Below are 144179 nucleotides of genomic sequence, written 5' to 3'. Positions count from 1 at the left end.
ATTTTGCCTGGGTTTCAGCCTGGAGCTCTGAGGAGAAATTACCCCCCTGGATCCAGAGGCCAGGATTCTAGGTCCTGTTAGCACTCTTCAGGAGCAAAGAAGGGACTGCAGGGGCAGTGGGTTCAGAAACTGAGGAATTTAAGTGAAGTCCCTCAACAGGATCTTTGAACGGAACACAGGCACAGGTTGGGTCACTGTGTGAAGTCTGCTGGATCCAGGTAGGACCATGGAAATTCAAAGGGAATGTCTTGAAGCCTGGGACCCTTCAGGAGTAGGGGACTAGTAAGCTCTCATGTAAAGGGAGTTAGGATTTCCCCAGGAACCCGGAGTTCAGCACTTACACAGAGATAGAGAAAGGACACTCATTGTACAGACATTGACATCACCTGGAGGTTGATTATCTTTTCACTAAATCAGTAAAGTTAATTTTGAATACCTAATCCTGTGTCCTGCACTTATTGCCCTGATCAGTATCAGAATTCCTCTGCCTTTACAGGTTGATATGATACTTTTTGATGATGTTACAAAATTGAACAAGGGAAATAAGTAACAAAAACTTTGGCTGATGAAGGTTTGGTTATTAAGGAAAAGATCTATTCTACAAACTTGGAGGTCTGCTTTTCTTCTTTGTCACAAAGGAGGAAGGCATTGCACTGTTCGTTAGTTATGGGGAAATATCAGCAAATTAGGAGATTTTTGGATACAGAGAGACTTCCTAAATATATGGAACATGAACATTCCTTCTCGATCACATAGAGCACAGTCTTGTCCTTAACGATTTCCAAATGTTTATGTGCCTTAATGTAAACCGTTGATGGTTCCCACCAAACGATGGTATAGAAAAATGTTAAATAAACAAATAATAAATAAAGTAAATGGATGGTTAATTTTGTGAGATACATCCTAGACTAATGTGCTACAATTACTGTTATTTTCATTACTACCAATGTTAAATACCTCATGGGGAGGAGGAGAAAGGAAAGGGGTGGTTTGAATTTATTTTGGGGATTAAGTGTTGCACTGGAGGTGGACCTTTGGGCCAAGATGGGGTTGACGCAACCCATAGGTAGGGACCTACAGGTCCCCACCATCAGCAGGCGAAGTGGGCTGATGGACAGAGGCCAGCTGGCGCTTCATCAATACCAGCCCTCGTTTCCCACGGGTTGAGCCTTTGGGTGCTGGGGCCGGCTGGACTTAGGTGGACCTCCGTATGTCGTCACCAATGGAGTGATCAAGTTCAGGCCAGAGATAGCAGTAGAGAGATGATACAGTCTAGTACTGGATGAGGTAGTGACCTGGAGACCTGGGCACCAAAGGAACAAAATCAGACAGGAGAAACCCGAGCAAGAGCAGGCCAATACCTGAATAGGCCAAGTCTAGGATGTAGACTGAAGAGGCGTCATAGAGCAAGCTTGAGTCAGGGCTGGCGGCAATCTGGAAGTAGTGGCAAGCAAGGCTGAAATCTGATCATGGAGATAATCAAACGCAGTCAGGCAAAGCAGAGGTCTGGGTCTGGAGAGAGGCAATGGAGTAGTCAGGTGATGCAGAGGTCTGGGTCTGGAGAGAGGCAATGGAGTAGTCAGGCGATGCAAAGGTCTGGATCTGGAGAGAGGCAACAGAGTAGTCAGGCGATGCAGAGGTCCGGGCTTGGAGAGAGTCAACAGCGTGGTCAGGCAAAGCAAAGTCAAAGTCCGTGTAGGCAATCCGAGGAAGGGTTGAAGAGCAGGAACACAGGAACAAGGAAATCAGGAACAAGGGTCAACGAGGAACAGGAACAAGATGAATCTCTCAGGAGGCAACGAGTACTCGACCAGTGAGGAGACCTGTTGAAAAGGCAAAGCTAGGGAGCGGAGCCTGTGCTTAAATACTAAAGCTCCGCTGATATCATCCGGGGCCGCGGCTCGGTTCCCACCTTGGGCCCTACTTAAGGTTCAGTGATGCATGTGCACGCACCTAAGGAGGGGCACAGCGCCAAGTAGCAGCGTCTCTTTGCGGGCCACGCGGAAAGGCCAGATGTGGAGCAGTGGAAGTGGTAGCTGGACTGGAGACACCAGGGTCTGTAGCTGAGCTGGAGGCACCAGGGGTGGCCCGAGGATGGAGCTGGCAGCCCACCACCACCAGAGATGAGGGACCAGGCGTTGGAGTTACTGAAGATTGGTGAGGGGGCCGTGCCGCGGGTCTGCCGTGGACAGCACGCATAACATTAAGATGTTAATTCTCACTATCATTCATGGAAGTGCAACTATGAATTGTGCTATTTGTTCTCTTCTTTCAATAAACAAATTTAAACATAAAACAGGTTCAAGTCCCACTGTCACTCCTTGTGACCTGGGGCAAGTCACTTTACCCTACATTGCCTCAGGTACAAAAAACTTAGATTGTAAGCCCTCTGGGGATAGAGAAATACCTACAGTACCTGAATGTAAACCGGTGTGATATCTCAATTGAGATGAATGTCGGTATATAAAAATAATAAATAAATAAATAAATAAATCTTGGCACTAGGCCATTAAATTGAGTGCGTGAGCAAATGGGCAGCCAGTGTGGTGTAAATAAAGAAGAAATGTTTACCTGTTAATGTTCTTTCCATGAATCCTGCTACCCAAGGGTTTTGTCCCCCTACCAGCAGATGGAGGCAGAGCACACTATTTTTCTCTCTATGACATCATGAACACTACTTATAGGTATGGCAGCATAAAGAAAATCCAGTATTCGTATGACAAAGCCCTGAAAACACACTATAAAAACTGATAAACAAGAGAATATAAATTCCAAAACATGCATGAGGGAGCTAATGTGATTGTGTAGGTGTCAGTGGGTGCAAGGGAGTGTGTGTAGGTGTCAGTAGAGAACCATAAAAGCAGCAGATTCTGTAGCATTCAGCCAAAGGGAATACTGGAATGGGGGGGGGGGGGGGGGGGGAGAGGTTACAGAGAAGTGGAGGCAAATTACAGTCAGAAAAAGGGATGGGGTGAGCCAAGAGAAAGTACCTGTGCAGTGTTGGGGAGGCTTCTGTAGGCTAGACATTCCTCCTGAGAGGTTCAACTGGCTGTGGAACCAGAGAGAGTCTCTTGAAGTAGGGGTGGGAATGAGAAAGGGAGAGGGAAAGGGCTGCTGTAGGCTGGGAAAGGGCTGGCAGCAAGCAGAAATGTTTTAGATAATGATTTGGTAGTACTGGAGTGGGAGCACTCACTGTGTGAGCATATGAACAGCAGCACATGGTGGAATGTGTGTGTCAGAGAGAGAGTATGTGTATACATGGGTGTCTTGCTCTGTGACACAGAAAGACACTAATACGCACATTTTCTCTATGACACATCCATACACAGAGTGAGAGAGTGTGTGTGTGAGTATCTATGTCAGAGAGAGACATCCACACGCACCTTCTCTTGGACATAAAGTGGTATCTGAAAGAGTGTGTGCAGGTGTTTGTGGAAGTGTGGTTGTCACATTACTTGGCAACTGGTTCAAGAGCTGATTGGCTGACAAGAGACTTTAATACCAGACCAGGAATCTAAGATATAATTATGAGAGACGTAACCAACTTGGGGGCGGATGGCAACTGATTGCATGGATGGAAGAAGGCACACAATTCTGTTTGCTTACTCCTGGTCTAGGGTGTGATCTAATTAGTTATTTACGAAAAATGTGAAACTTATGTTGGAGATTTTTTGACTCAATTCTGCCTGGCTCCAGGTCACATGATGTACCTATGAAGGACCAGTTTGGCATGCTTTTGGGAACTGTTGATACACATGCTGCAAAGAATAAACACAAGGGAGTCAGACAGATACTCTGTGGCTGGTTTTGAAAAAAAATCTCCCGGGCTGATATTTTCCTGCAATCTGCCCCTGCTCATGCATAAAGGAAATGAAGCAGTTAATGCATTCCACAAATCACAGCAGGACAGGCCTGAAATGATTCATTATATACTCATTTTTACCCCTTTGTTGCTATTCAGCCTCCCATACAGCCTGTGCTTTAACGTTGGTATGAAATACTTGTATTCACCAGCCTGCCCAAACAGCTATTCATCACTTCAGTCTTCTTTCCAGCTCAAAACAGGTGAATTGGTCTCCAAACTCCTGTGGCCATAGGTTGCAAATGCATTGGCATTGAAGGGAGTGAGTAGTTCATGGTACTGAGTTTGATAAAGAGGGGAGTTAACAATCCAAACATGATCCTAGAAGATTTTTTTGGGGGAGACATTTTATGCCTTCCATATACTGGACCAAAATGGAAGCGGCGGAACAATAGACTAAAGCTACAGTATCTACATTTCCCATCAGGAGCATATGCCCAATAAATACATAAGTATTACTTCATAATTAGAAACATGTAAGCATGAAGAGGCTGCCGATCTAGGAGAAAGAGTGTCTAAGCATCACAGATAACTCAACAGCACTTGCAAGAACACCAGGGAAATGACATAAAAATTAGGCACTATAAAAAAAAAAAAAACCCCAAAAACTTTACAGTAGGCAATTTAGAGAAGTTCTGACTCATCCTGGAATCAGAGCTCTATTATGTAATCACAAACATCATGGTAGAAATAAACTACCACATTAATAGGAGTCTGTGTCACATATAGCAAAAGAACAAAGTGAACCTGATGTTTGTATTTTCAAGTTTCAGTATAAACTGGGCAGTAACACTGAGCTTGTGCATCACAATTGGAGGCAACTGGCGGCAACCTTCCCACTGCCTCTTTCAGAGAGGCGAAAAGAGCTGCAGAAATTTGGAGAATGACTGTCAGATGCAAGAGAATTGGGAAAAACTTAGGGGTGCTAGAAGGAAAGCATGTGCATCAAGGGCCTGATATGCAAAATCATTTACACACAGAAACCCAGTTTTATGCATGCAAATAGCTCTTTGAAAGTAACCCGGGGCCCAGAGCACAGGGGCCGATGCAAGGATCTGTAGTGCCTAGGCAGACCAATGTAACAATGCCCCCCATCACCCTCTTACAGTGTACTCTCTCTCTCATATATGTGGCAAGCAAACCTAGGGGGTTATTTTCTAAGGCTATCGCACGCGAAAAGTCCCTTTTCACGTGCGATAGGTTGCCGGGGGCTGCGACGGGGCGGCAAGGAGGCGGACGTGGCGCTATCTTCGCTGGTGGCGATAAGGTAAGACACGTTATCGCAGCCAGTAGCACGCCCACCTTTCACGGTGGCGCTATTGGGTGCGAAAGCCGGCAGCGATAACACAGCGGTGGTGCGATCGCTGCCGGCTTTCGCAGGCCTGCCCCCCCTCGCCCTCCTGCCCCCGTTACCGCCAGGGTTCACCATTCTCTGCGAAAATGGAAAATCCCGGCCCTAGTGACTGCTTCTTTCACATTTTTTGAAAATGCAGCCCTCACGCACTCCGGCGGTGCCCTGCCCACTCTCGCCCTAGGTGACCGCCTAGTCCCGCCTAATGGCTATGCTGGCCCTGCCAGCGCAAGTACCCTATTATGCCCATACTTTTACATGAATTTGAGATAGATAATCCCGTATGACATAGTGAGGGCAAAGGTAGCGCCGGCGCCATTTTGAAGATTGGCAATAGGGCCCGCGTGCAGGAGGTTCGCTCCCGGACCCCCGCTGGACTTTTGGCAAGTCTTGTGGGGGTCAGGAGGCCCCCCCAAGCTGGCCAAAAGTCCCTGGGGGTCCAGCGGGGGTCCGGGGGCAATCTCCTGGACGCATGACGTCTGGAACCAGGAACCAAAATGGCGCCGGTGCTACCTTTGCCCTGTCACATGATAAGGACAAAGGGCCACCGGCGCCATTTCTCTCAACGCAGTCATGGCCAGAGAGAGGGAGATCACGTCGGGACCCCCCCCCCCCCCCCACTGGACCCCAGGTAATTTAAAACATTTTGGGGGGGGTTCAGGAGGGTGGGGGGATTTGTTTTAAAGGTTCGGGGTGGGTTTTAGGGTTTTTTGGTGTGCCGGTTTTCCCGCCCTCCCCCGATTTACGATTTTTAACGATTTTTAAAAAAAAACACGACGATAAGATTTCCCTCCCCCCCCCCAGCCAAAATCGATCGTTAAGACGATCGATCACACGATTCACACCCCTACAGATTAATAAGGCATTTGCTCAATTATGGTAAATATTTTGGTACAACATTCCAGGGGGGTTTAAAAAATCTCACAGAATACTGAATTGCATGATGAGATATTTGTCTTTATAGTAGACTAGTATATAGTTCTTTGTAAGTTATGGGATACTACCACTTGAGATCTTTAAGTATAATTGAAATGCTTCCATAACTATATATTAGGTTTAGCATTGGAAGCTGCTTGAAGTAATTGAGTTTAAAATATTAAAAGTATAACAGCTGTAGCAGATTATTTAGAAATCTGTCAGGTATGTGTGTGAAAGTATTTATCAATAAGAATATGAATTCCATGACTCAGACTTTTAGTGCCCACCCATGTTAACCCTGGGCCCAGCCAAAAATTAATTTCTGGCTATGCCACTGGTATGGACAAGATGAACAGGTGCCTTTTCCCCATTTTAATGATTCCAGTTTTTGACTCTTTTGTATGTGGGGAAGAAGTTTATTCATCCTTCTTTTCTTCATTTTTGGATTAACGTTTAAAGCTGATTTTATTTTTATCTTTCATCTGAGTTCCTTTTGGATCCAGGGAATTTCATCTTGAGAGAGTCTAGGAGCTCTCGTCTGAAGAGACTCAGTGGCATCTTTTGGGTGTGGACCACTAGGCTACCACTTAAACAGTGAAGAGAAGAGCCTGAACTGGGAAGCAAGAAGTATGTTCTACTCATCTGAAGAAAGGTATGCAACATAAGACTTTATGGTGTGTCCTATTCACTGAGTTACATCTGCCTGAATCCTAGAATTTGGGAGTGAGTCGCTAAACTACCTTTACAATTGGCAAGGATCAGGAATGAAAGAAAAGATTCATTAACTGTTACAAAGTCACATGTTTATTGAAGAGCCAAATGTGTGATGGGGCTACTCAAGTCACTAATATTATCCCTATGTGATTTTTTTTATATAGGAGGGGTTTTGATAATTTTTTATTCCTCCCAAATCTATAAACCGCCCCCCTTTTTTTTTTTTTTTGGTCTGGGTAGTCTTATGGAGCATACCCAGTGCTTCAGTGGGAAGGAGATAGAAGAAGAGTGTGTCAAGAACTAAGGAGAAGAAAGGAGGCTAGAGATTCCTCTAAGATCTCAAGGCAAAAGGACAAGAGATAGACTTTGAGAAGCTGAAACTTTTCCCAGGGTTTCAAGAGAGAGAGAGAGGATTGAAGAGCAGAGATTTCCCCAGGATCTCAAAGCAAGGTGGTTTGGAGAGCTGGACATTCCCCCTGAATCTTATAGAAGGCAATTCAACCAATTTCGTAAAGAGATTTGGAAGAAGAGAATTGTGAGAAGATTTTTTGGATTCTGACTGACCAGTGCCTGAGGGAATGGCATACCCCCGTTGTCCCAAAGGTCTGGGACAGAGATCTTTTGACCCATTCGACCAGTCAACAAAATAAGTGAAGAGAAGGATGTAGACATTTGAGCCACTAACTCAAGAGACTTGTATTTTTGATAGTTGAACTACAGTTGAAAATTTTGACTTGTTGGAGCCTTCTTTTGGATATTTTGCTTGGGGATTTTTCCAGATGAGTTCCTGCCTGAACTGGAACTACACTCTAGTTATCCCATTCTTACTGGTGAGGATATTTTCAATCAGGATAAATGTGCAAGAGCCAGAAGAGAAGACAGCACAGTAAGGATGGATGCAGAAACCATTTGATTTGGTTGATCTTTGGATGTATGTTAAATTTTATCGTCGTCATCTTGACCTGGATCCTCTTCTTTAAGTTACAGGAAAGACTATCTTTTATCTGAACACCAGCTACAGAATCCAGTGTTTTCATTGAGTTTTACCCAAGTGTGGACTTACTGGGATAGATGGACCCTTTAGTGATCCCTGGTTTCTCCCTGTTGTGCTTGTTTTGGCTTCCCTGCTTTTATTATTCACTATCTGGCACCTTCTGGAAACCATCAATATAGAGTGTGAAATGGTCATGGAGGTAGTGGTGTTCAGCGCCAGGGGCCCCGAAAGAGAAATCTTCCTCCCCAACTGGACCTGAACCCGGACCTGTAGTACCCCCTAGTCTAGGATAAAGCACAGACATGGGGGACCAGCTACACATCTAAATGGATTGGATCGCATGAGGATTTGTAGGTAAGTCATTTTCACTATTCTACCATCAGTTGTCAGGAAGGTTAAGTTGGAAACCATAATCAGCGTCCAGCATGATTATTACTACTGTATGCAAAGGAGATCAGTCTCTCCCCCATCCCCATGACAGGGAATAATGGACTTAGAGGGACTTAAATTTGGGACAGGAAATTTGGATATTTCATCCTTGGAATTGAGAGTGGCCCATGGACTCCACAGTGAGAACCTCAGCGCAGAAAGTACATAACACTTTGCTACCACTCTCCCTGTGCGGCTGCTGCAGTGGCAGGCTCCTGTCTGCTCAAGAGCAGATAGGATTAGAAATCTGTTTGACGTTTTAGTTCAGCTTTTGAATGAGAAGATTCTTTTGACTGTATTTCCCTTTTCCATTGTAGCTGAGCCTTGCACCTCTGGCTGTACAGAATAGGAAGTGAGACTGTATCTCTCTGATCCAAAATCTAGCTAGTAAGGTATCCGGGTGTTTTCGGATTGTATAAGGATTTGTGAACTTTATTTTTTAGTCTGTCCTAGAACCAGCCCCGGATTTGTCAGCAGCAACCCATTATGCCTGAGCCTAGTGTGGGAAACATTTAGGGGCAGCAGGCTGGCTAAAATTTGGTGCCTTCCAGCTCTGTTGAATCTCATTCACCAGAGAAACGCCTTCTGCTACCCTGTAGCAGACCCTTACAGGAGATGGAGGGGGTAAAAGCATTAAAAGTGCCTAGGGACAGCAAAATCCCAAATTTTGCCCGGAACCCGTAGTCCGGGTTCGGCGTGGGAAATCCCCTGTTCTGGAAAGGATAGGAAGAGAGGAAACCTGCTCATTGTAAGCCACACCCAGCAGTAGGGCAGTGATGACACTGCGTGCGTGATGCTATTTTTTTTTTTTAAGTGTTTTGCTTTTGGGAGGAAGTTTTTGCCCACCCTTCCTGGCAAATTGCCACAGGAAAAGAAAGGGCCAGGAAAGGGGTGGTTTGGTTTACATGTTATGTTACTGTGCTACTATCTATGACCTCCAGTTCTATTTTCAGTTTTTTTGGAAGGGAGAACCACTGCCAGCTTGAGAACTATATTCCATACTGAGAACCATACTTCCAAAATCAGGAAGGAAAGGTTAACCTAGGGCTTACCACCCAGAGGGACAGAGAGAGAGAGAGAGAGAGAGAAAACTAAGATTGTGGACTAATCATGGATTAGTAACTAGAAGGAATGTGGAAGTGCGTTTGATAGCAGTTGATAACCATTTAATATATTGTGCAGTAAACTTTTGGATTTGGAACAACCTGAATATACAGTCTGGTTATTTGGAAGTGATATAAAAGCCCAGAGAGACTGAATACACCCGGTAAAGAGTCCTCAGGCCCTCTTATCTCCTAATAGCCATGCCTGAGAAACTGAACTGTGGTCACCCTGGGATTCCGTGTGGATTAGCCAGCGGTGTCATCTCTCTTCCTAACACTCTCTCAGACGTTTATTTTTCTCTCGCTCTCTTCTGCCTTCTTCCAGGGATGATCCTTGTACTCTCTCTCCCCTTATCCCTAAGCCTGACCTCATAATTCTTCTCTTCCCCTCACCCTCCCCCCATCCCCTGATCCCCAGCAAGCTCAGAGCTACCAAAGGGGGAGCAATTTTATAAGGGAGATTTTCAACACATGTTATAGCGCACCTCCTATTCCCCCCCCCCCCCCCCCCCCCATCCTTCCAGACCTTATTTACAATAGGGATGAATGAGTAGGTCAGGTAAGAAGGACAGAAGACCTTTTCTCCTTCCTCTGACAGCCCCCTTGCCCCTTAGATTAGCTACCTAGAACAGGAAAAGAGAAATCTTCCTCCCCAACTGGATCTGAACCCGGACCCGTAGTACCCCCTAGTCTGGGCCTGATGAGATGCAAGTCGAGAGATTTTGGGCCAGAGGGATGCTGAACACCAGAGGAGGAGAGGGAGAGACAGACAGACAATCTGACCTTCTATGTAAGAGGGGCACTTTCAACTGAGGGTGAGGTTTGGAGGGGGCAGTGTTACATTGGTCTGCCTAGGGCACAAGGGTCTTCAGACACTTGTAACACCGCCCACCCTGAGTTGAAAGTGCCCCTCTTACAGTGGGGGCATATATAGAGTGTCAGATTGTCTATCCCTCCTTCTCTCTCTCTCCCTCCCTCCCCCCCCCCCCCCCCCCCCCCCCCCCCCCAATAGTCACTTGTGAGTACATGCATAAAGGCTCCACACATTGGCGCAGTAGGGATATTTTAAATGACACGCATGTACTTGCATGCACAACATAATATTAAGCGTATTTTTGCTCGCATGCCCAATATGCGCGTTTATGGGCATGCGTGTTCCTTTTAAGAACATAAGAAAATGCCATACTGGGTCAGACCAAGGGTCCTTCAAGCCCAGCATCCTGTTTCCAACAGTGGCCAATCTAGGCCATAAGAACCTGGCAAGTACCCAAAAACTAAGTCTATTCCATGTTACCATTGCTAGTAATAGCAGTGGCTATTTTCTAAGTCAACTTCATTAATAGCAGGTAATGGACTTCTCCTCCAAGAACTTATCCAATCCTTTTTTAAACCCAGCTACACTATCTGTCCTAACCATATCCTCTGGCAACAAATTCCAGAGTTTAATTGTGCGCTGAGTAAAAAAGAACTTTCTCCGATTAGTTTTAAATGTGCCACATGCTAACTTCATGGAGTGCCCCCTAGTCTTTCTATTATACGAAAGAGTAAATAACCGATTCACATCTACCTGTTCTAGACCTCTCATGATTTTAAACACCTCTATCATACCCCCCCCCCCCTCAGCTGTCTCTTCTCCAAGCTGAAAAGTCCTAACCTCTTTAGTCTTTCCTGATAGGGGAGCTGTTCCATTCCCCTTATCGTTTTGGTAACCCTTCTCTGTACCTTCTCCATCGCAATTATATTTTTTTTGAGATGCGGCGACGAGAATTACACACAGTATTCAAGGTGCGGTCTCACCATGGAGCGATACCGAGGTTTTATGACATTTTCTGTTTATTCACCATTCCCTTTCTAATAATTCCCAACATTCTGTTTGCTTTTTTCACTGCCGCAGCACACTGCACCGACGATTTCAATGTGTTATCCACTATGACGCCTAGATCTCTTTCTTGGGTTGTAGCACCTAATATGGAACCTAACATTGTGTAACTATAACATGGGTTATTTTTCCCTATATGCATCCCCTTGCACTTATCCACATTAAATTTCATCTGCCATTTTGATGCCCAATTTTCCAGTCTCACAAGGTCTTCATGCAATTTATCACAATCTGCTTGTTATTTAACTACTCTGAACAATTTTGTGTCATCTGCAAATTTGATTATCTCAATTGTCGTATTTCTTTCCAGATCATTTATAAATTTATTGAAAAGTAAGGGTCCCAGTACAGATCCCTGAGGCACTCCACTGTCCACTCCCTTCCACTGAGAAAATTGTCCATTTAACCCTACTCTCTGTTTCCTGTCTTGTAAGAGTTTATTGCAGTAGGAAATCAGGGGTTGCTGAAGGGCGGTGCTATTCTTTAGAATGGAGAATTTTCTAAAACAGGAGGTTCAAAGGGACAAAGAGAGTGAGTGATAGCCCAATAAGAGATGCCTGCTAAAGGGAAATATAAAATTTGCTTTCCACAAGGATTTAGAGCTCTGGAGATGGGAAGAGACTGAGTGGAGAGATGGAGCAGTTACCACTCGCAGTGGAGCCACGTATGCTGAGGAGCCGAGGTGCTTCCACAAGCTGGTCAAGGAGTCTGAGAAAAGTGAGAGAAATGAAGAGATCGGAGGCAAAGAAAAGGAACTGTGTTGGAGGCCTGCAGGACCAAAGGAAGAGTGTTGCCCGCCTGGAGCTTCAGTGCAGGGCTGGGGAAACTGCATCTGCCTAAGGACAGGGGATGAAGGGACTTGCAATCATTTCTGATGCTGTATGAGTAACTAGAATTTTTTCCTTTTAAAGAGAACTTGGGGGAGGGGGAGAGACTACGCTTTGGTAGAGGACCTGGCAGATCAGAGAAAAGAGGCACTGACTTTCAGGAAGTGTTATTGAGAGGGCAAACTGTGATTAACATTTTTTTCCATGCATTTTTCTGGTTTACTGAACTGTGGATTGCGAGATTCTGTATATCATGCTGAACTGGCTATTTTCAAAGTAAACTCTTTTTCTTTTGGAGCTCAGCCCAGTTTGGACCTCTCTCTCACTCTTTTTCTCTCTCTGCTCCCTTGCCTCTTCCCACCAGCATGTGCCCCTTTCCTCTTCCTCAGCATCTGCACCGTGCTTCTCTCCCCTTCCCATCATCCTCCCTTTTCCTCTTCCCCCCACCTTCCCCAGCATCTGTCCCTTGCCACACTCCCCTTCCCTAGCATTTGCCCCATCCTTCTCCAACCCATCCCCTTCGCTGGTATCTGCCTGTGGTTTCAGTGGCAGCAAAGATCAGCTGTTTACTGGCTCCCACGGCAAAACAGCTGATTGCAGTGGCTCCCAGTGTGTGGCAGAAGTAGCAGGAAGCCCTGTTCCTTCTAAGCTACGCACGTGTGCGTGAACACAGAGGTTGTGAACCCTGTGCACGTGACAAAGAGCACACAAGAAATCACAATATTATTTGCTTTACACTGGCTTATAGCCCCCAAATTTGAATTCAGCTTATAGAGAGCTGTACAAAAGAACAGTTTTGCACACGTAGCCTTTTAAAAATTAGAGGGAACATTGGCAGGGAGCAAAGGTGAGAGCTCCCACTGCTGATCAGTTGGTTTGGGGAGAGGCCGTGGGAAACCTGGAGGGCCAGTTTGCCACAGTAGCAGGGCTGGCAAGACACCGTGAGGTCCAGAGGGAGCGGCAATGAATTCAGGGGAAGCATGGTCTCACGCATTGTGAGATCAGCAGCAGGATGTGTCAGCTCCCAAGATATGAACCTGCTTGCTGAGCCACTATGTCGGCACAGAAAGATGGCACAGAATGGTAGTAGCACATAGGCTCTTGCTGCTTCAACTGTTCTCTCTGCAGGCCCAGCCGAATCTGTCTTACAAGCTCCTGCTGTAGTGTGGGAGATGGGACTCCCAAAGTGGCAGACTCTAGGCCAACGTGGGATACTTGGCAGGCCTGTCTGCCTCTGCTAAGCATGTGCACACATGGTCAATTCCCCAAATCTCACTTAGCAGAGAACAGCCCTCTGCTTCATGCTCCAGCCACTCCCCAAGTCTCCTCCTAGGCAAAACAGTCACTGGATAAAATGGCACCCAGGCAGGGCTGGTGCAAGGGTTATTAGACACTAAGTGAACCTTACAGCCTTGCACCCCCCAGCTCTGCCATCTTCTCCTCTGGCCCTCCCCACACACAATTAATAATTATGCATTTAAAATAAGATTTTACATGAAAAATAACATTCAAAGTATAGTCTTCTGAGGTAAAAATGTCACTTATATCATTTACAACAACATATATATTATAATTATTTGCATAGCTGTGATGCTAACCTGAAAACTCAGCAATGAAAGCAAACAAAGATGCTTGGAACTCATATGGTATAAGGCCTGTTGTAACATGTGTTGGGTTTGGCATTGGCCCTCAGAAAGCCATGAGTAAACTGAATTACAAATTTCAATGTAGTAAACCTCCCATACCAAAACAGTACTAACTGCTAGAATTCAAACATTAATAACTCTACCCATGAAAACACAACACTGAAAATATGCACCTCCTATTAGGAAAACAGAACAAGTCAGGCTGATATAAATCCCTATACAGAAACTACACACTAGCAGAATACCTCATCTCAGCCACACATACCAAACACAGAAAGACCCTCACAGAATACAGAATAAAATGGCCATAAAGTATAAATAGAAACATATATAACAGGCTTAAGAACATAAGAAATTGTCATGCTGGGTCAGACCAAGGGTCCATCAAGCCCAGCATCCTGTTTCCAACAGAGGCCAAACCAGGCCACAAGAACCTGGCAATTATCCAAACACTAAGAAGATCCCATGCTACTGATGCAATTAATAGCAGTGGCTATTCCCTAAGTAAACTTGATTAATAGCCGTTAATGGACTTCTCCTCCAAGAACTTATCCAAACCTTTTTTGAACCCAGCACTAACAACATCTTCTGGCAACAAATTCCAGAGCTTTATTGTGCATTGAGTGAAAAAGAATTTTCTCCGATTAGTCTTAAATGTGCTACTTGCTAACTTCATGAAATGCCCCCTAGTCCTATTATTCGAAAGTGTAAATAACAGAGTCACATCTACTCGTTCAAGACCTCTCATGATCTTAAAGACCTCTATCATATCCCCACTTCAATATTTGGTGCTGTGCTATATGAGAATAAGAGGGCAGTTTTCAATTGGCTCGTCCAGGTTTAAAGTTCATGTATTTTATGAGAACAAATGTTTTAGATTACGTTTCTTAGCTGAATCTGAACCAGGGACTTTTTGGTACAAAAATGGGAGCTGTACCAATCATAACCTGGAACAGGAGGAGTTCTGCATGTCCATCCCCTGACCACTAGAGGGGATCTTTTACATTAACTATAGAAGAAGTATGTGACCTTACCAAGAGTTTTTGGCTTTAAATCTGTGTATGACTGTATCAGGCTTCCAAGAAAGTATTTGGGTAGCCTGCATGAATATTGATTACAACTCTAACAGTGGCACAGTAACATCAGGCTTCCAAGAAGGCTGCAGTAACCTTCATGGAGGGACCATGGTAAAAACCCAAACCTCTGTGAGTATGGAAGCCAGATTTTGTTTTTTTGAACAATAGCCTCACTAATTTTGGTGGCTGTGGACATTATTAAACAACTTAGTAATAATACATGGAATGTGTCTGGGTATTGGATTAAGTCTTTGTTTAAGACCGGCTCCCCAAAGGGGAGGAGTTAGCAATCTGTTAGCGACCAGCTCCTCCAGAGGGGAGGAGTTAGCAATCTGTTATGAATCTGGCTGCTGGATATTCCCGTTGAAGGAGGAATTAGCAATCTGTTAGTGAACATCCTGCCAGGGGGCAGCACCCTGTTATGGATCTTGCTAAGGAGTAGCGATCTGTTAGTGCTCTGCTCCTCCAGAGGATAGGGGGCACTCCATGAAGTTAGCAAGTAGCTCATTTAAAACAAATCAGAGAAAATTATTTTTCATTCAAAGCATAGTTAAGCTCTGGAATTCATTGCCAGAGGATGTGGTTACAGCAGTTAGTGTAACTGGGTTTAAAAATGTTCCTAGAACAGAAGTCCATAAACTGCTATTAATAAAGATTAGTACCTTGGGATCTATTCATCTAATGATTGGATACTTGCCAGGTACTTGTAACTTGGATGGCCACTGTTGGACACAGGATACTGGGCTTGATGGACCCTTGGTCTGACCCAGTTTGGCATATCTTATGTTCTTATACTACACATACATAGCATGCACAATTAGAATCCATTATGTGACATATTTCTATCATTTTTAAACGAAAAGAAAAATGAGACTAAATAAATGAAATGAAAAAAAGTCTGAAATTCCAGGTTTTTTTCATTGACTTACTAAAAAAAAAACCAACCTACCATAATAGTAAAATTACACCTCTCCCCCCCCCACCCAGGCCTTGTTATGGTTAATGGTGTTTGGGGTGGCTCCTTGGACACTGTGGCAGCTGACCACGCCCATGGGGGGGGCAGTCCCGTGAGGGACCACGGTGTCAGGCTAGACTCTGGACACACAAACACAGATTTGAACAGATTTGGAGCTTTTATTAAACAGTTTGAATGACCACCAGAGGTGGCAGTAGTGAGTAGTGGTGTAGAGCCCAACTGGGCGTGTCTCACTCAGAATGCTGGAACAGTGGATCCTCTACAAGGCTGTGCTGTAGTGGAAAGAGCCTGAGAGTTATGAGCACACAATAAGAATAACGTTCCGAGTCCCAATGTCGAAATAGGAGAAGCTCAGAGGCAGGGAGAGCAGGTCCTCGAGGAGCGAGTACCTGGTTCCAGTGAAGCAGTACTGTGGAAAGAGATGGTTTCTGTACTCATTGATGGTAACTGTAAAGTAGTTCTTCCAAGTAGAAGGGCAGAGATTGCAGGCAGCGACACATGGAACATGGGCCCTCGAGGAGCGAGTACCAGTTTCCTGATAGCACCTGAAAGAAGCAAAGAGGCCCCTGAGGAGTGGGTATCCCGTTAGAGACCCTGAAGGGTAGTAAGAGTTCCAGATAGCGCTGGAGTGGCTGAGTAGCTTAGGAACGGAGAGCGATTCCCATCCGTAAGAAATCCTGTTGCTAACTCAACGAGCTAGCAAATACTGTAGGCATATATACCCGGAAGTCGTGACGTCAGAACAGGGGGACGCCCCTGAGGTTCGCGCCAACGTAGAGCTAAAGATGAGTTTAAGGAGAATGGCGGGAGGCAACATCAAGGCTGCTCCGGGGACGCCGGAGAGAACGGCAAGCAGATGCCGCCGCGGCCATCAATCCAAGGTGAGCAGGAGAAGCCGAAAGTAGAGAGAGGTAGGCGGGGTGAAGCTGTCGAAGACTTACTGACGCAACAGGCCTTTGTCATGTGCCCCTCCCAGAGGTCTCTTACCACCCTTCCTGGGGTCTGCAAAGTAGAAAGGGGCAGGAACGATTCTCAGTTGCTCCTGTCCCTGAGGCCAGCACCATTTTGTTTTACGGCTGTTTGCTGTACTGAGAATGGCATATCTTATGTTCTTATAGTTCGGTTGGGGCAGAAGAGTTGGTGTTAAGCATGTAAATTCCTATATGCAACCTTTCTACCCAAAGTGGAAAAATCTCAACACACTATCTGTTCTTTTACCTGAGCTTTTCCCACTACCACTCTCCATATCCATCTCAAGCATGCCAAACATCTTGAGATGGATATGGAGAGTGGTAGTGCTATCTTCCACAGGCAGGTAATTACAGGCCTTTTCATCTTCAAATTTAATTTATATAAGATCAAGACTGTTGCGTTCATGCCTATTCTCGCCCTCGCTCCACCCTCTCTACCTTTGTGGCGACTCCCTTTGGCTCAGACGGACAGATGCAACCGCGGCTTCTCCCACCTCTTGGTCCCAGTATCCCCGAGCTGGCTTGATGCTACGAATCTGCCATGTTCCTGAGGACGTAAGGGCGCGCGCTCCAGACTTTGTAACCAGCCAAGGGCGCGAACCTCGGGGGTGAACCCCTGTAGTGACGTCATCCATTTTCAAGTTAAAAGGTCTTTGTTTGCTAACCTCAAACGAGTTAGCAAGGAACTCCATCGGGACTTGCTTCGGCAGTCCACGCTACCTGCAACAACGATCAGAGTCAGCAAGGGGAAACCTTTCTTCACTGCTCAGCCTTTTCAAACTTACCAGGAGTACCCGCTCCTCGGGGGCTCCGCTCTCTCTATTCTTGTTTTCAGATTGTTGGACGGGATCCGGTACTCGTTCCTCGAGGGCCCACTTTCCCGAAGACTCAGAAGACTCCTATTGCCTGGAGGTGATCGCAGACGTGAACACAGTGAATCCTATTAAAGATAGGAACTGGTACTCTCTCCATGAGGGCCCTTGTTCCTAATCGCTAAGGCTCCCTTCAGTCTAAGACTTTATCGCAGGTAAGGAGATCGTGAGTTACCATTGCAGATAGGAACTGGTACTCTCTCCACGAGGGCCTACGTTCCTAAAATCTCTTCTATCCTCTCTTCTATTCCAGAAGCCATCCCATACACAGTTATTGTGAGTTCTAATTTCAGACTGCCTATAGGAACCAGTACTCGCCTGCGGCTCCTGTTCCTGAATACTGAAGATTCTCTGTTGCATAAAGACGACACTACAGAGATCTACAATTGTGAGTGTATCATCTATCAAAGGTTATGTCCAGCATACCATGTCTACTCACTACCTATAGTCTCTCCTTACAGCTCAGCAGCTCAAAGATCATAGTTCCAGTATCAGAGGGACTTCAGCCTTGCCGGGAATATCAACCTACTACTGCCACCTCTGGTGGTTCTACTTCCAGTCTAATAAAGAACTATCTGTGTTTGTCTCAATACTCTAACCTAACTGGTGGTCCCTCTCAAGATCTCCACTTGAGGGCGCTGTCATCTGCCATCGGCCCAGGGATTCACTATTTCTACTAAGTGTTACTTCTTACACTAATAGAGCAGTATTATCATCTGCCACTCTGTGGGAGCCAACCCACATCAGACCATTACTCCTCTCTCTGCGGAAGCTGATTCATATCACATAGCTATCTCCCCGTGGGGATCATACAGGTTGCTGGCTCATCTTTCTACAGGAACAAAGCATAACAGTTGCTACTCCATTCCTCTGGAGGAGCAGAGCACTAACAGATCGCTACTCCTTAGCAAGATCCGTAACAGAGTGCTACTGCGCCCCCTGGCAGGGTGTTCACTAACAGATTGCTAATTCCTCCTTCAATGGGAATATCCAGCAGCCAAAATCATAACAGATTGCTGATTCCTCCCTTCTGGAGGAGCAGATCTATAACAGATTGCTAACTCCTCCCCTTTGGGGTGCTGGTCGCTAACAGATTGCTAACTCCTCCCCTTTGGGGAGCCGGTCTTAAACAAAGACTTAATCCAATACCCAGACACATTCCATGTATTATTACTAACAGCTCGATACTGTAAGGTGCGGTTGGAGATTAACTCGCTGTGGGCGCACAATTGGGACGCGTAAGGCAATCCTGCGATACAGTCTCCAGTTTCACGCGTCCTTAGCGCTTCTTGAAACCGACCCGTAACCTTTCCCGCACGCAGCATGTAAATGATATGTAAATGAACGAATTAGCTATTTAATGAACGAATTAGCTATTTCCTCCGATACTGTGACGCGCGCTCCGACTATCGCTTTTTTTCCCTGCCGATTTGCCGCGCGTTTAACCTGTTAGTTTACCACCTACCCCTACCCCTGCGTTAGAGGCAGATGTAAGGGTAAGCGGCAAACTTTCCCCCAGCCCCCGCTCACCTGCCCTGGTCGCGTCCATGGGTGCCGGTCTCCGGGTTAGCCCCAGTCCTCTCCCTCCTCCCGAAGCAAAAAAAAAGTGAAAAAAAAAAATCCAATGCGGCCCCACTTCGGCAGCTCCCCTTCGGCGGAGACGGCAGTGTAAAGCGAGACGGACTACGGCGCAAGGAGAGGAGGAGAGAGAAGACGCAACTTACTCCAGCCAGCCAGCCCTCCTCCAGACAGCGGCTCCTCTGCCTCCCAGCTGCCGGCGAAGATAGACGCCCGAATGGGTAGGCCCCTCGTGCAATTTGACCTCAAGGCGTGACGTCATGACGTTTGGCGTCACGGCATGCGACGTCACGCCTTGAGGTCAAATTGCACGAGGGGCCTACCCGTTCGGGCGTCTATCTTCGCCGGCAGCTGGGAGGCAGAGGAGCCGCTGTCTGGAGGAGGGCTGGCTGGCTGGAGTAAGTTGCGTCTTCTCTCTCCTCCTCTCCTTGCGCCGCGGTCTGTCTCGCTTTACAGTGCCGTCTCCGAAGGTCCGTCTCGCTTTACACTGCCGTCTCCGCCGTAGGGGGGCTGCCTGGAGTAAGTTGCGTCTTCTCTCCTTGCGCCGCAGGCCCCCCCCCCCCCCCCCTCCGGACATCGGCGACGAGCGCGGCTCCAGCCTCCAGCTGTCAGACAGACGCATCGCACGTGGGAAAGCGGCCCCTATGTGTGCAATTGGCTGCTCAAGATGAGACATCACGACGTTTGGCGTCATGGCATGTGACGTCACGTCTTGAGCAGCCAATTGCACGCATAGGGGCCGCTTTCCCACGTGCAATGCGTCTGACAGCTGGAGGCAGGAGCCGCGGTCGTCGCCGATGTCTGGGGGGGGGGGGGCTGCAAAAGTAAGTCGCTTAGTCGCTTTAAAACTGCCCCCCCCTCCTCCCGGAGCAAGGCTGCTTTTCACGCCCTGCTTCGGGAGGAGAGGAGAAGGGACTAGCAGGCCCGAGCCTAGGATTGCCCGTCTCTCCCCTCGCTCTCTTGCTACTTTTTCGGTTTTGTTTTTTTTGCTTCGGGAGGAGGGGACAGGACTGGGGCTGCACCGGAGACCGGACGCGGCCAGGGCAGGTGAGCGGGGGCTGGGGGAAAGTTTGCCGAGCATCGGAGAACATAACTGTCCACTTCCTGGTACCTGTCATTTGAAATGACATTTGAAATGACAGATACCAGCGTGGCCGTGAAGCGTTAGGCCCGCGCACCCAGGATACTGTATAGGCACTCTATACAGTAAAATGGGTTGCACGGGCCTAACCTTCGCCTAACGCTTCGCAGACGCGGCATGCATTTGCATGCAATTTGAAGAGAGTATCGAGCGGTAGGCGAAGAGAACTGTGCGTGCGGGGAACGAGGGTGCGCCTGGCACTGCCGCACTCTTTCTAACGCGGCATAACTGTATCGACCTGTAAGTTGTTTAATAATGTCCACAGCCACCAAAATTAGTGAGGCTATTGTTAAAAAAAAAAAAAAAAATCTGGCCTCCATACTCAGAGGTTTGGGTTTTTACCATGGTCTCTCCATGAAGGTTACTGCAGCCTTCTTGGAAGCCTGATGTTACTGTGCCACTGTTAGAGTTGTAATGTCTAATTTGGTATTTATCAGGTGTAGTGCATAGGTGTATGTCCCTCTAGATTCCTAATTAATATGAATGATACTCTCACAAGCATTTACTAGTTAATCAAAAAAAAATAACATCAAAACTAATTTTCACTAGGTAGCTATTAGCTCTATAATGGAGCTATACAGCTACCTGCATTATAAAAAGGACCTACTTCATAATAACATGATCACATATGTTATCTTTCAGAATCAAGTAAGTACATAATAGTGGTATAACATGTAAAGATAAGTACACAGAGAGACTAGTATGAAAGTACTGTGTTTCTCATATAATACTAGGTATACTGTAATCAATATTCATGCAGGCTCCCCAAATACTTTCTTGGAAGCCTGATACAGTCATACACAGATTTAAAGCCAAAAACTCTTGGTAAGGTCACATACTTCTTCTATAGTTAATGTAAAAGATCCCCTCTAGTGGTCAGGGGATGGACATGCAGAACTCCTCCTGTTCCAGGTTATGATTGGTACAGCTCCCATTTTTGTACCAAAAAGTCCCTGGTTCAGATTCAGCTAAGAAACGTAATCTAAAACATTTGTTCTCATAAAATACATGAACTTTAAACCTGGACGAGCCATTTGAAAACTGCCCTCTTATTCTCATATAGCACAGCACCAAATATTGAACACTGCTTACATTCAGAAGCTGACACCCCACCGTGCCACGCTCTTAAAGTCTGCTTTCATGTAAAACAAAGAATAAAAAGAAACTTTTGAACAGGGGAAAATCTCATACTAGTAGAGTAGTTAAAAATTAGAGTTGACATACTCGTAATAATTTATTTTGAAAAATGTCTATAGAGACACCATCAACAGTTTCTCTCATGAGCTCACTTTTTGACATTTTTGCTACAAGGACTGAAAAGCTGAATTACTGAACTCCTAAGGCAGATGTTTTGTATCTCCAAAGCAACGGTCAATGTCAGGTCAGGACCTGGAAAGCACTCTGGGGTTATGTTTTCTTACTTTTGCAATTTTTCCTACTTTTGTTATATATTTGCATTATAAAACTGGGGGGGGGGGGGGGGGGGGGAGATGATTGCAAGTATACCGCACTGCTTTTTAATTGCTGTAGCCAGCTGTTAGTATAATTTTCCTCTTTAATATAGGTATAATTTGTTTAGTTTTTATATGAAAGCAGACTCCAAGAGTAGGGTACTGAGATGTGAGTTTTTGTATGTAAGCAATATTCAATATTCGGTACTGTGATATAAAAGAATAAATATTTCAGATTTATATAACATTAGATATCCCCTTCATATACTCGTAGCGTGTCTGTCCTTTCTGGGGATTGCATGCCTCTGGTCTTTTAGTATTCAAATCCATCTAAACTCCAAACTCAAGAGCCCCCTACTGAAATTAAAATTCTCTACATTACCCTCACCTTTAAAACTGCTTCCACCTAGCAATTCCTGCACCTTAGTTTCTGGATTAATTACTCCTCAACACCTCCTCCACGTACTGTGATGATGATAATGCATTTCTATTTCTACCCAACCAAACATTTCACAACTTAATACAATTAATACATGGTAGGATTTTTGCAATTTATCTGGATTCAAACTTAGTTTCACAGGATTAAAATTCCTCCCTATACATGTGCCAGTGGCAAATCAAACAAGATTAAGGTTTTGGACCTGGTCATTATAATTCTTCTAATACTGAATTAAATCTTTTCTCTGAATTTTCTATCCCTGCTTCACAAATTCAAAGAAAGAATGCTTTCATTAACTGGACTTAGATTAAACACAATCCATATGCATTGGCTTTTCATGGTATTGTTACCTATAGTTGCACACATGCCATTCTTTAAAAATTTACATAAACAGCTCAGCTTTCCAAAGCTATGCAGTTGTGCAGCTAAGCCTGTGGTCGTGCATATCATGTTAAAACCATAAGAAGTATTGTGCCTTTTCACAGATGAGGAAACAGCCAGTTTAGATGCTGAAAATCCCTCCATTGACTTGCATACTATTGTATAGGATCAGTTCAACCCAATTTCAGGCTAGAAAGGAAGCCTTTGCTCATTGGAAAGGTTAGGCAAATATTTTAAATCTTATCCTGTGCTTAAAAAGTCCATCCTTGGGAGGCCTCAAGATGGCAAGGGCCGTTGGTGAGCACATAAAGAGGCATTTGAGGCTGACCCAGCTCTGGGTTGTAGAATATGTTTTTACTGACCCATTTTAAAAACATCCATAAATCTCATTATCCCTTTTCAGACACGCAAAGAAATTCTGACGATACTGGTCCCCTTTCTAGAAAAGGGCAGAGGAAGAAGTACAGGGAGAATGCTGACCAACTGACATCAATGTGAACAGAATTCAAACACACTTAATCCACACTTCTAGCATCACACCAAGTCATTCAAAAATTCTGTGAAACACTCATTTGGCCTAGCTCCATGAGATATGACAGGGAAAGAATTAGCAATAAGATACATACAAAAAAAAAGTATTTTCACAGTCCAAAACAAAAAAATGAAAACAGCTTAGCAAGCTACAAAGTATGATGATCCACTATGCTAAATTTTAAAAGGCCTGCATGTGCATATGGATGAGACTATTTTATAACACGCATGTGTCGGCACACACGTGTTATAAAATGTGATTCCCGCATGCACATGCGAGCTGGATTTTAAATGTCCATGCGTGTATGTGCAGGCGGGTGACCTCCTCCGCTCGCAGAGGGGGAGATTTTAAAAGAATTGCGCAGCAATGCAATCGAGACTTTGCCCGATTCCCTACCAGTACACTCCAATAAAGAAGCAGACTGGGAGGGAACTTCCCTAACCCTATCTTTCCTCCCTCTTCCCCTCTCCTCCCCAACCCCTAAACCTCGCCTAGCTATCCCCAATTTTTTTGTTTTATACTTACTGCTCCTCCAGAGCAGAAGTAAACTCCGCGCGCCGGCCAGCTGTTGGCACGCGCTTCCCTGGGACAATGCCAAATGGCACTTGAAAGTGTGCTAACACACTAGGAAAAAATCTCCTTTTGATTCAATCTTTTTTCTCCTTCATGGAATGGCAGCTGTCTTGCCCATTAAGGTACAGCACTGGCATTATCCTGGCATAGTATACTTTTCCCTCACTAGTCAATACCTGCAATGTTATTATAGTCTCATACCTCATAAAAGCCTTCCACACATCACAGCAAGCATCGGACCAATGGCCAATAGGGCATCCCATAAGAGCACAGTCTCCAGGATTCTGCAGAGAGCAACCCCAGCACTGATGTGCTAATACAGGAGGCTCAGGGTTCAGAGATGTCACTTTTGACAAGGTCCTGCCTACTTCTATACAAAGTTTGTCATTCAAATTGAAAAAGGGAACAATATGATAGGAAGCCTGTCTCACCTCACAGTAACATAGTAATTATGGCAGAAAGAGACCAAATGGTCCATCCAGTCTGCCCAACAAGTTTCTTATGGTAGTAACTGCTACTCCATGCAGGTTACCCCAAAGTCTTATGTTAAGGATAGTGTTTAAAAGACCACCTCAGAGGTAAAATAGTTTAAAAGAACAACTCTGATTCTACTTCTAATTAATAATCTGTATTGTAAATCATATACTATGCATACACAAACAGATCAATACACAGGAAGCAAAAAGTACACAGGAAGTAAATATATACTTACATTATAGTAAAGAGCTCAGCGCTGGCTCTGCAACAGATACAGAATCCTTGTTTAAAAGACCACCTTGTTTAAAAGACCACCTCTGAGGTGGTCTTTTAAACAATAGTAATACTACTAATAGTAAAATTACTAATAAGATACAAAGAAGTCACACGAAGACCTGAGTTTTGAATTTCAAATATAAGGAGTTTGACAAAATGGAGATTTACCTAGAGGAGGAACTAGAAGACTGGGAGAAAATGGGCAAGGTGGAATAACAGTGGGCTAAACTAAAACGAGCTATTACAAAGGCAACAAATCTATATGTTAGAAAAGTAAACAAAAGCTCAAGGAAAAAGAAACCAATTTAGTTCTCAAAGGAGGTGGCTGCAAAAATAAAGGCAAAAAGATCAGTGTTCAGGAAGTATAAACTATCCCAAAAGGAGGAACACAGAGATCACTACCTGGTGAAAATGAGAGAGATGAAGAAAGAAATCAGAAAAGCAAAAGGTCAAGCAGAAGAAAGGATTGCCCAAGAGATAAAGAGAGGTGACAAAACATTTTTCAGATATATAAGTGAAAGAAGTGGTATGGTGAAATTGAAAGGTGAGCAATGTGTTCAGAGAGCAAGGAAATGGCCGAAATTAAACAAATACTTCAGTTCAGTCTTCACTAAAGAAGACCCTGGAGAAGAACCATTGCTGGTTGACAATACCGTAGAAGGAAATGGACTAGTCACAACTCCTTTTACAGAAGAGTATGTATGGGAAGAGCTGGAAAAACTGAATGTGGACAAGTCCAGGGGCTGGATGAGGTACATCCCAGGATACTAAGAGAACTCAGATGTCCTAGTGAGTTCACTAAATGACCTGTTCAATAGATCCTTGGAAACGGGAGTGGTGCCACAAGACTGGAGAAGAGCGGTTGTGGTCCTGCTTCATAAGAGTGGTAGCAGATAGGAGGCTGGAAACTACAGGCCAATTAGCCTCACCTTGGATTGGGAAAATTAATGAGATGCTGCTGAAAGAAAGGTTACTGAGCTATCTACAATCCAGTAAGTTGCTGGACACGAGGCAGCATGGAGTCGCCAGAAGAAGGTGCTGTCAGACAAATCTGATTGATTTTTTTGATTGGTTGACTGGAGAAGTGGATCGAGGAAGAGCACTTGACGTCATCTACTTGGATTTCAGCAAAGCTTTTTATACTGTCCCACATAGGAGGCTTGGGAACAAAATAAGAAGCTTCAGAGTGAGCGCCAGGTGGTGGTGTGGATTACAAACTGGTTGACTGAGAGGAGACAGTGTGTAATGGTAAATGGAACCTACTCTGAAGAGAGCCGTGTTGCCATAGGGATCGGTATTGGGACCAATTCTGTTCAATATCTTTGTAAGTGACACTGCGGAAGGGATAGAAGGTAAGGTTTGTCTGTTTGTGAATAATACCAAAATCTGCAACAGAGTGGACACGCCTGAAGGAGTAGAGAGAATGAAAAGTGATTTACAAAAGCTTGAAGAGCGGTCGAAGATTTGGCAGCTGGGATTCAATGCCAAGAAGTGCAGAGTCATGCATCTGGGATGCGGTAATCCAAAAGAGCTGTATATGATGGGGGAAGGGGAAGGCTGATGTGCATGGACCAAAAGCGGGAACTTGGGGTGACAAGCGAAGTAATGTGACAAGGCGATAACTAAAGCCAGAAGAATTCTGGGCTGCATAGAGAGGAATAACCAGTAAGAAAATGGAGGTGGTGATGCCCTTATACAGGACCTTGGTGAGGCCTCACCTAAAGTACTGTGTTCAGTTCTGGAGCCCTTATCTCAAAAGGAATGGAGACAGGATGAAGGCGGTCCAGAGAAGGGCTACCAAAATGGTGTGGGGTTGGTATCAGAAAACCTATGGGGAGAGACTGAAGGATATGGATAGGTATACCCTGGAAGAGGAGGCACCTGAAAGATTTTAATGATGTACAAACGTCAAACCTTTTTCGTTGGAAAGAAATCAGTCGAACTAGGGGTCATGAAATGAAACTCCAGGGAGGGCATCTCAGAACCAACATCAGAAAATATTTCTTCACAGAAAGGGTGGTTGATGCCTGGAATGCCCTTCCGGAAACCATAACAGTGAAAGAATTCAAAACTGTTTGGGATAAATATTGTGGATCCCTAAAGGCTAAATGATGCAAATGAAGAAAAAAAGAGTGGTTGGAGTAGCATGCTGGTGTAACAGTTACTACCCTTTAACCAATAAGCTTTGATACTGTGGCAACTCCATCATTGCTCTCTGCTTCAATGGCAGGGGAAAAGGGGAATTGGATTCATAAAGCGACCAACAAGGGCCCCCACTTTTATGGTGTGGGGAAACAAGTATGGGGGTAACTTATTGATATGGCAGTTACTACCCTTAACCAATAAGCCTTGATACTGTTGATGCAATTCAAACATTGCTTTCTGCTTCAACGGTAAGGCATAACAGGGAATTAGATTCAAACAGCAACCAACGAGGACTCTGACTTTTACAGTGTGGGAAACTGAAAAGCATGGGGTAATCTGAAAGGCGCAGCAGATATTGCCATGGATTTGCTGGGTGGACTGGATGGACCATTTGGTCGTTTTCTGCTGTCATTTCTATGTTTCTATGTATACTAGCAACATTTTTATGAGTTGAGCAGCCTTGATAATACAGAAATGCTGCTTGAACGTGCTTTCCTTTTGGACTTGGCCGCAGAAGCAGTCCTGTGCATTTTCACTAATGTCTATGTATCAGTACCCTGGACCGTAAAATTCAGGATCCAGTGTTGGATGCCATCTGAATTCAATTCCTCTTTCACCCCCATCATTGAAGCAGAGAGCGATGTTACAATTGTGTCAAAATCATGAAAGCTAATTAGTTAAGGGTAGTAACTTCTGCTCCATAAAGGTTACCCCCCATGCACCCTTTTCTTTATTTCCATTCTTTAGTGTTTAAGGATCCACAGTGTTTATATTCCATGCCTTTTTGAATTTATTTACTGTTTTTGTCTCACTACTTCTTCCAGAAGGGCATTCTAGGCATTCACCACCCTCTCCATGAAGAAATATTTCCTGATGTTGGTTCTAGGTTGTCCCCCCTGGAGTTTCAATTCGTGACCCCAAGTTCTACTGTCTGCTTTCCAATGGAAAAGATTTGAAGACAGTGCATGCAAATTTATCTCATGCATATTCATCGTGGATATCCTGAAAATCTGACTGGCCACGGGTCCTCCACAACAGATTTGGGAACTACTGCCCTAGAGAAAAGGTGAGATAGGAGAGATATGACAGAGACTTAAATACCTCAAAGGTATCAATATACAGGAGATGGGTCTCTTTCAACAGAAAGAAGATTCTGGAATGAGGGATCTTGGGATGATTTATTCATTTAAAAACACATATTGACCACTTAACTCGACTATCATACTAAGCACTTAACAAAGGTACATAAAGCATAATAAGCATGAAAGGAGGCAGAGTGAGGAGTAATTTAATGAAGTCAGGCTCACAAGGATATCATTTTCTGGATCATACCTGGAGCTCTTTTTAAAGATCCCTGTCACATTGGCCACCCTCCAATTGTAATAATAGATTACAAATTACTAGTGAAGAATCTGCAATTTCATTATTTAGTTCTTTTAGAACTCTGGTTGTAAACCAAAACTATTGTGAGGAAACTCATGCAGCAGGAGTCCCTCTAACAAGGGGCACTGCTATGAGGAAGCTTATGCTGCTGGAGTCTCACTAACAAGGGGGAAGCTCGCTCTTTGACTAGAGGCACAGCTTGGAGGAAACTCATGCCTCTGGAATCCTTTCGGGGCACATAAAATGATACAGTATCTGATGCCTGCTTACAAACTCAAAGTCCGTCTCTGGATTCACAAAATAAGTATGGTTGAGCAGATAATATAGTGCACCTGGCCCACAGGCAAGTGCTGTATTTTTCATGCTGGATAGGGAAATGAATACCAAAACATTTCTTTCTCCTCCAACTGCACTCCACTAAATTCAATATCTTCGACCCCACTCTTCTGTTGACTGATAGATGTCTCTCACGAACCCAATTCTTGGGATTAAAGAGGGTCTCTCATAGGAATCCTCAACAATCAAACACTCTTCCTCTAAGGATTTTCCTTTCCAATGGCAACAGCTCTTTTTTTTTATCTTCCTTTACCCATAGTAACTAAAGAATTAGTCCTTCTTGAAAAGAAAATGGTATTCAGCACTCACAGTCTTCATACAGGTGAGGGAGTAGGTCCCAATTAAAGGGCAGATTTTAAATGCCCGGCGCGCATAAATTCCGGCCTTTACGTGTGTGGTCAGGCCTTACACGTGCTGGGCAAATATTCCAAGAGGCCCAGCCAAGCACGTAAAGGGCAGTACGTGCTCAAGTGCCGAGCCTCTTGGGAGAGGCAGGCTGGAGGGTGTGTTTTGGGCGGGGGGCGGGCCAGCTGCCAGCGCACGCCACTTACTTCAGCTCAGGAGCTGAAGTAAGTTGCCCCGAAAAGGTAAAAAAAAAATAAAAGTAAATTTAGGGGTTGGGGAGGAGAGGGGGAGGGGAAGGGGAAGGGAGGATAGGGTAGGGGGTAGGGAAGTTCCCTCTCAGTCCGCTCCTTAATTGGAATGAACTGGGAGGAAACTGGGGAAAGCAGCGATGCGTCGCCGAGTGAAAGTAGCTAAAATCTGCCCATCTTGCGTGTGCGGATTACAAAATCCGGCACGCATGTACATGCAGCCCGCCAAAGTTATAACGTGCGCGCTGGCGTGCGCACATGAAGGTGCGCGCGTGTTTTGTAAAAATCTACCCTTAACCTGGTAGCCCATGATTCCTCTTAGGTAGCTTGGTGGCACTACCCAGTTAACTAACCAAGCAATTCTGGTGGTGTGGCCCTGCTGAACACTGTCCAGATGGCTACCAGGAAGGGAAGAGATATCACCACCTTGGCTTCACACCAACTTCCTACCTCAGGAACTCCTAAAACCCCAATGAGCACTCATTTATATCACACGAAGACAAGCTCCCCCTAGTGGTTCTCCCTCAAATTCCATTAAAGAGGGATACAAATCCCCTTAATAAACCTTCTGCAATAATGCAGATCACCAATAACCCCCCCCCCCCCCATAGAACAGGTTAAATGATGTCCCTTTTGAATTTCTCCAAGAGCCATTGCTAGGGTTAAGGACCTGATTTAGGGCCTGCATCACACACTACTGGGCACAATGCTTTGAGTGAGCTCACACTGCTGACAGGGCCACTACTGGGAGGTAGCTCATGCTCCTGACAGAGGGGACAATGTAATAAGAACATGCCATACTCGGTCAGACCAACGGTTCATCAAGCCCAGCATCCTGTTTCCAACAGTGGCCAATCCAGGCCACAAGAACCTGGCAAGTACCCAAAAACTAAGTCTATTCCATGTTACCGTTGTTAGTAATAGCAGTGGCTATTTTCTAAGTCAACTCAATTAATAGCAGGTAATGGACTTCTCCTCCAAGAACTTATCCAATCCTTTTTTAAACACAGCTATACAAACTGCACCAACCACATCCTCTGGCAACAAATTCCAGAGTTTAATTGTATGCTTTCTCCGATTAGTTTTAAATGTGCCACATGCTAACTTCATGGAGTGCCCCCTAGTCTTTCTATTATCCGAAAGAGTAAATAACCGCTGCTAAGTCTTAGCATGCTTTATATTACCGTTTATCACACTTTATTCTGTGCTAAAATAACTAGCCAAGGCTCCTGAATCCAGAATCCCCAGATCCAAGAACGCTATACTTGGGACCTCTAGAACAGAAAGACCCAAAGGATCCCTTAGGATAAAAAAAACACCAGTTCAGCTGAGCAGCTGTGATCTCAGCTGAACTATCTCCTTTCTATTTCAAATGACTATTTGAAAAGGAACAGGAAGCCAGATTTCAGTATAGGTAAGTATTAGGGATTCTTTTTAGTGAGTGGGGGTGCGGAGTACAGCACCTGCTTTGGGAGTGAGGGGGTTTAGTGACTGGGGGAGTGTGCTAATCTGTGGGGGTCTTTATAGGAGTATGTGTAAGTTGGTAGAAAAGGCTAGAGTGGGAGGACAGATTAGTGGACGGGGACTAATTAGAGGGGTGGGTCTCCTGGGTCTGGGGTCCCAGGCAAAGGGCTCTCGGGTTCTATCGGTGAGACTCCAGAAATTGTGAGCTTCCACTCAGCCGTGCCTCTGTCAGCAGAGTGAGCTTCCTCACAGCAGTGCCGTGTCAGGGAGAATCCAGCAGTGTGACCTGCTAGTGGGACAGGAGCAGGCATTTCTGGGGGCATGGTTTTGAGACCGGAAAATAAGCATGGGTCTCCATGCATTTTTTTTTTTTCAGTAGAAAATCTACCTAAAATAAAAAAGTGGATGCAAAGGTCTGCAGGGACTTTGTAACGGCAGCAAAATTTAAAAGGGAAAGTGCCGGCTAGCTTCCTCCTTGAGATTTGGTGCAAAGTCTACAGGTAAAAAAGTAGCTGTGGGCTGGGTTCCCGAGTGGACAGACAAATCTGAAAACTGCCCTCTTAACTGGCATATTTTATGCACCTGTAAGGATACAATTCTAAAAGAAATAGCTCTCTGTTTTTTGCATTTTTAAAGGTAATTGCAGAAGCATTATTCTCATGGCCATGGCCCCTTCTTCTTTCCTTACAGGGCAGGCTTCCTGTACAGGAAAGGAAGGGCACCAAAGACAGGAGAAGCAGCCGTGGGACCAATTACAGGGTCTCTGTGCTGCTGTCCCCGCAGAGCACGTTGCAACCGCATGCGGATTGTGCCGTGTAGAAGACAGAAGCTCATAGTGACCAACATGGCTCTGAGGCCATGCCGGAGCAGCAGGTGACTGATGGGGCCCTGAGGCCCATGCATGAGTGCAGACAGCAGCTGCTGTGCTTTTGCGGCTTACCTGGAAGAACCAGCCAGCGTCTGCCATGGCAAACCCAAGGCCACGCAGGAGAGGAGCTCGTGATTGCTTTGGCCTGGAGGCGATAGAGAAATGGAACTGGTTGCACAAGAGAGAAGTTGACATTGACTGGTGTGGCCTGAGGCTGCATAAGCGAGGAGCCAGCTGCACCTGAGAGAGAAGGAAAGAGGGGGGGGGAGGAAGAAAGAGTAAGGAGAGAAGATAGGGACAGGGAGCAAAGAGAGGAAGAGTGAGGAGGGGCAGGAGAAGTGGACCGTCTTTTTGGTTTGGTGGGGGGGCGCAGCAAGCTCTGCTCAAGCTCCATCCCCAACTCCACCCACATTCCCACTGCCAATTTTTTAGTTCACATTTACAGTTCGTTATTCTATTTTACATGCATTCTTTGAATAAATCAGAGAATAGAATTATTCATTCCTAGACCAATTAAAAAGGCTTGATGCTAGAAAACCAGACACAGTGAAAAGGGAGAAAATGATAAAAACAGTATTGCTGATAGAAAGGTCAGTACTAAGTGACTCTTTGTGATCACAAACCACCCCGCCAACGTGCACACAGCCCTCTAACAATGGAGGCAGAGCAGGATATTCTCCCCTACACCTCTGCATACAAAAAAAAATTCTGGTGCCATTTAAGTACAGAAAACACAAAATTTCCTCCACTACCAGGCACATTGTGAAATAAAAATACCAACAAACAGAGGACAATGTATTCTCTTTTGTACACGGATGTCCGGTATTACTGAATAGGCTCCACCACAAATAGGGGATAGCCTTATTGGTACAAATACCGTTTTTATTATATTTTATATTCAGCTACGTGATTCTTTTATCCTTTAATAATATCCCTCCACCTGAGGTGTTTGTTTTAAAAAAAAAGTAATAATGGTCTTTTTCAAATAGCACTCTCTCTTATACAGTCACCTTGGTTCGCCAATTTTTGGTATTATTTTGTACTTAGCTCTGTTTAGTTAGAAGTGATCTTCTCTTTTGTGGATCATTCATATTAGCGAAATTGGAGCCGTCAGCCCAAACAGAGCTAAAGTACAAAATAATACCAAAAATTGGCGAAACAAGGTGACCGTATAAGAGAGAGTGCTATTTGAAAAAAACCAGGTGGAGGGATATTATTAAAGGATAAAAGAATCACGTAGCTGAATATAAAATACAAGAAAAACATATTAAAAATGGTATTTGTACCAATAAGGCTATCCCCTATTTGTGGTGGAGCCTATTCAGTAATACTGGTCATCCGTGTACATAAGAGAATACATTGTCCTCTGTTTGTTGGGATTTTGATGTATTAAGAGAGGACTGTTTTCGGGTTTTGTCAAGTTCTGGTGTAATCCAGACATTGTGAAATACAAAATCTTGAGGGGAGTAAAAACCCCACTCTGCTCACATGTAGCAAATCTGCCATAAATACCGCAGCACTAACTCACAAGTCTCCAAAAGCAACAATGATTAGGCAGCACTGCAAACCTTGCAACGAACAAGACTACTACAGACCCTTACACAGAAACCACATGCTAGCAGAAAGCCTCACCTTAGTCACACATGGAAAATCACTCTCAACAAATACAAAGTAAGTGAGCACAAATTAAAAACAGAAATATGCAGGCCAGAACTAGAAGGGTCACCTCAACCTGCATGCAGTGCACTAGAAACAAACATGCATTTCCTCCTAGACCAAGCCAGGCCCAGACGTTGTTCTTATGGGGAGTGAGGGCAGCACCCACATGATATGGTATTATGTCAGGGCCTCTGAGCCTCTGCCGGTTTTTCTTGTGGGAGATTGGTAGGTGTGGGGGCAGGACAGAGAAAGAGAAAGAGTAGCAGGAAGAGAAAGAGAGCAAGAGGAGAAGGAATGGAACCAGGGGTGCTGAAAGGGAGAGAAGAGAGGTAGGCAATAGCACACCTAAAGTATTTGGCACCCGGGTGTTGCGACCGTCGCAGCCCAACATCTCCACTACGCCCACCTTACCTCTTTGGCGACTCCCTCTTTGCCTGTTGGAAGTTTGGCTGCCGCGGCGTCATCTTGCCGTTCTCCTCCGGCGTCCCCGGACCAGCTAGACGCTGCACTCTGCCATGTTTTCCAGCAGCCTAAGGGCGCGCGGTGCGGTGCGGTGCGGCCCCGACTCAAGTACCAGCAGTGGTGCGAACCTCAGGGGCGTCCCCCTGAGGTGACGTCATCCTCACCGGATATTTAAGGTCTCTGAAATCGCTAACGAATTGAGTTAGCAAGGGCTTTCTCCTCCAGGTATCGGCGGATGGGATTCGCTCTCCGCATTCCTTGCTACTCTGCCTCCTCGGACTTACCAGGGGTACCCGCTCCTCGGGGGCCTCGCTTTCTCTTTTGCTTTTCAGATCGCAAGCTGGAACCGGTACTCGCTTCTCGAGGGCCCACGTTCCCTGACTTGCTACTGAATACCACTTCTGCCAGGAAGTCATCGCTGCCTACACCAGTGAGTTACCATCTCTCTCTCTCAGAGCGTTCCCTGGAACCAGGTACTTGCTCCTCGAGGGCCTAACTCATTCCAGCACCGGGACTGCTTCTAAGAGACTATTGTGTGAGAGTTACCATCAAGGTTCTATTCCTGAAATCTGCATACTCTGCCTACTCACTATATTTCAGTTTCTCTACAGCTCAGTTATCCAGGATCGCTGTTCCAGTATCTGAGGGACTACAGCCCAGCCGGGCACTTCCAGCTCACTACTGCCACCTCTGGTGGTTCGATATACTGTTTAATAAAAGAACTAGTGTGTGTGTCTCCATACTCTGAGCCTGACCGGTGGTCCCTCTCGGGATCTTCCCCCAGGGGCGTGGTCATCTGCTACCGGTCCAAGGATCCACCCACAACTACCATGAACACTAACACCAGGATAGACACTTCCTTTGATATCCCCATATATAATTTTAAAATTTAAAAGACAGAAAAATATATTATGTTTTCAAGTACATTTCTAAATAGTACACGAGGTACAGACTGTCCTAAGCAAATTTGAAATAAGAAAAATGCAGGATATTAATACTTCAATAAACAGGTATTACTACACATGTATCTAAAAATATTGTACAAAAGCTTTTAAAACTACCTAGGTCACTTCTTCAGATGTCAGAGCAGTGACATCCACATCTAAAGACAGGTCCTAGATTGTCTCACTAGCTCACATACAGTATTTTTGGATAATACTTAACATAGCTCCAATAAAAGTTATCATGGCCTGACAAGAATACAATTTACTCCAAGAGACAAATTTGCTGTATCAAAACAACACTAACTGCCAGCAAACAGCAATAACCCAGGAAAGAGCAGCATTGCAAGTATTACAACAGGTCCTTGAAGACCAATAGAGCTCAAAATAGAAACTATAGAATCCTACACAGAAACTATACACTAGCAGAATCCCTCACTTTTTTTACACATATAGAACAAGCAAGAAAAGTAAAACATCAATCACAATAGTAAAACCATACTAATAAAAACAAATATTTCAAAACAGCTGATGAATATGACATCCAATAATTAAAACCTCATAAAAACTTTATACCATTCCCAATTGACCAACATAATATTTCAATACAGCAGACATCAAATAACATCCAATAATGAAACTAATAAACATTTAAAAATCTTCATATTTGGAATTTTTAAATTTTTAAATTTCCAGTCACCTTGAGATTGACATGGATTGAGAGAAGGGGGCCACAGAAACTTTATCCTCTCTCTCTCACACACACACACACACTCTCCCTTCTCCCATATTCTCATACTCCCTCCTTCTCTCTCATACTCACACACCTCTCTCACACATACCCCCTCCTTCTCTCACACATGTACACACAGAATATCTCATACAAATAACCTCTCTCTCTCCCTCACACACTCACTGTGTGAGGGAGAAAGGCACTGCGAGGCCACGATCCTTCAGTTCTTTTAAGAGTAGGGAGGGTGAATGAGGGTATCGCAGCAGTGCCAGTGGGGTGGGGGCAGCAGTGGTAAGGAAATAATGCATCAACCTACCTGACCCCAATGAAGCTTCTTCTGTTGCCTGTGGAAATTTTTTTTTTGGGGGGGGGGGGGGGAATCATGGCCCCTTTCTGATACCTATGAGGAGGGGAGAGCAAAAGAATGAAAGGGGAGGGGAGAGAATAGAGGTGAGAAAAAAGGAAAAGAGAAGGAAAGGAAAAATCAAAGGAAGAAAGATAAGATGGATATGATATTGAGAAAAGGGAGAAAAGAATGGAGAGTAGCTAATGGAAGGTAGTGAGGAAGGATGCGGTTCAACAGCACCCCAAGACAGAATAAAGAGAGACTTCTGGACTACCCTGGCCCTATAAAGACTGGCAGATGTGGCTCAGTGACAGCTCTGCATCCTGAGAGAGCAAATCAGCGCTCCCTGAAGCCTGACAGAGGGAAACAAGCTGCCCACCACCCCTGAGGTTACAATGGAGGGGGTGAGGTAAAAACATGGATAGAACTGGATAAGAGAAGTTAGAAAGAGGAAAATGGACTGGGAGCCCTGAATGCCTGAGATAATTATATATAAAGAATCCAGGATTCCCACGCCTTCTAAAATAGAGAAAAAATATCACTCCTTTTCTTTTGTCCGATATATATGTAAGAGAGATGGTTTTCTTATATCCTGAATCAGTGGCAGAGGTGATATTCAAAGTAGAGGATTCAGTAAATGCACAGCATCCCCTTCCCTTCTCTCGTCAACCCCTCCCAGCATAATCACATTCCTTTACCTCTCATCCCCCTACCCCTTGGTATTACCTTCTCTCTCCTCCTCCCAACCCCATTCCAAAAAATGAGATTTACCACCCCAGTAAGTGAGACTGAAGGCCAAAGAGTGAGTTTTTTCTGGTGGCATGACCGTGTTATCAATCTGGAAAGAACTCCAGTATTTTATTTCTTTGCAGCACAAAATGATATTTAGCTTTCTTTGGTTTCATTTAAATTATAATTCTTTAATCCCACATGAAAATCCTAAATCTTTTTCTCTCACCATCCTGCACCCCTCCTATCCCTCAATCATAGGTCCTTCCCCAACAACAGATTTTGTATGAAGAACCTTCAAAATACAAGTTTCTGAGGTAAAAATATCAGGTACAACAATATGTACATTGTATTTACATGGACTGCTGTGCTGCTAACCAGAAAATTCTGCAAAAAAACCCCAAAAAAACCCACCTATGAAAAAGCATCCCTGCAAATATTACACAAGGCCTAAAACACCAATACATCCTATTAGGAAAACAGAACAAGTCAGGCTGCAATAGATGCCTACACAGAAACTACACTTTAGAAGAATACCTCTCCTTGGTCACACACACAGAATACAGAAAAACCCTCACCCAGTACAAAATAAAGAGACCGTTAAAAATAACTAGAAATATGCAGATAAAAACTGAATTGGAAACCACAATAAATCATTTTTATGCAATGCCGTAATGGAAATAAAAATACCATTCCTAAGAAATCAAGCATTATAAAGCATCAATAATAATAAAAAGAATAAATATTTCACAACTGATGAACAGAACATCCAATAGTGAAATGCAAATACAAATTATATCGCAATGATAGGGAGGATCAACTTGGTGGGGGTGTGGCACTTTATGTTCAGGAAGGTACAGAGTCCAACAGGATAAAGATCATACAAGAGACTAAATGCTCAGTAGAATCTTTATAGGTAGAAATCCCATGTGTGTTGGGTAAGAGTATAGTGATAGGAGTATACTACCCTCCACCTGGACAAAATGGTCAGACAGATGATGAAATGCTAAGAGAAATCAGGGAAGCTAAACAATTTGGCACTGAGTAATAATATGATATTTCAATTACCCCAGTATTGACTGGGTAAATGTAACATCAGGACTTGCTAGAGACTTTGGGGCAGATTTTCAAAGAGATACACGCGTACCCCCCCCCCCCCCCCCGAAAACCTGCCCCAAGTTCCCCCTGCGTGCACCGAGCCTATGTTGAATAGGCTTGGCGGCACGCACAAGCACCAAGACTCGCGTAAGTCCCGGGGCTTTCCTGGGGGGGGGACGTGTCGGAGGGCGTGTCGTGGTGGCACATCATTCAGGGGCGGGGCCACAGGCATGGTTCCGGCCCAGGGGCGTTTTGGGGGTGTGGCCAAGGCCTCCGAAACAGCTCCCGGGCTGGGGAATTGCATGCCGGCCGGCGCAGGCGTAACTTTTAAAACAAAGGTAGGGGGGTTAGATAGGGCTGGGGGAGGTGGAAGGAAAGTTCCCTCCGAGGCCGCTCCGATTTCGGAGCAGCCTTGGAGGGAACAGAGGCAGGCTGCCGATTTTAGGCAGCCTTGCGCGCACCGACCCCAGATTTTAAAGGAAACGTGCGGCTAACTTGCTGAGCCATACAGCAGCTGAATATGGAATCCCAGGAGCTTAACTTTCAAACTTATACGCAACACAGCATTTGTGTGCATAAGTGGACATGCAGAAATTTATGCTAGTATTTTATAAAAAATATGTGCATATGTTTTCCTGTTGATAGCAGGGCTGAATTAGCCATGCTGTCATGGGAACTATCCATCAGGGCCCAGGAGGTGGAGCTTTAACAAGCAGAGATTAGAGCTTTGAGTCTCTGCGGCTGTGCATATGTTCCCACGCAGGAAAGTATCGGACTCTCCTCAGTCTGTTCTTTCCGAGCATGGGAGCGCACAGAGAGCTTATTCTCTCCTCAAAATATCTAAATTGAAAAAGCCATCCAGCTTCAAACTATGTCCCTGTGGTAAGGTCATGTCCGTAACCGACGGACATGACCACTGTTACCGCTGCCTGGGACCTTCTCACAGTCTAAAAGACTTTGAATTTTGTTTAAGAATGTCACCAAGGGCCCAGCGGTATCGGGCATACAAAATGTTAGAGCTCCACCCGCCTTTGGAAGCCCATTCATCCCCCGGGCCAACTAAAAAACCGGGCCACACCAAATGAAGAGCATCATCATGGGACCCTCAGGCCTCCAAAATGGGAGGTAAGAAATTCTCTCAAACCCAGGGACCTGGGGAGCAACTACCACCGAAGTTGACCCAACCGGCACCAGGGAAACACGGTGCGTCGATACCGAAGCAACGGGTGCCGAAAACGGCACAAGAATCTGAACAACCGGCGCCGAAGACGCGAGATCCCGTGCCGAAGTATGTGCAACCGGCACCGTACATGACGCAATCAATGCCAAGCCCAGCGCCGATGACGACAGCTGGCGCCAAAGACGGCGCAACCGAACCTAGAGACGACATATACGACGCCGGAAGATGAAAACAAAGTGTCGAAGACTGCGCAATTGAAGAAAAGAACACACTCTAAATAATTGATGCCAGGGGGGACACAGTTGTCACCAAGTTCATCAAAAGATGAAGGTCGTTGTGGAGACATTCCACCTCCCGTGGCTCCACATCGAGTCTCGGCCACAAGTCCCTATCTCCTCTAAGGGATTCTAAATGCTCAAGACAACACAGGACTCACCATCACAGCCATGGCAGTCACCACCATAAACATGGTCACCGGCATGGTCAGAAACATCAGCAGGAACACTCCATGACTCAACTATCAGAGGTCAGTCTTTCCACATCCAGATCTTCCCGACAACCATCAACATCAAGCTCGCTAGGTGTTGCAACCATCGCTGCCCGACGTCTCCACTACACCCACCTTACCTCTTTGGTGACTCCCTCTTAGCATGTTGGAAGTTTGGCTGCCGCAGCGTCATCTTGCCGTTCTCCTCTGGCATCCCTGGACTGGCTGGATGCTGCACGATGCCATGTTTCCCAGCAGCATAAGGGCGCGCGCGCGGCGCGGCCCTGACAATTACCAGCAGTAGCACAAACGTCAGGGGCGTCCCCCTGAGGTGACGTCATCCTCACCGGATATTTAAGGTCTCAGTAATCGCTAACGAATCGGGTTAGCAAGAGTTTTCCTCCAGGTATCGGCAGATGGGATTCGCTCTCTGCATACCTTGCTACTCTGCCTCCTCGGACTTACCAGGGGTACCCGCTCCTCGGGGGCCTCGCTTTCTCTTTGCTTTTCAGATTGCAGTCTGGAATCGGTACTCGCTCCTCGAGGGCCCTCGTTCCCGGACTTTCTACTGAATATCACTTCTGCCAGGAAGTCATCGCTGCCTACAACACCAGTGAGTTACCATCACTCTCTCAGAGCGTTCCCTGGAACTAGGTACTCGCTCTTCGATGGCCTACTTCATTCCAGCTCCTGGGCTGCTTCAAGAGACTATTGTGTGAGTGTTACCATCAAGGTTCTGTTCCTGAACTCTGCATACTCTGCCTACTCACTATATTCAGTTTTTCTACAGCTCAGTTATCCAAGATCGCTGTTCCAGTATCTGAGTGACTACAGCCCAGCCAGGCACTTCCAGCTCACTACTGCCACATCTGGTGGTTCCATATACTGTTTAATAAAAGAACTAGAGTGTGTCTGTCTCTATACTCTGAGCCTGACCAGTGGTCCCTCTCGGGATCTTCCCCCGGGGGCGTGGTCATCTGCCACCGGCCCAAGGATCCACCCACAACTACCACGAACACTAACACTAGGTCCGTCTGAACAAGAAATTATTCCTATACCATCTTCTTCAGCTTCATCCCACTCTCGCAGCTTATCGGAGTGGATGGAACGGTCTAGTTCTCACTCAAAACACGACAACCCTAGTATTTCTAGCTCAAAAAAAGAGAGCGAGACATGCAACACTGCAACCTTCCTCTCGACTGCCAATACCACAGTCACCACAACAAGGAAAATCTCAAATGCCACCACAAGCTAGACAGGCATTTTGGGAGTTGTCTCAATCGCTCTCGGGATTTTTTGAATCCCTACAATCCTCCTTTGCCTTACCGGGAGAAAACCCGCTGAGCCCCAAGAAGAGACAGTCATCCAGGGACTAGTCTATAGAGCCATTAACCCATCCAGAACCCCTGGTCACCGTATCTCCAACTCGCACTGAACCCACGCAGGGAGACACCACGTCCCCCTCAACTTCTCCAACCTCCTCGACAGGTTATCCTTCAGACCTGCCAGAGCAACCACCAGAACCCTATTCTCCTCGGAGGACCTCTCTTACCCTAAAATTTTGGATAAAATGGCTTCTATACTACATCTGGACATACAAAAAAGTACCATAAACTGTGTTTCCGTAGATAGCAGGATGAATTAGCCATGTGTCCCCGCCCTCCTCCCTGGTAGTCAACCATCTATATCAATACATGCAAGCTTTATTACAGACTGAGGAGAGTCCGTTACTTTCCAGCAAGGGAACATACGTGCAGCTGCAGAGACTCAAAGCTCTTGTTCTGTTCCCAGTAAAGGGTACATGTTTGTGTCTGTATACATTGCATCCCACCTGTGTTTACTACAGCCCCTCCCTCCTGAGAACTCATGACGTTTTCTGTAACCCAGGACAAAAGTCTGGGAGCCTTGCCTTTAAAGGGAGTTTTGCCTTTAACAGAAGCCCCCTCCCCTCTGTTCCTCCCATTGGAAAAGGGTCTGCATGCCTTCTCAATCTAACTTGGGTCTTCTTAGGGGTCTTATTGGTTGAAGGGACTGCCCCTCATGTCCCCTCCTGTGTCACATGGATCCTAGGCTCGCTACCATTGGATCTCGCCCCTAGCCCCAGCCTGTGGGGACATTTCCTGTAATCACTCTCCAAGATTGTGAGCGAGTCTCAGCCACGCCATGTAGAAGACGCACGTGCCTGTAACCTCTGTTACACGAACAGCCTTTTTACATTTCTCCTACCGCTTTGATCCTAAAAGACTAATCAGCTTCAAACCCTCGTCTTCTTACCCTGCATCTCAAGAAACTCCTGTTCCCCCCTCTCCTACCTATTTCCAGCCATAAGGATCTTCGCCTGAGGCTACTTCAAATCTACTTCGAATTGAATCCAACAATTGTGAGTAATAGAAGAATTATCTATGCAATAAATGATTCATACTTAAAAGATCTTTGTTTTGAATACTGATTAAAGGAGAAAAGTTAGCTGTCTGGATGAGGAAACTTGGGAAGTTTTTATTGAGCCAGAACAGCTCTAATCTCTGCTTGTTAAAGCTCCGCCTCCTGGGCCCTGATGGACAGTTCCCATGACAGCATGGCTAATTCATCCTGCTATCTACGGAAACACCGTTTATGGTAAGCAAACTTGCTTTTCAGTACACAAATATTTACAATGACAGAAAACACATACTTTCCCTACCTACTTTATAAACATACGCACATAGGGGCGGATTTTAAAAGCCCTGCGCACGTAAATCCTTCCGGATTTACGTGCGCAGGGTACTCGCGCGCCAGCACACCTATTTTGCATAGGCCGCCGGCGCGCGTAAAGCCCCGGGACGCGCGTAAGTCCCGGGGCGTGTCCTGGGGGCATGGCAAGGCTTCGGGGGCAGGCCGGTAGGGCGGTCCCAAGTCCCCCAGCACTGCGGCCTGTGCCGGGGGCTGACGAGGCGGCACGCACAAGTTACGCCTGCTTCAAGCAGGCGTAACTTGTACAACAAAAGGTAGGAGGCGGGATTTAGGTAGGGCTGGCAGAAGGAAAGTTCCCTCCGAGGCCGCTCCGATTTCGGAGCGGCCTCGGAGGGAATGGAGGCAGGCTGCGCAGCTCGGCGTGCGCAGGCTGTCGATTTTGCGCAGCCTTGCGCGCGCCAACTCCGGATTTTAAAAGATACATGCGGCAACGCGCGTATCTTTTAAAATCTGGCTTATGTTTGTTCACACCGGTTGCGCGAACAAAAGTACGCGCGCGTATTTTAAGATCTACCCCATATATTTTAGGTACATAAAAAACAAAACATGTATGCCTAATAACCCGATTTATAAATGGAGGAAGGATATTTTATAAAGTATGCACATATTTTATATCATTTTGAAAATAATTACTTGAAATCACTAGTTTGCCAATACTTCCACCAGTTCACTCAGTCTGTCTCCAGTTCACCTAGACCCTCTAGCACTTCACCATGAACCCCCCCAGTTAACCCCCACCCAAAGGCCACAGACAAGTCTGATTTCATTTGTATCAGTCAATTGGCAGGTGTAAAAGTGTACAAATAAGTTTGGTAATGCATATGTATATCTCGCTTACAAAACAGCAACTACTGTGCGTACGTCTGAACCTGCCCCAGATCACCCCTAGCCCACCCTTTTTTCTGCCAATAAAATGTATGTGTGAAATGGAAAATATGGATGTATTTTTTACATTTATAAAATAGAATATCCATGAGTCCAAGCTACATATGCATGTAGATGCTATTTTAACACATGAAAAACCTTTGAAAATATACTCCATTCTACTTTTTGCATAATATACACAAAATAGGACAGACACAGAATCGCTATTAGATGTCTAAAACCTATTTGAATATCAACATCTCTAAGTTAAAGGGTGAATTTTCAAAGGAGTTCCATGTGTAAAATAGCATATACGACATAGTTTTTGTTTTGGGTACGTTTTACCTGGGAAAAAGGGGGTAGGTTGTTTTTATTTTTTTGCATTTCGGGGCAAAGTTCCCAAGTATGCACGGTTTATAAAAGGCTAGCATTAATCTCCGCACATTCACTTAAAAATACAAATGCTGTACCACAAATAAGTTACTAGTTGGGCTCTCTATTTTAGTTATATGCTGCAGGATTCTCTACTAAATGAATATTATATTTAGACATCTCACTTATTAAAATCTTTCTCAGCCCGTGCAATGTAAGTCCATTTGTCTAAGAACCCACTTTTTGGATGCCTAAGGTTATGCTTCCTTGTGTCTGATAATGTATTAGATGTCCAAGTGGTTCCTTATTGCCTATTTTCCTAAAAAGAAAAAAAAACAGGCAGTGAAGAATTGACCAACGGGAGACAAAAACTGGCAAAAGTTTTAACCCCATCTTGGATGAATTTCTTATTCCAAAAGGCAAGTAATGAATCCAACTAATGAAAGCATAGGACAAACAGACTAGCAAAAATGCACACAGCCATACACATAAACCAGTACAGTTGAATGACCATTGAGTGCTCTTACAAATAAAGTTACCCAATTCTGGAGAAAGAAAGTATGGGGAAAAGAACTATGAGCAGTCTGGAAGCCAGTGAGAAGAGGTGATGAGACATTTCCATGTACTTCAGACCTGAGGGAGATACAATAGCAGAGAATTATGTAACAGAGAAAGAGAATAATGTGGCTTACCCCTGGGACACTGAAAGAATAGAAACAAATCAGTCCCTGTCTCAGAAGGACATGCAGCCAGCTTTCAAAATTAGAATAAGAAACTGAAGAAATTCATTTACTGTTGGCAAACTAGGGAGAACAGGGAGAGATGGAGTGCTTGGTGGGTGATCACTGGGAAATCCCTAAGGAAAATGTTTCATTCCCCGTCATTTTCTTTTCACCTTCACTGGTTGTTGGAGGACCCATAAACTTTCTTTCAAGAGAGGCGCTGACAGTATAGAGCTTGCACAGTAAAATAATGGCTGGGGGCTAGGAATTCTTTGCATTCAGCAGAAACCTGTACTGAACAACAAGCAGTGAGAGAAGGGAGGAGCCTCCAGAAAAACCACAGCCAGGCTCTTGTTCTGAGGGGTTCCTGTCCAGAATGCCAAGCAAACTACTATTGCTGGAAAAGAAATGCACATCGCCACTGGGAGTACCTCGACTGGAAAAAGAAAAGAGTGAACCCAAAATGCGCCCCTACCAAACGAAAACCATAAAGTGGAAAAAAAAAAAAGTGGCTTCACTTTCTAACTCTTCATATAGCTGTTTGCTCTGTTGCTTTTTATTAGAGTCCTAATTATAAGGGAACATCATATCCTGCTCTGTCAATTCACTGTGACAGAGTTGCCAACTAAGTCTGTATAAAAATAAATAAAGACATGTCCATAAAAATAACTTTATGTCAGTAAAAACACCAGCGATGGGAGCACATCTCTGATGCATGGGCTCAGGTTCTGTGAGGCCACGCTACTCAGGGGACTCTCTCTCACTGCATAAAGGGGTGTATCTCGGCAGAGCAAGTGCAGCTGTGCACAAAATAGCAATGGTACAACCTGTTTCTGGCAGACTATGCATTTCCACTTTGATAAATTGCAAACCCTGCACTCTGTATAATCAGAGTCTTAACAATGTCAAGTGCTGGTGAACAAACAATAGAAAGAAACAACCCTAGGAGTCCTGAAGCTTCTAGGGCACTGATAAAGATATTGTATGGTGTTATCTTTGTGGATTTTCTAGATAAACAGTTAAATAATAATAATAATAATAATAATAAAATCTTCCGTCTTAATTTGGCTTTCCTGCTCAGCGAATTGCTTCCGAGGCTTATCTTTTAAGGACAGTTCAGGATACCCAGAAACCAAGACAATCTGCTACCTAAGACAATCTGCCTCTCTCCACCGTGCAGGAAGCAGGCACTCTTCACTGCCTCGCCTTCCCCCATGTTCCAAATTCAGGGAGAGAGAAAAGTGTGGCTTTTTTTTTTTTTTTTTTCCGGGGAGGGGGCGGTTACCTGTGAAAGTAGTGGGCGCAGAAGAGGCAGCAGAGCAGCTTGCAGCCCGGGGAGCCGGGCTGGGGGCTGTGCAGGACGAGCAGCGCGGGCACCAGGAAGGAGGGCAGCTCCTGGAGGAACCAGCCGCGCCGGGCCGGCACCAGGACGGCCGCCGGGCCGCTTCTCGCGTCCAGATGCTTGCCATAGGTGTAGGGGCTCCTCGCTTGGCCCCGGAGGGCCAGGAGCCCGACGGCGAGCAGCACGGAGCTGAGGTAGACGTGCAGGTCCTGGCAGCACTGCATGGCCCGCGCTCGGAAGGAGGGAGAGTGTTGCAGCCAGCGCCAACCCCACCACCACCACCTCCCTCCATTCATCTTAAACCCTGGAGCCCCAAGAGGGGGCCAGAGGTCACTCGGTAGCGGGCGCTGAGAAGGGTTTTCGGCGAGAGCCTAAGCTCCTCCCAGACCCCAGCTGAGAGTAAGGGGAGGATTACTACAATTACAGCGCCCTGCAATGGATTGATCGTCTTCAAAGACATTAGAGCAGCTACTTTACCAGCCCGAGGAAAAAAAAAAAAAAAGGTGCCAATATGCCAGTTAGGCTCAACTTTTAAGCACTTACGGATGTTTGCGCAGACGATGGGTAATTTAAAATGATGCTTTCCAGGAAATGTTCCGTGGTGCTGGGTCCAAAGAAAGCAGCGTATAATTGGTCACGCTTGGGTGCGTTTACAAAAAAAAAAAAAAAATCATTCGTTCTTGGTCTGTTTTAAATGAGACTCTATATAACTATGGATGGATTGTGGAAGGTTGATAAAGGAACGTGAACTGCAAAGTTGAAATATTCGAATCAGTAAAGGCTGCCAAGAGAACAGAACAAGCTAGTGAAACTTGAATGCCTCGGAGGTGACCCAGAGCAATCATGCACGACATATCAGAGTTGTAACTACTAGGCAATTTTGCATCTATGGCTAAATAAAAGGGTGCACCCCGCCCTCTGATCCTACTACCACCACCCATCTCCCAACCGTCCCCATAGCCATCCTACACTGTGCCCCTTCCTCTACAACCAATAACTGCCTCATTTCAATCATATGACCCTTGTCTCCCAGTCCCGCCAAACACACAGCTCAATATAGTAAAGTGCGGCCGCGGTTACCCTGCTCCTAACCCGCTTTCTACTCACTTTTTGGCCGCGTTAGTCCAACCCGCGATACTCTATCCCCTTTAATCCATCCTTACCGCCTCTTTAAATCCCCGGGTAACCCCTTCCGCACGCGGCATGCATATGAGATGTAAACCATCGAATTAGCTATCCCCTCCCATACAGTAACGTGCGCCCCGACTATCGCTATTTTACCCTGCCGTTTTGCCGCGCGTTTAACCTGCTCATTTACCGCCTACCCTTACCCCTGCGTTAGAGGCAGGGGTAAGGGTAGACAGCAAACTTTCCCCCAAAAAGAAACCTAAAAACATAAAATCCCCTCCTCCCGAAGCAACTCGACATGTTATCAACTTACTTTTTGTTGCTTTCAGCCCCTTCAACCTTCTCTGCCGTGCTCCGGAGGGGGCAGCCAGCGGCGAAAGTGGCTTGCAGCGGCGCGGCCCCCCCCCCGCGCAGGTCCCGGTCTCCCTGTGCTTTCATTGGCTTGAGCGCCCAAATTGACGGGTGCTCAAGCCAATGAAAGCACAGGGACGGGCGGGCATGACGTCTTTTTTTTTTTTCCCCCTTGGCTGCACCCGCGCTCTTCTTTTAATTTCTTGGCCGCTGGTGACGTGAGCACTGGAGGCAGCCCGCTGTCATCGAGAGCCAGGAGAACTGGGACCGGGGGGGACACCGCTGCAAGCCGCTTTCGCTGCCAGCTCCCCCCCCCCCCCCCTCCGTGACGTCACGCCCGCCCGTCCTTGTGCTTTCATTGGCATGAGCGCCCGTCAATTTGGGCGCTCATGCCAATGAAAGCACAGGGAGACCGGGACCTGCACGGGGGGGGGGGGGCTGCTGCAAGCCACTTTCGCCGCTGGCTGCCCCCTCCGGAGCACGGCAGAGAAGGTTGAAGGGGCTGAAAGCAACAAAAAGTAAGTTGATAACATGTCGAGTTGCTTCGGGAGGAGGGGATTTTATGTTTTTAGGTTTCTGTCATAACAAAATCAGCACTAACGCCCAGGTCTTAAACCGCAACAGCCCTAACCTCTGAAAAAGGTAACCTTGCAAAATATTACACCAGGCCCTAGAGCACCAATACTCCTCCTATAGGGAAAATGCAACAAGCTGTATTGCAACAGATACTTTCACAGAAACTTCATACTAGCAGAATTCCCCACCAAAATCACACATGCAGTATAGACACCCTCCCTAGATACAGAATAAGGGGCCACAAATTTCAAATGTTCTGGTAACGGAAATGGGAACCCCAAGAAGCATGCGTTACAAGGGTGGAGGCATAAATACAGAAATGCATTTTCTCCTGTGCTGAGCAAAGCACAAGTATTAAGAGATGCATATTCCCAAAGTTGAATTATTTCAGTCACTAAATTGAAAATCAAATGCTTTTTTTCTACCTGAACATAAGATTTGCCATGTTGGGTGAGACTAAGGTCCATCAAACCCAGCATTCTGTCTCCGACACTGGCTAATCCAGGTCACAAGTATCTGGCAGATCCCACAAAGTAGATCTAATTCCTGTTACTCACTCCCAGGGATAGCAATAGCTTTCTTTTAGTCTACCGGGCTAATGGACTTTTCCTTCAGGAGCTTGTCCAAACCTCTTTTAAACCCTATGCTATGCTAGCCACCTTAATCACGTCATCTGGCAACAAATTCCAAAGCTTGATAATGCACTAAGTGAAAAAGTACTTTCTGTAATTTATTTTGAACCTGCTGGTTGTTAGTTTCATGAAGTGTCCCCTTGTTTTAGTATTATTTCACAGGGTAAATAACCATCCTTTATTTATCCATTCCACCCAACTCTTGATTGTATAAACTTTGATTGTGTCCCTTCTCAGCCATCTCTTTTCCAAGCAAGGAGCTCTATCCTGCATAGCCTCTCATTATCATAAGAGATGTTCCATTCCCTTTATCATTTTTGACACCCTCCTCTACACCTTTTCGAGTTCCACTATGTCGTTTTTGAGATGAGGACACCAGAAGTGTGCTTAAGGTGTGGTTGCACCATGACTCGATACAGAGGCAATATGATATAGCCCCGTTTTAGTCTCCATTCCTTTTCAGATCTTCCCAATCATTCTATTGGCTTTTTTGGTCCCCCTCTTTTTCTGCTTTCCTCTTGTAATCTTCCTCTAACTCCTTTTCCAGGGTCTACTGTTCATTTTCTGTTTCTTCTGTCTCCCTGTCTTCTTCACTTCCTTTCCGACATCTCTCCGACATTGGTCTTTCATTTTTTCATCTCATATTGCTCCCCTTCTCTCTGCTTTGCCTCTAACTCTTTCTCTCTAACCAATCATAAATTTCACCCCTCCTCCCTCTCTTTCATCCTCCACTACCCCATCATCAGTCCCTTTCCTCCTCTTTGGATTGTTTAATCACCAAACCTGCCCCTTATTTCCCTTCACTCCCTGCACCTTCCAGCAGGTAAACTGTCCTTGAGGTGTCTTGGGTGACAACTCGAATACTTTAGGAATTGATTACGATCCATCTCTTTGCGGTGTAATGTTGTGTATAATCGATCACCACATTTAGTTATGGTAATGTCTAAAAACGCTAAAGAAAAGGCACTGAATTTTGAGGAGAATTTCAAATGAGGACTTTGTTTGTTTAACCATATCACAAAATTATTCAATTCCTCGCATGAACCTAACCAAATGAAAAAAATATCAGGGGTTGCAAAATTCCCCCCGGGTTTCATTCGCAAGAAACCGAAACCTACGAGACAAAGTTGTAAGAGCCCTGGTTCAACCAATAACTGAAAATGTTCATCAAGAACAGCACTTAGGGATTTCCCCCTGTGGCACCTGTGAGGTGTGCGATCTGGGTCTAAAAGGCACAGGGGCAGATTTTAAAAGGCCTGCGCACGTAAATCCTTCCGGATTTATGCGTGCAGGGCCCTCGCGCGCCGGTGCACCTATTTTGCATAGGCCGCCGGCGCGCATAAAGCCCCGGGACGCGCGTAAGTCCCGGGGCTTTGGAAAAGGGGCGGGGAGGGGGCATTTCGGGGCGTTACGCGGCATTTCGGGGGCATGCCGCAGCGTTTCAGGGGCGGGCCCGGGGCGTGGCACCGGCCCGGGGGCATGGTCGAAGCCTCCGGACCAGCCCCCAGGGACCGGAACACAGAGCGGGGCTGCCGGCCGGCGCGCACAAAGTTACGCCTGCTTTAAGCAAAGGTAGTGGGGGGGGTTTAGATAGGGCTGGGGGGTGGGTTAGGTAGGAGAAGGGAGGGGAAAGTGGGGGGAGGGCGAAGGAAAGTTCCCTCCGAGGCCGCTCCGAAATTGGAGCGGCCTCGGAGGGAACAGGCAGCGCGCGCTGGGCTCGGCGCTCACAGGTTGCACAAATGTGCACCCCCTTGCGCGCGCCGACCCCAGATTTTATAAGATACGTGCGGCTACGCGCGTATCTTATAAAATCCAGCGTACTTTTGTTCCCGCCTGGTGCACGAACAAAAGTACGTGATTGCGTATTTTTTTAAGATCTACCCCACAGTGTGGTGTGTTCTGAGTTCGAATCGCAACGTATTTTTAAATCATACCACAAATTGTAACTCGACCAATGTTATTTATACTTTATAGTGTCCTTGTAACATGGTGTATGTTGGACGGACAAAGCATAAAATTCGGACGAGACTTGTGGACCATAAAAGTTGTATTAAAACCCAGAAACTAACTGCCCCACTAGTAGCCCATTGGATGGAAAAAAATCATCATTTTTGTGATCTGAGATGGACAGTCCTGGAAAAAATTAATGCCTCACCCCGAGGAGGGGATGGATCAGCTTTGTGGAACAGAAGAGAACAATTCTGGATTTTTAATTTAGATGTAATTGCGCCAAAAGGACTTAATGAAGTTATCAACTGGTACTCTTTGATCTGACTTATGACATCATGACGTCTTCTGACGCTCCAAACGAAAAGGAGTCTGACACCATTTCAAAGGCTTTCTATATATATCAAAAAATAGAGACAGGTAAAGCACTGGGGACAGATCGAGATGCTAAGGATACAGCAATAGCCACTGAGAGCATGGTGAATCTGGAAGAAAAACCCCCTGAAGCAGAACGCAATCGAAACATGGCCATGTCGGGGTGGTGAATAAGTTGGACACTCAAGCTAAGTTTTGAATATTTTTCTTGCTCTCCTTCTTGGGTTAAAAAAGTGAGCGATTTATCTGTCCCGGGACTTTCATGACTTTTTATATTAAAAAAATAATACAAAAATAAGTTATTTAAAAAGTGGTTGATAATAAATTAAAATAAAGTTAGGCCAGAGGTCTATACGGCTTGCTGCCATTTCCAAGCTGTGGTCATGAAGGTCCTACAAACTCTGTCTTCAAAAAATTAAATATTTCTACTGGGAAATTGTTGGGTGGTTAGTGTTCGACTGAATAAAGTGCTTCATTTTGTGGCATTAATTATGCTGTTTCGCACAAACGTGCTGCCATTTTTGTTTTATTTTGTTTTATGATAACTATGTATGTTTTATTGTATCCTGCCCTAGACATTATTGTAGGGGCAGGTAATAATCACTTTTTGATAAATAAAATAGTCAAACAGGATAAAAATTCTACAGAAAACAGAATGCATTGTTTGTCGACTCGGCGCAACCGATAAAAAAAACCGCGATCGGGCCGGACGAAAAAAAAAAAACATGATGTGAATCGGAACTGGAATCCGAACAGATTCTGGTTCAGATTCACATCTCTAAACAGTAACATGGAATAGACAGTTTTTTGGTACTTGCCAGGTTCTTATGGCCTGGATTGGCCACTGTTGGAAACAGGATGCTGGGCTTGATGGACCCTTGGTCTGACCCAATATGGCATGTTCTTATGTTCCTATTGTAGAATCTTTATGGATAGAAATTCCATATGAGAAGGGAATAGAATAACAGTGGGAGTGTATTACCATCCTCCTGGCTAGAATGAACAGACAGATAATGAAATACTAACAGAAATTAGGGAAGCTAACAACAGTAGCAATGGTTGATTTCAATTACCCCAATATTGACTGGGTAAATGACACATCAGGACATGCTAAGGAGGTAAAGTTTCTAGATGAAATAAATGACTGCTTCATGGAGCAACTGGAACAAGAACTGACAAGGGGAGAGCTTTTTTAGACCTAATCCTTAGTGGAACACATGATTTTGTGAAAGAGGTAATAGTGTTAGGGCCACTTGGCAATAGTGATCATAACCTGATCAAATTTGACTTGATAACTGGAGGGAGGACACTAAGAAAATCTACTTAACTTTCAAAAGGGAGACTATGATAAAATGAGAAAAATGATTAGGAAAAAAACTGAAAGAAGCAGCTGCAAATGTCAAAAGTTTATATCAGGCATGGATGTTGTTTAAAAGTACCATCTTAGAAGCCTAGACCAGATGTATACACACATTAAAAAAGGTGGAAGGAAGGCCAAACAACTGTCAGCATGGTTAAAAGGTGAGCCAAAAGAACATCTTTCAAAAAATGGAAAAGGGATCTCAATGACAAAAACAGGAAACAGCACAAGAACTGGCAACTTAGAAGACAAAGACAGAATTTCACAAGAAGCTTGCTGTAGAAGCAAAAAACTTATAATAAAAAATGTTTTAAGATATATTTGAAACAAGAAGTTTGCAAGGTAGTCAGTTGGACCATTAGATGATCCAGGGGTAAAATGGGCACTAAGGGAGGACAATGTCATAGCAGAGAAATTAAATTAATTCTTTGCTTCAGTCTTTACTGAAGAATATATAAAGCAGATATTCATGCAAAAGGGGCGGAGTTAAGAGCACACACATTTAGGTAAATCACAACAGAATAATGTGCGACAATAAGTTAAACTGGACAATAGCACTATAAACAAAGCATAAATAGTTTAATGAGTGCACACAACAATAGTGCACAAAGTTTAAATCAAAAGAGACGTAAACACGTAGTCATACAAAGCCCCGACACGGCCGTGTTTCACGTCAGGCTGCGTCAGGGGGATGAGTTCCAAAAATTCTTAAGGGGGCTAGAAATGAAGCTCTGGTTGCGGCAGAATCGCAGGTGTCAGGTACTGAAACTTCAAAACACGGACTCCCGAGCTGACTCGTTAATGCAAACGTGTGGAAAATGATTTTAGCCGTCCGGGGACATCGCAAAGAACTCTGAGACACTTCAAAGAAGTGGACCCGAAGGTCTCAATCACATGTAATTGCGGGATAAAGAAGCGGGTTGATAGCAAGCGATCAAGAGACTCTTACTGCGCTTAAGCCTGACATATTGAAAGATTGAAAGGTTTATGGGTCGTATGAAAGGGGTCTAGTCAGGTGAGTAAGGATTGAGGATGTATGGGGCACTCTTACAGTGTACTTCTAGGGAAATTCTGCTCGAAATATCTAAAATTCTGCATCTTTTTTTCTGTATTACAATTTAAATTAATTACTCAAAGACTATCATGTATATTGTGCTAATTTGACCAATATAAAATATGTAGAATTTTACAAAATTTTAAATTTTTGTGCGCAAAATTTCCCTAGGAGTAATATGTTGAAATCCTCTGCTCAGTGTGCTAGGGATTATTAGGAAAAGAATGGAGAATAAAGCAGAGAATATCATATTGCCTCTGTATTGCTCCATGGTGCGACCTCATCTTGAGTACTTCGTGCAGTTCTGGTCATCACATCTCAAGAAAGACATAGCAGAATTAGAAAAGGTACAGAGTAGGGCGACCAAAATGATAAAAGTGATGGAATGATTCCCCTATGAGGAAAGGCTAAAGAGGATAGTACTCTTCAGCTTAGAGAAGAGACAGCTGAGGGGAGATATGATAGAGGTCTATAAATATTATTTTAAATAATGAGTGGATTGGATGAGTAAATGTGAATTGGTTGCTTACTCTTTCAAAAATTACAAAGATTAGGGGGACATTCAATGAAGTTACTAGATGATACATTTAAGACAAAGAGGAGAAAATATTTTTTTACTGAACACATAATTAAACTCTGGAATTTGGGGAAAGCCATTAGTGAAGCTGGTATTAAAAAGGTTTGGACAAGTTCCTGGCAGAAAGGTCCATAAACCATTATTAACATGGATTTGGGGAAATCCATTGCTTATCCCTGGGATAAGCAGCCTGGAATCTATTGACCTTTTGGGATCCTGCCAGATACTCTTGACCTGGATTGGCCACTATTGGATATAGGATACTGGGCTTGATGGACCTTATGTTCTGCCCTGAAGACTCAGTTTGGTCTATGGAGGTTGGTGGGGGGGAGAGAGAGGATTCACAAGGGATCATCTTCAGGCCGATACAGTAAAGTTCGCGGGACAGCGGGCGAATGCCCGCTCTCCTGGTGCACGCACCGGCCACTCGCCGGCGTGCGCGATTCAGTATTTAAACTAGGCCCGGCGGTAAAAACGGGCAAAAGGAGGTGCTAGGGACACTAGCGCGTCCCTAGCGCTTCCTTTTTGACAGGAGCGGCGGCTGTCAGGGGGTTTGACAGCCGACACTCAATTGTGATGGCTGCCAGTTTCGTGCCGAATAACTACACCTTTTATGGTGTAGTTATTCAGCGCGATGCCGGCAGCGATCGCACCGCGGAGGTGCGATCGCAGTCGGCTATCGCAGGACCGCCCCCCGCTTCGCCCCACCCCACCCCCCGTTACCGTGGGATTCACGCCGCCGCGGTGTTTTTGTAAATCTAGGCCTAAGCCATTATATTTGCTGGATATGGAGGACCTGGTTTTGCAAGTGAAGAACCTAATTTTGCTTGTGAAAAGACTGTGTTTAACCTCATTTTGTTCCCAGTGCACACCAAGCTATTATTTGTGCTAGTTGTGGAGGAACTCACTTTGCCAGCGAATAATCTAGTTTTTCTGTGAAAAGATTGTTTTCTGTCTGTTTTATTTACGGCGAAAGGGCTTTAGGACTTGCCTGCTTGCTAGTTAGAAAAAAAAATCCAGTTTAGTTAGTGCTCAGTGAGAGCTAGCTTTTAATTTTATGTTTCTTTTTGGCTTTAAGTCTTGGCTCCTGATTCAGCCTTTGATCCAGTCCAGGCTTAGCCTTGCAGCCGGCTGCAACTTGCTGCGAGTGCCTGCGTCTGCGAGATGATTATTGAATGGCACTGTTAACTTTATATTGTTATTAGTGGGTGCCGCATTGCGAACCGTTGTGATGGTCTATGCTTATATGACAGTATATAAAAGTTTAAAAATAAATAAATAGTAATTTTGCTGGACTCATGGTGCCATAGCTGCAAGTCGTTGCTTTTGAACTTTGCTTTGAGGCTTTTCAGTGCTCCAGATCCTGTTCACAATTCCAGTGCCTCACCTTGCTCCACGTCCTTCTCAAGCTCCAAGTTCCAATGCCAAGATTTTTCTCCAAGATGCAGATCCAGTTCTTGCTCGAAGCCCGAGGTGCAATATGGAAACCTGGGCTTCGAGTAGGTTTCCATATGGCAATTACAGTTGCCTTGTACCTGACACATGTAATTCTAGAAGAGGAGTCTGCTAGTTTTGCTTCTGTAGAACAGAGGATGGAAATCACCGGGGAGTCACTGGGCCATGTGGCAGCTCAGCAGAAGAGTAGTGCTTCTATAGATGCAAAGCTAGAGTAGGCCTAAGTTGTTGCCCTCGGCACTACACCCATGGAGGGCACCGAAGCTACCACTGAAGCTGCATCAGCTCATGCTCCAGACTCTGTGCTGGGCCTTGCTCTTGATCCAGACTTTGTGCCTGCCCAGTTTGCTGTCTCAGCTAGTACTGAAAGCGTACCAGACCCTATGTCCAAGGGGGGGGCACTGCAGACAGCACTGATGCCAAGTGGGACCTTGCCCTTCACTCCAAGTCAAACTTTGCCTTTGATTTGTGCCTTGCATTGATGCCTTGGTTTCCTGTTCAGGGACTCCCATTCCAAACCATGTGTCCATGTTTCCTGAGCAAGTTACCATGTTCCTAAACTAAGCCTCATTTTGTGAGGGTTGTAGTCTTAGGTGATTGACCTAAATCTCAGTGATTCTTTGGGGTGCCCAGAGGTCAGCCCTGGGAGGGGGGTGATGCAAGGGGGAAAAAAAGCCACAGGTCCTGAACTGGGATCTGCTCAGAGGGCTTTGTACTTTGCCCATGCAGGGACGGTGCAAGGGTATTGGGCACCCTCAGTCGACCCTTGCGTTGCCGCCCCCCCCCCCCAGTCACACACCCCTCCCCCCCCCCCCCCACCTGTTTCGGCACCGACCCTGTGCTTCTCAGGGCACCGAGCCGTAGGGGGTGCCGAAGAGCAGCCACGTGGTGCCGCAAGAGGGGCCTATCCTGCTCGTGGCAAAGAGAAATAGAGACTGCTGCTCGTGGCCCTGAGAAGCACACATTCTCTATTTCTCTTTGCCGCGAGCAGGATAGGCCCCGCTTGCAGCACCACGTGGCTGCTCTTCGGCACCCTCTACGGCTTGGTGCCCTAGGCGACCGCCGAAGTTCACCTAATGGATGTGCCGGCCCTGTGCCCATGAGCTATAGGGTGCATCCTTGCAGCCAAATAAGCTGAGAAGGCTTGCAAACCTGCTTTCAGCCTAGACTTGCAACCCTGTCCCTGAGAACTCAGATTTTTCCTCTGGGGTTAATAAGGGATCACTGAGGATATCCCAGTGTTCCCTGCAACTTGAGGGCTGAAGAGCTGTGCTCCATCAAAGAAGGACTGCAGTATCTTCCAACACAAACTGGCAAACTTCCTGAAGAGGGCTTTAAACTAGAATCAGTAGGGATGGGTGAACAAAACCCTAAAATAAGTAAAACAAATATATTTATAGAAATGGGAAAAAAGGGCAATATCTGGAAAGCTATGTACACTAATGCTCATAGTATGGAAAATAAAGTCTCGGATCTAGAGGCATATATGCAAGAAGCTGATTTAGATGTAGTGGCTGTCATAGAGCTGTGATACACAGAAAACCATGATTGAGTTACAGTTATACCGGGCTACAATCTGTTCAGAAAGGACCAGATAGAAAGGAAGGAAGGAGGCAAGACACTATATATAAAAGAAGAATATTATAGCAATAGAATTGCAGTGCTTATGAGGTGAGGAGGAGGCACAGACAAGGGGTTCATTTGGAATGGAACCTCTGTTTATATTGGTGCAATAATATAGATCATCAACACAGACAGAGGAGATGGATAGAGATTTAATGGAGGATGTTCACAAAATTGCTATAAAAGGGGAACTGCTATTGTTAGGGGATTTAATCTGCCAGATGCTGATTGGGACAGCCCAGCTGTCGTGACTTCTAGAAGCAGGGAGATGCTGGATTCTTTGCAAGGAGAACCGTTCTGTCAACTGGTAACAAAACCCATCCGGGAGGGAGCGATACTGAACTTGGTGCTTACCAACAAGAACAGTATTTCTGATGTTGTAGTTGATGATCATCTGGGATCCAGTGATCACCGGATGGTGTGGTTCAGTATTAGAGCACAAGAGATCAAGGTTCTCACTCAAAGGCAAGAGTCCTAGACTTCTGAAAAACTAAATGCCCTAAAATGGGGGAGTACCTCAGAGAATCAATAGCTGGATGGGAAAATCTAGGGAAGTGGGCAAAACTAAAAGGAGAAATTATATGGGCAATTAAACTTTTTGTTAGGAAAGTAAGTAAAGGAAAGAGGAAAAAGAGGCCACTATGGTTTTCCAAAGAAGCAGCTGGAAAGATAAGGTTAGCATTCATCAACTACAAGAGATCACAGAAAGTGGAAGACAGGCAACAATATCTGGAAAAGCTAAGAGAGACTGGGAAAGTAGCCAGGAATGCAAAAAATTCAAATGGGAGAAAAAAATAGCAAATACAATAAAATGGGGGGGGGGGGGACAAGACTTTATCTAGACATGTTAGTGATAGAAATATGTGCAAAAGTGGCATTGTGAGACTCCGAGGTGAAGGGGAAGAATATGTAGAGGCTGAGGAGGGAAAAATAAAATTACTTAAATATTTCTGTTCGGTATTCACTATGGAAAACCTGGAGTAGAACCACATAAAATGAACACAAATAAGATTGGCAGTAAGGTAAACCTCAATCAGTTTTCAGAACAGTGTTTTCTGAGGAGCTAACTAAACTCAAATAGATAGGGTGATGGGGCCAGATACATCTGAGGAAGAGAAGTCCTGGCAACTGCACTGGCTGACCTAGTCAATGCTTCTTTAGAATCTGAAGTGGTTCTGGAGGATAGGAAAGGGACAGATGTGGTTCCTATTCATAAAAGTGTAAGTAAGGAGGCGGCTGGGAACTACAGGCCAATTAGTCTGACCTTTATGGTAAGAAAATTAACGGAATTTCTACTAAAACAGAGGATTGTGCAGTTTTTGGAATCCAATGGATTGCGTGATCCAAGGCAGCATGGCTTTACTGTAGGTCAAACTTGTCAGACGAATCTGATCAATTTCTTTGAATGGGTGACCAGAGAGTTGGATCAAGGGAAGCGCTAGACATAGTGTACTTGGACTGACACAGTTCCGCACAGGAGATTTATAAATAAATTGAGCGCTCTTGGTATGGAACCGTGGAGATTTATTTTTTTTTTAATCTATGCCCTGATATTCATTCCACAATTTAAAAAAAACAAAGATGAATCAGTTGCATACAAGAGACTAAATGCTCAGTAGAATCTATATGGGTAGAAATTCCATGTGTGCTGGGTAAGAGTATAGTGATAGGAGTATACTACCGTCCACCTGGACAAAATGGTCAGACAGATGAAGAAATTCTAAGAGAGATCAGGGAAGATAACCAATTTGACAGTGCAGTAATAATGGGAGATTTCAATTACCCCAATATTGACTGGGTAAATGTAATATCAGGACATACTGGAGACATAAAATTCCTGGATGGAATAAACAATTGCTTCATGGAGCAATTGGATCAGGAACCAACGAGAGAGGGAGCTTTTTTAGATTTAATTATTAGTGAAATGCAGGATTTGATGAGAGAGGTAATGGTTGTGGGGCCACTTGGCAATAGTGATCATAATATGATCAAATTTGAACTAATGACTGGAAGGGGGACAATATGTAAATCTACAGCTTTAACACTAAATTTTCAAAAGGGAAACTTTGATAAAATGAGGAATATAGAAAAAAACTGAAAGTTGCAGTTGAAAAGGTTAAAAGTATACAACAGGCGTGGACATTGTTTAAAAATACAATCTTAGAAGCGCAGTCCAGATGTATTCCACGCATTAAGAAAGGTGGAAGGAAGGCAAAAAGATTACCGGCATGGTTAAAAGCTGAGGTGAAAGAGGCTATTTTAGCAAAAAAAAATCATCCTTCAAAAATTAGAAGGATCCGAAAAAGCATAAGCATTGTCTAGTTAAGTGTAAAGCATTGATCAGATAAGCTAAGAGATAATTTGAAATTAAGTTGGCCATAGAGGCAAAAACTCATAATAAAAAGTTTTAAAAATATATCTGAAATAAGAAACCTGTGAGTGAATCAGTTGGGCCGTTGGATGACCAAGGGGTTACAGGGGCTCTTAGGGAAGATAAGGCCATTGCAGAAAGACTAAATGAATTTTTTTGCTTCTGTTTTTACTAATGTGGATGTTCCGGAGATGGTTTTCAAGGGTGATGATTCAAATGAACTGAACCAAATCACCGTGAACCTGGAAGATGTAGTAGGCCAGATTGACAAGCTAAAGAGTAGAAAATCACCTGGACCGGACAGTATGCACCCCCAGGGTTCTGAAGGAACTCAAAAATGAAATTTCTGATCTATTAGTTAAAATTTGTAACCTATCATTAAAATCATCTATTGTACCTGAAGGTGGCCAACGTAATCCCAATATTTAAAAAGGGCTCCAGGATGATCCAGGAAACTATAACCAGTGAGCCTGACTTCAGTGCTGGGAAACATAGTGGAAATTATTCTAAAGATCAAAATCACAGAGCATATAGAAAGACATGGTTTAATGGAACACAGTCAGCAAGGGAAGTCTTGCCTCACAAATCTGGTTCATTTTTTTGAAGGGGTTAATAAACATGTGAGTAAAGGTGAGCCAGTAGATGTAGTGTATTTGGAATTTCAGAAGGCATTTGACAAAGACACTCATGAGAGGCTTCTAAAGAGTGTGGAGGGTAGAGAATGAAAGTACAGGGTAATGCAGATGAGAATGAATTTACTCAATCCTACATTTAAGAAGTAATATTTCAAAGTGATAGTAACTCAATAATATACCTGGACTTGACCAACATTACTCAAATAATGATTTTATTTATGAAATTGTAACCGAACTTTATTGGCACCTGTTAGAATGTACGATATCCTACATTTACTTACCTTAGTCTATGTGCCTATTTGTAAGCCGTTGTGATGGTATATAACTTAGCGATGGTATAGAAAAGTTTTTAAATAAATACATAAAATAAATAAATAAACTAAAAACTCATTGGATAGAAGGCAGTGTCCTTTTGTGAATTACAAACTGGTTAAAAGACAGGAAACAGAGAGTAGGATTAAATGGTCAATTTTCTCAGTGGAAAAAGGTAAACAGTGGAGTGCCTCAGTGATCTGTACATGGATCTATATATTTATAAATGATCTGGAAAGAAATACGATGAGTGGGGTAATCAAATTTGCAGATGATACAAAATTATTCAGATTATTTAAATCACAAGTGGATTGTGATAAATTGCAGGAGGACCTTGTGAGACTGGAAGATTGGGCATCCACATGGCAGTTGAAGTTTAATGTGGACAAGTGCAAGATGGATTTTCAGAAGGCGTTTGACAAAGTTCCTCATGAGAGGCTTCTAGGAAAAGTAAAAAGTCATGGGATAGGTGGCGATGTCCTTTTCGTGGATTGCAAACTGGCTAAAAGACAGGAAACAGAGAGTAGGATTAAATGGGCAATTTTCTCAGTGGAAGGGAGTGGACAGTAGAGTGCCTCAGGGATCTGTATTGGGACCCTTACTGTTCAATATATTTATAAATGATCTGGAAAGAAATACGACGAGTGAGATAATCAAATTTGCAGATGACACAAAATTGTTCAGAGTAGTTAAATCACAAGCAGATTGTGATAAATTGCAGGAAGACCTTGTGAGACTGGAAAATTGGGCATCCAAATGGCAGATGAAATTTAATGTGGATAAGTGCAAGGTGATGCATATAGGGAAAAATAACCCATGCTATAATTACACAATGTTGGGTTCCATATTAGGTGCTTCAACCGAAGAAAGAGATCTAGGTGTCATAGTGGATATCACATTGAAATCGTCGGTGCAGTGTGCAGCGGCAGTCAAAAAAGCAAACAGAATGTTGGGAATTATTAGAAAAGGAATGGTGAATAAAACAGAAAATGTCATAATGCCTCTGTATCGCTCCATGGTGAGACCGCACCTTGAATACTGTGTACAATTCTGGTCGCCGCATCTCAAAAAAGATATAATTGCGATGGAGAAGGTACAGAGAAGGGCTACCAAAATGATAAGGGGAATGGAACAACTCCCCTATGAGGAAAGACTAAAGAGGTTAGGACATTTCAGCTTGGAGAAGAGACGACTGAGGGGGGATATGATAGAGGTGTTTAAAATCATGAGAGGTCTAGAACGGGTAGATGTGAATCGGTTATTTACTCTTTCGGATAGTAGAAAGACTAGGGGGCACTCCATGAAGTTAGCATGGGGCACATTTAAAACTAATCGGAGAAAGTTCTTTTTTACTCAACGCACAATTAAACTCTGGAATTTGTTGCCAGAGAATGTGGTTCATGCAGTTAGTATAGCTGTGTTTAAAAAAGGATTGGATAAGTTCTTGGAGGAGAAGTCCATTATCTGCTATTAAGTTCACTTAGGGGCGGATTTTCATACTCCGCGAATAGGCCTACTTTTGTTTGCGCTCCAGGCGCAAACAAAAGTACGCTGGATTTTAGTAGATACGCGCGGAGCCGCGCGTATCTGCTAAAAACCTGGATCGGCGCGCGCAAGGCTATCGATTTTGTATAGCCGGCGCGCGCCAAGCCGCGCAGCCTACCCCCGTTCCCTCCGAGGCCGCTCCGAAATCGGAGCGGCCTCGGAGGGAACTTCCTTTTGCCCTCCCCTCACCTTCCCCTCCCTTCCCCTACCTAACCCACCCACCCGGCCCTGTCTAAGCCCCCACCTTACCTTTGTTGGGGATAGCGCGCCGGGCCGCGACCTGGGGGCGGGTACGGAGGGCGCGGCCACGCCCCCGGACCGCCCCGGGCCGTAGCCACGCCCCCGTACCCACCCCCAAACCGCTGCCGACACGCCCCGAAAACGCCGCGACGACCGGGACCGCCCCCGACACGCCCCCGACACGCCCCCCTCGGAGAACCCCGGGACTTACGCGAGTCCCGGGGCTCTGCACGCGCCGGTAGGCCTATGTAAAATAGGCGCACCGGCGAGCAGGGCTCTTAAAATCCGCCCCTTAGAGAATAGCCACTGCCATTAGCAATGGTTACATGGAATAGAGTTAGTTTTTGGGTACGTGCCAGGTTCTTATGGCCTGGATTGGCCACTGTTGGAAACAGGATGCTGGGCTTGATGGACCCTTGGTCTGACCCAGTATGGCATTTTCTTATGTTCTTATGTCATATAGGGAAAAATAATCCATGCTGTAGTCACAATGTTAGGTTCCATATTAGGAACTACCATTCAGGAAAGAGATCTAGGCGCCATAGTGGATAATACATTGAAATCGTCAGCTCAGTGTGCTGCGGCAATCAAAAAAGCAAACAGAATGTCAGGAATTATTAGGAAGGGAATAGTGAATAAAATGGAAAATGTCATAATGGCTCTGTATCACTCCATGGTGAGACTGCATCTTGAATACTCTGTACAATTCTGATTGCCGCATCTCAAAAAAGATATAGTTGTGAATGAAAAGGTACAGAGAAGGGCGACCAAAATGATAAAGGGGATAGAACAGCTCCCCTATGAGGAAAGGCTAAAGGGGTTAGGGCTGTTCAGCTTGGAGAAGAGATGGCTGAGGGGGGATATGATAAAAGTCTTTAAAATCATGAGAGATCTAGAACGGGTAAATGTGAATTGGTTATTTACTCTTTCGGATAATAGAAAGTCTAGGGGGCACTCCATGAAGTTAGCAAGTAGCACATTTAAAACTAATTGAAGGGAATTCTTTTTCACACAGTGCATAGTTAAGATCTGGAATTTGCCAGAGGATGTGGTTAGTGCAGTTAGTGTAGCTTGGATTATAAAAGTTTTGGATAAGTTCTTGGAAGAGAAATCCATTAACTGCTATTAATGAAGTTGACTTAAGGGTTAGTCACTGCTATTACTGGCATCAATAGCATGGGATCTGCTTAGTATTTAGATACTTGCAGGTACTTGTAGCCTGGATTGGCCACTGTTGGAAACAGGATGCTGGACTTGATGGACCCTTGGTTGACCCAGTAGGGCAATTTCTTATGTTCTTACACCTGGCAGCATGACACATCACTGCAAAAGGCATATATGATAAGCACTTTGGCCGAGGTACTGACATGGGCCACTCAAGCCCTTGGGTACCACTAAATGCTTATCTTGCAAGACACCAAGCCCGAAAGTGAATAATCCATCAGGCCAACCACATGACACCTTGGATACCAGTTGGCCTGGATGTTCAGCTCAGTGACAGGTTTCCGAATGAGGCAGGTTGTAGGCTCCTGAGGTCATCAAATGACAACACCTTTTCTAGCCTTTTTGCTATACACAGAGCTGATGATTGAGAGTCTATCAGCACACCTGCCCTGCTCACCACAAAATATAAACAAGACAAACAGCATATGAGACACAGCCTAGAGGATAGCAACTCTCCCAGCTTGGCCAGAAGTCTTGGCAGTCATGTGGACCGGCAAGGGCCTCCAACCATAAAACACCTGAAAGTTAGTGACTCACTTTGGAAGGTGAACATTCTGCAAGCCCTAGAGGTCCTCTGCTATGTGCTTTAAGCAGATAGCATAAAACCCTGCTAGACTTCCATCATACCTCTGCCACTATCTCACCCACATGTGAGGCCTAGGACAGGGTCGAAGGGGTAGGTCCACCAAGCCAAACGCCGCAAGCTAGGGCAAGTTATGTGCATTATGTTGGCAGTCCGACACCAACACTATTGCAAGGCATGCTTCTTTTAGACTCCTATCAGCCCCAAAACATTAGGGCAGCCACATGTATTTGGTGTAATCTTTACTTTGAGTACACTTTTTCTATTACAAACCTGGGTGATAACATGGGTGAGAAGAAACATCACTAAATGTTCGCTGTTTTACAGGAGCAGTATTGCAGTTCATAAAACACTGTTCCAAAAATCTACTTGTTCTTTGAAAGATAATGAACTAAAGTTATCAGGAAAGGAATCCAAATTGTCTACCAATTAATCCATATCTACATTTTTGAGATTTCTATATAGATATGAATTAGTGTTAGACAATGACATTGGGACAATTTGAGTAAGACAAAAAAAGATTAAACAGTAATCAGTCCAAGGATTCTTAACTAGGGATGTGAATCGTTTTTTGACGATTTAAAAAATTGTCTGATATTTTTTAAATTGTCAAAAATCGCTAGAGTGCACGATATAATACAAATTCCCCCGATTTATCGTGAAAAATCGTTAATCGGGTATGGGAGTTATTTGGGGGGAGGGCGGGAAAACCAGCACACCAAAACAACCCCTAAACCCACCCCGACCCTTTAAAATGAATCCCTTACCCTCCTGAACCCCCCCAAAATGTTTTAAATTACCTGGTGGTCCAGCGGGGAGGTCCCGGTGCGATCTCCCGCTCTCGGGCCTTCAGCGCCATTTTGGCTGCCACTAATAAAAATGGCGCCAATGGCCCGATAAAAAAAAAAAAAACCCCACCCGACCCTTTAAAACTTACCCCTTAGCCTCCCCCACCCTCCCGACCCTCCCAAAATCTTTTAAAATTACTTGGTGGTCCAGTGGGGGCGCGGGGAGCGATCTCCCGCTCTCGGGCCATCGGCTGCCACTAATAAAAATGGCGCCGATGGCCCTTTGCCCTTACTATGTGACAGGGTATCCGTGCCATTGGCCGGCCCCTGTCACATGGTAGGAGCACTGGAGCAAATCAAAGCCGGCCAATGGCACGGATTCCCTGTCACATGGTAAGGGCAAAGGGCCATCGGCGCCATTTTTATTAGTGGCAGCCGATGGCCCGAGAGCGAGAGATCACTCATCGCGCCCCCACTGGACCACCAGGTAATTTTAAAACGTTTTTTGGGGGTTCGGGAGAGTGGGGGAGGGTTTTTTTTTTTAATTGGATCGGACGCAGCCGATAACAAAAAAAAAAATCGAGCCGGACGATAAAAATTTTAAGATTTGAATCGGAACCGGAACCGGAACCGATCCAATTCCGGTTCCGATTCACGTCTCTATTCTTAACAGTGTAAAGAGAACCACTCAACAAAGATGAGTCATTCAATGAAAAAATTAAATCAAAAGTATGACCTGCATCATGAGTTGGAAAATCGACCCACTGTCAAAGCTCCAGTAAATTAACTAGAAAAACAAAATTTTTATCCAGTTTGTTAAATTGGATGTTAAAATCTCCCAGAATGATTAAGTTTTGATTAGAAGTAACAACTTCAGTCAAAAGTTCCATATTTTCTGGTATAGAAACAAGAGAAGAATTTGGAGGATTATAAATGATCAAAAGAACCAGCTTAGACAAACAATGAGACTATACCAACATCATATCAGTATGAGAATAGCTCTCTCAAGTGTAGCTGTGTTACACTCACCGTGACAGTTCTGGGTCGGCACCCGCCTGCTCCGCGGCTCCGCCTCCTCTCCACTGGCTTTCGACCTCCGGCCCGTGGCAGCCTGTCTTCCGGCATAGCGCTCCCCGCTCTCCTTGCTGCTGCGGCCCCTCCACTCTTGCTGGCACGAGGAACTGACTGCCGGCCCTACTTGAGCCGTCGCTGCATGTGCCCGCGGCCGGGATTTAAAGGCCACTGGTGGGAAAACCCTGCGGGCTCCGACAGATGATGTCACCAGACAGGCCTATATAGGCCCATCGCATCGGAGTCCTGACGACTTGGCAACGAGTCTCTCTCCTGCGGTATCCTTATAGGTTCATAGCATTTTTCCAGAGCGCTCCCCTGCCTTCCAGTGCCTGCTCCTGCCATCCAGTACTAGGGATGTGAATCGTTTTTTGACGATTTAAAAAAATCGTCAGATATTTTTTAAATCGACAAAAATCGTTAGAGTTGCGATACAATAGAAATTCCCCCGATTTATCGTGAAAAATTGTAAATCGGGGGAGGGCGGGAAAACCGGCACACCAAAACAACCCCTAAACCCACCCCGACCCTTTAAAACGAATCCCCCACCCTCCCGAACCCCCCCAAAATGTTTTAAATTACCTGGTGGTCCAGTGGGGGGGTCCCGGCGCGATCTCCCGCTCTCGGGCCATCGGCGCCATTTTGGCTGCCACTAAAAAAATGGTGCCGATGGCCCAATAAAAAAAAAAACCCACCCGACCCTTTAAATTGACCCCCTTAGCCTCCCCTACCCTCCCGACCCCTCCCCAAAACCTTTTAAAATTATCTGGTGGTCCAGTGGGGGCGCGGGGAGCGATCTCCCACTCTCGGCCATTGGCTGCCACTAATAAAAATGTCGCCGATGGCCCTTTGCCCTTACCATGTGACAGGGTATCCGTGCCATTGGCCGGCCCCTGTCACATGGTAGGAGCACTGGATTGCCGGCGCCATCCAAGAGGCTAGTCAGAAAGCCAAGAGGGTCCCAGATGCCCATTGAAGACCGATGCCCCAGTTCAAGTCGAGCGAAAGGGTCTGGCTCAGCACTCAATACATCCATCTTAGACTTCCGTCCATGCGCTTAGCTCCGTTATATATTGAGCCATTTTTGATCCTCCGACACTTGGAACCTGTCACCTATCAGCTTCGCCTATCCCCATCGCTGAGGATTCATAATTCTTTTCATGTCTCCCTCCTAAAACCACTGGTACTCTCGTGGCCATCAAGAATATTACCTAAGCCCTAGTCGCTGACCTCTGAAAATGACACCACCTACCAGGTACGCGACATACTGAATGTGAGGAAAAGAGGCCCAAGATGGAAATACCTACTAGCATGGAAAGGCTTTGACCTGGAAGAAAACTCCTGGGAGCCTGCCAGCAATATATTTGACAAAGCCCTGATCGAGCAGTTTCATGTCAACCACCCCGGAAGGCCCAAACCTCCAGGGAGGGGCCCTAGAGGAGGGGGTACTGTTACACTCACCACGATGGTTCTGGGTCGGCACACTCCTGCACCGCAGCTCCACCTCCCTCCGCTGGCTTTCGACCTCTGGCCCATGGCAGCCTGTCTTCAAGGGCGGCGCTCCCCGCTCTCCTTTCTGCCGTGGCCCCTCCACTCTCTCCGGCATGAGGAACGCCGCCGGCTGCCAACCCTACTCGGGCCAACGCTACAGGCTCCAACAGATGACGTCACCAGCCAAGCCTATATAGACCCATCACATCGGAGTCCTGATGACTTGGCAACGATTCTCTCTCCTGTGCCATCCTTGTGGGTTCGAGCATTGTTCCAGAGCGCTCCCCTGCCATCCAGTACCTGTTCCTGCCTTCCTCTTCCTGTTCTTGATTCCTGCTCCTGTTACCCTTCGGATGGATCTCCCTGGCTTTGACTCTTGGATCGGACATCACCTCACCTGCTTGCCGCCTGTACTCGACGTTCGGACTGGACATCACCTCATTTGCTCGTCGCCTGCCTTGGACATTTGGATCAGACTTCATTGCGTATGCCTGCCGCCTGCCTCGGACCGGCCATCACCTTGTTTGCTTGCCGCCTGCCTTGGATCTCTGGATTGGACCTTGTCCTGCCTACTGGCGCTTCTGCACCCAAGGGCTCAACCCACGGGGAACGATGGCTGGTAGTGGCGAAGCTCCAGCTGGCCCCTGCTCGCCTCTGGCCTCGCCTCCTGGCATTGGTGACCCGTGGGGGCCAACCCTCGTAGGTAGCATCAACACCAACCTAGGCCAAGGGTCCACAACTGCCACCAAGACGTCAACAAGCTGTTTATCAAATATAATAGCCCCTCCTCACCCAGATGTCTACTTTGAGATTTGTAAAAACAAAAAAGAGAAACCTGGAGGACAGGCTTGTGTTAGACAATATGCATTGCCATTCTTTAGCCAAGTTTTGGTAAAACTAAAAACCGAAGCTTATGAGAAAGAATTAGATCTCTAACATGAAAATACTTAGAACATATTGATCTAACATTCAGTAAACCATCCCAAACCAAAGGATGTGACAAATGGAGGTCACAGGGATAGGAGTAACAGAACGCTTCTTGTAATACAATCTAGGAGACAGCTGGATATCCAGTGAGCCATATCACCCATTACCTACAACAACAAGAATAGCTATCAAAAGGAGGTAAATAAAAATACTAACTCAGTTCAGAATCACAGAAGTAAACAAGCTAATGAATACCCTCATATTTCATTAAAAGAGCACCCTCAATAAAACAAGTCTAGTTATTGAAAATTGTGGATCAACAAAAAAATCAATAAAATTTTAATTAAATGCATCAACACAAAGTGAACACAAAGGGGCACAGTAAGGAGCAAGATTGTGAAAATCTGCTTACCATGAGAATGAGAACTATAAAGATCATTGAGGACCCCCATCTGGAGTCTTCAGCCCCTGGAGAGAGAGAAATTTGGACACTGCAGAGACAGGGATGAGAACATAAGAACATGCCTGGGTCAGACCAAGGGTCCATCAAGCCCAGCATCCTGTTTCTAACAGTGGCCAAATCAAGGCCATAAGAACCTGGCAAGTACCCAACAACTAAGTTTATTCCATGCTACTGTTGCTAGTAATAGCAGTGGCTATTTTCTAAGTCAACTTAATTAATAGCAGGTAATGGACTTCTCCTCCAAGAACTTATCCAATCCTTTTTTAAACACAGCTATGCTAACTGCACTAACCACATCCTCTGGCAACAAATTCCAGAGTTTAATTGTGCGTTGAGTGAAAAAGAACTTTCTCCAATTAGTTTTAAATGTGCCACATGCAAACTTCATGGAGTGTCCCCTAGTCTTTCTATTATCCAAAAGAAAAATAACTGATTCACATTAACCCATTCTAGACCTCTCATGATTTTAAACACCTCTATCATATCCCCCCTCAGCCATCTCTTCTCCAAGCTGAAAAGTCCTAACCTCTTTTTAGTCTTTCCTCATAGGGGAGCTGTCCATTCTTTTTATCATTTTGGTCGCCCGTCTCACCATGGAGGCATTATGACATTTTCCGTTTTATTCACCATTCCCTTTTTAATAATTCCCAACATACTGTTTGCTTTTTTGACTGCCGCAGCACACTGAGCCAATGATTTCAACATGTTATCCACTATGACGCCTAGATCTCTTTCTTGGGTGGTAGCTCCTAATATGGAACCTAACATTTTCTAACTATAGCATGGGTTATTTTTCCCTATATGCATCACTTTGCACTTATCCACATTAAATTTCATCTGCCATTTGGATGCCCAATTTTCCAGTCTCAGAAGGTCTTTCTGCAATTTATCACAATCTGCTTGTGATTTAACTACTCTGAATAATGTTGTATCATCTGCAAATTTGATTACCTCACTTGTCGTATTTCTTTTCAGATCATTTATAAATATATTGAAAAGTACGGTCCCAATACAGATTCCCTGAGGCACTCTACTACCCACTGCCTTCCACTGAGAAAATTGTCCATTTAATCCTGCTGTTTCCTGTCTTTTAGCCAGTTTGTAATCCACAAAAGGACATCGCCTCCTATTCCCATGACTTTTTAGTTTTCTTAGAAGCCTCTCATAAGGGACTTTGTCAAACGCCTTCTGAAAATCCAAATACACTACATCTACTGGTTCACCTTTATCCATATGTTTATTAACCCCTTCAAAAAATGAAGCAGATTTGTTAGGCAAGATTTCCCATGAGTAAATCCATGTTGACTGTGTTCCATTAAACCATGTCTTTCTATATGCTCTACGATTTTGATCTTTAGAATAGTTTCCACTATTTATCCTGGCACTGAAGTCAGGCTCACTGGTCTATAGTTTCCAGGATCGCCCCTGGAGCCCTTTTTAAAAATTGAGGTTACACTGGCAACTCTCCAGTCTTCAGGTACAATAGATGATTTTAATGACAGGTTACAAATTTTAACTAATAGATTAGAAATTTCATTTTTTAGTTCCTTCAATACCCTAGGATGCATACCATCCGGTCCAGGTGATTTGCTACTCTTTAGTTTGTCAATCTGGCCTACTACATCTTCCAGGTTCACAGTGATTTGGTTCAGTTCGTCTGACTCATCACCCTTGAAAACCATCTCTGGAACTGGTATCTCCCCAACATCCTCATTAGTAAACACAGAAGCAAAGAATTCATTTAGTCTTTCTGCAATGGCCTTATCTTCCCTAAGAACCCCTTTAACCCCTCCGTCATCTAACGGTCCAACTGACTCCCTCACAGGTGTCTTGCTTCGAATATATTTTTTAAAGTTTTGATTATGAGTTTTTACCTCTACAGCCAACTTCAGTTCAAATTCTCTCTTCGCCTGTTTTATCAATGTTTTACACTTAACTTGACAATGCTTATGCTTTATCCTATTTTCTTCAGATGGATCCTTTATCCAATTTTTGAAGGATGTTTTTTTGGCTAAAATAGCCTCTTTCACCTCACCTTTTAACCATGCCGGTAATCGTTTTGCCTTTCTTCCACCTTTCTTAATGCGTGGAATACACCTGGACTGCGCATCTAGGATTGTACTTTTAACAATGCCCATGCCTGTTCAACACTTTTAACCTTTGCAGCTACACCTTTCAGTTTTTTTTCTATTTTCCTCATTTTATCAAAGTTTCCCTTTTGAAAATTTAGTGTTAGAGCTGTACATTTTCTTATTGTCCCCCTTCCAGTTATTAGTTTAAATTTGATCATGTTATGATCATTATTGCCAAGTGGCCCCACCACCGTTACCTCTGTCACCAAATCCTGTGTTCCACTAAGAATTAATTCTAAAATAGCTCCCTCTCTTGTTGGTTACTGAACCAATTGTTCCATGAAGCAGTCATTTATTACATTCAGGAACTTTATGTCTCTAGCAAGTCCTGATGTTACATTTACGCAGTCATTATTGGGGTAATTAAAATATCCCATTACCAGTGTTGTTGCGTGGTAATTAAAATATCCCATTATTATTACACTGCCAAATTGGTTAGCATCCCTGATTTCTCTTAGCATTTCATCATCTGTCTGACCATTTTGTCCAGGTGGACGGTAGTATACTCCTATCACTATACTCTTGCCCAACACATATGGAATTTCTACCCATATAGATTCTACTGAGAATTTAGTCTCTTGTATGATCTTTATCCTGTTGGACTCTATACCCTCCCAGACATAAAGTGCCACACCCCCACCAAGTTGATCCTCCCTATCATTGCGATATAATTTGTACCCTGATATAGCACTGTCCCATTGGTTATCCTCCTTCCACTAGATCTCTGTGATGTCAATTATGTCAATTTCATCATTTACTGCTATACACTCTAACTCTACCAACTTATTTCTTAGACATCTTGCAATGGCATACAGACATTTCAAAGTGTGTTTTTTCTTTATGTTAACAACCTGCTTTTCAGTTCTTAGAGATAATTTGGAAATCTTTAGCACAGGTGATTTTTTACATATAGGCACATGGACTAAGTTTGCTTTTATTGGAACCTTTCTGTTGGGAACTCTCCTGTTTCATTAGTATCCTTCAAGGATACATTTCTCCGAACCATGCACTGCTGAGTGACTGTTGGCTTTCCCCCTTGTTCTAGTTTAAAAGCTGCTCTATCTCCTTTTTAAAGTTAGTGCCAGCAACTTGGTTCCACTCTGGTTAAGGTAGAGTCCATCCTTTCGGAAAAGTCTCCCCCTTCCCCAAAAGTTTTCCCAGTTCCTTACAAAACTGAATCCCTCTTCCCTGCACCATCGTCTCATCCACGCATTGAAACTCTGGAGTTCTGCCTGCCTCTGGGGACCTGCACGTGGAACAGGAAGCATTTCAGAGAATGCCACCCTGGAGGTTCTGGATTTCAGCTTTCTACCTAAAATCCTAAATTTGGCTTCCAGATCCTCTCTCCCACATTTTCCTATGTCGGTGCCCATATGTACCACGACAGCCGGCTCCTCCCCAGCACTGCTATAATCCTATCTAAGTGACGCGTGAGGTCTGCCACCTTCGCACCAGGCAGGCAAGTTACCAGGCAGTCCTCACGTCCACCAGCCACCCTGCTATCTACATTTCTAATAATTGAATCACCAACTATGATGGCAGCCTAACCCTTCCCTCCTGGGCAGTAGCCCTGAGAGACTTGTCTTCAGTGCGAGAGGACAATACATCACCTGGAGAGCAGGTCCTTGCTACAGGATCACTTCCTGCTACACCAGGGTGATGTTCTCCTACTGGGAGACCTTTCTGATCCAAGGCAGCACTGGGGCTGCCAGACTGGATTTGGGACATGGCTACTATGTCCCTGAAGGTCTCATCAATATACTTCTCTGTCTATCTCAGCTCTTCCAAGTCTGCTACTCTAGCCTCCAGAGATCGAACTCGTTCCTTGAGAGCCAGGAGCTCTTTGCATCAAGTGCACACATACAATCTCTTACCAGTTTAGAAGGGGTCTCTTGCCCAACTAAGGGATACTCTGCTCACCTGGAAACTCTAGTTTTCCAAGCCCTGGAGGCTAGAACTTTCTTTGACTGCAGTATAAAATATTCCTGCACAGATAGAGGGAAAGGACTGTATAGAAAACAAGAAAGCCTGAGGTGCTAGAATCTTATTTATTGTGATACAGAAAATGGTGCAACAAACTGAAGAGCACAAATATATTTCTGAACAAGCCAGGTGTTTTAATTACAATGTGATCGATAACCATCAATTGTGACCATCACATTAGGCACTCCTGGCAGTGAAATACCTTCATTTGCCTTTTATTTAATCACAGGTCAAATGTTCCTTTTCTTTTCTTTTTAGACTTTTTTAGTTCATTTTCTATTTAAAATGCACTTATCTTATGTTTATGTAAACTCCCTGATACTGGATCGTGTTTCAACATCTGCATCAGGGGGATAATTTCTTGTTTTGTTGATTACTTCTTATATATTTTTTGTAGATGTTATTGTTTTACTAAAAATACAGAATAAATATAAGATCGGAGAAATTTCTATCCACTCCACATTACAAACTTTGAAAGAGTGCCCAAATTGTAATTTTGCCATTTCAGCATTATGAATGCACAAACAATATAAATTATAATACAACCTTAAAAAGGTTTTGTCATAAGATAAACAGCCAACTACTTTTTTCTTAGCAGGACATTACCCATTTTTGCTGTGATGTACTTTCGGAACCAAAGTGTATATCAGTATCTAGGAACAGTATTTATATGATGTATACTCATGCGCTCAACTGTTAATAATAGTGTAGAAATGTATCCAATAGATTATCAAATGATGTCAATGATCTTTTCTCTCCTTTACTCAGATGGGTAAATCCTGTAGCAACCTATTCCATAGAATAAAGAATAGGCCATGTGCTCCTGAAACTTACAGATAATCCTCTTTGCATGAAGGTGAATTATTTTAATCACACAAATCTTTTGTACTACACTGTACTTTATGCACAGAGTAGGAGCTCTCGCTTACTGGCTTAGCCTGTGCTGAACATGGAAGATGTATTTGCCACACTAAACCACTAGATATCCATGTGCTAGCACAATATCATGCTCAGTGGATAAAATTCAGTTTTGTAGTTTTTCTGGCAGGCCTGGATTAGTCATGTTCTGTGGTAGTGCGCCCCCTGGCGTCACTGGACAGAACTGTCTCTCCAAGCTATTAAGGCTTTCAGCTCTACTGGGCATGCACAGGTGTCATTAGCTTGGCTCCTCAGTCTATTTTTGTCTATGCTCCACATGGATCGTATTTCTTGTCTCTACTTTTTCAAGGTATCATCACACCCTTTTTTCTTTTTATAACTTTCTAACCTCGCTCTGCGAACCCCAAAACAGCATTTTTCAGTGCTACTTCCCAAAAAAAAAAAAAAAAAAGAGTCAAAAATGAAGAAAATGTCGAAGAGAGCTGCCAACAGTTTTAAGGCCACTCATGTGGCCAAATCAGGTCTTTGACAGATGGTCACAACTGCTTCTACTTATGTCTGGGTCTGGACCATGACCAGGCAAATTGCCAACCCTGCAGTAGATGCATCCATGATTCCCATCGGTTTTAAATCCAACATAGTTCTCCCACGGCCTCCAGTAACTGTATGAGTAAGTCCTCTGATGCCAGCGACTCCAGGAGTCATAAGAGTCAAGTCACCTTAACACCACACCAAGGTGCATCGGATGAAAAGGGCTAGAAAGCCCTGAAATCCAAACCTAGGGATAGGCCAAATCCTAAAAAGGCAAAAATGTTGACGAAACATCAATTGAAAGAATCCTCAACGCATTCGGAGTTGAGTCATCTGATGCATTGCCCAACACACTCTGCATCGAAGAGACTGAAGCAGAATGCATCAATTCAGTCAACACACAATGCACCAACTCAGTTAACACACTATGTGCCGAGGACATCTGATGCCAGCACTTCAACGCATTCCAGCAATAAGCACGGAGATTGTTGAAGCCAATCCCATCAACCTATCCTCAGGAACCTTCGACACAAAAGATGCAAATGAAATTTCTCTCAAAGCATTCCAAATCGACTTCAAAATCCTCGACTTGCCCTATCCCGGCTACTACATCGGACTGGGCGCAGTCATCAAAACCTGCTCTCCTCATTTCTACCAGCTCCAATAATGATCCTAACCTATATCCACTTTCTCCCCAATCCATGATGTCTAGAGAGTCCCTGCATCAAAAGTTTACTTCCCCATACTTCCAAGTCATAAGGGGGTGGAGCTTGCAAGACACATTCTACATACTGCAATGCCTATGCAAAGATATACTGCTCCATGGGGTAATCCATCCCTGCACCCACCCCCACCTATCAACTAGGGCTATGTCTGTGCCACAATTCCTGTCTCAGGGTCTCCAGGTTCAAATGCTGGACCCGCTGTGTTCACTCCTACTCCTATCAACTCTGGAAGGGGAATCCATCTGGAGGAAGATTCCTACCATTAACTCCAGAGCAATGCTCCCAACAAGCAATGGAGCAGATCACAGATATCATCTGCTCCTTTTCAGTCTTCCCCATACCAGGACCACCGAGTTTTCCTCCAGTCTATCCAACTGCTCCATCCTCACTGAAGGTGGTCAGGCCTGGAGCACCACCTTGGTCTCCTCCACCCCCCCACTCAGATCACCACTCCTCCTCCTTGGGAGGATCAAATGCACTACGCATCTACTACCATCTTCGCAAAGCCCTCATAGATTGCTTTCGCCTACATGATCAGCACCAGTCTTACCAGGGGAGTCCCTTCAAATTCTACAGGCATTCCTTTGAATCCCACTCCAGAATTGCTGAATCACTCTTCCCCACCTAAGGATTTAATATACTCCCATTTTGGAGAAAAAATGAGAACGGTGCTCAAAGTGGAAGCTCAGAAGGATCCAGAGCAGAAGTCCTGGGTATACCCAAGATCCTTGACATTCCCTTGGAACCCACAGACGTGCCCACCCATAAGGAACTGGACACTATCTTGCTTAAGATGTGGGAGACCCCTTTCTTGGGACTTATGGTGGCCCGGAAACTAGACCTCCAATTCCATATGAAAAAGGCCCGTGGATATGGAATTGCCCAAATTCCTCACAACTCCGTCATCGTAGAATCAGCTATAAAAACAGTTAAGAAGACCTGTCTGCATTCAAACACTTCACCCAGGAAGGATAACCAATTATTGGATGATTTGGGGAGAAAGGTTTCCAGGGGTCCATGTTAATGGCCTAATTTAACACAGCTTCTTTTCTATATGGTAATATATTTACAAATGCATCCAGAATCTAAAACTGTTCTTTCAAGAAAACTCGGGAGAACCCATTACTCCTACCCCTTTACATAACCTTGAAGAGGCTGTACATCATCTACTGTGATCTGTATATGAGTCTTTTGACAACTCAGCCCACACTTTGGCTGTTGTGGCACCTGGCCGTAGTTGCCCTCGGCCAGGCCCCCCTACCTCGGTCGGTCCGCAGGCGAAGGGTCCCTCCCGATGTGGCATGTCGCACACGGTTCACGGCACGTCTGCTTTAGAGCGTCGAGAGACAGCGTTGGGGAAAACGCGGCAAACTCCGCCCCTTAAAGGGGCCACGGCGCAAAAACCAGGCCAGCCCCGGAAGATGACGTCATCAGTCAGGGAGATTTAAACCTCTCCCTGAAGCCAGTAAGACGCCTTTGCAATAAGGTTCAGTGTTCCTGCTTTGCTTCTCCTGGATTTTTGTGTCTTTGGCTTGACTCGGACTGGTTTTGGATCTCGTTCTGCTTGCCGCCTGCCCTGGACCTTTGGCTCGTATTCCTGGTCTTCCCGGCTCGTCTTCAGATTGGTTTGTCTCCGTCTGCTCGCTGCCTGCCTCGGACCCTTTGCCTGGATTTTGATTCTGCCTGCTCGCTGCCTGCCTCGGACCCTTTGCCTGGACTTGGACTCTGCCTGCTCGCTGCCTGCCTGGTCCTTCTGCTTGTCTCTCTGGACCAGAGTGTGTTCCTCTCTACTGTCTCCAGTTGGAACTTCAAGTACCCGCTCCTCGGGAACCTCTTGATGCTCCGGGTCCGTCCACTTCCCTGTGAGACTTGGAGGTTCGTTGGAGCTTCTCGTTGCTGTGAGCTACTCCCTTCCACCTTCCAGAGACGAGAGCACCTGGGTTGTTCCCGGTGGGTATCATCCTTCATCACGGACTAAGGGTCCACTAACACAACAGATTGCAAAGGACATGGACCCGGTGGATTTGTCTGGTCTTCAGGCCATTCCAGGCTTGGCTCAACAGCTTATGCAGCAACAACAGCAACAGCAGCAACAGCAACAGAGTATTGAGGCACTAACCGCCACTGTGGAACGCCTGTCAGCCGTCTCGATTCCGCCCAAGGGGCAGAGGCAGCCGCCCCTCCGCCAATGATTCCAGTTGCTCCTTCTTCAGTTCTCCACATGCCGGATCCACCTCACTTCACAGGAGAGGCTAAACAGTGTAAAGGGTTCCTGAACCAATGTTTCATCAGATTCTCCCTACAGGGGCAACAGTTTCCTACAGACCAGGTGAAGATGTCACTCATCATTTCATTGTTAGACGGGAAGGCCTTGGCCTAGGCTTCTCCACTCTGGGAACGAGGAGACTCTATTTTAAATGACCTATCAAGATTCGTCCAGACCTTCCGTCAAGTATTTGATGAACCTGGGCGGTTGTCCACAGCCTCTTCAGATCTTCTCAATCTGCGTCAAGGTACCCGCACGATGGCTGATTTCGCGGTTGAATTCCGCACCCTAGCCTCTGAACTAGGATGGCGTACTGACTGTCTACGAGGCATTTTCCTGGAAGGACTGTCTCCCTGCATCAAGGATGAATTAGCTGTCTGGGAGATTCCAGAAGATCTAGAGGCTCTCATTGACCTGGCAGGCCATATCGACTGACGATTACAACAACATGCTAAAGAATCCAGACCACCTCGGTGTATGGTTCCCTTGGCTCCTACCTTCTCTCGTCCCTTGGTGGCACCAATCACTTCTGCGACACCTTCTGAAAGTAGGGAGGAACCCATGCAATTAGGACAAAGCCATTTGACAATCGAGGAGAAACAGCACCGGAGAAGGATGGGACTATGTCTATATTGTGGAAACAAGGGACATCTATTGGCCCAGTGCCCAGAATGTCTGGGAAACTATTGAACCTAGGCGTCTTCGAGGAGCTGACCCTAGGAAGTAACCTGGCTGCTTACTTTATTGTTCCCATCACACTGCAATGTGGTCAAGGATCTCTCTCTACCCAGGCCCTCGTTGATTCAGGGGCTGGAAGAAACTTTATTCTAGCTAAATTGTTCCATCAGCTGCAACTACCAACACTTCCTCGCAAGACTCCTTTATTCATATCCTCGATTCAGGGAGAGACTTTTCCAGGTCTGGTCACTTCTTGTACAGCACCGATAACTCTTCAGACAGGAATCCTCCATCAGGAGGAGATATCCTTCTTTATTTTGGAAAAGACTGTCCACCCAGTGGTTCTGGGTCTTCCTTGGTTACAAAGACATTCTCCTCTAATCAACTGGAAGACTCTCCAAATTACAGCCTGGAGTCCGGAGTGTTTTGATACTTGTTTACAGCAAAGACCGCAACCCAAGGTACCTTTGGCAACCACTAAATTCCAATTGCTCCCACAGTACGCGGATTTCGCAGATGTCTTCTCTAAGGAAAAGGCTGAGATCCTTCCAGCCCATCGTGCATTTGATTGCGCCATTAATCTACTACCAAATACTAGCCCGCCCAGGGGGTGAGTTTATCCATTCTCCGGTCCGGAATCGCAAGCCATGTCACAATATATAAGAGAAAATCTTGAACGAGGGTTCATCCGTCCCTCTACGTCTCCAGCTGGGGCAGGATTCTTCTTTGTTCCCAAGAAGGATGGGTCATTGAGACCATGCATCGACTATAGAGGACTCAATGCAATCACTCGCAAGGACCGCTATCCTCTTCCTCTGATTTCAGAATTACTAGATCATCTTCACGGAGCCAGAATTTTCTCCAAACTAGATATGCGCAGCGCCTACAATTTGGTCTGTATAAAGCCTGGAGATGAATGGAAGACTGCGTTTAATACCCGTGTTGCCCATTACGAATATCTTGTTATGCTGTTTGGACTGTGTAATGCGCCTGCAGTATTTCAGAACTTAATGGACAAGGTCTTCCGAGACATGTTATACAAGGTAGTCATCATTTACCTTGATGATGTGCTAGTCTATTCCAAAGATCTGGCTACCCATCGTATGGACGTCCGACGCGTTCTGCAACGACTAAGAGAGAACCAGTTGTTCGCAAAACTTGAGAAATGTCTCTTCGAGAGACAGTCCTTACCTTTTTTGGAGTTCATCGTTTCCACCACTGGTTTCCAAAATGGACCCAGATAAGGTAGCTAGCATCTGGGAGTGGCCACAACCAGTGTGACTTTGGGCAATATAGCGTTTTCTTGGTTTTGCCAATTTTTACAGGAATTTCATTCCACAATATTCACATATTGTAGCACCGATTACAACCCTATCCAAGAAAGGGGCTGATCCCAGGAGGTGGCCTAGTGAAGCCGTACAGGCTTTCGAAAGACTAAAAACAGCATTTTTACAAAAACCCTGTCTCCATCATTCAGATCCTACTCGGCCATTCATAGTGGAGGTAGACACCTCCGAAACAGCGGTTGGGGCAGTCCTTAACCAACACTCCGACCAAGGTGCATTACTCCCCTGCTCTTACTTCTCCCATAAATTTTCTCCTGCCAAAAAGAACTATGGTATTGGTGATAAGGAGTTGTTGGCCATAAAAATGGCGTTCGAAGAATGGAGACAATGGTTGGAGGGGGCACAACACACAATTACGGTTTATACTGACCATAAGAACTTAGAATACCTTAACAAGGCTCAGCATCTGAACCTACACCAAGCTCACTGGTCGTTATTCTTCAGCCGCTTTGACTTTATATTACGCTACCGTCCGGCAACCAAGAATACCCGGGCGGATGCCCTTTCCAGATCATACGAGATGGAGGACACACAAGAAACACTCAACTACATTATAGACCCAGCTAAGGTGGTTCTTGCCACTACTGATCCTGCACCACCAGGAAAGACGGTGGTTCCACTTCATCTTCGCCCCAAAATACTATCCTGGGCGCACGATTCCCTTACTGCGGGTCACCCTGGAAGAACTCATACCCTGGAACTATTAGCTCGCTACTATTGGTGGCCCCATATGAGTAGGGATGTGCGTGCCTACGTCGCCTCTTGTCCAAATTGTGCCCAACAAAAACTGTTACCCGGCCGACCCTGGGGCCTCCTCCCTCCTCAGGAGCCCTGGACCCATATATCCACGGACTTTGTAGTGAACTGTCCTCCTTCTTTCGGGAATCAGGCAATATGGGTCGTAGTCGACCGGTTTTCCAAGATAGCACACTTTGTACCATTACCCAAATTGCCATCTGCCCCTGAACTGGCAGGTCTCTTCTCTCTACACGTATTCTGCCTGCATGGTCTTCCACTCCACATAACGTCAGATAGAGGTCCACACTTTACGGCCAAATACTGGAGTGCGTTGTGCAAAAAATTTGGAATACAGTGGATTTTACCACAGCCTTTCACCCCCAAGGGAATGGACAGGCAGAACAAATCAACAGAGGAATGAAGATGTTTCTATGCCTTTTCGTGAACCAGCGAGAAGATGATTGGTCCACGCTTTTACCCTAGGCCGAATTTTCACATAATTGGCTACTGGAAATTCTCCTTTTCAGATCTTCTTTGGCAAGCAACCTCGGCCTCCACTTCCCTTGCCTCTGTCGGTCGCCTCCCCGACAGCTCAACTTTCGGCCCAACAGCTGCATGAACTTTGGGAGATTACTAATGCTCGACTTCTACATGCTGCTGAGACTGCAAAGCGGATAACAGACAAACATCGTCGACCTGCTCCACAATTCAACATGGGAGACCGGGTATCTGGTATCTGGTATTAGCAAAAGTAGTTTGGATGGGATATGGTCAAATGGATGTGACGAGGGTTTCATTTTCTTCAATACTGTTTGGGTTCAAAGGATTGTAGAGAAATGACTTTGTTGGGATGGAGATATGTGCTGGATGGCGCTAAAGTATTAGACTTCAGCTGTGTTAGAAGGTTGGAGATTTTGTTGCTGAAGAAAAGGGCCAACTCCGCTGCTTTTTTTGCGCTTGGTTGAGAGGAATGTCAGGTGTATTGAATTGTGTTAAATTTGATATGTAAGTAAAAAGGGCTTTTGAATCGAAAATAAGGTGATGGATCTTGTGCGCGTAGAAGTCCCTTTTTGTTTTTAATGTAGAGCGCTTGTATAGGTGGAGGGCGAGTTTGTAAGCGGAGAGGGAGGTCGGTGATGGTGCTTTGCGCCATTTGCTTTCTTTCTGACGAAGGGAGTGTTTGAGTTTTAGAAGTTCTTCGTTAAACCAAGGTTGTCTTTTGGAGGCGTTGTGTTTGAGTTTTTTTGTAGCCAGTGGGAAGAGTTTGTTTGCTGCTGTTTCTGTTATATTGGACCAGGAGTGGAGAGCTAAATTGGGAGTGGAGATGTCTATGAGAGGGAGTTCTAGGACCAGGTGTTTGTGTAGTTCATCGGATGAGCAAGATTTCCTGTAGGTAAATTGAGGTTGGGGGACATCTCAAAAAAGATATAATTGCGATGGAGAAGGTACAGAGAAGGGCTACCAAAATGATAAGGGGAATGGAACAACTCCCCTATGAGGAAAGACTAAAGAGGTTAGGATTTTCAGCTTGGAGAAGAGACGACTGAGGGGGGATATGATAGAGGTGTTTAAAATCATGAGAGGTCTAGAATGGGTAGATGTGAATCGGTTATTTACTCTTTCGGATAGTAGAAAGACTAGGGGGCACTCCATGAAGTTAGCATGGGGCACATTTAAAACTAATCGGAGAAAGTTCTTTTTTGCTCAACGCACAATTAAACTCTGGAATTTGTTGCCAGAGAATGTGGTTAGTGCAGTTAGTATAGCTGTGTTTAAAAAAGGATTGGATAAGTTCTTGGAGGAGAAGTCCATTACCTGCTATTAAGTTCACTTAGAGAATAGCCACTGCCATTAGCAATGGTTACATGGAATAGACTTAGTTTTTGGGTGCTTGCCAGGTTCTTAGGGCCTGGATTAGCCACTGTTGGAAACAGGATGCTGGGCTTGATGGACCCTTGGTCTCACCCAGTATGGCATTTTCTTTCTTTTTTCTTCTTATGACATGTTTATTGCTCGTTTGTAAACCACACATCAAACCAAAACCCAGCACTGGTGTATGTTTTATCAATCAATTCAAAATTGTTAGACCACACGAACATTACTCAGTCAATTATTTTATTTGTAGGACCTCAAAGCTACTTGAGAATGTTCAAAGCATACACACTCAGAATGTAGCGTACAGGTCCAAATTTGATATTAATTTAATGTGAATAAACTTATTCAAAAAAATTTTTGCTTGTTTTTTAATTTGTTTAAAAACATAGCAAGACCCCTACTATTCCACCTTTATAGATGTATCACCATTATTTGCACTCGAAAATTGAATAAAGCTTTCAAAAAAACTTTTTTGTTGATCTCTGAATCATACTTAGCAAGTTTATTATAATGAAAAGTCTCGAAAGTATACTCATCTTCACAGCATCCTACATGTCCCGACATGGCCGTGTTTCGGACCGTCCTGGTCCTGCTTCAGGGGCAATAAAATGTTTTCAGGGTCTCCGACCGCCAGTTACAAAAACATGGCCGCTCTTCCGGGGTTATATACGCATGTCCGGCATCCAACAATCGAAATTACAAGTTCTCTATCAGGTCGCATTACGTCCGCCGTAGTCTTCTATCAGGTCGTGTTTAAAATTTAAAGGAACTTCATCAAACCACTGCAGGTATCCATTTTATGTTTTCAAAACGACCTTACCATCCCAAATCCAAGCGCCGGAGTAAAAGCGAAAGATTTTTATGGTTTCATTAATGAACAATTAATACTTAGCAGCAGGTAATTCTAAACCACTTATGTACAAGGATTGTGTATGACACAAACTTCCAAGGAGAGTGATATTTCTCCCAACAACACTACTATTATAAACTGACTGCATTCAAACCGGGTAGAACAAGATCCCAGCCACTTCAAAAAGAGAGAGTTCTTTAATCACACCTAATGAGATAAACTCAAATTAAAGAGTACCAATTGATCTTATCGTTAAGTCCCCAAGGTTCCACTGTATTCAAACGATGTATCCAATAGTGTTCACGACGATTGAGAAAAATTTGAATGTTCCCCCCACGGGAATTGTTTGTAGAATGTTCTAAAATTGACCATCTCAAATCTAAAAATTGGTGGTTAAATTGGGAGCAATGTTGTACCAAGGGTGCCGTAAGTTTACCAGTTTTGATGCAGCTCCTGTGCTGAATGAGCCTGGTTCTAATTTTTCTCTTAGTACGTCCAATGTACACCTTGTCACAAGGACACTGTATAACGTATATAACACATTCGGAATCGCAACTGGTCAAGACAGATTGTTGCACCACTATCGTGGAATTAGGAGATTTCCATTGTGTGCCTGTGATTGCTATGGCACACATGTCACAGTGTCCACATTTTTGATGTCCTCCATATTCAGGACATACTTGAGAAGATTGAAAAGCCGAATGTACCACCAGGTCACGAATGTTAGATGCTCTGGAGAAGGCAAATCTAGGCTTAGAGTTGAAAATATGATGCAAGGCAAGAACTTGCCAATGTGATTGTACAATTTTTACCACCTCCTGGCTTCGAGACGAGTAACGTAGAACACACGTCAAATCTTGATTGAAGGGTTTTTGTTGGTACTGAAGCAGTAGGTCTCTGTTTGAAAACAGTGCCCTTTTAAATACTTTTTTGATAACCTTTCTAGGATATCCTTTCTCAACAAATCTGTCTGTTAATTCACCCGCTTGTTTTACAAACTCGGATCTGTGTGAACAGATCCTACGTAGTCTAAGGAACTGGGAGATCGGGAGACCATCCTTCAATTTTTTCGGATGATAACTTGAGTATTGTAAAAGATGATTGCAGTCAGTTTCCTTTCGAAACAAAGTAGTGTGTAATTTATGATCATCTCGTTGAATCAGTATGTCTAAAAAAGAAACCGTGTTCTGATGGTAATGTGCCACGAACTGAAGGTGGGAATTGTAACAATTAAGTTCCTGAAGAAAATCTATCAATTCTGCTTCACTTGCCTGCCAAATGCACAGCACATCATCTATATACCGCTTCCACATTAACATTTTTGAAAATGCTCTAGAGGGATAAAGATGTTCCTTTTCAAATTGGGCTACATAAAGGTTTGCAATATCTGGGGCTACCGTTGCCCCCATCGCAATTTTGAATTGATTGATAAAACATACACCAGTGCTGGGTTTTGGTTTGATGTGTGGTTGATAACTCTTCAGACGCTGGAATAAGAATATTTTTGGGCATTGTGTTTGTGTTATTGCTCGTTTGTGCCAGCGAAAAGGTGGTGGAGATTAATGCATGGTCTGACCAGGGGACTGGTTTGCATATGGGTAGTGCTGAGTGTGAGATGCCTGAGTTTACAAAGATGAGATCCAAGGTGTGACCTGCTCTATGGATAGGTTTGTTGATTATCTGCTTGAATCCCATTGCAGACATGGCGGTTAGGAATGTTTCGCAGTTGGTTGAGAGAATGGGGTCGTCAACATGTAAGTTGAAATCTCCCAATATTATGGCAGGGTACTCCAGATTTAGGTGTGATGCTGTTAATTCTAGAATGGGCGAGGCGTCGGAGTCTAGAAGGCCTGGGGGGGCATAGACTAGAAGGATTTGGAGATGGTCTGATTTGAAAAGGCCTGTTTCAATTTTTTTAGGTGAGTTAATTGGGAATTGTGTAAGTCTCAGATCTTTTTTGGCTGCTAGGAGAATACCCCCACCCCTTTTTTTCCGTCGGGGAATGGAGAAGAAATCGTAGGTTTGAGTTGGAAGTTGGTTTATTAGTGCAGTGTCCGTATGTTTAAGCCATGTTTCAGTTATGGCGCAGAAGTCCGGATTTGTGTCCAGAAGAAGGTCATTGAGTATTAGCGTTTTCTTGGTGAGGGATTGTGTGTTGAATAGAATCAGTGAGAATAGAGGTAGGCCTAGAACCTGTGTAAAAGGGGAAATCATGATGGGGATGAGGGATTTGTAGGTGAGTGGATAGGAAATCAAGGAAGGTTTTTCTGTGAGTATGGTCCTATGTTGGAGAATTGGTATTGGGAGACCAATAGGCATTATGGCCTGATGTAGCCGGTGAGCTGGTTATTAGAACACTGATTCCTAATTTCTTGGATGAGGGGTGGGGGGTGAGCGCAGAATGAAGAGGTTTGATGAGTGTTTGAAGCTGGTAGGCAGAGTGCTGTAGATTGGTTTGAAGGAAGTTGGAAACCGGATGGATGAGTGCTGGAGACTGTTAAGATGAGTGCTGGAGACTGGGTGGCTGGATGCTGGATGAAGATTGGATGAGAGCTGGAGACTGTTAGGATGAGTGCTGGAGACTGGTTGGCTGGATGAAGATTGGATGAGTGCAGGAGACTGTTAGGATGAGTGCTGGAGACTGGCTGGTTAGATGCTGGATGAAGATTGGATGAGTGCTGGATGCTGGTAGGGTGAGTGCTGGAGACTGGTTGGCTGGATGCTGGATGAAGATTGGATGAGTGCTGGAGACTGTTAGGGTGAGTGCTGGAGACTGGCTGGCTAGATGCTGGATGAAGATTGGATGAGTGCTGGAGACTGGCTGGCTAGATGCTGGATGAAGATTGGATGAGTGCTGGAAACTGTTAGGATGAGTGCTGGATGCTGGTAGGGTGAGTGCTGGAGACTGGTTGACTGGATGATGGATGAAGATTGGATGAGTGCTGGAGACTGTTAGGATGAGTGCTGGATGCTGGTAGGGTGAGTGCTGGAGACTGGTTGGCTGGATGCAAGATGAAGATTGGATAAGTGTTGGAGACTGGTAGGAAGAATGCTGGAGGATTAGGTGAGTGCTGGAGATTGAATGGAGATTGGATACATGCTCTCACTGCCACATACTCCTCCTCACACATACACTCTCCCTGACACCTCCGCTCACACATGCTCATATGCATTATTCCTGCCTCCCAAACCATCCCCACCCCTTTTCCACCATAATCAACAGCAATCTCAGGATGACCACAACTAAAAAGTTCCCAGGTATAACAACATATCTTCCTGGTACTGTACAACTGACCCTATAGGCAGAGATGGGAACTCTCAGGATTTCTCCCAAAGATTCAGGAAATTTGCATCAGTTGCAGGGTCTCAGGGGAAACACTGGAAATCTCAGGCCCTCTCTCTGTATACAGCTCAGCCACTCCCCTTCCTCAAAAAGCTTGCAGAGAACAGGAAAAGTGAGGCGAGTCTGCAGTAGACACTGCAAGCAGCGTGTAGGGAGAAACTGGAGAGGGCCTGCAACACACACAAAACTCAGTCTGCAGCTGTGATTCCAGGATTTATAGGGGGTGGGAGCAAAGAGAGCGCTGGGGTCAGGGAGAGAGGAAGGAGAAGTTTGCTGGGATAATCTCTGGAGGGGGGACCGGTGGTTGTGATGGGTGGAAGAAAGAGAGAAACTGTGGGGGTGGAAGAGAAAAAGCTGGGGGGGGAGAGGGTGGAAGAGAGAAAGCTGATACAAATTATTCTATTCCTCCCCCTCCTTCATCTGTTAATCAACAACAATCTCAGGATGACCATAACTGAAAAGTGCCCAGGTATGAACACGTGTGAGCGGAGGTGTCAGGGAGAGTGTATGTGTGAGGAGGAGTATGTGGCAGTGAGAGCATGCATGTGAGAGAGCATGTGAGAGAGAGAGCATGTGCGTCAGTGTATCCATTGAGAGAATAAGTGAGTGTATATGAGAGAACGAAAGTGTATGCATAAGAGAAAAACGTTTGTGCATCCCTCTCACCTCCCACCACTCCCCAGTAATCCATGACAATCTCAGGGTGTCTGAAAATCAAAAGTTCTCAGGTTCGCCTACAAGTCTGCATGCACTAAGTGCTCCTTCCTCCTCTTCCACTCTGCCCTCAGCTGAGTCCCAAGTCCCTGGGATAAGACAGCTGCAGGCCCCTCCTTTTCCCCACCAAAACCATTCCCTCCCCTCACATTCCTCTCCTCCTGTTTTATCCCACAGCAAATTTAGATTCAGAAACACAAAAGGAAATGAGGAGGCTGGATAAGATACAGCAGAGAAGAAAATTATTGCTCTGCTCCTTCCCCAGTCCCTCCTCTCCTATTTCCTGGACACTGACCGAAGGGGAAGGGCTGAAACAGTAAGTACAACTGTATTTTTGCTGCTTGAAATGTTGCCTAGGGCCAATAGAATCGAGGCACTGGTCCCAAAGGCAATTTCTCTGCTTCTCAGCTGCTGTGGAGGTGTTCCCTAGTAGCCTGGCTCTGTGTCTTTCCAATTTGGCATACCGGCAGCAAATGTCTTACCTATACTGCATACCTGACCATACCAGCTTACTAGCAGCACTGATTGTATGTCTTCTTAACTAGACTGGAAATTCCATGAAACAGGGACATCCCTGTTCAGTACTATATGAACATCTTGGAGACTAGACAAATAATATTTATAGTCATGTAGTGGTCTCCCAGTTTGCTGGGGGGTTGAATCCGATGTGCTGCGACGTAGTTCCCAGAGCTAAGCTTTTTCTCTCCAAGGAAATTGCACTACTGCTAGGATGCCAGGGTTCATCTGGCGGGAAGGAGGTATACGTCTGCGGGGCCCCTGGTGCAGTCCAATGCTCAACATACAGGTCAGTGGGTACTCACAGTGGCTGATCTGCTTTGAAGGATGATGCACTCTTGAAATAAGGATGGAGATCAATGTTGATATTCAAATGAAAAAAAACGTTTAGGGTACTTCAAACAGAATGATCCAGGATAATATTGCAAAAATTATGAATAACAAAATAAATATCATCACAAGAAAAACAATGGTTTCCTTATCCATGGGGAATCTTTGAATCATTCTCCTCCCTTCAACCTACCCAATCCCAACAGTCTCCACTATCCTTGTCCCATAGAGGATGGGATGATTGTCCTCATTAACAATCATAAAATTGGGGGCAGCCCATAAAAAACCTTTGTTGGTTCAAAAAATTATTTTCAAAATCAGAAATTCCCAGGTCTTCTCCTTTGGGTTAGTTGGACTCCAAGAGGAAGGAACACCAAGAACTCAGTCCTTCCCAAAATGAGGGTTTACCCTTCTATCAGGAGCTGGTCCACACCGGATAGCAATAACAAAAACTCTTCACGTCTCAAAAATTCTCACAAAATTTCTCTCTTTTCACTATTCCTAAAACTCTTCAATTCTCCAAATCTGCTAAGTCAGTCCGCCAGGGGGGCATAAAGACTATGATCAATCCTCTTGGGTAGAAACCAAGAGGAAAGACCCTATGCACATGCTCAGGGGAAAATGTATATCCCTGAGACACATTCCACAAAAACAAGGGGTAAAGGCGAGTATCCAAAGAATGGCAAAACCCTAAGATGCTGGAAAAAAGCAGGGCAAAAATAGTAGCAGGGGCTACACTAGTAGTAACAAAAATTGGAGAGCTTGTAGCAACATCAGTAAACAGATTTCCCTCATGCAGTTGTAGAGATCCCTTGGATCCCTATTAGAACAGGTGTAGGAATAATCCACTTTAGGGCAGATTTTAAAAGATTTACGCACGTAGGGGGGTTACGCACACTAGGCCTATTTTCAAAATGCCCAGAGGCGCGCATAAAGCCTCAGGACACGTGTAAGTTCCGGGGCTTGCAAAAAGGGGCGGGGCATAGGCAGGGCGGGGCCAGAGGCCTCCACACAGCTGCTGTGCCGGGGGATTGTGCACCGGCAGTCAACTGGCAGGCATAACTTATGAGATAAAGGTATGGGGGGGTTTCGGGTTGGGTGGCGGGACAAGTAGAGGAAGGGAGGGGAAGGTGGGGTGGGGGGAAAGGAAAGTTCCCTCCGAGGCCGTTCCAATTTTGGACTGGCCTCGGAGGGAATGGGAAAAGCCAACTGGTCTCCCCAAGGGCTCGGTGCGCGCAAGGTGCACTAGTGTGCACCCCCTTGCACGCGCTGACCCCTGATTTTATAACATGTGCGCGCAGCTGCCTTTTAAAATCTGCCCCTTAATGTTTTAGGAGGAAATATAACAATAGTGTGGGTCTATAGCTCCCCTATGTGGATGAGAGTAAACAGTGAATTCCTCTGCTATATAAGCTCTGACCACCATTTTAGGGTGTGGGGTTTTTTTTTTGTTTGTTTCCTTCCCAGGGGCAGCATGCTTTAGCTGTCCCCTGATTCTTCTGTTTTAGTTTTAATGCCAATTGTTTTACAAAGAATCCCAGTTGTGCAACTTAATAAATCTGAAATACTAGAATATTTTCCTTTAATATGTATATGTAGGACTTCCATTTAGTCAGCCTATATACTGACCGAGGTTGAATATGAATGGTGGAATTTTCTTATTTTATTTTATTTTTATTTTTAGATGCATTTAAAAATTATCATTAAAGTCATGAATTTTAATCTGGCTTGATTTATATGATCATTGTCCAAAAGAAAAATAATGAGTAAAATAAAGTATCAGTATCCAACAAAGTACTTATCTTGTGAATTAGATAGATCATTATCAAGTTCTAGTATTTGAGTTTTATTAAGTTGTACAACTGCGATTCTCTGTATAATAATTGGTACTGGATCGTCCCAGAGCTTGAATTTATAAATAGTGGGCTTTGAACAGCATTGTTAGTTTTAATGCCTCCATGGAGCTTATTATTTTTGGATGGGAGTTTCTTTCCACCCTCCCTATCCTCTTTTTCCTATTTTTTCAATTGACTATATGAGTACTAAGCACCCATTAACTAGGAGCTCAATTTAGGTATTTTCTTTGCTGCTCTAACAGATGAAGAGCAGCAGAAGAAAGGTCAGAGGAAGAGGTTGCATTTCTTAGAAGGAACCTTTAGTTTGTTATATCCAGAGGAGGAATGACTTACAGCCATCCAGTGGAGAAGAAGAGAGGGGAGAAAGGAGTTGGGATGGACCCCCTATAGGATCCTCGTAGCCTTGGATAAGAAGGCAAGACCCAGAAGGCTGGGGGGCCCCAGACAGAAGGCAGAAAGCCAACCTAAGCAAGGATTGCATATATTTGATTGTTGTGAACTGCTGAGGTAAGTGGCCTCTATGCTGTACTTTGGTTTTGCTTATAAATAAAGAGTTTGTGTGGAATTTGCTGGAGTTTGGCCTCCTTTTTGTACTTGTGGCCACATATGGTGGCAGCAGTGGGACCCCTGTTCTAAGCAGGAAGCACAGAAGCAGAGAAAAAAAGAAAAAACTTTTTTTCTGGGGCCTGACTGCATGATAGCACAAGATTTTGTTATATCAGGCCAAGGAAGTTAGCCCTGCCTGAAGCAGCTAGGGCAATAACCAGTTAGTAAGAACCAGATAGGGTTTTTTGTTTTTCTGTAACTCTCCTTCCCCAGAGACTCACCAAGCTTGCGGTTTACATAAGTGGAGAAGTAAAGAACATGGAATGGGTAGTGCATATCCAGGCAGAGGGCCAGCAGCAGCTACAGAAAGTTATGCAAAGTTTACATGAACACTTCACCCAGCAACAGGAGATGCTGGTGCAAATTGCTCAAGCCATGCAAGCTGCTACAACCCAGATGAATCTGTTACCTTATGTCCTGTTTAAGATGAAGGCAGGGGAGATCTTCCTGGAAAAACTTTGAAAGGACTGCCTTTCAAAGTCAGTTGGAGCATGTACCTGGCATGTAGTGGGCACAAGTCAAGCAGCCTTTCAAACGTCCAACCAAGATGGAAATGCCATCTATGCAATAGTCAAGACTGCCATTCTAGAAAGAGCTGAGAATAACTCAGAAACGGCTGTTCCGGCAGGGCATCCTACAGCTTGGAGAAAGCCCCGAAATTTGTTCCAACACCTGAAAGATGCCAGCTGGAAGTGGCTGCAGCTGAAGGCAAAGACCGGTCTTGAGGTAACCAAACAGGTCTTCCAGAATAGTTCCTAGATGGGCTGGAGCAGCCCATGCAGTTTCAGGTCTGCCAACACCCAGGGCTTACATTGGAAAAAGCACTAGAAATAGCAGATGCCTTCTACCAGGCACAATTAATGCCTGATGTGGTACACAGGCTAGAAAGACAGCCTGCAAAGCCTCCCTTGTGCAGCAATGAGAGTGGAGGATCCCAGCAATGACTCTCAGAGGCAGACAGCTCATCTTCTGTAGCCAGACCACTATCTCTCCCATGTGCTGAAGGAGAGGTTATTTGGCAAGGGGCTGCCATTATGAAGGAAGTGAAGTTATGGACATTTATTTATTTATTTATTTTATTTATTCAACTTTATATACCGACTTTCAAATACATGTCAAAGCGGTTTACATTCATAGAGTTTGCAGTAGCAAATTCAAAAAATATATATAAGCAACTTGTCAATTTAACTTTTACATTCTTACAATACTCTATTAATCTGAAAAATAATATAAAATATACAATTAAAACACTAAAAAAACACTTTAAAAATATAATTACATTTAAAATAATTCTAAAGAGTATATAAGAACCCATCCACGTTCAAGCCCTTAGCTAAACTTATCCAACCTCCGTTATCCCTATTCCTCTTTATGTACCCTTGAAACCATTTTGATGTTGTACTTATTCCTTCAGCCCTCCTCAACTTTATATTTCTGGTAACCGATCAATTACCTTGAATAAACGCCTGTTGAAATAACCAGGTCTTTATCAGTTTCTTAAAACTGTTAATGTTATCCTCTAAGCGAATGTCTACCGGGAGGGAATTCCACAATTTAGGACCTGCCAGGGCTAATGACCTCTCTCTCACTGATCCCAAATGGACTAATTTGGGTGATGGAATTGTAAGTAGTGCCTGTCCAAGTGATCTTAGATTCCGAGCCGGAACATGAATGCGTAATGAAGCATTCAGCCAGTCAGCTTGTGGAGAATTGACATGAGGAAGACTGATGCCTGTATTGAAAAACAGAAAATAAAGAGCCCTTGAGAGGAATGGGTAAAGCCAAAGGGAAACCCATCCCACAGGCATGCTCCTGCCAGGTACTTGCGACCTAGCTTGGCCACTCTTGGAAAAAGGATACTGGGCCAATATGGCAAGTCTTATGTTCTTATGACCATATGGATGAAGAATGCCTATGGTATGAAGACATCAGCTTAGTGATGCAGCCAACACTAGAGGGTAAAGTCCAATTGGAAGATGCTCAAATGTAAGGAAAAAAGGAACCTGGGAGATTCTGGAACAACCCAGGAACGAGGCTATGGATAGTTTTTCCTTCTGTGCTTGTGGAGAATTGACATGAGGAAGACCGATGCCTGTATTGAAAAACAGAAAATAAAGAGCCCTTGAGAGGAATGGGTAAAGACAAAGGGAAACCCATCCCAGAGGCATGCTCCTGCCAGGTACTTGCGACCTAGCTTGGCCACTCTTGGAAAAAGGATACTGGGCCAATATGGCAAGTCTTATGTTCTTATGACCATATGGATGAAGAATGCCTATGGTCTGAAGACATAGAGTGGGAACACAAGCTAGTAGAACAACGCAAGAAGAAGCAGGGGAATGGAGGCAAAACTCCCAATGTAAAATGAATGAACATTATCGCAAACCTTCAAAACTGTAACTTGGTGGATGTTCCACATATGGGACTTAAGGAATTTGAAGTCCAGATGGAGTTGGATGAAGTTCCCACCCAAGCTTTGGTGGACTCAGGGTCTGGCAAGACTCTTGTTTGTGAGGACCTGCTCCAAAAAGAGCACATCAACCATAAGAGGAAAAAGAAACTTTCCTAGCGTGTAGCAGATGGACTCAAAACAAATGGGTATTGTGTGCTCGTGCTAGCAGTTCGAGACGGATCTGACATCAGCACGGGTACATATATCCCCACAGGAAGTGTAGCTATTCAGTAATTTCCGTCTCCAAAGCAGTTTGGAGCTACCCCACGCTCGCTGAGCATGCTTTCCAAATTCTAACGACTAAATTCATAGAAGAAACCTACTGAAGACGAGCCCCGCACTCCTGTGGTGATACCAGGCGGTCACTCACCCAGTTGAGTTTCCCGAGCTGACTTCCGTGGTCCCTTGGAGGTAAGAGCCTCGGTCCGGTGGCCGGTTCGCGGCAGGGACCCAGCCCCCGAGTGAGAAGGGCTTGGGCGCGGCTTGGCCCCCAAGCGAGATGAGTTCGGGCGCGGCCTAGAGGCAGCCTCGGTTCCGGCGAGGACTTGGCCCCCGAGTGAGACGAGTTCGGGCGCAGCCTAGAGGCAGCGGTTGCACTTCCTTAAGCGTGGCAGTGAAGGTATTCCCTCTCCCCCCCACAGCCGGAGACCGCCCGGGTCGCAGCCGGGAAGCGCCGAAGACAAGGTAAGGCGTACATCTTTACTTGGTCTCCGAGGAAGTGTGGACTAACTGGGCCTGCCTACGAGGCCACCCGCCTGGGAGGTCGCCATTTTGCCTGCCTACTCATCTTTTCCAATTAAGCGCACCTTGCATGTTGTTAGCGCACGCGATAGGCACACGCTGTTGGCGCACGTTGTTAGCGCACACGATAGGCGCACATTGTTAGCGCACGCGATAGGCACACGTTGCTAGCGCACGCTACTTGGATACGCGCACTTTCTAAGACGCCCGTTAGAGGCGCACATTTCTAAGACGCCTGTTATAGGCGCACGTTTATAAGAAGCCAGTTATAGGCGCACATTTATAAGAGGCCCGTTAGAGGCGCACGTTCTAAGACGCCCGTTCTAGGCGCATGCTGTTAAGCGCATGTATTAGGCGCACATCGTTGGGCGACGCCGCATTTCAGGTGAATGGAGCATAAGAACGCCCATGCGTCCGCAGAGCCAGCACCTCCAGAATCAGGCATGAACGCTCTAAGCCTCTGCTCAGCATGCAACCTCAGAGACATATAGAGCAAGGAAGCAGACTCACTATGTGCCCAATGTGAGGAACCCATGGGAGTTCCAGGACAAGACCGGTCCCAGCCCAGCGGTTCCTCAGGGGCCACACCGGACTTTGCAGGCCGCGGTGAGCAGCCAGGGAACCTGAGGAACCTGGTGCCCTTACGGCTAGATCCGGCTTCGCTTTCCTGGGTGGAATTATTTAAGGGGATTCACGCCTTTGTCCAGATGCAGTCTGCTCCTCGAATGGGTCCTCCCGTTCCGGCTGATCCGGTCCCTGGACCCTCGAGACCTAGGCGCAGCCACTCACCACCCGACAGCCCCGATTATGGGGATTCGGATTATTCCCAGGTAAGTGAGGAGCCCCCCAAGGAGGGTGCACTCCCCTCGGAGATAGAACCATATCGGACCATGATACGCTTCTTTCAGAAAGAAGATCTGCCAGGTCTGGTCTCACAATGCTTATCAGAGCTGGCCATTCCAGGCCAGGACCCCCCAGGGACCCTGTAAAGAACCCCCTGCTAGAGGGCCTGTGCCAAACGCTCACCATTTCCCCCTACTACTAGCAGCACAGCAGCTAATCGAGCTGGAATGGAAGGCACCGGAGGCCTCATTCAAAGGGGGTCGGGCCTTGTCGGGCATGTACCCTCTGGATCCGGCGTCCAAGGAGCTGCTGGCGTGCCCCAGGGTAGACGCCATAGTTAGCGCAATTGTGAAGCGCACCACCATTCTGGTGGAGGGGGGAGCGGCCCTCAAGGATACACATGACCGACGCATGGACACTATTCTGAAACAAGCCTTTGAGGTAGCAGCCATGTCCCTTCGAATCGCGACTTGCTGCACCGTGGTGACGCGCTCCTGTTTATCATAGGCAAGAAACAACACCCCGGGAGAAGACATGGAATCAGCTCTCGCATTTCTCACTGACGCAGCCTCCGACCTCATCTGTACGGCAGCCAAGGGAGTGTCCTCCTCAGTGGCAGCCAGGAGACAGCTTTGGCTACGGAATTGGGCGGCCGACGCATCCTCCAAGACACGACTCACAAGAATGCCCTTTAAGGGTTCCCTACTGTTCGGCAGCGACCTCGAGAACTGGGCTACTAAATGGGGTGCCTCTCCATTACCCCGTCTACCAGAAGACAGGTCGAGGAGGAGCCAGCGTTCTGTTTCCAGACCAGCCAGAGGTAGAACCTCGCAGCGCTTCAACCCTTACAGGTCGCGCTATCAAGCACCTCGTTCTCAGGCCAGGAATCAGCCCTTTCGGGCTAAGCACACCAAGAAGAGAACCGGCCCGGGTTCTGGCCCCGGCCGTAACCCACAATGACAATCAGCCGACCCATCCGAGGGTAGCAGCCATAGGGGGCAGGCTAACCCTCTTCTACCGCAGGTGGGTCGAGATCACTTCGGACCAGTGGGTCCTCGCTATCATCAGGGAAGGATATTACCTGGATTTCTTTCGGCTGCTGCCGAACAAGTTTGTGGAATCTCCTTGTTCGCCACTCAAGACAGTGGCACTAGAAGTGACTTTACAGAGGCTCCTGGCCCTAAAAGCCATAATCCCAGTACCTGCGGAAGAGGTAACTTCTGGGCATTATTCCATTTATTTCATAGTACCCAAGAAGGAGGGCACCTTCAGGCCCATCCTGGACCTCAAGTCAGTCAATCGACACCTACGGGTCCCCACTTTCACATGGAAACTCTACGGTCTGTCAAGAATTCAGTACAGCCAGGGGACTTTCTCACCTCCCTAGATCTGTCGGAAGCCTACCTGCATATCCCAATCCATCGGGATCACCAGCGCTATTTACGCTTCAAAGTCCTGAATCAGCACTTCCAGTTCCGGGCTTTACCCTTCGGGTTAGCCACCGCGCCGCGGATCTTTACCAAGGTAATAGTAGTAGTGGCGGCGGCACTCAGGAAGGAAGGAATCCTCGTCCATCCCTACCTGGACGATTGGCTGATCAGGGCAAAGTCACCGGAGGAGAGTCACCGGGCTACCAACAGAGTTATAGCTCTTCTGGAGAGCCTAGGATGGGTAGTCAACATAAAGAAGAGTTCCCTACAGCCATCCCAGTTGCTGGAATACCTAGGGGTCCAATTCGACACCCAAGAAGACAAGGTCAGCCTGACCTCCAAGAGACAGTGCAAACTCCGGAATCATCTGCAGGTCCTGCTGTGCGCCAGCCGGCCCACAGCTCGGGATTACCTACAAGTCCTCAGCCTCATGGCATCCACTCTGGAAGTGGTGCCTTGGGCACGGGCTCATATGAGGCCATTGCAATGCGCCCTTCTATCTCATGGAGTCCACGATCGCGGAACTACACCATGCACCTACCTCTGCCATCAGAGTGCGGACTCAGCTACGGTGGTGGTTACAGCCCGGCCACATAAGCCGGGGGTTAAGAATGTCCTCCCCAACCTGGATTCTGCTCACCATAGATGCCAGCCTGAACGGATGGGGAGCACACTGCGAGGAACTCACCGCCCAAGGGCGGTGGACCAGAGAAGAGTCAAGGTGGAACATCAACCGACTAGAGGCACGGGCAGTCAGGCTTGCGTGCCTGCAATTTGCCCACAGACTTCGCGACAGAGCGGTCAGAGTGATGTCAGACAATGCCACCACGGTGGCATACATCAATCGACAAGGCGGAACCAGAAGCCAACAAGTGTCCCTAGAAATAACTCCCCTGATGATTTGGGCGGAAGCAATTCTCCAGGACATCTCCGCCGTCCACATTGCCGGGAAGGACAACACGACGGCAGACTTCCTCAGCAGAGAAAGCCTAATCCCGGGGGAGTGGCAGCTGTCACCCACAGCTTTTCAGATAATTGTGGATCGATGGGGGACGCCAGCCATGGACCTACTAGCGGACAGGTCCAACGCTCATGTTCTCAGATATTTCAGCCGCAGGCGGGATCCTCGGGCTCAGGGGATCGATGCCCTGGTACAATCGTGGCCTCAGGGGATCCTGCTATACGCCTTTCCTCCATGGCCCCTGCTGGGCGCCATTGTTCACAGGATTCAGAGACACAGAGGCCTAGTTCTTCTAGTGGCCCCGGACTGGCCAAGAAGACCCTGGTACGCAGACATGAGAAGACTACAGGCAGGGAACCCTCTACCCCTGCCTCCACTCCGGGACCTGCTGCGGCAAGGTCCCATCCTCCACGAAGATCCGGCTCAATTCTCTCTTACGGTCTGGCCATTGAGAGGGCTCGACTGAAGAAACGGGGATACTCGGAGCCGGTTATAGACACATTCCTCCGAGCACACAAATTCTCCACATCACTAACATATATCAGGATCTGGAGAGTTTTTGAAGCTTGGTGCGACTATCACGGCACCAATTCACATACCGCGAAGATTCCTATCATTTTGGACTTCCTACAAGATGGACTTCAGAAGGGTCTGTCCCTCAGCTCCATCAAGGTTCAGGTAGCTGCACTGTCTTGCTACGATCCCAGGAGTGACGGCAATTCCATTGCCAAACACCCAGACGTTTCACACTTCCTGAAAGGAGTTAAACACATTCGCCTGCCACTGAGGTGGCCAGTGCCCTTGTGGAACCTCAACCTAGTACTAGAATTTCTAGCGGGATCCGCCTTCAGGCCCCTTCGAGGTCTGTCTCTCCATTTGTTAACCTTGAAGATGGTGTTCCTGCTGGCTGTGTGTTCAGCACGCCGCATCTCAGAGCTACAAGCACTATTCTGTCGTGATCCATTTCTCAGAATCACTCCAGAGGCTATCCATCTTCGCACAGTTCCATCCTTTCTACCCAAAGTGGTCTCACACTTTCACCTCAACCAAACCATATCCTCGCCCACCACGGAAGGTTTGCAGAAATCGGAAGAAGGTCGAATACTACGTCATCTCGACATCAGCAGACTGCTGTCCAGATACCTGAGAGCTAATAAAAGAAATCCTGTACCCACGTAACATGAGGGCTCAAGGCTGAAGGAGCAGGTGTCTCTCTTTGTTGAGGGCACAGGGAAGGGTGGGAGGCAGAAAGCAGAAGATTCTAAGCATTGGAGTTCCTATAGGAGAGAAGGAGGAAGATTTGAGGTGAGGAGTTCCTGCAAGTTCTGAAGTCTAAGAAGTGGGTTCTGGAAGCTGAGAATGAGTGTACTGTGAGGTACTGTGAGGTCTGGAGTCAGGGGAAGGGCAGCCGACCTGGTTAAGTCTACCAGAGTGAAGTTGGGAGTCCTGAGCAGAAGAATATTTCCTTGGAGACTAAGTGTGCCAGGGTACTAGGAGGTGCCAGGGGAAGGGCAGCCTGCTTGGGAAGGATTCACCGGAGTCAGAGACTGATCCTGCCATAATCAGTCTGAGACGCAAAGGTGAGAGAGAGAGTGTAAAAAGGACTTTGGAAAAATGATCACACCTACCAGGTACTGGTACTATTCAGGGAACCCCGAAGTAAGACATTTTAATATTATGATGACTTTACCACCTGAAACTGTATTTGAGATATGGCCTGGTATCACTATCCTGGGTGCAACCAGCCGAGGGGTTACACAGTAATTGCATTTATTTTATTTATTGTTTTTATATACCAAGATATCACACCAGTTTACATTCAGGTACTGTAGGTATTTCTCTATACCCAGAGGGCTTACAATCTAAGTTTTTGTACCTGAGGCAATGTAGGGTAAAGTGACTTACCCAAGGTCACAAGGAGCTTGAACCACAAGGGCTTGAACCTTGGTCTCCTGGTTCATAGTCCACTGCTCTAACCACCAGGCTAGTCCTCCTCCCTAGGCAACCACACCTAAAACAGAAACTGGAAACTGACACTGCGTGAACACACAAACAAGGGGTACGCAGTGTTGAAAAGCTCAGAATATGACACACACATATAAGAACACACCACCTACCATAGCTGATAGAAACAGAGACCACATCAAAGCACACCTGCTATCACACACACCCAAAATGATAATGGTATTAAAAAATTTATTTTCAAGAGAAATGCAAAGGAATATGCTCATGGGTTGGTCATACAAGACCCTCCCGTTGCTTCTTTGCCAGCCCCGTGTACTTCTCTGGGCCCTCTTGCAACTACTTAGGCAGTGGTGACAGGTTGAGGTATTTCAGTTCATAACCGAGGGCAACATTCCAGAAACTTCTTCCAGGACACTCTGGAAATACACACACACACAAATTCCACAATTTTTGTGAATACTGTTGTAGCCCCCATCTCGTTCTGGTCCTGGGCACAGTGGCACACGAGCAGGGCCAGGGAACGTGCAAGGCCCCATGACTTCACGGGGCTCCTGCACGAGGGGGGGGGGGGGGGAAAACAATCTTTTCAAGGCCCTTAGCATTTTGTACTCACGGAACTCTTCCTGTGCACCAGTCCAAGCACTCTACAAAGACCACACCCATGCTGCTATGTTCAAAATAAAAACCTTTATTGACTGATAGCAAGGAAAACACTAAGTCCAATAATAGATACACTTAGGGCAGTGCACCACAGCAGCAAATCAATCCGGGAAAGAATAACAAAAAAATAAGCACAGTCTCTATCTCCTCTGCACACCTCTATCTCACAACAGGTCAGCTGTTTGGGACAGCCTCTTCCACCCTTGGGTCTACCTAGTACCTGGTAGGTGTGATCATTTTTCCAAAGTCCTTTTTACACTCTCTCTCTCACCTTTGCGTCTCAAACTGATCATGGCAGGATCAGTCTCTGACTCCGGTGAATCCTTCCCAAGCAGGCTGCCCTTCCCCTGGCACCTCCTAGTACCCTGGCACACTTAGTCTCCAAGGAAATATTCTTCTGCTCAGGACTCCCAACTTCACTCTGGTAGACTTAACCAGGTCGGCTGCCCTTCCCCTGACACCTCACAGTACACTCATTCTCAGTTTCCAGAACCCACTTCTTAGAGTTCAGAACTTGCAGGAACTCCTCACCTCAAATCCTCCTCCTTCTCTCCTATAGGAACTCCAATGCTTAGAATCTTCTGCTTTCTGCCTCCCACCCTTCCCTGTGCCCTCAACAAAGAGAGACACCTGCTCCTTCAGCCTTGAGCCCTCATGTTACGTGGGTACAGGATTTCTTTTTATTAGCTCTCAAACCCATTCCCCATTGGGGCACTGACACATCTACAATACACTGACCTCACACATAGAGGCAGGGTCTAGATGGAGACCTGACTCATACTGCTGGCAGGCTGACCTGTCGAGGCCACAATTGCCATTCCACTAAAGGGCAAACCACAGTCAGGGGGCAGACTTTTCCTGTTACACTGTGAAAACTCATCAGTTTTAAGGCCCCACAAGTTTGAGCAATGAGGCACCATACTGGATAAATTTACCACTACTGCTATTTATTTCTATAGCACTGCTAGACATATGCAGTGCTGTATAGATACCACAAGTGACAAGCCCTGCTCCACAGAGCTTACAATCTAGACCTCCTTGGTGGTTAATTTTGTAATAGCCTGCATAACTTAAGTGGCAAATATAGGCAGATGTTACTCCAGTTTTAAAAAGGAAAACTGCCTCTACACAATTATACCTGTTAAATTGTGCGCAGGGAAATTTTATGTGCATAATTGTGAAAATGCAGAAGTATACACATAAGTGCAATCCAATAAGTCCAAATCTATGCTCAGGAATGCCTCCACTCAGGCCACGTGAGCTTACATATGAACATTACAAGCTCATAGATGTACTCGCGTATCAGGAGTGCAATTTTGTAAGATGCAATTTCTGTACATAAAACACCGCTTTACTCATAGAAGTTCTTTTGAAAATTACCCTCTCTAGGTCCAAAGAGATTGCATATGCAGAACTAGAACAAGACAAGGAGGAGAGCTTTTCACAATGCACTATTATCATTATTATTACTGTTTATTCATGAGGGAAGAAGTTTCCAAAACTAACTTATGCCTGAGATATAGAAACCTCTCCCCCCCCCCCCCCCCCCATCACTTCTGAGCTGTGATATTAAAATGAACAAACTTTACACATTCCCTATCACTTTCAGCGATTAATTAACAGCATTGCAGCCATCTGAGAACCTGCATTCATGAAGTTAATGGAAATACTAATTGTTGCACTTAAAAAGGTATTTCATTACTGTATTGCTTTAACTAAGAAACTGTGGCCGAAGCAGGTTTGGAATACTAGTTGGACTCATCAAAATATCCACTCGTTTGGGCATTTTTATAGCTTTGTTGCTTCTGTTCTTGATTGTATTCCTAGGTCTAATTTTTTTTTTATGGCCCTAGTATGTGGTTCATTCTAAGGTGAAGGTCCTAGACTTCAGACGGCCAATATTCAGAAGGCCGTTTAATGGATAAGTTAGCCGGGTAACTTGTCCAGTATATTCAACGGGATCAGCATTCCATTGAACATTTCCCTTTTAAAGTTAGCTGGCTTCACCAGTGGCTGGACAGAGGATGCTAGGTTCCCTGTGAACGAAGTCCTTGCATCTGCTGTGGGCACAGGTTAGAGTTGAGGCTTAGATGCTGCAAGAGAAGCAGTCAGAAGCAAGGTCTGGAGGCCTGTTGGGCGCACAGCATGAGAATGAGTCTTCAGAAAAGCTGCAAGAACAGCCTGGTCCAGATTCTTGAAAAGTGCTGTGAGAGTAGCTCGGACTGGATTCTTTAATAGTGCTACAGGAGCAGCCTGGGCAGGAGTCTTTGCACGTGCTTCTGGCCTGGATTAGGCATATGAACTGAAGCATAGTTTGACTTCTCTTCAGGAAGCAGATATAGGTCTTGGAATTCAGTCAACAGGGTCTCCATAGGAGCAGGTTCCTCTGTAGCAGAGTGTGAAACAGGGCCCAGCCTGGACTCTGGCCCCAGATTCAGACTGGCAGGTATGAAGGCGGGGTCTGAATTGATATTAACCTCAGAACCACGAACAGCTTTTGCTGGTTGGGAGGAAAACACAACAGGATTGGATCTGGCTGCTTGAAACCCAGGCATGGAACAGGCTGAGGACTGGCAAGTGTTGGCTTCTTGAAGACTGAGGTAGGTTGCACTGGAACTGGAATTGGAATTGAGAGAGCTGAAATTGAAACAGGTTTAGTCAAAGCAGAGCCAGACAAAACGGCTGTGGGGAAAGCACAAGCTACCTTTCCTGGTGCCTTCAGCATATCTTGTTAAGGCCTGACTAGAAAGAAGTAGTGGAACAGAAGTCTGAGCTTGCAAGCAGGAATCAACTGTGTTACGATCCTGCTCGCGGAGCCCATCCCACGAGCAGGCCTTCACTTACCCCAGCACCACCGCTGCCGTCGCTTCCCGCGGCCCGGCTGCCGATGCCGTTTCTTCGCGGCAGGAGGGGCTGCCGATGTCTGTTCTTCTTCACAGCTTGTGAGCCGCCGCTGCCGCCTCCGTCTTTGCGGCCCTGAGCCGCCGCCGGGATCTCTCCATCTGTGCGGCAGGAAGCCGCCGACAAATTCTTTGCGGCCCAGTGGTCCTCAGGGAGTCCTCTTCGTGGCCTGTGCCGCTCGGGCTCCGCGGCCGATGCCATCTTGCGGCCTGGAGGCAACTCCCGACTCCTGCCTGCCTGCTCCCTTCTCTCTCTGTGCGGCAGGGACGCTGCTGTCCATGGTCCTGCTTCTTCCCTGGGCCCTCCTCTAGTTGCCGGCATGCGCCTCTTCAATCTATTTAAAGGGCCAGCGGCGGGAAAAGCCCTCGGCCCCACCGGAAGTCTTCATTCTTTAACTTCCTGCTCCAGCCCTATAAAAGGGCTCACTGCCATTAAATCGCAATCCAGCAAATTTAAGCTGTTTTTAGAAAAGAAATGGAAACAATTCGAGACTGCAAATGAGCAACATAGGGATGACCCAGTTCTGTTTGGGGAAACCTCTAAGGCAGTTCTCCAGGGAGAAATTATTAGTTACGTAGTGGCTAAGAAAAAGACATTAAATTAGAACATACTGGGGTAGATTTTAAAAGGAGCGCGCGTGGCGTACATGTGAAAGCGCTACCCAGCACGCACACATGTACACCAGATTTTATAACTTGCGCACGCAAATTATAAAATCAGGGGTCAGCGCACACAAGGGGGTGCACAATTGTGCACCTTGTGTGCGCCGAGCCGCGCTGCCTTCCCCCGTTCCCTCCCCGGTCCTTTCCCCTCTACCTTTTTCCTTTTCTTTTTTCTATTTCAAAACATACTTCAGCCCTGGGGCTGAAGTTGCGATCCCCGGCACAGCAGCAAATATGGCCGCTGTGCTGGGAGCCTGACCCCGCCCTGCCCCCTTTTGCAAGCCCCGGGACTTGCACGTGTCCCGGGGCTTTACGCGCGTCACCGGGCCTTTTTAAAATAGGCCCGGCACGCGTAACCCTTTTAAAATCCAGCCCATTAGATTTAGAAAAAGCAACTAGAACACGATAAAAGACAGCCTTTTACATTCTAGGCCATGCTGAGAATTTAAGAGCAGCAAAAAAAAAAAGGAAGTACAAAAATGTTGATAGTTAAAGGTTGTCTGCAGGCACCGAGATGCATTCTGACGATGTGGTTAGTCGAAAATAGTCCAGAAATGACATGTTTGAAAACCGCCATGGGGGATCTCGCTTTCTTGGAGCAGGAATCTTCTGACTCAGGTTCTTTCTAAAGCACAAAAGCTTTTCGCAACTCCTATGGAGGAATTTTCTGGTCTCACAATCCCTGAGAATATGAAAAGCTATTTAAAGAGAAAAAAAAATGAAGCAGCAAAGCTACAGTATGAATCTATGGTGGATATGATATTGAATAAGAGGTAGATGGGACTTTTTCTTTTTCAGTCCCTCTTTTGCTTAGTTCTTATCTTATTGTCGGAATTACAGAACATGAATTAGATTGCTGGAAAAAGATGCACACAGAGAGAAGCTTTCAGAACTGGGGGGTTTATGTGAATCAGTTAAACTGTATTTGGGTAAAGGCTCACCCAGAAGCCTGGAGAGGGAAAAGATGAGGGGGAGTTATTAGTTTTACTTTATTAAATTTGAAGTTAACTTTTGATTTACTAACTGAAAAATGTAAACATTTTAAGAAAGCAGAAAATGGCAACATTTACCAGGTTGACAGCATTTTAACAGCTTTCTATTAAGTGTTTTGCAACTCATTAGGCCTTCCTGCTTGTTTTGGCAACCATTTTCCTATTAAATTCCATGCTTAAATATTTCCAGAAGCAGACCCTTTTTAAACAAATTATTCCAGCAAGAATAACGTCACCTGCAAATTGCTTGCAGATGATTAACATAAGGAAATAATCAAGTGCATCATTGGAGCATTGTGAAGTACCTGGGTGAACACAATCCAGAGTACAAAAGTCAATGGTTAATGAGAAAAAAAGGAATAAAATGTCTCCTTTGGTTCAGCCAGATCCAATTCAATACTTGGCCTGCAGCACTGAATGAATCCATGAACAACCTGCAGCGCCAGGCCTGGTTATACCTAGGATTTGGTTCCCTTCGGTCCTTTTTATTATTTGGATAACTCAGAACCTTCTCTGTGCAGAGCCCAAAGCTCTCCGTCACCCACAATGCATTGTAATACATTTAACTTGCTCCGTCATTAATACCTGGGTCAACATCTCTGCTGAACTCCATCACTAAGCTGTAATTCTGGTTCATCTTCCTTGCAATCTTCACATTTCACCCCTCACCTCCCCCACCCAGTTTCACCCCTGCATTCACAGCCATTCTCCTCCTACCAAGCATGCAGGAACTTGCTGCTACTTGTTCTTGCTGCTGCCCTCTTCCCTTCCTTCTTTCTTACAGATCAATATAGCAAGGCTGCGTTAGAAAGAGTGCGGCAGTGCCGGGCGCACCCTCGTTCCCCGCACGCACAGTCCTGCTCACATACCGCTCAATACTCTATTTAAATTGCTTGCAAATGCAAGCCGCGTCTGCGAAGCGTTAGGCGAAGGGTTAGGCCCGCGCAACCCATTTTACTGATAAGGCGCTTAATATAGCGCCTATACAGTATCCTGGGTGCGCTGGTACCTATCATTTCAAATGTCATTTCAACTGACATTTGAAATGACAGGTACCAGGAAGTGGATGGTTCCCCCCCTCCCGAAGCAAGGCGCAGGTGAAAATTAAAACAAAAGTGTAATTTCTGTAAGCAACACTACTTCCTCCTTTGTGTAAGACTCAAGCAGAACAAAAAGCTGAAAGATGTGGGAAGAAGAGGAAGGAGACGCCTTGCTGTACACGGTGTCTAACTCTGCCTGCTCTCTCTTACTGAAGGGATGGCAGGCTCGACAGGGCAGCAGGAGGCCTCACTTCTATGGTGCAACAAGGAAGCAGCGGCAACAAATCTTGTGCTGAGACAGGGAACGAGCGGGCCTGGCTTTAATACTGGCAGAAGGGGCAGCCAGCCAGCAAAAGGGGAGAAAATGGAGGCAAGGCACCGAGTCCAGCTAGCAGTTCTCTCACAAGCGACTTACTTTTTTTTGCAGCCCTCCGGAGGAGGCGGCCATCAGCAGAAACGAATCACGGCTCCCCTCCCCTGCCTCCCGGCGAAGATGGACGCCTGCACGGGGGAAAGCGGCCCCTGTGCGTGCAATTGGCCGCTCAAGACGTGACGTCATGACGTTTGGCGTCACGGCATGTGACGTCACGTCTTGAGCGGCCAATTGCACGCACAGGGGCCGCTTTACCCCGTGCAGGCGTCCATCTTCGCCGGGAGGCAGGGGAGGGGAGCCGCGATCCGTTTCTGATGATGGCCGTCTCCTCTGGAGGGCTGCAAAAAAAAGTAAGTCGCTTGGTCGCTTCACACTGCCAGTCCTCTCTCCCCTCCTCCCAGAGCAAGGCTGCTTTTCGCGCCTTGCCTCGGGGGGAGGGGTGAGGGACTGGCCATCCCGAGCGTAGGATTGCCCGTCCTCTCTCCCCTCTCTCTCTTGCAACTTTTTTTTTCGATTTTTTTTGCTTTTGTTGCTTCGGGAGGAGGGGAGAGGACTGGGGCTGCCCCGGAGACCAGCACCCATGGACGCGGCAGGGCAGGAGAGCGGGGGCTGGGGGAAAGTTTGCCGCCTACCCTTACCCCTGCCTCTAACGCAGGGGTAGGGGTAGGCGGTAAGTTAGCAGGTTAAATGCGCAGCAAAACAGCAGGGTAAAAAAGGGATAGACGGGGCGCGCATTACTGGATGCTAGGGAATAGCTAATTCGATCGTTTGCATGCAATATACATGCCGCGTGCGGAAGGGGTTGCCTGGGGATTTTAGGACGCGGTAGGAGTAGGTTAAAGGGGATAGTGTATCGCAGGAAGGGCTAACGCAGCCGGAAAGTGAGTAGAACGCGAGTTAGGAGCGGGATAAACGCGGCCGCACTTTACAATATTGAGCTGTTAATGCTCTATTCTGTCTCCCAAATTTACAGGGGGCAGCACTGCATCTAGACCATCCTCCCAACATGGTGTTTGGAAAGAAGTGGCTACACTAAAAAATCGAAAACAGTATATCCAAGGTAGGCACAAATCCAAAATACATTTGTATTCACTGAAGGGTCGTCGTCCCCCCCCCCCCCCCCCCCCCTCATCAGGAGTAAAGCACTTTCATTGAATGTAAGTTTCAACTTGATTATCAATTTTCATTTCTGGTAACGCTGCATTCTAAAAATGTGTGCATGGAGCTGCTCTCTTGAAATTATTCACCATGAATCTTATGCATCATATTTAAAGCTTTTTGCAAAAAAAAACCATGCATATGGAATTATATTTGTAAAGCAGTTTGGGTGCTGTCTAAACATAAAAAAGAATTATGGTAATATCACGCTAAAAATGCACTAGAATGCAGAATATCAAGTACAAAGTGTACATTTTCTCTCATGGAATGTTTTTATCTGTATTTACTAGGACCTTTCTGAGATTGCAGGCAATACAGGATTAGTCTGTCTTCTATTTGGTGGAGGCTTATTTTTGAAGAAGCATGGAAGAAAATGAGATAATATAACTCCCCTGCAAAACTGTAGAGTGGTTCCTTACTGGTTTCCCATTTTCTGCAGAGTAGATTGCTCCTTTCTGGATAACTTGATTTTCTGTGTGTGCCGGGAATAAAGTAAAGGCCGAGCGCATAACAACAAGTACCATTCCTTGCTCCTTATTTTCTATTATTTTTCATGTGTGCTCTCTTCTTGGAAAGAAGTACCAGATCATTTGCTGTTAAGATAGAGGGAACTTTCTGCTGGAAGGTACTCTTTTCAGCCCAGTTATGAAGCACCAAGGCTTTCTATGGACCTGCGCCAAGTCAATAAGTACATCAGGTAGAAAGAAGCAACACAATGGTTAAACCATTGGACTTAGTGTCTCTCTAAAGATACAGTCTTATCCAGTTTGGTTATTATTCATATCCTATGCATTCCACAAGCCCAGAATGAGTTCGTGCCTGATTGAAAGTCTGGTATGTAGCTTCATGGATCTCAAAATGAGACCACAAATTGAAGTACTTGGCTACTCCCGTATGTGACAGAGTCCCTATACTTGGGTGTCTCTACGCCCTTGAGTTTACCTAAAACTGAGCAGCCGGGTAACCATGAACTTTTTATGAGGGTTAGGGTGGTTATTGAGCATTCCAGAGTGGTGCCACAAATGGACAGACTGTTTTCATCCTTCTCTCTGAGGGATAAAAGAGAATGCTGTTTAAGTTAATCCTCTGCACCACAGTTGTACTGATAACATCTGTGATACAGCACACAAGCAGGAACAACTGTAGGAGCTAGCTGTGCAAAGACTGAGACCGACCCCCCCCCCCCCCCGCCCCTCCTTTTGCCCCATCCTGAAACTCCAGCAGTCTGCAGGGAATCCCCATTGTAGCATTAAAGAGGATGTCATGCAAGAGAATATACAATCTGGTGCTTCAGTGTCCACTTTCTTGCCCTAGCCTCGCGCCTGGACACAATCTGATGAACAGTGTAGGGAATACAGCAGAGCTGAGGTGGTAGACAACAAAGCGTTATGATGACCACTCATTTATTTATTTATTTATTTAAAAACTTTTCTATACCGTCATTTAGTGATATACCATCACAACGGTTTACAAATAGGCACATGAATAAATTTGAAATAGATTTTACTTTAAACAGAGGGTGCCGAAGTTGTTCAGATACATGATTCAAAATATTATAAGCTATATGTAGTGTGTATTGAAATTCCCTTTATGGGCTAACCATATATGCGATATACTGTAATTCTTTAACTTAAAACTTAAGTGTGATAAAAATAAAGGTAAAGAATGCATATATGTTATCTGGTGACTTTTGCCTGTGTGTATAAGTCCTTTTCTAGTTTCTTAGTACTACCTATTCCCCATTCTCATTTTGAAAAGCTTTTATGAAAAGCCATGTTTTTAGGCTTTTATTGAAGAGTTTATGGTCTCTCATTAATCTTATTTCGGGTGGCATTGAGTTCCATAATATAGGGCCAGCTAATGATAATGCTCTTTCCCTTACTTGTGTCAGTTTAGCTGTCTTTACAGAGGGTATGGTTAGTAAGGCTTTATTTGCTGATCTGAGATTCCTTTGGGGAATATGTAGTCTTAAAGCAGTGTTTAACCAATCAGTATTTTCTTCATTGATTAACTTGTGGACTGTGCAAAGTGTTCTAAATTGTGCTCTTTGTTTGATTGGCAGCCAGTGTAATTCCGCAAGAGTTTGAGTGATGTGGTCCCTTTTGCTTTTTCCAGTTAGAATTCTGGCTGCAGAGTTATGTAAGATTTGGAGTGGTCTTAGTGTTGACTGTGGTAATCCAAGGAAGAGTGTGTTACAATAGTCTGTGCTAGCGAAAATAAGTGCTTGAAGAACAGTTTGAAAGTGTGCTAGGGTTAGTAGTGGTTTTAGCCTTCTAAGGACCATTAGTTTCGTGTACCCCTCTCTGACTTTCAATGATATGTGTTGTTTGAGGTTGATTTCACTGTCAATTATTACTCCTAGGTTTTGAGTTTTTTCGGTTAGTTCCACTATCTGATCGTTTCTAATTTTGATGGGATTCTGGATTAATTCAGTTTTTTTTCGTTCAAGGTGTATGAATTCTGTTTTTACAATATTAATTACTAGTTCCATTTGGCACAGCAGTTGTTTAATTATATCTAGGTACAACATTGCTAGGTTCAACGTTTTTTCAATTGTTTCGTCTACTGGTAAAATTAGCTGGATGTCGTCCGCATATATGTAATGTATGATACCTAGTCCTGCCAGAGGTGGCATAGGGGCAGCATGTAAATATTAAATAGAGTTGCCGAGAGTGCTGATCCCTGGGGGACTCCGGTTTTTAGCTTGATTTTGTCTGATATAGTGTTTTTTATCTGTACCTGAAAAAATCTATTGTTTAGGTAGGACCTGAACCATTCAATTGTTTTGTTTTGTAGTCCTATTTCTTCAAGCCTATTTAGTAGTATGTTATGATTTACTGTGTCAAATGCTGCTGATAGGTCTAATAATATCATGATGTAGTGTTTCCCACTGTCAAACCCACGAGTACATTGTCTGTTAGAGCGATAAGTAATGTTTCAGTACTATAGTGTTTCCTAAAGCCGTGTTGTGAGGGGTAAAGTATGCCGTTGTTGTCTAGGTGTTCAGCTAGCTGTTTTTGTATCGTTTTTTCTATTAATTTAGCGAGCATGGGTAGGTTTGAAACAGGTCTATAGTTACTCAAGATGTTTGGGTTGCTGGGTTTTTTCTTCAGTATCGGTTTAATTATTGCACCTTTAAGAGAGTCTGGCATAAGGCCTTCACTAAGTGATAGGTTAATTATTTTTGCTATAGTTGGGGAGGTTATGTCAGCTAGCTTTTTATATCCATGGTGGGAATGGTGTCAATTTTGTGAGGGGTGGGGTTCAAATTTTTTATCATGGATTCCACTTCGATCTGGGATACTTCGTCAAATTTGGACCTTGGAGTCACATCTCTTTTGTGCATCTTAATTTCTTGCTTTGTCGATATTGGTATCTTAGCTTTGAGGTTAGTTATTTTATCAGAGAAATAATGTGCGATTTCATTGCATTTATTCTCTTGTGGGGTGTGGGGTTCCTCTGTTTTATCCGTAGTCAAATTCTTTACTATGTTAAATAGAGCTCTGGGGTTATTTGTAAATTTTTCAATTTTTGAGCTAAAGAATTGTTTTTTTGCGTCGAGAATTACTTTTTTATAATAGGCTAGATGTTTCCTGAATTTGGTTAAACTTTCCTCTGATTTGTCTTTTTTCCACTTTTTTCCTCAGATTTTGTTTGACTTCCTTTATTCTCTCATTAAACCATGTTTTTTTTTGCCTAGGCTCTTGTATTTTCATTGTTTTTAAGGGGTTAATGTCATCAGCCAATTTACTCATGTTTGTCAACCATTCTGTGGTCGCGGAAACACAGTCTTTGTGGTCAGAGTGTATTAGTGTTTCTTCTAGTTTAATCTTTAAGGTTTCGATGTTAAATGGTGGACGGTATTTAAACTCTAGTGGTTCATTTTTTATTATTTCCTTTGGCTTTATACACTTAATACTGGACTGAATTAGGAAGTGGTCTGACCATGGAATTTGACTATATTTAGAGCTTAACTGTTCAAAGAAGCTATGATTGATGTATGTGAGGTCAATTGAGTGTCCTGCTTTGTGTGTGGGTCTATCTGTGATTAATGTGAATCCTAGTGCTGTCATCAAATTGTTCAGGGTCTGGCATGAATTAGATAGAGGATGTGTGTCCATGTGAAGGTTGAAATCTCCAAGAACGATGGTTGGTTTGGAGGGGTTTAGGTTTACTGTTAAATATTCAATTAGCGGGGATATATTTAGCTCAAGTAAGCTGGGGGGGGGGCAATAGATAAGGCATATTTGAGTATGTTCGGTGTCAAACATTGCAATCTCATGGTTTTGAGGGGGTATAGTTTGAATTAATTTACATTTGAATTTTTTTTCAATAATTAGTACCAAGCCACCGCCACATTTATTAATCCTGGGGATTGAGAAAATGTCATAATTTTGATGTGCTATTTGGTTTTTTAGGATAATGTCAGATTTTTTTAACCAAGATTCAGTGATAGCTATGAAATTTGTTTTGATGTCATACAATAGGTCAGTTACTATTGGGAATTTTTTTGTTATTGATTGTGCATTAACTAGAAGGATTGTTAAAGTTAATAGTTTGTTAAGATTTAGCGTGTTTTGATAATTAGTCTTTTTCACTTGGATGATGTTAGTGTATTGTACATGGGGCGATATGCATGTGAGAGTCAATATTCCATGCATTCCAGTATTCAGTATTCCATGTATGCTGGAGCTGCCCCAGTTAACTCCCTTCCTCAGCTTTTTAAAAACTTTATTCCTGAAATTTTGATTCACTTTCTTGCCTCACTTCTTCTTCCGTGAAGGCCCCATCAGAAAAGCCCCAGCGAGAAAACACCATGACCACCTGGCAAACTTTCTCCTGGCCACAGCAAAACAGACACTCAGATGCACGAGTGAGGAGGAAAGAGCCAATGGCAGAGTGAATGGCTGTGATCCCTTCTTCAGAGCTGAAATACGGGCATGAATTCAGACTGAACATTATTAGGCAATCACCAATAGAGATGTGAATCATGTGCCAGATCGTCTTAACAATCAGATTCGACTGGGGGAGGGGGGGAATCTGATCGTTAAGATATGTGAATTGGAATCGTTTCCAATTCCAATTCACATCGCTAGGCCCGTGCCGCTAAAAAAAAACAAAAAACCACCCGACCCTTTAAATTGACCCCCCCTCCTGACCCCCCCAAAACCTTTTTAAATTACCTGGTGGTCCAGGGGGGCCTCGGGGGGCCTCGGGGAGAGATCCAGGGGGGGGCCTCAGGGAGAGGAGAGATCCAGGTGGGCCTCAGGGACAGATTTTGACGCATCAGCAGTTCTAAAAAAAAAAAAAATGGCACCGATGCCCCTTTGCCCTTACCATGTGACAGGATATCCGTGCTATTGGCCGGCCCCTGTCACATGGTAGGAGCACTGGATGGCCGGCGCCATCTTTAAAGATGGCGCCGGCGACTTTACTCATCAGCCCCTGGCCGGCGCCATCTTTAAAGATGGTGCCAGCCACTTTATTTATTTTTATTTTATTTTGAATTTTTCTATACCAGCATTCGCGATGGGAATCGCATCATGCCGGTTTACAATTAACAAGGTGTGACAAACTAATATAATCAAAACATTAAACTTTACTCATCAGCCCCTATTATTATAATAGGAGCTGATGAGTAAAGTGGCTGGCACCATCTTTAAAGATGGCGCCGGCCATCCAGTGCTCCTACCATGTGACAGGGGCCGGCCAATGGCACGGATACCCTGTCACATGGTAAGGGCAAAGGGGCATCGGCGCCATTTTTTTTTTTAGAACAGCTGATGCCGCGAAATCTCTCCCCGAGGCCCCCCTGGACCACCAGGTAATCTTAAGGAGAGATGGAGGGTTGGGCTTATTTTATTGGGAGGCTTATTTTATTGGGAGGCGTAAATCACCGTGCGCCAGCGGGCCACTAGCGCACCGGGATGCGACCTGGGGGCGGGTATGGAGGGCGCGGCCACGCCCCCGGACCACCCCGGGCCGTAACCACGCCCCCGGGCCCGCCCCCAAAATGCTGCCGACACACCCCGAAAACGGCTCGGCCCCGCCCCCGACACGCCCCCCTCCAAAAACCCCGGGACTTACACGAGTCCCGGGGCTCTGCGCGTGCCGGTAGGCCTATGTAAAATAGGCTCACCGGCGCGCAGGGCCCTGCTCGCCTAAATCCGCCCGGATTTGGGCGGATTTAGGCGAGCAGGGCTCTTAAAATCTGCCCCTCTGTATATAAAAAAGCTAAAGAGTTCGGAAGAGTAACCCCTAAGTATTTAGGAGACTTCGCAGCCCACTGCAAGGGGAAATGCCCTGGCCATCCTCTTAGCAGGGCTTCCGGAAAAGCCAATGTATTCAGTTGCAGCCCTGCAAAAAGGCCAAATTCCTGAATGAGCTGTAGAAGGGGAGGGAAGGATCGGGCTGGCTCCGTTAGAAAAAGTAAAATATCATCAGATTCTATTTGTTGGCTCATTGCCATAGCGGCTAATATCGTCCGGATATTAGTCAGGCCATAGTGTTGTTTAACAAATCCCACTTGTCCCAGGCAAATCAAGGAGGGTATCACCTAGGCTAAACGATCTGCTAAACTTTTTGCCATCAGCTTCTGATCTGCATTAATTAAGGAGATCGATCGGTATGAAGCCAATGAATGGGGGTCCTTCCCTGGCTTGGCCATCAAAGTAATATGGGCAGTATTAGTATGGGGTGGAAAGTGACCAGTCTGTATTAAAGTAGAAAAGGTGAGAGCAAGTTGCGGTCCCAGTTGAGCTTCCAGACTTTTATAAAATTCTAGAGTGAAGCCGTCTGGGCCTGGGGTCTTAAAACGCTTTGCTTTCAGTATAGCATGCTTCACCTCTTCAGCCCCCATAGGTCTTTTTGCACCTGGGTGAGGCAGGGCAGATCAAAGTGGGTACAAAACTGATCACACGCCCCCTGATTCCATCCCTCTGACGCATATAGGTCAGAGTAAAATTGCCTAAAATGTGATAAAATGGAAGGGGTGTCTGTAAGTATATTATCCGTTCTGGAATGAATAGCTGAAATATGACTAGACCAACGGGTTTCTAATTAAATTAGCCATTAACTTCCCCGGTTTATTGCCATACTGATGTAATCAAAACTTATAATACAGGAGGCTCTTTTTAGCCCTCTGATGTAATAGGGTATTTAGGGTGCCCTGAATCGTAATATACTGCTCCCTATCTTTGGGGTGATTAGACCTGGCCAGCTGATGTTTGACTGAGTTCAACTGTGCACTGAGAACCAAAATCTGGTTATCCAAAGTTTTATGCCTATGGGCCACATAGGAAATAATGTCCCCCCCTCAGGACCGCTTTGGCTGTATACCAAAAAAGGACTGGATTCTTCTTATGCTCATTATTCAGACTAACATAGTCCGTCCATTTAGCCAATAAGTAAGCTTTAAATTGTGGATCATCTGCTAGATAGTAAGGGAACCGCCACTGACAGGTAAGGGGGGGGAGAGAGCTGAAGTTGCAGATCCACCCAAATAGGAGCATGATCAGAGATTACTATGTCACCTATTTCATCAGCATTAATCATAGAGAAGAGGGAACTACCAACCAACAAATAATCAATGCGGAACAAGGTGGCATGTGCCCTAGAAAAATGTGTGAAGTCCCGCTCCATTGGGTGCAAAACCCTCCATGCATCTACCAAGTGGAGGGAGCTCTCCAAGTGCATGAGACCTGTGGTGCCCCCAACATCTCTAGGAGAGATCCGTGATTTATCGAGCTGGGGATCTCAAACAGCATTAAAGTCACCCCCCATAATCAAATCCTCAAGTTATGGAAGGAGTAAACAAGGATTATAAGTATTAGGAGCATACACATTGCATAAGACCATAATGCGCTCATAGATCTGAGTTATCAAAATGAGGTACCACCCCTGATCATCTTTAATTACTTTTTGGACTTTAAAGGGCAAATTCTTATTAAACAAAATTGCCACTCCGGCTTTCTTGGTGGAGGCTGAAGCATAGTATACATCCCCCACCCATCCTCTACATAGTTTCCCATGCTCCACATCTGTGAGATGAGTCTCTTGCAAGAAGGTGATATCGACCTGTTTCTTTTGGAGATGATGCAGGATTTTCGATCTTTTAATTGGCGAATTTATATCACAGATATTCCAGGAGACTATTCTGGTACCCGGACTAGGAGTCCTGCAATACACAGAAATGGAATTAATTCATGTTTGACTATATTTCAAGGCAGGCACCCTCCCAGCACAGGTCCCACCGCTCCATTACGACACTGGTCTCATAGGCAGACACCTGTGAAATTACAGCACAACAAGGCACACACAGCATAATACAGAACAGAAAATGGAAACTTCCCATGTTATCCCAGTCCTCAGCCTTCCCACCCCTCTCCAGTCTATATCCCCTAACCCCTCTTCCTCCCCATTATTGAAGCAATAAACCAGGGAGTCACTTCAATGTAAACAGCCCTCCCCCCCTAAATCCCGCCCCATCTACCACCTTAGAATCAAAAGTTTAAACACACTCTGCAACACAAACATAGTAAGAGAGAACTATCAACAACTGCAGACACTTTAGATAAGCTGACCGATAAAGAAAGTAACCAAAGGAGCTGAGTGAGGGCAAAACCCCCTCTTTCCATCAAGCTTGCTCTGCATAAAGGGCAGTTCAACATTACTACTCGTGCAGAAGTTCAGCATAGTATGTTCAGTTGGTAGTGAAGGCACCTACAATTTGCTGCTATCTGAGCACAGTAGGCTTTCACCCACCACTAAGGGTGGAACACTGGTATTTCTCCGATCACCTAGCTCTTATCCGCATCCACCACCACCACTGGACTCCTCAGGCTCGGGAGGGAGTGAGAGCTCAGGAAATTTTTCACATCCTTGGCTTCTGTAAACCAGCAAACTCCTGTAGATGTGGCAACTCGAAGCCTGGCCAGTAAACTAAAGTGGCCCGAAGACCACCCACAATCATCTGAGAGCAGAGCGGGGCCATGAGACGCCGCTTTGCTGCCAAATTAGCGGAGAAGTCCTGGAACACCAAAATTTTTTGATTCTCATAAGACAGGATTTTCCCCGCCCGAGTGTGAGCAAAATTCAGAATTTTTGCAATAACCACTCGTGATCTTTGGTCTGCCCCTCGCTTGGGCCCTAACAGGTATGCTCTCTTAACTCTCAGTGGACCGTGAGTATCAGAAATCTCCAGGGCAGAGCTAAGCCATCACTCTAAAAAACTGGCCAAACTTCCTTCTTCCAGTGACTCAGGCAGCCCCAGGAATCTCAAATTAGATCTTCTTGACCTATTTTCCAGGTCTTCAAGCCTCTCTTCATGTCGGGTGATTGTAGCTTTAAGAGCAGCAAGGTCAGACTCCGAATCGCGGCAGCCATCTTGGATGTCCGACCCTCGCTGCTCTAGCTCAGAGAAGTGGCTTTCATAACCTGCAAATGCCGCAGAGAGCTCAGTAAGTTTATTTAATGTTTTTGAGTTCGGGGCCCAGAGTTTCAGCTATCGCCATTTTTAAATCAGTCACTGCCACGGTGGAAGTCGGCAGCGCCGATTCCGGCACCATATTGGAGGGCACATCAGCACCATGGGGCCGCTCCTTCTCCTTGCCTTTTTTATTTATTCGGGAGGCCATCGCTGGAACCAACCTATGCTCTGATGCTTTAGCAGTCGGGTCAGCCCGTTTTGGTCAGCTAAAAACGCAAATTGTGGGCTGTGGATGGGGCCGGATCGCCGAGGTTGAGCGCCGCGAAGGGAACTCACATCTTCCTTCGACACTGCATCATGTGACCCCCCTGGATGCACATTTTAGATGTGCTAATCCCATTATTATTATTATTATTATTATTATTGGGAGTATTTCTAGTGCATTCAAAATGAGCGACAAGCTGTGCGCTAGGCTGAGCACACTGTATTGCATCGGCCTGTGGGAGAGGGAGCAAGACTGCTGGGGACTGGGAGGGGAAAGGAGGCTGGGGAATAAGAATGCTGGGGCCTGGAAGGGTAGGAAAGTGAGATTGCTATTGCTTCTTTTTCTCTGAGATGGGACATGGGAAAATGTGATTTTCTCTGCCATTTTTGGAAAAAGATCTGAATATTTATTTTTACAGTACAGGGAAAATGCATTCATTTTTATTTCTCCTGTGTTTCACTGAAGGCAGAATCTGGCTTTTTAGGGTTTCCAGGTCAGCTTTTGTCTCCATGTTTCTCTTTATAATTTGTTGTCAAATATTATGTATTTGGTGAGGGGATGGGCAGTGTGCTATAATGAAGCTGCAGTGACTTGGGCAGGTTGGAAAAAAGGACAAATATAGAATGGTTTTACTTTTTTTTTCTCTCCTGATGGTCAGAAGTGGAAAAATTGGAAATTTTGAAAGAATTTATAAATTTTACACCACAGTCCTTGTCTCTTCATCTTATTCTTTACCAGAGAATTATTTTTTTTTATGCTTGCAGTACCACAGAAGGAAGGGGCGATGTTGGCAACCTGTCTGCAGGCAGACACGTTTTTCCCCATAGACTGTTCACAATATCTGTCAGTTTATTTCTTTTCTGGGGTTTATTTTAGTATGACTTTCTTGCATTTTACAAGAAGGATGGGGTATAAAGTACAGGGGAGCAGCACAAATGCATTGGCCCCCAGGTGCCAGAGACCCTCACTACACCCTGCACAATGGTCTCCCTTCCCCCCATGATAGGGTTGCCAATTGCTTGGATTTAAACCCTCCCAAGTTCCGTGCTGAAGCCTGCAACTTTTGATCCTCCGTTGAGTCTCTCTCTACCCTGCTTGGAACCAGGGATGAATTGGCCTATCAGGAGATCAGAGATGTCCCAATGGTCTGGTTAGTGGATCGCATGGTCTCCCTCCCCCCAGCTCTTACTTTGCAGCTGTGTCCCTGCCCTGGATTGGTAGGCAGTGCCAGCATAACTGCACAGTGCACTTGCAGACTGACATGATTGCTTTGGTGCTTTCTAAAGTTTATTTTACGCTGCTGCATTCCTCCAAAGCTGCATGTGTGTCCCAAAAAAAAGTGTTGTTGGTTCTGCACCACAGTAAAACTATTAAAAGTTTTTCTCCTGTTTTAAAATAAAAATGTGTTGCTGCTGTACTACAGACTCCGCCACCATCTTCCTGCATTCTTCGGTTGCCAGCCTGCCATCTCCCTTGATGAATCAAGATATGGGCGGCGACCAAAAAATCCAGGAAGATGGTGAGCTGGTCTTGCACTAGAGCTGGGCCACTGCGGGACCAGGTGCCAGCCGCCTGTCTCCACTCTCTATCATACCTCTGGCGCTTCTACAGTTAGGCTGCAAAATTTTAAGATGGCAGAAAAAGTGTCCCCACAGGCCACAAACACCCCTGTGGCCTTTTCGTCTAGATGCAAATGCGGGCCAGGCTCAGTGTGGCGATGTGCGTTACATCAAAAGCTGATGGGGTTCCCGCCCGCCCCCTGCCATTAAGAAAAGAATCCACATGGTGCTGCCAGGTAGTGATGTGCTAACAGGGTTCTGACACCCCGCCAGCAAGAAGAGCATTTGCACAGCGGCACTCAAACATGCCGAAGGAGACCACACAGTGGGTTGGTTGGGCCCATATCCAATGTGACCTAACTGCTGCAGGCAAGAAAAAAAGAAGACAACTGGGGAGGTGGACTTAAATGGGAGATGAAGTGAGTGAAGGAATGACTCAGAGGAAAGGAAAGAATGACTGACTGGTAGGGGAAGGGAGGGGGTGAGTCAAAAATGGGAGGAAAGGGAATGGGACACGGGAGAAGAGAGAAGAGGGTGCATGATAGAAGGATAAGTAAGGGAAAGAAATGGAGTGTGAAGGAGGTGAAGGCAGGGGAGAGAGAAGGGGGAGAGTGGAAGTGAGATGAGAGTTTGAAAGGGGATGTGAGAGAGGGAGAGGGAAGGGGTTGATGAATGAGTGGGAGGCAGGCACAGCAGAGTCACACTGTGAGGCTAGAAAGGGAAGAGAAAAAAAAAAGAGTGGTAGCAGTGGTAAGTTGGTGGGCCTTACCAGCAAAACAGAACAAAGGACCGGAAGCAAGGCTGGTGAGGTCATGGAATTTCTCTGGCCACACTAGCGGCAGAAAGCAGCCATGGCTGAGGGGTGGCAGGAACGAGAGGAGTGCGATGAGCTACAGGACTGGCCTTGAAATGAGGTGGAGAGAACTTGTGTGTGTGTGTGTGTGTATGAGGGGGAAAGAACCACTGGGGGGTGAGTATGTGACATTGAGAGGATCACACAAGATTGTATTTGAGTGACTGAACATGAGTGTGAGAAAAGATAATGTTTGTTCACCTTCCTCCTCTCCTACTAATCCACAACAATTTCAGGATGACTGGAAATAAAAAAGTTCCAGGTATGGATGGCAGAGGAGTTTTTTCATCCCTATTTTAATTATTGAGTAGTATTAGATGACTGCTGTTTTGTAATGTTTAGTAAATTTTTAAACCCTTTTTAAACCCAACTCTACTAATTACTTTCACCACATCAGCTGGCAACAATTTTTACAAAGTAGTTGTGTGAAAAAAATATTTTCTCCAATTTGTTTTAGAAGTGTTATTAGCCACATAAGAACATAAGAAATTGCCATGCTGGGTCAGACCAAGGGTCCATCAAGCCCAGCATCCTGTTTCCAACAGAGGCCAAACCAGGCCACAAGAACCTGGCAAGTACCCAAACACCAAGAAGATCCCATGCTACTGATGTGATTAAAAGCAGTGGCTATTCTCTAATTCAACTTGATTAATAGCAGTTAATGGACCTCTCCACCAAAAACTTCTCCAAACCTTTTTTTGAACCCACTACACTAATTGCACTAACCACATCCTCTGGCAACAAATTCCAGAGCTTAATTGAGCGTTGAGTGAAAACGAATTTTCTCTGATTAATCTTAAAAGTAAACTTGCTAACTTCATGGAATGCCCCCTAGTCCTTCTATTATCCGAAAGTGTAAATAACCGATTCACATCTACTCGATCAAGACCTCTCATGAACTTAAAGACCTCTATCATATCCCCCCTTAGCCGTCTCTTCTCCAAGCTGAACAGCCCTAACCACTTCAGCCTTTCCTAATAGGAGAGCTGTTCCAACCCCTTTATCATTTTGGTCACCCTTCTCTGTACCTTCTCCATCGTAAGTATATATTTTTTTAGATGCGGCAACCAGAATTGTACACAGTATTCAAGGTACGATCACACCATGGAGCGATACAGAGGCATTATGACATTTTCCATTTTATTAACCATTCCCTTCCTAATAATTCCTAACATTCTGTTTGCTTTTTTGACTGCTGCAGCACACTGAGCTGACGATTTTAAAGAATTATCCATTATGATGCCTAGATCATGAGAGGTCTAGAATGGGTAGATGTGAATCGGTTATTTAGTCTCAGATAATAGAAAGACTAGGGGGCACTCCATGAAGTTAGCATGTGGCACATTTAAAACTAATCGAGAAAGTTCTTCTTCACTCAACGCACAATTAAACTCTGGAATTTTTTGCCAGAGGATGTGGTTAGTGCAGTTAGTACAGCTGTGTTTAAAAAAGGATTGGATATGTTCTTGGAGGAGAAGTCCATTACTTGCTATTAATGAAGTTGACTTAGAAAATAGCCACTGCTATTACTAGCAACGGTAACATGAAATAGACTTAGTTTTTGGGTACTTGCCAGGTTCTTATGGCCTGGAGTGGCCACTGTTGGAAACAGGATGCTGGGCTTGATGGACCCTTGGTCTGACCCAATATGGCATGTTCTTATGTTCTTATGATCTTTTTCCTGGGTGGTAGTTCCTAAATACAGCAAGGGTTATTTTTCCCTATATGCAACACCTTGCACTTGTCCACATTAAATTTAATCTGCCATTTGGAGGCCCAATCTTCCAGTCTCGCAAGGTCCTCCTGCAATTTATCACAATCCACTTGTGATTTAACTACTCTGAATAATTTTGTATCATCCGTGAGGCACTCCTTTGTTTACCCTTTTCCACTGAGAAAATTGACCATTTAATCCTACTCTGTTTCCTGTCTTTTAACCAGTTTGTAATTTATGAAAGGACATCGCCTCCTATCCCATGACTTTTTAGTTTTCTTAGAAGCCTTTCATGAGGGACTTTGTCAAATGCCTTCTTAAAATCCAAATACACTACATCTACTGGTTCACCTTTATCCACGTGTTTATTAACCCCTTCAAAAAAATGAGCAGATTTCTTAGGCAAGATTTTCCTTGGGTAAATCCATGTTGACTGTGTTTCATTAAACCATGTCTTTCTATATGCTCTACAATTTTGATCTTTATAATAGTTTCCACTATTTTTCCAGCACTGAAGTCAGGCTCACTGGTCTATAGTTTCCCGGATCGCTCCTGGAGCCCTTTTTAAATATTGGGGTTACATTGGTCACCCTCTAGTCTTCAGGTACAATGGATGATTTTAATGATAGGTTACAAATTTTAACTAATAGATCAGAAATTTCATTTTTGAGTTCCTTCAGTTCCCTAGGATGCATACTATCTTGTTCAGGTGATTTGTTACTCTTTAGTTTGTCAATCATGGAGTGTCTGCTGATGTTAGTACTGTTTGAAAGTGTGAATAACTGTTCTCTATTTCCCTTTCAAGATTTTATGGACCTCTTGTACCATCTCTCCATAGTCCCTTCTTCTGGGAACAGTTTTAAATACATCTTTTGTCTGCCCTGTGATGTTTGGACATATTTGACAGGTTTATAATCTCCTTTATAAGCTGAATAAAAAGACAGGAGTCGAGTTGCATCTCAGACTAATTTATTAAAGAATGAGCTTTCAAGGAAAGAGTCTGCTTTGTCAGATGCATGAAGTGTTGTACAAGAGATAGGTAAAATATATACAGAAACGAAAAACAAAAAATATCCAGAGGGAAAACTGCAAATTACAGAATACCTGTATTTTTATGTCATTAAAAAAAACAAAAACCCTTAAAGAAGCCACAGGGAATGGTATCAGAATACTTGGTGCTGCAGTCTCATGGGCTCTTGCCCACATAGGGCTACAACCCCTCTCTTGTGTTAGCACTTTCTTATAACGTCATCTACCACTTCCCATGAGCTCTTTTGGCTTTTATTCTTTTTATTAATAACAAGGAAGTGGACTGGTCTGTATACTTGTAGGGTGATGTTGATAGGATAATCCATCATCCCTCACAAACCTATATATAGTAAACTTCCGGTGGGAGGTGAAAGGAAGCATCTGAGCACCATCTTTTGATTTGTGGAAAACGCTGTAAGAAGTCGGGTTGAGTCAGAATGTAAGTCTCGTTGGAGTAGCCGTATAAGTAATACATTTTAAAAATTACGAAATGGAGATTTAAAGTTGTTTTCTCTTTGTAGGAACTTTGTTGAGTGCCCCTGAAGGAGGCGCCGAAACATTGCCAATATCGGGCGGGTAAAAAATAAATAACAGCAAGGAAGGCGATCACAGCAAAAGATAGGAGTAGAGAAGATAAGTTGTTAATGCTACACTATTGGTGACATAAGTGAAATTAAATAAGGACAAAGGTGTTTGTAATTAACAAGAAAAGTATTATGGAACATACCTTTTAATGGGTATTTTTTAACGGGTGTTTAATTGGAGGCTTTTGCATGAAAAAAAGATAAAAAGAATAAAAGGCAAAAGAGCACATGGGAAGTGGTAGATGACGTTATAAGAAAGTGCTAACACAAGAGAGGGGTTGTAGCCCTATGTGGGCAAGAGCCCATGAGACTGCAGCACCAAGTATTCTGATACCATTCCCTGTGGCTTCTTTAAGGGTTTTTTTTAATGACATAAAAATACAGGTATTCTGCAATTTGCAGTTTTCCCTCTAGATATTTTTTGTTTTTCGTTTTTGATATAATAATTTGAGGGGGTGAGCCGTTGTTTTTTGTAATAAAATATATACAGAACAGCAGAAGGCTGTGGAGAGAGTATTAATAGTATTATAGTATAGCCTACAGACAACTGTTCGAAGTGTGAACAGACCATGATCTGATAACAGTTAAGTTCATAGATAGTTGTAGTAAGTCATGAGCCATGGTCTCTTTTCAGACCTTGGGTGACAGTGTTAATTTTTTTTAATGAGTTCTAATTCTGCAGTTTCCTGAAACTTGTGTGCAGTAATTCCAGTCATCAGGACTTCAACCCTGGCTTCTGTCCATTTGCATATCTTTCATAAACAGTCATAAATCAGTTACCTTTCTTACTTAAAAAAAATGTAAATAACTGGCTTGGAGTTTCCAAAGACTGCTGTTAGGAAATGTAAATATTAGTGGAGAGTAGAGGCCTGCAGGGCAATGTGAAAGCTGGCTTGGGGAATTAAGCTAAAATCACAAAAATACTAAAAGTGCATACATTGCCATTGATTCTGCAGTGATCCACATTCTATACTTCTAAATTTGTTTTATTATATTTTAGGCTTTTTAGATAGTTCAATTTAGTTAAAAATATATTTCTTGGCATTTTCACAGTCACATGACTAGTGGGTAATGAATGTACAATGTTGTAAAATTTGGTTCGGTGCACCACAAGGATGAAGCAAACATGAAAGTGTGCCCTGATATAAAAAATATTGAGAAGCTCTGCAATAGAGAATGGATTACATCTGTCTATATACAGATATGGATGCTAAAGAACGGTTGTAATTGGTCTACATTTCCTTTTTAAAACCGTTCCTATTGGCTGAAAGTTTTTAAAGATCTGAGCATATCATATATAAGAACATAAGAACATGCCATACTGGGTCAGACCATGGGTCCATCAAGCCCAGCATCCTGTTTCCAACAGTGGCCAATCCAGGCCATAAGAACCTGGCAAGTACCCAAAAACTAAGGGGCGGATTTTAAGAGCCCTGCTCGTGTAAATCCGCCCGGATTTACGCGAGCAGGGCCCTGCGCGCCGGTGCGCCTATTTTACATAGGCCTACCGGCGCGCGCAGAGCCCCGTGACTCGCGTAAGTCCCGGGGTTCTCCGAGGGGGGCGTGTCGGGGGCGGTCCCGGTCGTCGCAGCGTTTTCGGGGCGTGTCGGCAGCGTTTTGGGGGCGGGTACGGGGGCGTGGCCGCGCCCTCCGTACCCGCCCCCAGGTCGCGGCCCAGCGCGCAGGAGGCCCGCTGGCGCGCGGGGATTTACGCCTCCCTCTGGGAGGCGTAAATCCCCGGAGAAAGGTAAGGGGGGGGTGTAGACAGGGCCGGGCGGGTGGGTTAGGTAGAGGAAGGGAGGGGAAGGTGAGGGGAGGGCGTTAGAGGATTCCCTCCAAGTCCACTCTGATTTCGGAGCGGCCTTGGAGGGAATGGGGGTAGGCTGCGCGGCTCGGCGCGCGCCAGCTATACAAAATCGATAGCCTTGCGCGCGCCGATCCAGGTTTTTAGCAGATACGCGCGGCTCCGCGCGTATCTACTAAAATCCAGCGTACTTTTGTTTGCGCCTGGAGCGCAAACAAAAGTACGCGCTCGCATAGTTTTTAAAAATCTGCCCCTAAGTCTATTCCATGCAACTGTTGCTAGTAATAGCAGTGGCTATTTTCTAAGTCAACTTAATTAATAGCAGGTAATGGACTTCTCCCCCAAGAACTTATCCAATCCTTTTTTAAACACAGCTACACTAACTGCACTAACCACACTAACCACATCCTCTGACAACAAATTCCAGAGTTTAATTGTGCGTTGAGTGAAAAAGAACTTTCTCCAATTAGTTTTAAATGTGCCACATTCTAACTTCATGGTGTTCCCCCTAGTCTTTCTATTATCTGAAAGAGTAAATTACTCATTCACATTAACCCGTTCTAGACCTCTCATGATTTTAAACACCTCTATCTCTTCTTCAAGCTGAAAAGACCTAACCTCTTTAGTCTTTCCTCATAGGGAAGCTGTTCCATTCCCTTTATCATTTTGGTCGCCCTTCACTGTACCTTCTCCATCGCAACTATATCTTTTTTGAGATGCGGCGACCAGAATTGTACACAGTATTCAAGGTGTGGTCTCACCATGGAGCGATACAGAGGTTTTATGACATTTTCTGTTTATTCACCATTCCCTTTCTAATCATTCCCAACATTCTGTTTGCTTTTTTGACTGCCGCAGCACACTGCACCGATGATTTCAATGTGTTATCCACTATGTCGCCTAGATCTCTTTCTTGGGTGGTAGCTCCTAATATGGAACCTAACATTATGTAGCTATAACATGGGTTATTTTTCCCTATATGCATCACCTTGCACTTATCCATATTAAATTTCATCAGACATTTGGATGCCCAATTTTCCATTCTCAGAAGGTCTTCCTGCAATTTATCACAATCTGCTTGTGATTTAACTCCTCCGAACAATTTTGTATCATCTGCAAATTTGATTACCTCACTTGTACTTCTTTCCAGATCATTTATAAATATATTGAAAAGTACGGGTCCCAATACAGATCCATGAGGCACTCCACTGCCCACTCCCTTCCACTGAGAAAATTCTCCATTTAATCCTACTCTTTGTTTCCTGTCTTTTAGCCAGTTTGTGATCCACGAAAGGACATTGCCATCTATCCCATGACTTTTTATTTTTCCTAGAAGCCTCTCATGAGGAATTTTGTCAGACGCCTTCTGAAAATCCAAATATGCTACATCTACCGGTTCGCCTTTATCTACATGCTTATTAACTCCTTCAAATAAGTGAAACAGATTTGTGAGGCAAGACCTGCCTTGGGTAAAGCCATGCTGACTTTGTTCCATTAAACCTTGCTCATGTTGAGTGTCTTACACTGAAGTTCATTGAGAGAGGTAGCTCCGTCTTTTCAGCTTTGGATGTATGTCATCTAAGAATGTTTTGGTAATAAGTAACTTATTTTCTGATTACAGGAAAGGTAATGTCAGTATGTTTAGATCATTTGTTATCATTTTGCAGTTAGTCCTGAAGCAGCTTGAAAGCAAAATGCTGGCCAATGTCTATGATTTTTGGATTAGTGACATTTATGACTCTAGTACATGCATTTATAGGTTTTAAGCAGTAGCACATTTCTAGCTGCAATAAAAGATAAGTGACTTACTTTTGATCTTGTGAAGCAAGAATTAACATTTCTAGCATGTCAGGAGGCTCATTGTTACAGTATATTGATTATGCAATCAACAGTCTATTTATAAAAAAACAAGACCCTGTTTGGATGTTTGCAGTGCCTTTATAGCAACAATGTATGCTAAGCTGAGGTATGGTTAAAGATCGGTTTTATTCACAATATAATTTAAAAAAGAAACAAGGGTGGAAATGTTTCACTTTTTGAAATTAAATAAAGAAGATTATATGTGGAGGTTTTTTGAGTTGTAACTGAAAGTCTCCTTTGCCAGTTAGAGTTCTGCATGAACCATGGCATTTCTTTTGGAGGTCTTTATCCTCCCTTTAGTTTATTTAAGCTCAATTTTTGAGCTTCTAAGCACTATTACAAAGTTTCTTCGTGAATTACTCATTGCGTTTTCTTTGTTCACCAGCCTGTTCAGTGTTTTGTGATTATATTACCCACGGGTTAGATGCTTGCTCCCCTGGATTGAAGTGCTCTGCTGTGACAAAACTGAAGGCGCCCGTGCTGAAGGGTCTATATCCTGGAGTGCACCGGCACCCTGGACAGCACTGGAATTGGAAAGTCTGGGAAAAACAAGTTGATCAATGCCATGAGGATCTTTCACGCCAAGGAAGATGAAATAACCCGTGCCATGGGGATTCGGCTTCCAGGATTAGTTAATCCCCTGTTGGGTTTCCTCAGAGCCAAGGGAGATGGCCCCAGAGGGGATTCCTTGTGCCGCTTAAATGCTCTTCTTAGTGCCTCTTCTGATGCCTTCTACTTCTGTTTCATGCTCAACACCTGACCTGTGATGGATCTGGGGGTAGGTACTGCAGGAGGAGCCTTCGCAGCAAGCTTGTGAGGATACAAGGAGGATGAAACTCTGTACGACCGATGCTTCTTATAGCACTGAGAGTCCCATGAGGCCTCGCTTCAGGAATTGGAATAGCTGCACTGCCAGTCCTCTTGCCAAGGCTTCAGGGTCTTCTCTAAGGGCACTTTCTACAAGGCTTCCAGCTTCCAGGCGCTGTTCATTCCTCTGGAATTTGTTGCCAGAGGATGTGGTTAGTGCAGTTAGTGTAGCTGGGTTCAAAAAAGGTTTGGATAAGTTCTTGTAGGAGAAGTCCATTAACTGCTATTAATCAAGTTTACTTAGGGAATAGCCACTGCTATTAATTGCATCAGTAGCATGGGATCTTCTTAGTTGTTATTCAAACAAGCCTTTAACTAAATCCTTGCAATAAACATACCACCTCCGCACCTAAGCCCCCTTTCCCTCTCCCAACCTCCCCCCTTTTTTCTACCAACCAATACCCTGCTCCTCCCCCCACCCTCTGATTCCAAATATTATACTTCAAATTAGGTCCCAATTCCAAATATGTTAAATTATACTCTAAGGGGTAGATTTTAAAAAAATGCGCGTTCGCGTACTTTTGTTGGCGCACCAGTCACAAACAAAAGTACGCTAAAATCCAGGATCGGCGCGCGCAAGGCTGCCGATTTTGGGCAGCCGGCGCGCGCCAAGCCGCGCAGCCTGCCTCCATTCCCTCCGAGGCCACTCCGAAATTGGAGCGGCCTTGGAGGGAACTCTCTTTCGCCCTCCCCTCACCTTCTCCTCCCTTCCTCTACCTAACCCACCCCCCCCCGGCTCTATCTAAAACCCCCCCCCCTACCTTTGTCCATGGATTTACGCCTCCCGGAGGGAGACGTAAATCCACGCGCACCAGCGGGCCGCTGGCGCACCGAGACGCAACCCAGGGGCGGTTCCGGAGGGTGCGGCCACGCCCCCGGACCGCCCCGGGCCGAAACCACGCCCCCGGGCCCGCCCCCAAAACGCCGTGTCCCACCCCCAAAACACCGCGTCGATCAGCCCCGTCCCTGACACGCCCCCGACAAAAAACCCCGGGACTTACGCGAGTCCCGGGGCTCTGCGCGCGCCGGCAGGCCTATGGAAAATAGGCGTGCCGGCGAGCAGGGCTTTTAAAATCCACCCCTAAATATCATATATGTTAATCTATGTTCTAAACTCCTTTTGTATTATTCTATGTTCCCTGTAAAGCAATTCTATGCTGCATTAATGTTCTATGTAAACCGGTATGATGTTCCCAACGAATGTCGGTCTATAAAAATGGTAAAATAAATAAATAAATAAATAAATGTGTTTGGGTAATTGCCAGGTTCTTGTGGCCTGGTTTGGCCTCTGTTGGAAACAGGATGCGGGGCTTGATGGACCCTTGGTCTGACCCAGCATGGCAATTTCTTATGTTCTTATGATCCCACAGAGAAATCCGGCCACAACTGAAGTATTTGGCTGCATCACGATCTGGGCCCAGGCAGCAGTAACAGATAATGAGTGTCTGTGACGGACATGCGATGACCACACCCACAGGTCTTAAATTCACTGTCTGCAGGCTTCTTAGCCTTGGGTGTAGCCAACCTTTTTTTTTCAAATTTATTATATTCAAATTTTTTGGGGGTAGAACTTGAAATTTCTGCTGAGGGGTTGCCGAGGCAGCAGTGAAAAGAGGGATTTGCATAATTGCAAACCTAAGGCAAAAAACTCAAGATCAAAAAACAGATTGGGAAAACAGGTTCCTGTGGTAGCGTGGACAAAAATACTGAGGGACTGTTAAGGCAGTGATGGGTATATGGGAATTGCCTTCCTGAGCTCTGGCAGTTGGGTCGGTATAGGCACCACAAGTTATGGTTGATTTAATCCTGCTTGCCAACTGATTAACAGGTCGATACTCTAAGGCCGCGGTAGAAACAGTGCGGCAGTGTCAGGCGCACCCTCGCTCCCCGCACGCACAGTTCTCTTCACCTACCGCTCGATACTCTCTTCAAATTGCATGTAAATGCATGCCGCAGCTGCGAAGCCTTAGGCAAGCGTTAGGCCCGCGCAACCCATTTTACTGTATAGAGCGCCTATACAGTATCCGGCTCCCTCTGCCTGGATGAATGCACGCCCACCCGGCCGCCTTGAGCACCGAAATCGGGAGGAAGGGAGAAGGGACTACCGTAGCAGGCCCGAGCCTTGCTACTTTTTTTTTTTTTTTGCTTCGGGAGGAGGGACAGGACTGGGGCTGCACTGGAGACCGGACGGGGCCTTGAGCGCCGAAATCGGGAGGAGAGGAGAAGGGAGAAGGGACTACCATAGCAGGCCCGAGCCTTGCTACTTTTTCGGTTTTTGGGTTTTTTTTGCTTCGGGAGGAGGGGACAGGACTGGGCCAGGGCAGGTAAGCAATGTTTTTACACTTTTTTTACACCATTATTTACACTTTATTCCCGTTTTAATTTTCGAACACCACACTAACACCACACTAACACCAAGTAGAGGGTGGCGGTAAACTAACACGTTAAGGCCGCAGCAAAATAGCGGGTTACAAAGGAGATAATCTGAGCGCGCGTCACAGATTCGTAGGGGAATAGCTAATTCCTTCATTATACAGCTAATTCGTTCATTTACATATCATATACATGCTGCGTGCGGAAAGGGTTATGCGTCTGTTTTAAGAAGCGCTAAGGACACGTGAAACTGGAGACTGTATCGCTGGATCGCCTTACGCGTCCGAATTGTGAGCTCCCAGCACGTTACAGATGGGAAATCTTCAACCGCACGTTACAGTATCGACCTGAATGTTTGTGGAAACAGGGGTGGTAGTTGTGTGGAGAGGGGGTGAAATGTGAAGACTGCAAGGAAGAAGAACTAGAGTTACAACTTGGGGATGGAGTTTAGTCGAAATATTGACCCAGGTATTGACTTAGTAAGTTAATATATTGTGGGTGACCGACAGCTTTGGGCTCTGCACAGAGAAGGTTATGAGTTATCCAAATATTACAAAGGAATGAAAGGAAATCATTTTCCAGGTGCAAACGGGACTGCTGCTGTAGGTTGTTCATGGATGAACTTAGTGCAGCAGGCCAAGTAATGAATTGGATCTGGCTGATCCAAAGGAGGCATTTTATTCCTTTTTTCTCATTAACCATTGACTTTTGTACTCTGGATTATGTTCACCCAGCACTTCACAATGCTCCAATGATGCACTTGATTATTTCCTTATGTTAATCATCTGCAAACAATTTGCAGGTGAAGATATTCTTGCTGGAATAATTTGTTTAAAAAGGGTCTGCTTTTGGAAATATTTAAGGCATGGAATTTAATAGGAAAGGTTTGCCAAAACAAATAGGAAGGCCTAATGAGCTGCAAAACACTTACAGAAAGATGTGTAAGTGTGAAAATGCTATGAACCTGGTAAATTTTGCTTTTCTTTTTTTTATACCAGGCAGACTAGGTGAGCCAAATGGCCCTTACTTGTTGACATCTACTAAGTAAAAAGCCAGCTAAAAACTAAGTAAAAAGCCAGCTAAATACCTGGCTTTTTAAAAAAGCCTTTCAAGACACAGACTAATCCATGCTACCGTCATCATTATCTCATTGCTACAAATGGATATAAATACCATTACTCAATCATCAACTTCATACACGACTTCACTCAGTCCACTTGGATTTAATTTTGCTTTTTTGTAAATATTCTTTGTAAATTTGTTGTGTTCAATCTATCTTTTTCTTCTTCCTCCTCTGATCCTAGTTGTGTATTTCCCTGTTTATTGTAACTACAATTCTTGCACCAGTTATAGTTACTCGAGCTCTCTGTACAATGCACGCCCTGTTAAATGTAAACCGGTTTGATGCGGCCCTCGGTCGTGAAAGCCGGTATAGAAAATAATAAAATAAATAAAGTAAATTCATCCACTAAAATCTATGAAAAATAGTTTAACCAGTTTTTCATATTATTCACAAAGCTATTTGGGAGATGAAAAGTTTACTCTTTTGCACATCCTTAGTCTGATGGAGGTCCATATTCAGAGAGCTGGTGTGCGGCAAATTTATATGTGTAACTTTACCCAGATATTCAGTGGGACTTACGCACACAAGGCTGATAGTGAAAATAATCAGATAAAGTTACATGCTTAAATTTATCTAGGTAAAACATGGAAACATAGAGCATGATGGCAGATAAAGAACAAAGGGTCTATCCAGTCTGCCCATCCACATTTCCTGCATAGCTTTAAAATGCCTTAAACTGTTCCTTGCCAGTTTTCCTGCAGCTAACTGACCCCTGAACAAGGATCCCGACTAGTGTGTTTTAGACTCTGGCATGTAGGTCCTCTTCCACTCCTTTCCTGCTTCTCCTCTAAAGGTATGGCTTTTTACTTCTGCTGCAACTTCCCTAATTGGCTTTAGCTGGTTAAGTTGTTGACCTCCTTGTTCAGAAAACACAAAGACTAAGCATCCCAGGAGGCCCCTTCTCACCAATGATTTTGCTTCTTGTCTGGTCCCTTAAATTTTCTCTAGCAGCAAACTATTGTAAATCTACTGACAAGCCGCACAATCTATCACACACACCCAAGCTACAGATGGGCTTTCAACGGTAAAACCAACCTGCCCAGCACTGGGATACTCAGGGCCTGAACACTGGATTTGGTAACCCAGAGGATTTCAGTTTCCTTGGGATATAGTTCTCATTTAATCTTACGTTAACTGGCCATTCAATAAGTTATGGCAAACGTAAATTCAGAGGGGTAAAGTAGAGTGTAAAAACCTCTGCTCCCACATGAGTAGGGGATTTGGATTGAGGATTGAGAGAGGAGTGAAGAGGATTCTAAGCTCAGGGAGGTCCATAGTCAGAAACATATCCAACTAACTTTGGAGGTATATTCAATAGTACAGCTGTACTACGGAATATAGAAACATAGAAACATAGAAAACATAGAAACATAGAAACATAGAATATAGCTGACTATCTTAAAGTTAGCTGGCTACCCTAACTTAGACCTAGATTCATCAAATCACTATAAATATAACGAAAATAGCGCCTGCGATAAAAAAAAAAAAAGGGGTGTGTTTAGGTAAATTTGCAACCTGCTGCATCGCATATGTAAATACCGTACCAGGTGTTGTGGCAGCGCATTGCACGTTGCATCACTGAGTGGTGTGTTGACTCAGCACGTGCCGCTTCATTTTACACGGCTAGCGTAAATTAGTGCGTAGTACATTATTTTTTCCGGTTATATATACAGGCTTCCTGCAGTTGCCTCTTTGAGGGTGTGTCAAGGCGTGGGTTAGAGGAAAGGAGGTGAGTTGTGCTTTAGTGGATTAGGAGTTCTTATTGCAATTTTTGAGTGCATTGTCCTATTCTTGACTGTTTTTCCTTGGTTTTACCTTGACCTTTGTCTTTTGTCTATCTGTGTGCTTGAAGGTTTTTGTTTGTTTGTCATGTTTGACAGTTTGTCTTTTTCTGTGGAGGTGGTGAGTGGAGGAATGAGGAGGTATGTGGAGGAGGAGGAGTGAGGAGGTATGTGGAGGTGAGTGGAGGAGTGGAGGTTGTGGAGAGGATGGAACGTGAGAGGTGTGATGAGAGGAGGGGGAGGAGGGAGGAGAGGAGGCAGGAGGACAAGAACAGGAGTGCTAGAGGAAGGAGGAGTAGGAGTAGGGACAGGAGTAGAGAGAGGCAGGAAGGAAGTGGCAGGAGGGGGAAGGAAGGTGAGGATGGAGGAGGACGATGGTAGCCTAGGGATAGACAGAGAGGAAGGGAGCTGGCAGGGCAGGGGCAGGAGTGGGGAGGAAGAATGAAGAAAGGGAGGACACCTCTCTGGAAAAGGAAGTGGCATCCCCTTCTGGCAGGCAGCAGGATGCCCTCATCTCAGGGCTATCAAGTTCAATATGCAGGATAATGAAATGGTCATTGCAGGGGTCCTGGAGCATTATGCCATGCTCTTCGGCAATCGTGTGGCCAAGACCTCGAAGGCAGTCAAGGGCCAGAACTGGCGCAACATAGCCCAGGCCTTCACAACATGCAGCAGAGTACAATGAAGTGGGGGAGTAGGTGGCCCACAAGTATCAGAACATCAAGGCACAGCTAAAAGCAAAGGTGGCAGCCAGAAATAAATACATACGATGGACCGGAGGAAGAGCCCCTTGTCCTGAACCTCATGGAGGGATAACTCATTCAAAGGCTGGGACCAGATGTCTTTGAGAGCATGGATGAGCAGTTGGGCACCACATGAGCCACAGCTGATAAGTTAACCTCACCTGTAAATGGGCAGGCAGCAACGGGAGTACACAATTTGGTATGAGATGCTCACAATGCTAAGAAGCAAAGTGCATCTCTGATGCCAAATGAAAAAAGGATACTTGCTGCCATTGGTACTTATGTCTTATGTTTTGTTTCCACAGCTTTCTCCCATGAAGCTGTCAGTCCCAGCCAGGAAGCCCCAGGGACCAGCAGTGCACCACCACCTTTGCACAGATCCTTCCTCATGGATGCCCAGACCCAGGTAAGCGAGGAGGATGAGGATGAGCTCAGACGACACAGGCTCAGGAGCCACTGGTGATGCTGCAACCCCTGGGCTCACCCAGCCCACTCAATGTGTCCCTCAACCTGTCTGGCTTCATGGAGGAAAAGAGCCTTGAATGGGAGGCTACAGATTCTGTACAACCTCAAGCCAGCACACCACAGCACCAGCCCAAAGCACCACAACTTAGGCAGGAGCAGCCCATAAGTCCCTTCATGCCACAATTGGAGGCCAAAATTCCAGGACTTAACACCTCTATCATAGCACCACCACAAGCACCCCTACCAGCAGTGGCACCAGGCCCAGCACCATGAACATCCTCACCACCAACAGAGGAGTCCATGCACGAGCAGCTGGACCAGCTGGAAAGCAGGCATGGGGTACACCTCCGACTCATATGGGAAGAGCTAGTGTGCCTCAGGAGGGCTGTCAACAGGCAGAACCAGATTCTGCAAGATCAAACAGCTGCAAACACACAGAACGTGACGACTCTGGCCGCAGCAGTAAACAGCATGACAAATGTGCTGACAAAGATCCTATAAAGGATGCCCGAGCTGCCATCCAAGTCTTCCTCAGCATCACTGGAGTGCACACCCCGCAGCAGCCCCCAGGATGACAGATGCCCGAGGGGTAGGCCCCCAAAATCCATGCCCCCTCAAGTGGCAAGCCCCAACGTGGCAAGGGGCCATAAAGGATTAAAGGTGGTGCTATTGAATGCCAAATAAGAAAAGCTGTACCAACAATCCTGGGCAAACCACTCTACAAAGTTGGTGTGCCATCCAGATGGAAGAAGCCTGCCGGGCCCATCCTTAGTACAGAGTTGCTGTGCCAGCACGCAGAAGGGATGGTCTACTATCAGCCATTGTGGTCCAGCAGCCTAACTCTAAAGCCCTCCTCAATGCTCTGCCCATATCTCTTCCTCCTTGAGGCGGCCTCCAGTCACGGTTCAGCTGCTGCCTCTTCTCATCATGTCTCATCTCCTGCTCTGGATGCTATTGTCTCATCTCATCTCAGTTCCTGTTGCCTCCATGCTGCTGGTGTCTCGTCTCATCTCAGCTCCTGCTGCCTCCATGCTGCTGGATCTCCTCCTAGTCCTGCTGCTTCCATGCTGCTGGGTCTCCTCCCTTTTCCATATATGCACATAAAACGAATACACTCACACATATATGCACACTCTTTGCCTGTGGACATTCTGGACATGACACTACTCCCTCACTTCTCCTCCCTAGTTGTCACAAAGCAGCTAACTGTTCCAACAGCCACCAAGTACACAGCAATGTCGAAGGGAAAGGTTGGTTAGTGTACAAGTGTCAAAAATGCTAAGCAAAACCTGTCCCCTAGATTCTGCAGCAGATATCGCCACACCAACTCTATGTATGCACAGGAAAGCTATTGACCTACATATGGCAGAAAGAAGGTAGCCCTACCCTGCCAGCATATACAGAGGTCAGAATGAGTGTCAAATGATGCGGCCTGGGGTGGCAGCCTCTATGTCAACTATGCCTGATATGATCAAATGAGAGGAGGCTAAGCAGACCAGCGACTGCAAAAAGGGACTGTCAAATAGGACTTCCACCTGTCCTCAGGCACCTGCCAAGCAAATCAACCCCTCACACACACACACACACACACACCCTACACCGTCTTCCTCAGTACATGCTGTCACTACACCATCAACATGCCAACCATTCATCTGAATCAGCCCAACATCGATGGCATTACGTGGTCCTTGCCACTCCATGTTCCATCCATCACAGCATCCCCACATTCATTGGACAGCTTAACACCAACTACCTCTCTCCCTAAAATTGCTAGCCTCTGTGATCGCTTAAGCTCTGTATAGCCTGGACACCCCCTAATAACTAGAGTATTAGGCCCACTCCAACTACTAGGTGGAAAAATGTCCGTTTCGGGGGGGAGGAGGGGACGGTGTGCATGACAGGCAAATGTCAACTAATACGTACACGTAAGACTGCATATTTGATGTGTCATGCTAGCAACTTTCACACCTCTGCTCCTCTCTCAACATTAGGTATAAACTGTGAGTGTACTAGGGAAAATTGTTTAGAGGATAAGGCATGAGGCCATTCATACCGCAGCCCATATGCTCAACTGTTAGAGGCGCCCCTTCTCAAGAATTCAAGCACTCGATCACTGCTGTCCAAACGCTGTGTGTGCACAATTAATGCACACGCACTGCCTGCTCTGGGGTACAGATTGCTGTGGCAAGGGAGAGACCTACGAGTGCAACAACGCTCCCAAACACAGAGATTGACAGAGGATAACACAAGACGTCACTCAAAGAGTCGCACACTCACACACTCATCTTTTGAATATGGACTACATGCAGCACTTCCTGCACCTACACATGGCCAATGCGTATGTTCCTGGAATGTTTGTCAAACATTGATGTCTGTGGCTGCTTGTCCCTAACTGCTAATGAGGTAGTCTGAATCCTTCCTCAGCACAGATAGGGGTGGATTTTAAAAGGCGCGCGAATAGCCTACTTTTGTTTGCGCTCCAGGCGCAAACAAAAGTACGCTGGATTTTAGTAGATACGCGCGGAGCCGCGCGTATCTGCTAAAAACCTGGATCGGCGCGCGCAAGGCTATGGATTTTGTATAGCCGGCGCGCGCCGAGCCGCGCAGCCTACCCCCGTTCCCTCCAAGGCCGCTCCGAAATCGGAGCGGCCTCGGAGGGAACTTTCCTTTGCCCTCCCCTCACCTTCCCCTCCCGTCCCCTACCTAACCCACCCACCCGGCCCTGTCTAAAACCCCCCCTTACCTTTGTCGGGGGATTTACGCCTCCCAGAGGGAGGCGTAAATCCCCGCGCGCGAGCGGGCCTCCTGCGCGCCGGGCCGCGACCTGGGGGCGGGTACGGAGGGCGCGGCCACGCCCCCGTACCCGCCCCCAAAACGCTGCCGACACGCCCCCGAAACGCCGTGACGACCGGGCCCGCCCCCGACACGCCCCCCTCGGAGAACCCCGGGACTTACGCGAGTCCCGGGGCTCTGCGCGCGCCGGGAGGCCTATGTAAAATAGGCTTCCCGGCGCGCAGGGCCCTGCTCGCGTAAATCCGCCCGGTTTTGGGCGGATTTACGCGAGCAGGGCTCTGAAAATCCGCCCCATTATCTATACAAGGCCACATAAAACACATCTGTCAAAGGCATATATTAATCCTACCTTGTCTGAGATACTGACATGTGGCAACCTCAGGAAGCAGTAGGGCTATACATTCAGCACAGTGTCCCTTAAAGTATGGAAGCAGTTTGTAGGCTCATTAAGTCATCAGCTGACATCAGTTTATGTAGCCATAATGCTATAAACAGAGCAGATCATTGACAGTGTAGGAGCACACCTGCCCTGCTCACCACTAACTGTAAAAGAGAATTATACCACATGAGGCACAGCCTAGAGGACTGCAGCTCTTCCTGATTGGCCACAAGTGGTGGCAGCCATGTGAATCAGTCTGGGACTGCAACCATAAAGCCATGGAAAAATGTGGAGTGACGTTGAAAACGGAACTGTCTGCAAGTGGTTCGGGGCCAGAGTGCTCAGCCTATGTGCTTTAAGTGTGTTCGCAGATCGCACCAGGACTGTAGGTCTCTGCAATATAGGGAGAAAAAGTCAGGCCCTGGGGCAATGGCCTGCAGACATAACTGTACAAGCCACTTGTCATGGCAGCAATGCTTTTCCTCCCCTCCAGCTACCCCCCCCCCCCCCCCCCCCCCCCCCCCCCCCCATTTGTGTGCTGTTTGCCAGAAACACATAGCCAGAGATGGAATATAGAAATAAGCATCTCTTACCTATGAGCCAACTGTCACCGTGCAGTTCAACCTCAAAATTGTCAAAGAGGCCCGATTGCCTAAGTACAAAGGAACTGTGCACGGCTCCCGGGTATCTGGACACCACATCAAAGATGCGCATTTGAGCATCACAGACCACTTACATGTTAATAGAATGGAAGAGCTGTTTGTTGCGGTACATCTCCTCCCTGTCACGGGGTGGAACGATGGCCACGTGAGTGCAGTCAATAGCTCCCAGAACATTGGGAGGTTTGCGGAGGCATAAAAGCCTCTCTTCAAGTCCTGTCTGTCATGAGGAAATGCTATGTAGTGATTAATGCGGTCAGAGACTGCTGTGATGACCTGATCCAGATAGCAGGAAAAAGTGGTTTGGGACATTCCCCCCACGACCCTACTGTTGTTTGGAAGGAGCCGGTTTTCATGAAATGCAGGGTGGCAAATAGTTTGGTGAGGCCAGGCATGGCGTGGAACTTTTCTGTAACGGGATCTAGATCCCCCTCGGATTTCTTCATATAATTCCAGGATAGCCCGAGAGCTAAGGCGATACCTGAAAACCACACAGTCCTCTGGCATGCCCAGCAAGGATGTTCGTGGAGGAAAGATGTGCTCCCTGCATCTCCTCCGCCTGGCTGCCCGCATGCCAGGTGCTGCCCTGGTCCCTGACCCTGCGGGGCCCATGACTCGGCCTCTGTTGCAGGGACTTCCCTAGGAGGGCTTGGAATTGGTCTTGCCTGTTCTTGAGGTCGTTGTTGTTCCACTTGTTGTCTACGGCGAGCCTCCCAAATCATACAGTATCCCCCAACAATTTAACTTGCCACGGACATTATGGCTTTAGGAAGCTAGTCCAGGTAAGAACAGCTGTTTTTATTGGGGCAGGAAGACCTGGTAGGTGTGCCTGCTATCATTCCTCTTTTTATCGCGCAAGATAATCACTGAAATAACACCCTCAATATCAGCCATGATAAATACTTTTTTCACCCTACCGCAAAAAAAAAAAAAAAAAAAGGTGTAGTTATTTCTGGTATTAAATCCTGCAATACTGTGTGTTACTTGCGCTATGAGACCCTCAATTCCATTTACTCTGCCCAAACTCCTCCCACTCTCATACTAGGTTTTAATTTACATACACATTTTGTGATGCGGTATTTATCGCACACGTTACGGCATTATCCCGCGTGTTAAGGCCCTAACACGAAATGATAAATGACCCCGTTAGGCGGCTAGAATTTAGCAGTATATGTGCTCAAATATTCATTGAGCTGGCTAACGTCTGAGTTGTAGTCAAATCAAGAGCAGAGTACTGCTCTGTCGCTGTGAATATGAATATTTTTATATTTATCAATTTTAATGAATATCAATGTAACTTTTATCTTTAAATTCAATACGGATCTAGAAGTTTTTTAAAAAAATTGTATACGGAGGTGGCAGGAGGTTAATGATTATCCCAATAACAAATTGGTGCAGGGACACCTATACTACATATGAAACCTTCTGCTCTTTTCAAAAAATATTTTTTTCAGACAGTTAAATAAGATTTTTTGAAAACTTCTAGATCCATATTGAGTGTAGGTATTGATTTTAAAGAAAAAAGTAACATTGATATTCATTAAAATTGATAAATATAAAAAAATTCATATTCACAGCGACAGAGCAGTACTCTGCTCTCGATTTGACTATAATTAAGCGGATCACTGTTTTCAGTGGTGTTTATATAGAATAACATCTGAGTTAGCCAGCTAAATGTTTTTAAATATGGACCTCAGGAGTAGTAATAATCTTCTTAGAGCCTACTCCCTCTGAGGAGCTCCGTAGGACCTGTCTCCCAAGAAAGGTCCCAGAGAGGTGGCATGGAGGAGTAGGCTAGGGTGGGCGTTTCAGAAGAGAGAAAGTATTCTGAAGAGTTTGGTGGACTAATCTACTGGAGGTGCCAGAGGAAAGGCATTCAGCCTGGAAAAGTTCACCAGAGGCAGACGCTGGTTCAACTAAAACCAGCCTGAGATCCTTAAGAGAGAGAGGGAGGGAAGGACCTTGAAAAAACAGATTTCATCTGCCAGACAGGTTCTGGGAGGGCCCAGGGTGAAAGAGGGTACTTGTTCTAAAGAGCTCACCTGTTTGAGGTAGAGTTTGCAAGAGACTGATTTTTTTTTTTTGTTTACTGTGGGGTTTGTTGTAATATTCGTGCACTATGTGAACTGTTTTTGGACTTGTGTTTTGCCATCAGTTGTTTTTTTTCAATAAAGACTATTTTGAACAACAAGCTGAGAGTGAAGAGTAACTTTTTGTGTGACTGACGGGTGTTCACAAGAGCCCCGAAGAGACCTAAGCACCTTGAAAACTTGTTTATTCTCGCTGTGTGGGAACCCCAGGATTGTCATGGGGCCTTGTATAGTCTGCAGCCATCCCCTTATGCCCCTGTGTCCAGGATGGGGAGGTCTACAAATGTATTTCCAAAAGCTGAATATAAATATTAAATATCATGGGAGATGAAAATGAGCCACGGGAAACCCCACAGCTGAGTAGCCAGGAGGAAGATGTGTGATCATCTATACAAACATCTTGAAAGAACGAGAACCATTTCAAGGCTGTACCCTTAATCTCTGTTTTCTTTAATCACTCTAAGAAAATATGATTCACCATATCAAAAGGGATGGACAGTTTTAGTTGGATCAACAACTTACCCATATCTAAAATTTTATGTAGGTCAGGGCCACCCAGGCTGTTTCTGTTCCATTCCCAGTCAGATCTTGGACTATATAGGATCCAGAAAAAAAAAATCCTGAATCTGTAATGCCAGAGTCCATTCCAGAATCTTACCTAGAAAAGGATGTTAGCAACTGGCTGAAAATTATCTAGGATCATGGGGTCCAAATTGATCTTTTTTAATAGCAGATGGACCATGCTCATTTAAAAACATCTGCAATAATGTCTGCTGTCAAGGAAGCATTGATTATCATTGTTAAACCATCAATCAGTAAGTTCCTAGAGGACTTAAACATCAACCACATCGTGCAAGGATCAGATGAACATGCAGCAGACTTCATTTTGGAGAGAATCCAATCATTAGTCTCTTTATCAATTTTAGCTAAGGAGACAAACTTATGAGATGACAAGCAAATATCATCTAGATTGACTGACTGCATAATTTCAGACAATACTTTCCCAAAAAGTACCTCTAGAGTGATAGCTGTAAAACACCAAGATGAAAAATCACTCAAAACAGTCAGCTGAATTTCAGTCAAATTCTCAAAGAAATGGTATGACCATTGTAATATATATATTTTTTTTTTTACGGCGACCTCACACCTTGTAAATGTGACTGATGCATGTTTTTTGCATCTGGATATTATAATCATAGGTCTGCCATTATGTAAGTTTTTTAATTTTTTTTAAATTGCTTTTTAATGCAAGTAAAGATTCAATTAACTTCTGAATCTGTTGCTCAAAATTCTGGCTGAAAGTTCTTCGCCCAGTTGTTTAAAGTTGTGGCTGGAAGCCTATAGTCCGACACTGCTACAGTATTTCAAATTACAGCATAAACTATTAAGAACCGAGTGCCCCTCTGGAGAGTGCGGTGTTGGCGTCTTCATGGCCAGCCACTTTGGGCATTGCTGCGGCGAGAGCTGTCTGACATCTTGCTTCAACAAACCAGAAGACAAGTAAATGTGTATTTTAATAAAAGAGCTTCACAAACAAAAAAAAAAGCTGCTGAGAATAAGATTTGTCAATGTCTGCATTCACTCTCTGTTCTGACTTGCATAACTTCAGAGACAATGTTGCAGATGATCAGATAGTCATTGATCTGATAACTTTTATTGGTGGCTGCTAACCAGCAGGCCGATGCAATATCTGTGTGCCGAGCCCAGCGCACAGGTTAACGAGCGCTTGGGCGTGCGTCCATAAACCCCGATTCAATAAGGGGATCACCATGTCCACAATGAGCATCCAAACTCACACGTAGCTAATAGCGCTCATCACATGTAAATCCCATGTAGATGAGGCTATTACCCTGCCATGCAAAAGATTCCCGTGTGCCCGAGGTGCAATTTTTAACCCATCAAATTTTACACATGCCTGAAGCAGGCGTAAAGTGTTCCCACGCATCAAGGGCTGAACTTAAAAACAAAAAAAGCAGGCCTGCGAAGAAGGAGTTTGAAAGCTCTTCTTTACCTGAAACTAGCTGCTCGAGTCCAGGTTTGAGTTATCTTGCTTGCCCCGACGGTAATTTACAGCAGCTGGGATTGCCGACGTCGAGGGGTGGGATCTGGAGGCAGGACCCGGAAGTGCACCCTTATAATCGGGCACCCTGGACAGAAATCTTTGCCTGCGGAGGAGTTTAAAAGCTCTTCTTTATCTGAAACTGCCTCGTTACCGCTCCTCCGACCGCCCCACAAGAACAACCCAGACAGGCACTCTCCACACCCCATCCCTCAAAGCAGCACATTCAACTCACACCAGAGGGAGAGCCTTCTCCGTCGCTGGCCCCACCCTCTGGAACTCCCTCCCCACCCTCCTACGCCAAGAGACATCCTTTCACAACTTTAAGAAAGGAGTCAAGACATGGCTTTTCCGACAGGCCTACCCCGACACAAACCAAACTTAATATCTCCCCCCTTAGCCCCCCCCTGCTCGACCTTACACCCCCTGCTCCCCCCCCCCCCCCCCTCTTAGCTCCTCCCTGCTCGGCCATCCACCCTCACCCTCCCTCTTTGCCCGATTTATTCCTTCTCCTCCTCCCCCTAAGCCACCCCCTTCGATCCCTTGACACCCGGCCGCCACCCTATCCCCCAGTATTCCCCTTTCCCTCTACACCCCCATTATACCCTTTGAAGAAACTTTATCCCAGTGAATCCCAGTGAATACCGCCTTTTCAACTCTTCCATAATTCTACTTAGTTAAGTGATACCTGTACATTAGTCTTCTGTACATAGCCTCCCTCTATTCTATTTTATTTTCTCCCTTTACTTCTTTTAACTATGCCTTTCTCCCCTTCCCCTCTTCATCCCCCCTTTTCCCACCCCCCTCCTACCCCTTCCCCTCCCTCCCTCCCCCCGCCCTGCCCCCAGCCTACCCTCCCCCTCCTCTCCCTCCCCTCCTCTCCCTCAAATCTCTGCTCCTGGGTTCATTGTTTTATTGTTTTATTTTGTTTTACTTTGTTTTGTTTTTGTTTTCTTTCTTGTTAGTAATATTATATTGTTTTAATGTTATATTGTTTTACTGTATCTCCCACCTGAGTTCATTGTAAACCGGCATGATGTGCTTCACGAATGTCGGTAAATAAAAGTTAATAAATAAATAAATAAACTAGCTGCTCAAGTCCGAAGGTGAATTATATTGCTTGCTCCGATGATAATTTACAGCAGCTGGGATTGCCGACATCGAGGAGCGGAACCTGGAGGCGGGACCCGAAAGTGCACCCTTATAATCGGGCTGCACGCGGCGCACAGCAGACGCTGGTGCACCGCCAAAGCCACGAGCGCATAAGGGGCACGCGGCTTTGCACGGCTTCACCCGGATTTTGTCCAATTTCGTCTGATTTCCGCAAAGACTACATTTTTTCTTATTTGGAAAACTTAAAGTATTTCTCAGAGATTTTTTCTAACTTCCTTCTCCAAGATTCAACAGAGACATAATAAGACAAAATATTCACATAGTTTGGGGCAAGTGTGGACTTACCCCTATTGTTTAGGTTAAAAGTAAATAAATAATAACTGTTATGCCTGCAAAATGAAAGGGGAAGGTGAGAGTTTATCCTTCCCTGCCATTACCTTCACCTATTTAACAGGCGATAAGCCGTTTTATGCTCTCACCTGTACAAAGGAATTTGGGCACCGAGGACTCTGATATGCCAGGCAGTTTGGGAGGACAGCCCATGCCGGCAGAGGAGGCTTCCCTTAGCCCTAATATTGGGCTACCACCAGCGCAGAAAAGTGGCGAAGGAACCCTAGGAGGTGCTTCGTTGGAGATCATTGCTTCTGGTCTTGAGCCGGGGGTTCTTCAACCCTGAGACGAGAAACCTGAAGAAGAAGCTATCGCTGCTGCCATGGGTTTGATTCCAGAGAAAGAGGGAGGAGGACTGGTGTCAATCTCTCTTCCTAGTAAGGAGGAGGAACATCCTACTGACAGGAAGGATATGGGAACCTTAGCATGCCCTGCCATGGTTACTCTAAACAATTTGTGGGAAATGATGGCTGGAATGTGGGATAATATTAAAGGTCTGGAAAGGAAACTAGATTTAGTAAATGCTAGATATCAACAAGATTTTCTTTCTACACAAAAGCAAATAAAAGATTCTGTAGATAGAATTAAAAGTCTTGAAGATTGTGAGAAAAAGTCTCAAGAATGTAAAGTGGCTGTGGTAAAGGACAGGGAAATTCTATCTAGAAGAATAGTCTCTTGAAAATAAAGCCAAGCGATTCAACTTAAGATTTCTTAATTTCCCCAGACTAATTACTGTCAAAAGATTTCTAATGGCAATGCTTGGCTTTACTTTAGGAGATTCACCAGTAGTGAACCACTGTTATTTCTTACCAAAACCAAAGAATTTAAACTTAAATAATAAATCTGAAATGGCGTTTCAGGGAGATCTTACAAACTTCTTAGAAGATTCTACTGCTCAAGTAATTGAATGGGGTACTTTATTAGTCACTTTCTCATGTTTAAATGACTTGAATCAAACAATGAAAACATATTTCAATAAACATCCCATTACTTACTATGAGAAAGTAGTTAAGATATTCCCGGATTTAGCAACAGTCACACAGTTAATATGGAAAGGCATTTTAGCATTCCGTCAAGAAGTAATCACAATGGGCTATACTTTTACTCTTCGCTTCCCGTGTAAATGTTTAATCAAGAAACAAAACGATTTATATATCTTCTTTATTCCCAACCAGCTAAAATATTTTGTAGAACAAAGAAAACTAGTTACCTCTTCCCCAGCTGTCTAGTTAATTAAATAAAAGGACTGTATGGGATCTATGCAAATGTTCTTCTATGAAATATTAAGTTCATTACTTCTCCCTTAGTTTTCTTTGCCACCATGCGGCATCTCAATATTTTTGTTTGATATAGTAATGGTATTGGTTAATTAAGAAAGGATGTTTATGGGAATATTATACTCATTATATACAATGTATAATTACCAATCCATATTTTTCTGCTGCAAACTATTGATTTTGTTTGTATCATTGAAAATTATAAATAAAGAATTTTTTTTAAAAAGCTGCTTTTCTGTGGTTCCTCCTACTTAGTATCATTGCAATACTAAATAGGAAGAACTACAGAAAGCAGCACCCTGCAAAAAAAAAAAAAAAAAGTAGATGTAAAAAAAAAATTTAAATTCAGGGCACACAATATTTACCCACAATATACACGCTCAGGACCATGTATATTATGTGTGCGTATTGTGCCAGTAAATTAGCTGCTGCAGGATAAAATGGACATTGTAATCTGCACACACAGGGCACTTATTGACTGCTTTATTTACTGCCAATTGATCCTTTTCACTGGCACGTGTCAGCTAAAGGACCAATCCCCTTTCAGAAGGCTGTCCTGAAAGGGGATTGGTCCTTTCACTGACACTTGTCAGTGAAAAGGACCAATCAGGAACATCCCTGCCGGGGAGTGGGCAGGAAGCTCTGGCCAGGCTGTTGTAGACACACAGTCACTTCTCCTGGGTGCCTAATGCAGAGCTCTATGGACACACAAATTATCCATTGCATATCCCTTTTAGCACGGCAGCTCATTTGCATATTTCATCGAGCACCCAGGAGAGGTGATGTGCGTGCATTTAAAAAAGTGCGTCCACTTTGGACACACGTTTTTTTACATGCATGAGATTGCATTAGCCTGAAAGTGAATTAGCTCTGAAGTTTCTCTTGCAGAATCTTCCTTGTAAGGTATCTGCAAAAAACATTTCAGAAATTAGAATTGTTCATTGATGTTAAATGGCGTAGTTTGGTTCAAATGCCTATTTGGTATAACCCTATGTTTAAGATTAATTATACGTATATAAATAGGACAAGGATTCTGTTGCGCCCAGTCGCAGACGGCTGCACCCTCTTTGTCTCACCTCTTTTCTTTCTCTTTCCTCTCCTCTGGGCAAGATGGCTGCCTCCGCCTCTCTCCGCCGACCTCTCCGGTGTCCCCGGACCGGCATGGGTGATTGTGTTTGCCATTCTTACACTGAGGTCACTTGGGGTATGCACGCGCCGCCCTCTCTTTTGAATACGTCATGGCAGAAACCTCGGGGGTATCCCCACCGCATGACTTCACTACCTCCGGGTACTTAGCCTCCGATCTCCAATCCAGCTACGAGTTAGCAAGGATTCCGCTCCAGCTAATTTTGAGTTCTTCAGAGACACCCATTCTGAATACTCGCTCCTACAAACCCTCCGGGGTTACGCTGGCTACTCTAGGGCGTTCTAGGTACCCGCTCTTCGGGGGCCTTATTCGCTCCTACCTACCCTCCGGGGTTTCACTGTTCCAGCAAGGACACTCAAGGCACCCGCTCCTCGGGGGTCTTGCTTCGCTCCTATCTACGCTCCAGGTTTCCCAGCTCATCAGGATCCTAGGTATCCGCTCCCCAGGGCCTTGCATTCGTCTGCCTTCCTCCTGGGTTACCCTGCATCTACAGAGGATATCATCTTGGCTCTGGTGCTTCGGGCCTTGCATCATCTCTACCTCTGTTCCACGGAGGCCATCTCTTCAACAGCTACCAGCCTCCATGAGTACCTCCTCTCTCAGTCTCTCTGCCTTGTCTCACCACAGAATAGAT

This window comes from Rhinatrema bivittatum, chromosome 3 (assembly GCF_901001135.1).
Source record: "Rhinatrema bivittatum chromosome 3, aRhiBiv1.1, whole genome shotgun sequence".
Taxonomy (NCBI): domain Eukaryota; kingdom Metazoa; phylum Chordata; class Amphibia; order Gymnophiona; family Rhinatrematidae; genus Rhinatrema; species Rhinatrema bivittatum.
This window is presented reverse-complemented; position numbering follows the sequence as displayed.